This window comes from Dermacentor albipictus, unplaced genomic scaffold (genome assembly GCF_038994185.2).
Source record: "Dermacentor albipictus isolate Rhodes 1998 colony unplaced genomic scaffold, USDA_Dalb.pri_finalv2 scaffold_35, whole genome shotgun sequence".
Taxonomy (NCBI): domain Eukaryota; kingdom Metazoa; phylum Arthropoda; class Arachnida; order Ixodida; family Ixodidae; genus Dermacentor; species Dermacentor albipictus.
The window spans coordinates 1988357-2132535 of NW_027225589.1; the positions used below are offsets into that span (position 1 = coordinate 1988357).

Below are 144179 nucleotides of genomic sequence, written 5' to 3' on the forward strand. Positions count from 1 at the left end.
CAACACAAACATTGCCAATAACCAGTAAGGTAGCCGCAGGCTGCAAGGGTTGCCCCCGGAGCAAGGATTGTCCCCGGAGCAAGGATTGCCCCCGGAGCACGGAGTCGGAGGCTCCCTGGGCTGCAGCAGCCCAGCGACCCTCGGACGTTCCGCGGTTCAACATTCGAAGACCCGGAAACCTGGCTTGAGACAAACGAGAGGGTCGCTGCTTTTAACAGCTGGAACAGCGACGACAAACTTCGACATGTCTTTTTCGCATTGGAAGATTCCGCCAGGACGTGATTTGAGAACCGAGAAGCCGCTTTAACGACGTGGGACCTGTTCCGAAGCGGTTTCCTGCAGACATTCACAAGTGTCGTACGCCAAAAACGAGCCCAAGCAATACTGGAAACCCGAGTGCAGCTGCCTAATGAGACCACCGTGATTTTTACAGAAGAACTGAGCCGCCTATTCCCCCACGCCGATGCGGAAATGTCGGGGGAAAAGAAAGTCCGCCTACTGATGCCTGGTGTAAAGGAGGAACTTTTCGCCAGAATGGTACGGAGCCCACCGAAGACTGTGGACGAATTTCTTCGCGAGGCCACCAGCATCGAGAAGACACTGGAAATGCGGAATCGGCAATTCAACCACCGCACGAACTCGACAAACTACGCCGGAGTTCAGCCACTTGCCACCGACGATCTGCGCGAGACTATCCGAGTGGTCGTGCGGGAGGAGCTACAGAAGCTGTTCCCTTCATCACAGCTTCAAGTAGATTCAATTGCCGACGCCATTCGTAAGGAGTTCCAACAACTCGGAGTAGCCCCTGATTTGACACAGCCTCAGCCGCAAGCGATGACAAACGCCCCTGTAGCCCGCTGTCACGTTCCCCTTCCGCGCCCACGGCAGGGCCCAGTGACGACACAGTTCCGTCGTCCGCCACCACCCCCCGCCGCCAGCACGCCAACCCGTCACCCTACGCAGCATTCCAAGGAAGACTGACGTTTGGCGCGCCACCGACCACCATCCGCTTTGCTATCACTGCGGAGAAACCGGGCACATCTACCGTCGATGCCCATACCGGGAGATCGGACTCCAAGCGTACGCCGTTAACGCGCCGAGACCACAGCTTGGCGAACGACCTCACGGTATCACGATACTGCCTCGCCACCACTCAGTGGAGCCCTCGACGACCGTCCCGTTCGCCATCACCAGGCCGCTACCTGTCGCTGCAGCGCCCACCATACACTGGCGCAGCCAGGGGCCGCTGCGCGCGCCCATATCCGGAAAACCAAAAGCAGCAACCAATGTAGGTGCGGTTGCTGTTCGTCGAACTGACGAAGATCCTTCGCTGCTGACGAAGACGCCGAAGAGACTACCTCGACGACATAACAACGACACGTCGCCGTCCCGACAAAGTCCGGAAGCAAAGAATACGCCGACGAAAGGCAACCTGACGACGCCACGTACCATCCACAGGTCAACGCGACCAGCCGTGACCTGACGCCGAGGCCTAACTGTAACGCCAGACAAAGAACCACCGACCACGACGTGCTTCTCAACGGGCACGCAGTTACCGCCTTAGAGGACACAGGGGCCGATTACTCTGTAATGAGTGGACATATCGACGCCCAATTGAGGAAAGTTAAAACTACATGGGAAGGCCCTCACATTCGGACCGCAGGGGGACACCTCGTTACGCCGACTGGAATCTGCATGGCAAGAATTACCGTTCATGACCGGACTTACCCTGCCACCTTCGTTATCCTCCAACAGTGTTCACGAGGCGTCATTCTCGGCATGGACTTCCTGAACCAACAAGGCGCAATCATAGACTTGAAGTCAAAATCGATAATGCTGTCGGAAGATCAAGCGATACCACCGGAGAGCTCTCGTAGTCACCACTCCTTGAGTGTGCTGAAAGATCAAGTGAGCATCCCACCACGCTCCAGCATTATTATTTTTGTCGGCTCCGAAACACCCGCTGGCGTAGAAGGCGTCATCGAGGGCGGCCAACATCTACTGCTCGACCATGAAATTTGCGTCGCAAGAGGGATCGCTCGATTAACGGAGGGAAAGCGGAAGTGATGCTAACCAACTTCAGCTAAGGGTTCAAGCACATCAACAAGGGCACGACAATCGCGTACATCGAAGAAATTGTGGAAACCAGCAATGCCTTTGTCCTCTCGCATTCTATTGCATCTACCCCGATAAGCTTAGTCCCCGAACCAGACTTCGACGTAAATTCAAGTCTTCCTATGAGTAAGAAATAACAGATCAGAAGTCTTCTCCGACAATACAATGACTGCTTTTCGACGTCATCGAGAATTCGACCAATACCATCTGCAAAGCATCGCATAATAACCTACGATTGCGCTCTACTACTCCGCCAGAGCGCTTACCGAGTTTGGAAGCGAGGACGTGAAGCTATTAGGCAACAAGTCGATGAAATGCTGCGCGATGACATCATCCAGCCGTCGAAAAGCTCGTGGGCATCTCCTGTAGTCATGGTGAAGTAAAAGGATGGAACTCTACGCTTCTGCGTCTAGTATCGCCGACTGAACAAGATCATAAAAAGGACGTATACCCCCTTCTACTGATAGATAACGCATTGCATGGGCTCTCTCTAACGCTTAATACTTCTCGTCGGTGCACCTCAAGTCTGGCTATTGGCAAATAGAAGTCGACGAGAGAGATCATGAAAAGACCGCCTTCACCACGCCAGATTGTCTCTACGAGTTCAAGGTCATGCCATTGAGACTGTGCTCGGCTCCTGCAATGTTTCAGCGCGTCATGGACATGGTGTTAGCAGGATTGAAGTAGTAGACATGTCTTGTTTGCTTGGATGACGTCGTTGTCTTCGCCGGAAATTTGGACGATCATTTAGGCGGCTTGCGGCAGTATTAGAGGCCGTCAAGTCGTCAGGGCTCACTCTGAAGCCGAAATAGTGCCGCTTCACTTAGGATGAGCTTTTGTTCCTCGGCCGCGTCGTCAGCAAACGTGGAGTATGCACCGACCCGCAGAAAACAGCTGCATCGCAATGTTCCCGCAGCCCATCGACAAGAAGGCAGTGCGCAGATTCCTTGGCATGTGTGCCTACTATAGGCGCTTTCTGAAGGACTTTTTACGCATCGCGGAGCTGCTAACACATTTAACCAAATGTGATGGCGAGTCAAAGCGGGAAACGCCACAGGCCGACGGATTTCAAGAACTCAAACGACGCATGCAGTCGCCGCCAGGACTTGCACACTTTGAGGAGAACGCCCATACCGAAATCCACACTGAAGCCAGTAGCCTAGGACTCGGTGCCTTCCTAGTCCAGAGGAAAGAAGGACTTGAACGGGTGATATCTTATGCTAGCTGGTCGCTGTCAAAAGTGGAAAGCAATTATTCTAGAGCTGAAAAGGAATGACTCGCCATCATTTGAGCTACAGCAAAATTGCGCACTTACCTCTATGGCAGGCCATTCAAAGTCGTCAGCAACCACCACGCGTTGTGTTGGCGAGCTAACTTAAAGTAACCTTCAGGACGGCTGGCGCGGTGGAGCCTCAGACTGCAAGAATATGACGTCACGGTAATATAGAAGTCCGGAAGAAAACACTCTGACGCCCACTGCTTATCCTGCGCCCCCATCGGTCCCCTGCCGCAAGACGATGAGGATGACGACGCCTTCCTTGGAATAATAAGCGTGGAAGACTTCACTAAACAGCAACGAGCTGACCAGGAGCTAAAAGGCCTCATCGAGTATTTGGAAGGGAACACTGACGTTGTCACTAGGGCATTTGAGCGCGGGTCGTCTTCGTTCACGTTACAAAACAACCTGCTCGTGAAGGACTTCTCACCAGTCCGCGCCAGCTACCTTCTTGCTGTACTGTCAGCGCTCCGTCCAGAAATACTGCATGCCCTACACGGCGATTCAACCGCTGGGTACCTAGGATTCTCCGGAACGCTATCGAGGATACAGCAAAGGTATTACTGGCCGCGTCTGACCAAAACGTGGACCATTACATCAAGACATGCCGACGCATGACACCACCGACAAGGCCAGCAGGATTACTACAGCCGATCAAACCTCCGTGCCAACCATTCCAGCTGATCGGGATGGATTTGTTGGGGCTGTTTCCAACGTCAACATTCGCGAATAAGTGGATCGTCGTGGCGACGGACTATCTCACCCGCTTCGCTCAAACTAAAGCTCTACCAATAAGCAGCGCAGCCGAAGATCCGAAATTTTTCGTCGCGAACATCTTGCTGCGACATGGCGCCTCAGAAGTCCTCATCACTGAGAGATGAACGGCCTTTACAGCAGAGCTCACCCAAGCCATTCTTCAATGCAGCCAGACAAGCCACAGGAAGACACCTGCTTACCATCCGCAAACGAATGATCTCACGGAGCGCCTGAATAAGACGCTCGCCGACATGCTAGCAATGTGCGTCGACGTCGAGCACAAGACGTGGGACGCGGTCCTGCCGTATGTAACCCCCGCTTACAAAACGGCGGTGCAAGAAACAACACAGATCACGCCGTTCAAGTTGGTTTACGTCAGGAACCCGATGACGATGCTCGACGCCATGCTGCCGCACGTCGCTGACGAACAGAACGTTGGCGTAGCTAGCTATCTCCTGCGCATCGAAGAAGCCCGACAGCTCGCCTGCTTACATATCAAGAACCAGCAGCGTACCTATATTCGACACTACAACCTCCGACGACGCTACGTCAAGTACCAGCCCGGTGACCGTGTTTGGATTTGGACCCCGATACGCCGACGACGACTAGTGAGAAACTATTGCGACGCTTTTTCGGACCCTACAAGGTCACCGACGTATTCGCGTACTAGTCTATGAGGTTGTGCCAGACGGCATTCGGCATTCGCAGCGGCGCCGCCCCCGATCTGAAGTGGTCCACGTGGTGCGTCTTAAGCCCTTTTACGCACGCTGACGACCTTTCTTAGTTCCTTCTTTCTTTCCTATGGGTGTTTTTGTATATCACTTTCGATTGTTAGCACCATCGGGTCGATGCTTTTTAAGAGGGGGGTATTGACACGTGTACATGTCTATCTTTCTCGGGTGACCACGTTTCACCGCTTAACAAATGTTATCACGCAGGGCAGGACGCGCCTGCTTGTATAGGAAGTTTCTGGAATGATATCGATGGTTCCATACGCGTTCTGTCACCGAAACTTGTGTAATCTGATTGCATGTATGCGCTACGCGAATAGTGTAGAACTTTGTGGAAGACACGCGAGTCCCAGCGATTACTCTGGAACATTCGACGAACGATGTATAAAAGCCGATGCGCTTGAACCATGGATCATATTTTTTGACAATAGCCCAATGTATTCGCCGCTAACGTTGAGCTATAAGTGTAGCCTGTTCATGTGGGCACAGGTTTGCCCAAGAAAAGTTAGTTTTGTCTTTCACAGTATTGCTACTGTATTCTTCAACGTCACCACCACGTGACAATATACAACTGTTACATTTGCTATCTGCATATTTCTAGGGAAAATTTCCGTAGATAAACACATATTAAAGATGTTGGTAAGGCAGGGTGCTAGTATATCACTGACATATTTCACTGGTTTCATTTGTATATTGTCCGCATCAGTGGCTTTGCTATTACTGAGAGTTAGAAATGTAGCTACAACCTCACCATCTGAAACTGGCTCTATAAATATGGTTTGGTTAGTTCGATCATTCATATATCTTAGGTCAGCGCTGCTGGTGGTAGCGTCACCAACTGATAGGAAGAAGTCTTTAAATGCATTAGCTAGCTCAGGCCCTTGAATTTCTATCCCATCTCTTCATAAGAAGCCAACAAACATTGACACCAAGGACAACATAGTGGAAATTACATGTGCTTAATAAATGAAATAAAGAAACGAAGAATTAATGGAAATTAAAGTGGATGAAAAAACAACTTGCAACTATAAATGCCTTTAACCCTCACTATAAATGCCTTAAACAAATTCTCCTGCTTTCTTATAAGCGTGAGGCATTCCTTATTTACCCAAGGTTTCCGACTTTTCTTGCATGTTTCAAAAGTCGTGACGGGAAAACATGCAAAGTATAATTCAGAGAACTTCTTGACAAACAAATCATATGCCAAGTTAGGGCCACTCGTTGCGATTACTTCGTTCCAGTTTCTTCTGACTAAGTAGTCTCTAAAATCGGATGGTGTTTCAGGAGTAACTAATCTGTGTGAAAATTCCGAATACAGTCGTTTAGGTGCGTTAGTGAATTGACTGACAAACATAAATATAGGTAAGTGGTCGGTAATATTGTGAATTGCAGTGCCAGCCTTAACAAATGAAGGATCGAAATTGGTTATAAACAGATCTAAAAGTGTTCTGGATTGTGTAGTGATTCGCCTGGGCCTGTTACAAAATTTTGACAAGAATGAGAGCTTTACAGCGATTCGAGTTCTAATTTAGCACTGCTATCACCTAACATGTTGATGTTGAAGTCACCACCTAGAATTGATCCATATTTTCTTTCACTGATGCATTCTAACAAAGATTTCAAGAAGAAGAAAAACAGACGGATTTTATTCGAAGGAGGGCGGTAACAAACATAAAAAACTGCAGTACCACTTCTGATAGCAAGTGTTTCATAAAAAGGAGTGATACTGCAGAATTCTGGCATTAGCTCAGAATCAATTAAGTTGGAGATTAGCATTGCAACGCCACCACCCCTTTTGCCTTTGCGGTTCATGTAGTAAGATTTATATGTTGGAGATGTAAACACGTTCTCTTCCAAGGCAAACCAGGTTTCTGAATACATCACAATATCAAAGCGTACTTGCGCTTCACTAAAAAAAATAATCGAGTTCATCCTGCTTATTTCTACGAGATCTAAGGTTAAAATGAACACAACTAAGGCACTTTTGGCAACTGTAACATAGAAGTCTTTTAAGGTTTATAACGTCTACCTGCGCAGTTGAGGAAGAAAGCATGGCGAGAGGGATACTAAAAGAAATATCAGGATACAGTGCCACGTAAAATAATATCACAGCTTAGCAAGGTCAGCGGCGCAAGGCATCACAACGGCGCTATCACCCTCTCTTTTCCTTACAAGAATCTAGGCATTACAATGCCATGAAAAACGATTGCCATGGCGCTCTGTCCTTTCTTTTGCGCAACCGAGCAGCTCTCTGTTATGTTGGGTCATGTTGTCAGTGATCGAAATTCCTGATGAATTATTTCTGAGTGCTTTCCGCTTTTCCAACCACTTACCGCAGGTTGACTGCTGGGCAAATCGAACAATAATTCCAGGCGTTTGGTTGGCTATGATGGTAGTCTGTTAATTGCGCCGATGTCGTTCCCCGTCAGCTCTGGTAGGTTAACAGTCTTAGCCAGATCATTCAACCTACCCAGCAAATCCTCGTTTGGCGCAGCTCGAATGCCATGAACTTCTATGTTTAGGTTCCTGCTGCGAAACTCAAGGTCATTTACAGTCGCTTTCAGTTGCTGAATGTCATTTGAAGTGCAAACCACCTCTAATTTGCCTACGCGCCTGTTCAAGCTACTGATGTCTTGCTCCTGTTTAACTTGTCGGCTCTGGATTTCATCATACTTCTGTGACAATAGCTCAAGTGAATTCTTAATCCCTCCAACTTGAACTGGCAGCGCAGCCAGAGAATCAAACCTTCTAGGTTTATTAAAATGAAAAGAGATATTTCGCGAAAACAGTCGCAGCGCGCGCGCATGCACAGCCACATCTCAGCGTTCCGGCACTCCGGCAAGCTCGTGCGAGATGACAACCTTATTGACCAATGTTGCACTTTGATCCCTGCCGCCGGGTTTCCTTCACAGTGTTCTCGTTCTGTCCTGAAGGCGGTTCATTTTTCTTCTGAAATTGCGTTGGGCTTCTCGTCCCTGTGTCTTCGATCTGGCGTGAGCTTAAATTCGCTGCTTTTTGGGAAGCACTGATAACTGTGAACGTAGCGCAGAAGGTTAATGATGGCATTGTGGACATGGTTCCTCATGGCGTAGCTTAATCTTTACGACACCAGTGCTGTGACAATTCCTTCTTTCGTTTGCTCCGCAGTTAGGCCAACACCCACACAACGTTTTTATTTCTCACGAACGTAACTCTCCTAATGCTCCATTTTGCGTCGGACGCGCTGTTTTATGAGCCTCCATTGCAGTGTCTTCGATGGTGGACGAACGTAGGCATCTCAAAAGGCGGCATTTCAGGAGGGCCACGAGGCACAACTTCCTCCTGTGGACTGCTGCCTGTCGCATGCAGAACAAGATAGTTTCAAATTGACCACGGTGAGCTTATTCTCATAAATCTATTTCGTCAAGCTTGCAGTTTGGTTTAACTCGACAATTCATTACTTCACAGAAATGTCGCCCTCCATCCCGGAAGAGCTGGCGATAGTTGTTCGTGCGTCCGCAGTCACTCGCATGCGCCCCTGCGTTGCAAGTTTCTCGAGCAGCTGTTGGTTCTGACGCAAAAATTGCGCCAACATTTCTAATACTCCCACGGACTCCATTGATGGGTCTGGCCTAGCATCATCGCTCGCCATAGCTTGCCGTCTTCAGCAGTAGCGTGTTTCACGAACTCTGAACGGTAAGACGCACTTTCGAATGTTCGATGACCTTCTCTGTCATCAAAGGAGCGGGGTTTCATCCTATTTCTGATGTGTAAACGATGTTGGAACAAACCAAGTTTAATAAAATGAAAAGGGATAAATGGTGAGAACCGTAGGAGCGCGCGCACACACAAGCACACCACAGCGTTCCACATAAACTGCTGATGATGATATGTTCGGCAGAGTCACCTAACGATAACATACGGACGGTGAGCATAATTGGCAAAGTGATGACGCTTGCTAGCCCGCCATTTCAAGCAACACGTTGGTTCAATAGTCTATTGGTCATTAAACCGATTTACCTAGTGCAACTTCACTCGCACCGATTTTAACGATCAATATCGAAGGCGAAGAACTAGCTTTATTTCTCTAGCCTACTGTTTTTGGAGATGTGCAAGGAGAAGGTGAAAAGCGGATGTCACAAAAGCAGCGGTTATAGACCCACCCAACTCTTTAAAACCATGAGAATTGCGGACATGGCAACGCTTTTCTGCTCTACCTTCTACTAATCCTCACCTCCTCGGCAGTCTTCGTCCAAATCTCGCTCTTCTGGAAGGTGTCCTTGTAGACGCTGCGATTTATCCTATAGCGCCGGGAGTATGTTTTAGGCTTTCGTCGAATGTCATGCCCCTGACACATTGGGCGTCATGTTCAATGATTAAATACTAGGGCAGCTTCAGACGATGCGGAAACGATTTCGCCGAGGCGGAAAAATCAGACCGAGAGAAAATCGACTTTCCCAACCGCTTAGTCGGGAAAGCCGGTGGATTTCTCCGTTGGTGCTTTTTTTTTCATTTTCGTGTGCTTCAATGCCCAGAATGAATGTAGCCTTAGAAGACGTATCAATACCCGCTCTGCGTTATGTTGAGCAAAGACGCAGTCAAGTGAATGTGCCATCACACTGAGCCCGATTAGTTCTTCCAGAACCAAAGCAGCATTCTGGCTTCCGCTGCTGCATAAGTGTTATCCACACTAATTTATGTTCCTGCTGAAAACCTGTGTATGTAGCACAGCATTGAGTAAGCACTAGTCTGGGCAGAACAGAAATTAAACGCCAATGCAAATCTTTTCAATCTTTCACGGGGGGCTAGAAAATCGCTAACGGCTTTCTATTCACTCGAAATGCACGTGGAACTTTCAGCCGTACGCCTACTGCTCTTCAGCGCGTGTGTGTGCTTGTTAATTCCCCAGTGGGGCGACGGTTGTAACACCACTTCTAGCATTTGTCACCACAACAGTGTTGTTCCGCATGCCAGGGCTCTTTTCCTGCGGCGCATCTGCAGCCCCCTCACGTGCGAGGAACTCAAGCGCAAAGCTAGAACATGCTCTTGTTTGCATACGCCTTCGGAAGAACCTGTCCATTTCTGGTGTTCTGATGTGCCTTTATTAATATTTCCGTTTGCACCACCACCCTGCCATCTATATTGCGTTCTCTAGTCGGACAAAAAAGACTCAGGAAGACGAATTTTATTTTGGTCCCATCCTCACCTTACATCCTTAACTGCAGCCCCTGCTCTAGGCAGCATGAATTTCTTGACCACCATATGAGTGAGCTCGTACTTTAGAAACCGTAACACTATTAATATGTATACATTAGTTGCTGTGTCAGAGTCCACTAATTTTAATGCATTCGAGTGAATTCACATAGGTGAGGGCAAGAACTTTACAGGTATACGACTGCGCCAAGCACACTTGAGGGTGATTAAGCGTGATTTGTAGCAGCAATGAAATCACATTTGTTCAACACAGGTAAAAACACGGGAAAAATCCAAGAAACCTAAATATTTGCCTCGCATCACTTTTATTTCACTCGTATGTTTATCTTAACTACGTGTTAGATTTCATAGAAATTATGTATGCAAGTGAGCAGTGTCAGAAAGGAGCACTTTATTGTTTCATGCTTAGCATTTGAGCCAAGGCTCCTAGTTTACGGGCTCCTGTTGCACTAAATTCTGCTGACATAAATTGTCATCTTTACAGTTTTTCTGGCAACTGGATAATATTTTAGAGATTTCTTGAGCTTGCGTATTTTGGACCCAAGTCCGGCATTTTGTTATAATTTCTTGAATGCATTCGGGCAGTTTTTCTGCATCCGTATTTGCCGTTTTGAACCGGAAGGTAAGCTCGGTTGTTGGTCTTGTTGCTGAAAATGAAATGAAAAGTTTTCAGGGAACAGTGACGCATACTAAAAGATATACAATGAAACAAAGAATACCACACTTTTGGTATATTCGCCGATTTGTTAGCATAATACACATATATATTACGAAAGCACAGTCACTACACGTATGCTGGAGTAGTATTGATTATATTAAACTCGCATAATGGACACTAACATCCAAGGAATATATGTTTACTGTCAAAATAACAAAAGCTTTAACGTTGATCTTCTTTGTTAGGTATAGTGAACGTAAATGTGAATTATCTTGAAAATAATTATTTGGTAACATTTCCATAAAACCCCTTGGATCCATAGCGCTAACAATGTATTCAACATCATGGGCGGAATTATCAAAACATGTCTTTTGTATGGGCTCTTTGCCAATACACGGCCGGCTTTACTAATGATATGTCTACCATGCCAATACACGGCGGGCTTTACTGATATTATGTCTAACATCAGCTTTGAATGAAATTTCAACTGACATAAAATTGTAGCGCAAGATGTTTTTGTCATTGCAGGCATTGGTCACGAACTGCTCGTAGATAGCCTATAAGGTATGCTAGAAGGTAGTTATGGTTTTTGACAAAAACATTTTTATGACTTTTTGCTTTTCCCGCTAAGAGTAAACTTCATGACAGTCGAAAATATGGCAATATTGCGGTTACAGAAGCACTTCGAAATTTGTCATGGCATATAGAATCTATAGCTGCAAGAAATAACGCATTCATCTCACGTATTTCGCTTACAAGATGAATTTAGGCTGCAGTGCTCTGATAATCCATGAGAGCACTGCAGCCTGTAGCACTGTAGCCTGTAGCCTATAGCACTGCAGACATGACTTCACACATGACATGACATGAGTGCATAGCACTATAGCAGACATGACTTCACACGAAGCTCATCAGTGTTCTTTTATGGTGAGTTTAACCTTATATAACAATGACCAAAAATTGTAGCAAAGCATTTACCCTTCCTGTAAAATGTCAGTAGTCTACACAAGCATTCTTAATAAAATCAATCACAAAAATATTAATTCTTCCACGCACTATTTTCTCACACTTAAAAAGTCTCAATTTGGCTGAATAACTCAAGCGTAATTTCGTCTAATCCGTTATTTTAAAAATGGACGCCTAGCTGAAGCATGTTTTGTAGGCTCGCCCTCATAGTTGTACGGTTAGCGTAGTCGAAGACAAAAACCTATAATACGCTTTAAGCGTTCCCCTGTTCATCCATAGAGAAATGTAGACACACAGTGCCAAAGACTAGTGTACAGAAAAGGAAATGCACACCCTTACTGCACCAGTCATCGTTGTGGTTGCTAGTTAGTAGCTGGTATTTGTAAATCTATAAAACCGCCCAAAACATTGACAGGTGAAATACTTTTAGTGAAACAGGATGGCAAACGCGCGCAAGTACATTGCTTCTACCGCAAAACAAATCGCGAGGTCTGTCGACTCTGTATCACGCTGTAGATGATGCCATAGAATTCTGTTAAATCTATTCAATGTTTAATGTAGCAAGATACCTATATTCCGACATTGCCAATGCGCATATATGAAAAAAACATTCTTGATCCACACAAATGTTCTCAAAAGCAGCACTTAAGTTCAAGTAATATAGGACTTGGTAGATAATATAATACTTTTTATAGTACTGATCCCCACAGGGAGATCAGTACTGCGACACCTAAACTACAGCGCCACGTATGTCGCAGACACGGACAAGAAAGAGCGAATACCACCGGACGTTCAAGAGTGCATTTGCATCGCACGTGTCCCGCGAAACATGCATCCCATATACCACAAGAGTAGATGACAGGCTAGAGCCAACGCCATCAAACGAAGTTTCAAGCATGACCCGAATGCCCGCTACACCGGCGCGGCCAAGTATCCGCGTCGAAACGCGTACGCTCTCAGCGTCGTCGACTCCCAAGGCTCCGAGCTAGCATCGGCAACCATCTAGGCACGCAACCCGGAAACGGCGGAAGAAGCGGCAATCGCTCTCGCCCCCACTACATGCACAGACTCCGCGGTTACATTCACCGACTCTCAGGCCGCCTGCAGAAACTTCTTAAGGGGCCGCATCTCGGTCGATGCACTCAAGATACTAAAAAGACGAAGCACTCCGCTCCCATACACCTCCGTAACGTGGGTACCCGAACACGAGGGACTAGAGGAGAACGAAGCGGCCCACGCCGCTGCCCGCGAGCATGTCAACCGGGCTCCCCTCTCCCCACGCGCTCTCGGACCCGCGACAGAAGAGGCGGAGGCTGTACCCACCAACTATTCGGCCATATTGCAACATTACAGGCTTGAGTGCCGAGTGTACCCACCACCGCACCCTAAACTCGACAGAGAAGAAAGCCTGATCCTCAGACGCCTGAAAAATAATACGTACACGTACAGAACGATAATGCATCGCCTCTACCCGACGCTCTACGTCTGCCTCAGCCCACTCTGCAACGTACCCGACACTCTGGCACACTTGCTCCTGGAATGCCCGTGACAGGAAGGCAGCGATATGCAACCTGAGACGCACGCAAAACGAGCAAAAAAAGCAAACGACCTATTCGCAACGTGGGAGGCCAAGCTAACCCTCTAGGACCTGGACGACCAACGACAACTCGTCGCCAGGGCGAAGAGGGCAGTCGAAGCCCGAGGGTTCCTGGACTAAGGAGCCTTCCCACCTTAGGGTGATACCCGACCTCGCTCGGGATACTCTTTCGTATAATAAACGTTTCTTTTTTTTCTCTCTCTCTCTCTCTTATAGACATCGTTACGCAAAAGTTCAATGGCAAGCTTCTATTATCTAAAACCGTATTCATTAAGATCATTCAGCATAATACAGATAACATGTTTGTACTAAAAAAATACATATAAAATTGAGAAGAACATTGTTCGTACTAGCTTATTTGACAGATACAGTGCTCAATGAAATGAAATGGGCGTCATTAGCGGTAGAGTTGGGTGATGTTAAATCACAAATAAATAAGCAAATTGATCGCAAACTTTCGTTGTTGATGACGATTTTCACGAAATAGAGTAAAAGCATTATTTCTGCCTCTACGTTTTTTATCTGATGAATTATGGCACTGGCATTGTCGATATCGTAAGTAAAAACTTGAATTAAACGTACATAATTTCTCATGTTGCTGGCGACCTGCTGGGCCAAACGACACAGCTGAAATAAAGGAAACAACCACCCATTCTCACCCCTTAAAATCGGGTAGGCTGAATCAGGGATGCCGCAGCAGCGCGGTACGTAATATGCAGTATGCGGGCTGCTGAAGGCATAAGAGCCGTTGGGTACAAAATTACGTAACCAAATACCCAAGTTAGATTTCTCCCAGCGTTAGAAAGCTTACATGTCTAGCGTATATTACCGGGCTCAACTTTCAGCAAACCAAGAACCAAGTGAAAGCGGGAACAAACGCTTCGACAAGTGGACTTGTCTTCTTCAAGGCGACATATGCAGTCCTCGCCACAATTATATAGGTTGGGTTCTTCTAAAGGGGAGAGAGGATAAGGAGGGTGGGTTCGGCAATGAACGAAGGTGTTAGCGGCAAAGTGTAGAATTGAGGATAGAGGAGTGCCCTGCACAAGGCCATTGCCATCACATGTCAACGGCCGTGTGTAAGCCGGCGTGTCAACGGCGTGCACAGCACCCCTCTATCACCTGTGCCATTGGCGGTCGTGGTCTATCGTGTCTCTGAAAAATAAAAGAAGGAGCGGCTGAAACAGATCCCCGTGAAAAAATATATAAAGATTTACAGAAGGCCATGTCAGCAGCCTTGTGCACAGCACTCTTTATTCTCCGTTCTCCACCCTCGCCGCCAACACATCTTCGCTTGTTGCCGCACCCACCCACGCCATATCCCCTTTTGAAGAACCCTATCTATATATACTGTGGCGAGGAAAGCATATGGCGCCTTAAAAAAGACAACTCCACTTGTTGAAACGTTAGCTCCCGCTTTCACCTTGTTCTCGTTTTGCTCATCGTCTTGAATTTCTATCTCCCGCCTTCACTCTGTGTTCCCAGGGCTTCACTTTTGTTACAGTGGGATCTCATGGCGAAATGTTGCGATTGTGCTTGCTCTCTGTTCATAGTGAGGCCATTTGGCAGATGATGTTGAAGAACTAGGGTAAAAAAGTAACATCCCCTCAGGGTGGTGCCTGGTCAAGATGACACTGCGCCGCTCCAGCCCGCAGCACTCGCCCATGGTTGGGGCTGCGGCGCAAACCTCAATGCTCTGCGCTAGCGTTCACTTGAGGGCAGACACATTCCGCCATGGCCCGAGGTGTATATTCCTTCGTATTGTTGCCCGATACTGTACAAGTCATTTCTAGACCTGACGTGTTGAATGCAGGCCCACCATAGCTGATAAATGGCGATATTTCTACAACCGATTCCACACTTCTAGGGTTCCCCACAAGCACCAGTTATAGTTTAGTCAATTTTACTTACTATCGCACATTGAGCTCTCTCAAACGCAGGTATGCCTGCTCGGATGAACAAACGAGTGTCAAGCGAGGACTTTTTGAATAGCGCGCGTGAGGCTAAATTTAACAACATTACGTCATGCGTTATGCGAAAACGGCACCATCTGCGCTCGCGACGTATCCATGAACGAGTAATGCCAAAGTGCATGACATTTATTCACGCATCATGAAGCTTATGAGTACAACCTGTGATAAAGCGATTGGAGGCCCTAAGGTGCAATTTTTGCAATTGCGCTCGTTGCCTGTTTACATTGAGCCCAGCGGGTAAAACGCAATAGGTGCGAATTGACATCCCTCCATCTTGCATCTTGATCGTTATCACGCTGTTTTTGGAACCCTGCGAGCTAAACTAGGGACCACTATAACCGAGTAAGCGTGAAACTTCGCAGAATTTTCACACTTTTAAGCCTAATAACTCATCATGACCACATATTTTCGTTGGATGAGTTATGCCTCTATCGCTGAGTGAGATCACTCAAACGCGATCACTCCCACTCAGAGCAAGAACAGTATGACGTAGATATGAATCCTTGAACGCTGAGGTAGGCTACATTTATCTCCGACTGTGACATGCCTGACGCGGCATAGGAGCCGTCTGTGTACACAACACGCACGTTCGAATAATGCCTTCCTTCCTTTACACAGGGGCACGAATATAAAGCGTGGTGATAGTGCGCTCTACAAAATACGAGCGATAATAGCATAATAGGTCATAGCAACAACCTCTTTAGCAATGTACTCACTCTGATTGAGTTTAAAGACATTTCACGTCAACACTTCCAAACGAAGATCCCGTGGGCCAGCAAGCACTTTTCGTGCGTGTACTCGCTGCAACTTCTGCATATAATTAACCGAGAGTCTCACGCTCTCTTGAAAAACAATTGCATGTCAAACACACAGTGTCAGTTCTGTTTTGTGCGTGCTGTATGACTGTCAAAACACTTCTGAGCCTTCAGGAACATGAATAAAACAATCCCCTAGATTCATTTTATTGGGATTTTTTTACTATTTCTACATTTTTGGTATGACCGTGTCTTTTTTAGGCAGCTTTAATCAGCAACTTCACTTTGCGCATAGATAAGGCGATTATTAAGCTGAGCTCTACTGCTTTCACTTAGTTGGGATTGATTTTCCTCCGCATTACAGAAATTTCGGCGTAGATTTTATCAGTTTTACAAGGTTTGTCTTTGTTCTGTGGGTTTTTACAAATGTCCCTGCAGAGTATTTTTTGGCATACCAAACACTTGACCCTGAGTGGTAATTGAGCAAAAAAAAAGAGCTTGATTAGCAATTTACATTAATTTCTGGCTAATACAGTAGTGAAATTGTTTACCTTGTACATGCGGGCCATCTTGCACAAGCGCACAGTAATTTTCAAGAGCGTCAAAAACAATAGACTTTATAAAATTCTTCACAGCTACTTGCCGCTTTATTGAACTGCATTCTAATATTATTAGAAATATTTACTGAGCAGTAAACACTCCGGTGTGCCATGCTAACATGTTGTGTAGCCTGGTTAAAAAAGACAAGATAAATTTCTATCGTACAACATAAATTTTTGAGGTTCCACATCATTTTTGTTAGTTGCAAAGAACATTTCTGACCTTGCGGCAGAAGTTCCTACGTCACAACAGAAACATTATCTTGCAAAAACAAAGAGTTCTTAAAATGCAACAGCAATATATTGTCGCAATGACGAGTTCTGATTTCACAACAGCAACTTTATGTCACAACGATTCTGACGTCGCAACAGCAACTCTCTACCACGACGAGAACGTCGCGACTGACGCTTGGCGTTCTCTCGCAACAGCATAACTTCTGACGTCGCGCAAGAAGCTCTTTTCATCGCGACGCTAGTTGCCCTTTTAAAACTGTATGACAATTTAGCATCGGTATATTTTTCGCCTCTGGCGCACAATTTTGAGACACGCTTTCTCGAATTCGGCAGTGCTGATAGCACCTGTACGGGCACTGACATCGACGTGGTGAATCACATTCGTTTGGCATAATTGTGCCGTGAGGACTCGACATAGACACTGACCCTACCAAACGCTTCAAAATTGTCCGCTGATTGAAGTCATCACTTCTGTGGCCACAGTTGTGTACGCATCTTGTTTTGTTAGATGGGACACAAAAACCATTGAACTTGCGCGCAATTTGACGTTGGGACATTGCTATTCTCCCAAAAGTGTTGCATACATTTTTCACTAGCTGACAAGAACCTTTACACTAGTGGACCATGTTTCGTCGAAATTTGTCTCGCGTGGGTGTCACTAGTCTTGCATCGGCACTACAGCGAGCAATCGTTAAACTGTATAAATGAGTACTTAAGCACGAATGTGAATTTAGCTATTGTGTACAGCAAACCCAAATTATATACCTGCACAAAAGCGTTATGAACAAGAGAGGGCTGTTGAAGGTATCAGCAAAAACCCTTACAGCGACCCCGGTTGGCATTGTCTATTTCTGAATTTTTTAAGTAAAATAATTATAGCAAAGCAAAATCAGTGCTCAAGCACTTCACCGAGTCCTAATCACTAATACGAAGACTTTTCGTATTCTAGCAAGGAGCGAGCTCACGTTGTAGAATGAAAGCGCGCTTTCATTAGCAAGGAAGAGAATCACGGTCACTGAACAAGTCTGATGAAATATCCGACGATTTCACAGTAGCCACGTGCGAAGAAGTCCTAAAAGCAGACAGTTGTCTTCCTTGTCGCACGCCTTTTGACATCCCCTAAGTTAGCGAGCTGCTGCGGTTTTGTCTAAGCAGCACATATTTTCTTTATGGCTGTGGCCTTTGTCACCAAATGTGTGGTGCGGCAATGGCAGCGTCAATATCGGTTACAATGGCCAGTCTAGTAATGGAAGTATTGGAAGAATTATGCTAATCCCATGCACCGTTGGAATCAATGTAAGCGAAGCGTTCTGTGCTGCTTAGTTTTAATTCATTGACAATAATTAGTGGTGATGTTGACGGCGAAGGCATAATTTCTTCAGCGTTTAGTCTAAGACCAGAGTGGTGCATGTGCGACCAGAGTGGTTGTTAAACCGTACTTTGCGTGCACCACTGCTGTTTGTCTGCGCAGTACACAGGACAGACAGGAAGATGTATTTGCTTGAGGCGTTGTTGTGAACCATGCTTCTTAACCTCTTAGAGGGTTGAGCGTTGTCATTGCCTCACATGGCACATCGTATCTGTGGCAGAAGTATTAAACATGAATTGATTTATATGGCTATGCGTGCCAAAACCACAATCAGATTACGCGGCACGCCGTAGTTGCTGATTCCGGAATAATTTTGACACCATGGTGCTCTTTAACATGTTCCATGATCTAAGTGCTCTCGCGTTTTGTATTTGGCCCCTGTTGAACTGCAGTTGCCGCGATCGGGATTAGATCCACGACTTTAAACAATTCTGTGCCTTCTGTGGCCGCCGCGACCGCGGCGGGCACGGAAGTGCTGATATGACGTGCGACCGCTTCCGTAGGGCCACCCGCACCCTGCGGTGCGGTTTAATTAATGCGGCACTGCCTTTGCACGCACTGCGTAAGTTGTCCGAGTGAAATATTCGCATGGTGTTCATTTTTCTTAAACAGCGTAAACGTACTGTACTGTACCTTGAACTAAACTTTATCCAGTTTCCCAGCAACCGCTGTCGTTCCTATAGTAGTAGCGTTTCCTTGCGTTCAACGTCATCTTTCCCCCATCTCACCGCTTATATAGGAACTGCCTCTTCTCATCTCTTCTCTCTGCCAGTTCGATCTACGTTCCCTATAAACTCTCGCACGTTAGCAGAAAGGTAAGCGCTGCAGTTTCTGAAATACTCTTGAGTGAGGCCACGGGTAATTACAGCTCTCAATGAGCTAGTGTGGCGACGCCCAGGGAGCTCCTGAGGGCTTTGTGAGCTTTCCACGTTGTGTGGTCAAAACGAGTTTCTCGAGTCACCTTTCCTTTCTGCCTCACTGCTATCATGTATACACACGCTTTGAACCAGGTCCCGACGTGGTGTGCCAGACAGCAGCAGCAGCAGCAGCAGCAGCAGCAATGGGAAAGACGAAGGAAAAGTCAAAGAAAGCTTCGCTATAAAAGGTTATGGCCGCATTAAACCTGTCACCTAAAGTTTTTTTTTCACTACATGGACGATTGCTTCTGTATGTTGAAGAAGCAAGGCATTCCACGCTTCCTGGATTGCCTGAATGCGCAAATGCGCACATGCAGTTCACCGTTGAACAATAGAGGGAGAACTTGCTGCCTTTCTTAGACGCACGGGTTCGCCGGGATGGGGGCGCTGCCGCCTCCTCGGTATACAGGAAGTCTACGCATATAGGTTGTTACTTCAAGTTTACTTCTTGTAATACTATCCGCGGCAAAAGGTCCGTAGTATCGTCCTTGATAACACGTTTCGTACACGTCTGCTCAGGTGGCGATGTATTAAAAAAGGAATTACAAATGGTACACCGTGAGCTAACCCACAACGTATATCCTCTTCATTTCATGTGCAGGACCGAGAAGCGGATATTACAGCCAAGCTCACAGAGCAACACGACAATCTGTGAACGTGCAGTCGTCTCTTACATTCAAAGTAGCAGCGGGGCATTTTCGCGCGTATTTTCGAAATACGACCTGCGCATTGCCAACATACCGACCAGCAAGATGCACAGCCTGCTAATAAATGTGACGTACAAGTTGCCTATGGAATCATTCCCTGGAGTCGTGGATAAGATGCGACGCGCTGATTGCCATCAAGTATATATAACTGAAACAGCGAAGTTCCGCAAATGGCTCAGCGACCAGAAACGTGACGTAAGAAATAACAGTCACACGGTGAGTGCCAATGCCGAGCATGCGCAACAGCATAGTCACAAGATAAGCGTGACAATGCCACTGTTGTCTTCAAGGAAAAGAAGGTGTCATCTCAGGGGCTGCTGGAATGGCTAATAATTCATTCGACGCCAGCTACGATGAACCGAAATGCAGGAGCTCTACCTGCCATTTACGCACGCTCGTTACGTCACGTGCTGGCTTTGTAAGTGACGACAATTTTCTATTCAACTCCGTGAACAAGAAACCCGTACGTGGTTCCGGAACGTCGGATATTTTATCAGACTTGGTCAGTGACCGTGATTCTCTAAATTCCATACCTGACCAGATGAACTTTCATTGAACACTTGATCATTTTACCTTCCCTGACAACGTACGGAGTTAAACAGCGTAGACAGAAATTTTAGTATTGGTTTGGCGAAATTATGAAAGCTCGACCACATTCTTCTTGCGGATTTGAGTGCCTGATTATACTATGGTCCTGACTTTCGAGGCGCTCATCTTAGAGTAGTGCATATTGCAGATATTATAGGTGACTGACAGCATCAAATGACCCATGTGCGTATAGTTTGTCTGCGCTAGTAGTGGGGCGGAACAAAAAAAGTAATCTTCCCTTCCAGTCCATGAAGTTGGTCGAACAGCGAAGCAATGTTAGGCACCGAGTGTTACAGCATGCAAGTCAAACTTGGCAATCAGTCTATTTGTAAATCTTTTGTTACAACATTCTTGCACCTCATTTTCGCTTTTGCGTGCTTCGCGCAATGAGTAAGGTTTAGGTGTGCTTTTTGCGGTTCTCGCAGTGTGTTTTTTTCTTGCGCGTCAGACAGGCCCTACGACGACGAGTCCGTTCCCGAGCCAACTCTTGCTGATGCTCGTGATGGGCAGCTTCTTCCTTATGAGTGCCCACTATTCGTGATCTTCCCATAGTTGTAGATTGTATGGAATGTGTGGAACCACTAATTCAATGCTCCGCATATTGTGCACAAGGCCCACCACTGGAGATGCGGCTGCTCCAATCGTTTTGACAAATGGTTGAATTGATTAGCAGCTCCCAGTATAGCGTTTCATTCGCTGGGCACTGTTCGGTGGCCGCAAACCGCCAGCATAACACTTGTTTCTTTGGCGTCAAGGTGGAATCAGTCCTCGATAAATTCGATGCCGATCGGACTCAATCGCTTAAAATGCGCCATGTGACAACCGTATATGATTCGCGTATAAGATAGCCTTCTCATAGTTAGTTGAAATCAAGAAAATAAAGTGGCATAGCAGGGCATGCGATGAGGAGGGAAGATAACCGATGGTCATTGAGGGTTGCGGACTGGATTCCAAGGGAAGGGAAGTGTAGCAGGGGGCGGCAGAAAGTTAGGTGGGTGGATTTAATCAGGAAGTTTGCAGTGACAACATGGCCAGAATTAGCACTGGACCGGGGTAGTTGGAGAAGTATGGGAGAGGCACTTGCCCTGAAGTGGGCGTAGCCAGGCTTATGATGATGATGATTGTGAAGTTTGTGGAAGCTTCCGTCACGTCTGGTATTTGTAGATTTGAGGTCCCTATTGTTGGCCTGAGGTGGCTGTTTGCCTGGAAGGTTGTTTTTTTATTAAAGCTTGCTTTCTTCCTTTGTTTCTGAACCGATTTTCCAGGCTGTTTTTCACCGTAATAATTTAAATGTGTCTTCTCATCCTGTGTCAGAGCTATGCTCTGAAGTCTGTGGCTAAAATTTTCGATTTGGTATTTGCAGTGTTCCTCGAATATACAAAAGTGAAAGTGAGCCATCGTTCGATGTTGTTTGCCAGTTTGCACGATGTTGTGGGGGGGGGGGGGGGGGAGGGTTGTTCCTCGAGCTGGTATAGCCTTCAGTGTTATACCTTGAGGGAATATATTGTTTTCTGTGCAGACTGTGTATGTTATCATACGGGAAGCGTAGCTCGCGCGTTTTCGGTACGTTTTCTAACCTGTAGGATTTCGGTGCTTCGTGGCAGAGAATAGCTATTGATTTGCGATGGCTTTCATTTATTTGTCCTTTTGCGGGTAGCGCGTTTCGGTTTGGCTGGTTTTTGACGGCATTCCTGGCATAATTCCAGCTGGGTTTCTGTTTGTCTTTGTGCGTATGCAGGCGGGCGTGTGGGCGTTTCTGTGAGCACTTCGGTAGTGGATTTACTGTTGTCTGTTATATTTTTGTCTGTCTGCACTGCCGTTTATGTCGTTTTTGGAGTAATGTGCATCGTGTGGTTCGTGTCACATTTGGCTGTCTGTGTTCCAGTGTTCTTGAGGTGACTGTAGCACTTGTGTAGTGGCTTGTTTCAGAGTCTGGTGCCTGTATTCCCAGTGTTCCTGAGGTGACTGTCGCAGTTGTGTTGTTCGGGTTGGCATGGTCGGCCGAGCCGGGGTGGGAGGGGGGTAATTGAGGTAGATTTTAACAGTGATTTTCTGTACTTGTCTTTTATAAAGGATTTATGCTTTGAGAAACTGGTATTGATTATTTCCTCGGGGACTTGTTCGACGGTAGGCGACGACAGAATTCTTGAGGCACAGCATCTGAGCCCGTAAGAAGAATCGCATTCTGTGGAGGCACTCTTCAGATCACGCAGAGCCGCAGTTATTTCCCTGCCTTCCACAACCGTCGACAAGGCTAAGCAGTCCAGTCAACGTGTATCTCAGGGAGGTAATATCGAATCCAGCGTCGCAGCAGTCTTCGTCTACTTTGACAGAGTCATTTGTGTATATTTGCAGGTGATTTGTGTAAGTTGTGTTCAACTGTTCAAGAACTTGTCACTTGGCTTCTAGACATGGAATGCCGCACTTTGACTGTGATCGTGGTACACTAAACTCGCATGCGATTCTTGTAATGTCCAGAGCGTGTCTACCTTTCCCGTAGTTTCGAGCAGTGCATCGTAAGACTTGGAGCATGTTCAGTGCAGCAGAAAATTGTGAGCAGGGCCACTTATCTATAAGTCTTAAGACTGCCTTCACGGCTGAAGACATTCAAATGTGACATCTGGGTCATGACAGTTTAGGAAACCTGAAGTCTCGGATGTCGTTACTCAGCTTCGAAGCGAACTTTTTTGTTGGCTGGAGGACTCCGAAGCACTGTCGAAAAGTTTTTTTAAGTATGGCTTCTAAGCACTCGTATTGTCTAGGGCGACATAAGATGTAGCTAGTATAGGATCCGACTGATAGCCTACGCTGTATGCAGTCGTAGCATCGATGTAGCGTGGTTGCACCAGCAAACCCCCGCGACTGGCTTGAACATATGTAGCCTTTATGACGATGGCGCCACAACGTGGTCGATATCGTGGCCCCAGAGTAGCGTATGGTCTCAGGTAATGTTGAGAAATGGAACGCTGGTGACTAGTTGAATCTGCAATCCGTCAAAATTCAACTTGGAGCGAGTAGGTTTTCTTTTAGTTCCAACAAATAGCATGAATGATGACTTTTCTGATAACAGTGCTGATTTATGTGCTGTGAAGTGGCGCTGAATGGCATTTACTGCTCTGTGGGCTATTCGTGTAAGGCGGCGATGCTGGTAGCCGGAGACCTGTATGCAGATATTATCGTCATATACAGGGTGCCCCTGCTAATCTTAGCCAGAATTTAAAAGTACACGATTTCCATGTAGCTGGACAGCAACATGAAACCAATGTTGTTTGCGTCGCTTGAAGATGGTGAAATTACTGTTTTCTTTCCGCCTAATTAGCTAATTGGTCCTAATGAATTGTTCAAGGTTTCAATGACGAAATTGAAGAGCGACGGGAAAATTTCCCGATACAGCTTTGTGTTCGTCAATATGTGCTACATGAAATTGTTTTTCTGAGCGTGACAGAAGCCCGCGAATACACGCAAAGCGGCCAGTCGTGCGGCAATTTTGCGTGTTTTTGCGGGCTTTTTCACGCTCGGATAAAGACTTTTATATAGCACATTTCATGTCGCTCTACCATTTTCTCGTTGAAACGTTTCATCTAATTTTAATATTTGAAGGTTGTATAATTCATTAAGACTAATTATCTAATTGGGCAGATGGATAAATATAAGTTGAGCATCTCTAAGCTACAGTAAACAAAAATATCTTGGTTCGGACCAATTACGTAGCCTTGGCAGCATATTTTAAAGCTCTGGCTAAATTTAGCTGGAACACCCTGTATAGACATCTTAACTCGTGTTCGATGATTCGTGTGTTCCTTGCTGGCAGAGTAGCCATGGGGATGTTAATTATTAACAGAGAAAAATGCTCCTCAGAGAGACGCTGCGAAGTTTCATTGTTTCATCACTCAACGTGTCGCTACCACGAAATCTGATGCAGCGATCGTTGAGAAAGGTATATATGAAGTGTGAGAGATGGCCTGTGACCCCTATAACTTGTAACTGGCTGATGATCGCTGTTCGCGACTCGTTTTCGTAAGCCTTGGAAACATCCATAAATACAGCCTGTCGACAGGCCATCCGCACTGTAACGTGCAATGTGGTTTATCAGCTTCAACACATTGTTTAGAGTACTTAAACGCTGCTGAAACGCAGTCATTCAACACGGTAGTTCCCGAACCTGCTCGACGTACTAAGTGAGCCTTGTGCACGTGACTTTTTCCATTGTTTTCGCTGCACAGGATGTCAGTGACAGTGGTCTGTATGAGTGAAGAGCTGCATGATTCCTTCCCGGCTTCATAACTGGTACCAGTAATACAGACCCGGTCAATATCGCCACGGACTTGTTGCGTAAGAAAAAAGACAGTTCTTGTAAATGACAGGGAAGGCCAGCACAGTTAAGTTGCAAAAGAAGCTGCACCTATAGGTGAGACGGTGAACATACATCCTGAGCGCATCCATGCTGCTAGTTGTTTGAAGAGCAGGCGGAGCTTAATATCACCGACTCAAGAGCCAGTACTACTTCCAGCACGTTCTTTCACCGAGCTCGCTGTTATTTTCTATATATGTAATTGCAGGACCTTGAAGAGAGAGCGTAGCACCTTTCAACAGTCCTCCTGTGGTGGTGTTTCATTGCAACGCGAAAATGGGGTCGCTGCAGTGCAAACACAAAACTTGGCGGTTCAATCTGAGTGGCAGCCTTCTCATATACCGGGCTTCTGTTCATATTTTTTTTGCTGCTTTAGCCGGCCCACTGTGCGATGGCATCACTGTTTCCTGAATTCCTGAAGTCCTTGCAAATCCGCATCCCTCTTTGAGCCTCCTGTGATGTCATCTCGCTGTCGCCGGCTCTCCGTTTGTTTCTTCGACTTATTCTGCTTATCATTTGCCTTTGGTCCCCAGAAAAACATTTTGTTTCGCTTTATTGCCATTGCCCGTGTGGGGCACTTCCTATAGCTAGATAGGTGGCCAGCATTAGAATTTTCCCAAGTTCTCACTGCATAGGCACGTTTTGAAATCATTTGGTCGTTCACATCTTCTTCACGGCTTCTCACCACTGCTGTACTTGGCCGCATGTTCACAGCGCCGATACTTGAATCACCTAGGTGGTGTCTGAACGTATTTTATAGTGTCATGCCTTGTGAAGGCCAAGTTGATCTCCTCTGGACACTCCATGTTTGGAGTATACGTCAGAACTACGGTGTAGGTCCACCTATACCCTCATTCGAATCGAGAAAGTTCGACGCATCGCGTGACTCTCTTCCCATGGTAAAATCATGTAGGTTTACGTAGCCCAACAGTTCCTCGACAGTGTACAACTTCGGCACTCCTCAAATAATATAAGTGTCTTACAGGTAAAAATAAGGCACTCGTGCTGAGATTGAAATCCCTGAGACTGACTTGCAACTGAGAAGGGCATCCACATGCTCTTCTGTCGGGACATCTAAAACCAGTGCCCCTTCAGCGGTGAATCGTGTCCTAACGAATGATGCGCCAAGAATTTCTTCCATGTCCGCTTTCCCGTTATTTACTTTTCCAGGTCAGATCCTTCAGTTAAAGGTGTAATTATAACTGGAACTCGGCGGCTTTCTCTTTGCACTAGTGCATTGGCCTGAAACCTTCATCGTCCAGATCTGTTATATCAGGTATATCCAAATCATCATAAGCACTGACTAGTCCTCTGTTTCTGCATAATTATATTACTTACATTCATGGTTGCTCTCAGAATCAGTCGGTTGCCTTTGGTGCGGTATTAAGTCAGACATAGTCACGATGGAGGTGTGGCTGCTACTAGATATTGCTCTTCTGCAGGCTTCTATCAAACCGGTGGCTGGCTAAGGCCCTACAGCCTCTGATAGGGAAGGCACTTTGGCGAGTCGTCCGGTGTTTTGGACAATTCTTGTTGGTAAAACGTCGATAAGATGACATATTATCATCACCGGGAGCGATGCCTCAAATAATACAGAAATTTACAGAATTGCGTCTTAATGCGCAGCATTCTTTGGCTCGGCTCATACTTTTCTTTTCCTGCGTTTAGCCCAGTTTGTTCTGTCTTCCCTGTTTACCCACCCTAAATGTTAGGTTGGTTCTCGTCCAGTTTTGGTTTACCAACCCCACATTTCTTGTTGGTCCACCCCTATATCGCTTCGAAATTTAGGTTGATCCACTCCCAAAATTGAGTTAGATCACATCACAGTTTAGTTTTACCCACCCCAAATATTAATATGGCCAACTCCAAGTTAAGCATGACCCACCCCAAATTTAGGTTGACTTGACCCAAATGTTAAGTAAGCAAACACTTCAATTTAGGATGACCCATTCTATAATTTACTTTGGCCCACCCGAAATTTTATTATGGCCAACCTCCAAATCGAGCATGACCCAACCCCAAATTTAGGTTGACTTGTCCAAAAATTTTAACATAACCGACCTCCGAATTTACGTTGGCCCATCCCCATATCACCCTCGCATTTAAGATGGCGCACCCCCATATTTAGCTTGACCAACTCCGAATTTAAAATTACCCACCCCCAAAATGTAGGATGGCTCATCGCAAATTTAGGTTCGCCCACCACAAATTTTGCGATGGCCCACCCTCCACTTCAGGAATGGTATGATGGTATGAATAATTTTATTGGGTCCTGAAGGTCAACCGTAGGTATACGCGGAACGCTCCCACGTTGGGACTGTCAGGCCGAAGCTTTCAGCCACATCGCGGACCTTCTGGACTGCCCGTAATCGGTCAGAGAGTGATTCACTGTGTAGCATTTGCCACCACCATTCTTATTCCTTGTCAAAGTCTGTGAAGATTGTGGGGCACTGCCGAAGCATGTGGTCAAGAGTAATGATGTTATTGCACCTATTACAATTGGTTTGAGTTTGCCTCCCCGGATAGATACTGTTAATAGAATGTTGACTTCAGTACGTCCTTGCCTGTAGCAAACGTAATGTGACCGCTTGGACTCTTTAAAGCTTACTGTGTGGCGCTGGGTATTCCCTTCCGCTTAAATAATAGTGCTTCGGGATTTCGTTATATGGTAATAATCGATCCCTGTTTTCCCGGCGTGAAGTGTAAGTTGCTCGGTATTGAAGAGCATGGCTAGAAAGTGTTCGTGCTGCTTCATTTGCCAACTCATTGAGGTTTCTCCGAGTTCCATCCACCACCCCCAGATGTGCAGGAAACCAGCGGATTTCGATCCTCTCACTGCTGACTTTGTCTGGTAACCTTGTTGCTATCCGTGCGACACAACCGTTAATAAATTTGCGTATGGATGTTCTAGAACAGCTTCAAATATGCGTCCACCAATTAGCCCCGATGGCTATGGCGATTGCTACTTGTGCTACTGTTGGGTCCTTGGTATAGATGGTGTTGGCATCCCCTATGTTGCCATGAGTGTCTACAACAGCGGAGGTATACGCATCCTTATTTTTAATCCAGGCAGCGTCAACGAACCCCGCCTCCTGCATGTGTTGATATATGTCTTGAAGGAGTGCCTTGGCCCTTGCCTTCCGTCTCTCGATGTAAAGTGCCGGGTGCATGTTGCCAAGGAACGCGGCCGTCTTAATTGTTTCTCGTAGTCCCGCTTGCGAGTCTGTTAATAATTATCCTTTGTTTGTATGGTTCTTAATTTCTACTCCTATTTCTTCAAGTAGCACCCTCCCAGGTCGTGTCCCCATTAGTTTCTCCTGGTTGGCCACCTGTTGAGCCTCAGCTATCTCTTCTATTGTGTTATGCCTCCCTAGGCGCAAAAAGCTACCATTGGACGTGCTGAGGGGAAGTCCTAGTGCAGTTTTTATAAGTCGTCTGATGAAAGCGTTTAGCTTGCACTTATCAGCCTGTGTACGTTGTAGCATGCCTGCCACGTACGAGAAGTGGCCAACGGCGAATGCATGTACCAATGTTATGGCACTGTCTTCTTCTACCCCCTTATCATCATCATCATCATCATCATCATCATCAGCCTTCTTGCGCCCACTGCAGGGCAAAGGCCTCTCCCATGCTTCTCCAACAACCCCGGTCATGTACTAATTGTGGCCATGCCGTGCCTGCAAACTTCCTAATCTCATCCGCCCACCTAACTTTCTGCCGCCCCCTGCTACGCTTCCCTTCCCTTGGGATCCAGTCTGTAACCCTTAATGACCATCGGTTATCTTCCCTCCTCATTACATGTCCTGCCCATGCCCATTTCTTTTTCTTGATTTCAACTAAGATGTCATTAACTCGCGTTTGTTCCCTCACCCAATCTGCTCTTTTCTAATGTCTTAGCGTTACCCCTATCATTCTTCTTTCCATAGCTCGTTGTGTCGTTCTCAATTTGAGTAGAACCCTTTTCGTAAGCCTCCAGGTTTCTGCCCCGTAGGTGAGTACTGGTAAGACACAGCTATTATATACCTTTCCCAGTTGAAAAACACAACAGGAAATTTTAAGAGTCTGTCGTATTTTGGGACGTTGTTTCTGTAGTTCTGTTGCCTGTAGTTCTGTTGCCTGTAGTTCTGTTGTCTGTAGTTCTGTTGTCTGTAGTGTGACGTCCTGTAGTAGAAAGTTGTGTAGTTCTTGATCAATATTTAATTAAAAATTGACAGAGACGTCCGTAAGGTTATGTAAATTTGTTAGTACAAAAAAGAAAAACATAAAAGTTAAAAAAAAATTAAAAAGAAAAACGTCGTCACCTAGGATTCGAACATGCGACCTCACGATTCCGAGCCCGGCATCTTACCACTGCACCACCCCTGACATGCTTTTCGAGGGTACGTTTTGGCCATGTGAACAGTACGACGAGCCGATGCGCTGATGTTTACATTTGCATTTTGAGAGCCAAGATCCGCTATCACTCCACCGCGTCAAGTGCCGCATCTCTAGAAGAGCAAGAGTGTTCGTACCATCGACGTACATCTTGCAGTGCTAGAACATCGATTTTGATGTACGATATCCTTATTAAATAAGACATTCAGAAATAGACAACGTTGACTTTTAGGGTTATTACTGCTAGTTTCGACAGTTGTCTCTCGTTCTTTACACTTTTGAGCGCGCATATAATTCATGTGTTGAATGCAAAACAGCTAATGAACATTCGTGGATGAGAGTTCTTTCTGACAGCATACTGGCTTCTCACGGCAGCACTGTACCAGATTAATGAGACCCGAGCGAGACAGCTTTTCACGCAACTTTGTGGAACAACCCAAATCTTCTTTTCCGCTTCGCATAAGCTTGTGAAATATTCCTGGGAAATTAACTAATGTGTCAGTGTAACAGCACATGTAAGTCCACAGGCCTGTGTGCCACATCTTACAAAAAAAAAAAACGGATACGCAGCCATTCCCGCAGATGGTATGATTTTGATCAGTGGCCGATTTTGAGGTGGCCGGTAGGGCGTTGGTGGTGCCGCGTCGTCACGGCACAATTGTAACTATTCGCCACGTCGACTTTATTACCGGTGTCGGCGCCATCAGCATTGCCGGCTTCAGAGAAGGGCGAGAAGCCCGACTTCAGAACTCTTGTTGTCGCGACAGAATGCTTCTGTTGCGAAATCAGAATTTCTGTCCTAATGTCAGAAATGTCTCCCAATTAAGAAATGTCAACGACTTCTGTCGTACAACAGAATTTCTGTAGTTGCGACAGGAATTCCTTTTGTCTTTTTCAACCGGGCACTACAGAAGCTTGTCGCATCACACAATTTCAGTGCACTTCTGTTGTCATCATTGGGTACATGTTCCGCCGATAGGTTTCTGTTGTGGAACAGTTCTCTGTAGTACAACAGAAGTTTGTCCATTACTTCAGGAACACTTCTGTTATGACAACTGGGGGCCTGTTGCAATGATAGGCTTCTGTCGTACAACAACATTTTTCTGTAGTACAACAGAAGTTGGTCGCATTACTTCAGGAACACTTCTGTTGTGACAATTGGGGGCCTGTTGCCACAATAGGTTTCTGTAGTATTTCAACAGCTCTCTGTAGCACTACAGAAGTTTTTCGGGTTACTTCAGGAACATTTCTGTTGGGACAACAGGGTGCCTGTAGTGATGACAATTTTTTCTGTAGTACTACAAAAATCTGTTGTAGAGCTTCAGCTTTCTGTTGTAACAACAGACATACGACAGACTATACTTCTGTAGTAGCAACAACAAATGTCTGTTGTACATCAGAAAAGTCTGTCGCTCCATCAGGAATCTGTAGTTACTACAGAAAAATCCTGTTGTACAACAGAAATTTCTGTAGTACTACAAAAATCTGTTGTAGAGCTTCAGCTTTCTGTAGTAACAACAGACATACGACAGACAGTACTTCTGTAGTAGCAACAACAAATGTCTGTTGTACATCAGAAAAGTCTGTCGCTCCATCAGGAATCTGTAGTTACTACAGAAAAATCCTGTTGTACAACAGAAATTTCTGTAGTACTGAACACAACCTCTGTTGTCATTTTCAACTGGGTTCTCTTGAGGGATAATGGCAACCTGCTGTTCATGATTTGGGAATGCCTGCCAAACGCACCCCAGCCCATTCTTATTCTTCTGATTATTTCCGTCTCATGATCCGGGTCCGCCGTCACTACCTGCCCTAAGTAGATGTATTCCCTTACTACTTCCAGTGCCTCGCTGCCTATTGTAAATTGCTGTTCTTTCCCGAGACTGTTAAGCACTACTTTAGTTTTCTGCAGATTAACTTTTAGACCCACTCTTCTGCTTTGCCTCTCCAGGTCAGTGAGCATGCATTGCAATTGGTCCCCTGAGTTACTAAGCAAGGCTTGACCAGCGGATCAGCGAATCGCAAGTTACTAAGGTATTCTCCATTAACTTTTATCCCCAATTCTTCCCAATCCAGGTCTCTGAATACCTCCTGTAAACACGCTGTGAATAGCATTGGAGATATCGTATCTCCCTGCCTGACGCCTTTCCTTATTGGGATTTTGTTACTTGCTTTATGGAGGACTTATGGAATTCCACGCAGAAGTATAAGAACTTGTTCTGACTTGTTAGATATGTGTTGTATCATCCTGCAATTACATCCATTCGCTTGCAGAAGTCATAGCACTCTAATACTCTCCACCTGCCTGATTGGTTCTCCATTCTTGCCGTATATGTCAATGCCGGGTTCTTCTACTGGAATATATCCGCTCGACTTGCGGCCACGCTTACTGCTCCGTAGTACCATAGTTCTGACATTTTGGCAGAACAGTTCAGTCCCATAGCCTCAAGTATTGTTTCCACCACAAAAATGCTTTCCTGCAATTTGGTCTCTGTTTGTCCCATATTACCTTCGGCACTCCAGATTGTTACATCATCTGCATATATTGCAAAGTGGATACCCTCAATCTGCGCGAGAGCTCGAGCCACTTTTGACATTGGCAAATTAAATAACATGGAACATAGGACAGACCCTTGTGGTGTCCCACAATTTCCAAGTTCCAGGGTTGTCGATTGGAGTTCGCCTAACCTGAGACAAGCAGAACGGCAACCGAGAAAGACTTTGACTATATTGTGCAATTGCTTACCCCATCCCATCTCAGAGAGCATATCCAGTATGGCCCTGCGTTTGATGCGATCAAAGGCATTTTCTACATCTAGACCTAGGACAGCTCTCGTATGTAGAGGGCCAGCAAGAATAAGATGATGTTTGATTAAAAGCATTGCATCTTGAGTCAAAAGTCTAGGACAGAAACTAATCAGGTTATGCGGAAGATTTCTGTTTTCTACATACTTAGTCAGTCTATTGAGTATGACATCCTCCATGGTTTTGCCTAGACGTGATGTTAACGATATGGGTCTTAGGTTATCTAGATTGAGTTGCTTGGCTGGTTTTGGAATAATAATTTTGTTAGCAATTATCCATTCCTTAGGACAATCATCATTTTTCCAGAGTTCGCTGAAATATTCTGTTAAATATTTTAAAGAATCATTGCCCAGGTTTTTAACAGCCTATTGGAAATGCCATTTTTACAGGCAGCGGATCTACTGTTCACGTCGTACAGGGTTGCGCGAACTTCGCTTTCTGTGATGTCTTGATCCATAAGCTCAGTATTCCCCTGTATATTCAGACTGGTCTGTACTCTCATTGCTATCGTTAATTGGTAAATATATAACTGCGAGCCGATACAGAATGGCCTCCTCCATTGTGTCTGACTCTCACGACTGACGAGTCGTGTTACTGCTGTTGTCCTATTATATTTCGTGTCGTTGTTATGAAGCGAATATCTACGTAAGTTCCAATTTCCACCTCGTTGTGGGAATTTCCACCTCACAATTTGCACCTCGATGTGACATCAGCCTCGGCGAGGGTGCGTGACCAGCAGGTGGCATACTTCAGGGGCTTTGGGCGCACCCCCATATCACCCCACTGCCACATCACCCCGAAATTTGGGTTGCCGCAGTGTCATATTAGCACCAAATTTACGTTGGCCCATTCCCAATCGCACCAAAATTTACGATGACCAACCCACATATCAACCCTAAATTTAGGTTGACTCACTGTGAAATTCGAGTTGGCCAACCCAAAACCCATGCATTTTCTACGGAGCCATGTGTGTTGCCATGGAAAAGGTATCACGCTTTTCGCATTAGCAAGGCAATTTTGAAAAATTTCGCTACCAAAATAGCCAGGGTACTCGCGAAGGAATGCTACACATGAAATCTAAATGGTGCAGCCGTTGAACAAGAGCTCCGCATCGAGGTACTTAGAATGTCCACCTCCACCAAAGTGTCTCGCGAATGATGTCGCAAAGACGATGGACACCGGGTACTGGACAGCAAGCGCTACGGCTGCATTTAGCTTCGTGCAAGTTCTACTGATGACGCCCACTTCCTTTACGACGGAAACGAGATGATTTTCTGTGCAGCAACCGACAGGCGTCTGTTTAATGCATTGGATAAAGTCTAAGCTTCCTCAAACCAGATCATCACAGCAGTGTCCATTCCAAGTCAGCGTTCGAACTCGTACGGCCATCTATATAGAAATGCAGAAACATTGTCATCGAAAGAAAGGTTGCCAGCTGGGCAGCGTGAATACGCAGCTTTTCCTTCATGTTGCGATTCCCCCGCTCGCTAGTTAGTTTGATCTGGCGCTGCTCTCGGTATGGAAAGCTTTTGAGTCACTGCATACACGGTGTATTTCCGCAGCGGAATGCAACACTAGTCAGTTTATTAAACAAACTACGCGTTATTCTCTCCTTTTTGTTGTCTGCGTAGGGATGAATGTGCTCACCTTGTTCAATTGGCATCCATATCTTAGTATACCTACGAAAGTTACAACTTGCTTAGTTCACCGAGGGAACGAGAGAAACCAAATACTAATATCGTATGATCACGTGAAAATAGGGGAAAAATTGTGGCGAAACCCATCCCGCATGACTATCAACGGTAACGCAATTATCATTCAATCGATGTAGTGACACCGTATAACTGAATTAACGTATGTATTGACCTGTAATTGCCCTTTGAGACATCCCTTGCTCTGGCTATACTTATACGATATACATTGTTTCAGGTGTCAGGGCACACGGCTGCGCCACTCACTTGCCAATGTCGCCTAGTGAGCACGACAGCGCAAGGACGACTGTATAGCGATGACGCAGTGCCGATGGTATAGAAAAGACGGAATGAGGCTGCCGGAATGACCAAGGTGATATGATGATGGCGGCTTATCGGGAACAAGATGAATCCGAAATGGTTATGATAGCCCAACCAGTGCAGCCTGACGACGCCTGCATCAAGGAAGTGTAATACGAGTGTACAGAGAGAATTGCGTGACGACGATCGTACGATGGCCACCAGATGAGAAAGCTGGAAATAAGACGATGACACAAATACGACGGCATGACGACAGTGGCGCGATAACAGGTGTCTGATAGCGACTGTCTGAGGACAACACAATGATGAAGATGGCATGACGATGGCGGGTAATCACGGATAAACGAGAGTATGATTACAGTAGAATGACAAAGATTGAGTGACATCAGCGAGACGAGGAAGCAAGTATGATAGCAAAGACCCGACGACAATGGTTCGACGTTGTCAAGCGATAAGGATTTTGAATTGACATTGAGACGTTAACGGAATGATAAAAGTCCGATGACGAAGTTTACATGACGACGGCATGACAATGAATGTGTGAAGATCACATTATGACGTCGAAGTGTTGACGACGAGGCCTCAGGAAGACGGCATGACGAGAGCTACATGACGAAGCTGGAGTAACGGCGATGGAATAACTACAACCACAGCACGATGACGTTATGGATGACGAATGTAGGACAATGACATATTGACAACACTGGCGTCACGTTGATGGCATGAGTCACAATAAAGACGCAGGAATGACGATGACGTAACAATCACAACCGTATCACAATCACATTATGACACCCAATGCATGACAACTGTACGAAGCTGATGGCATGACGAGAGCGAAATGAGGAAGGTGGAATAATGACGATGCGACAGGATCCCAACTATGAGCGCACACTTAGTTGCCCAAGCTATTAGACAACTTACGCTGATGTGTTGGCGTAGAAGGCATGAAGGCCATGGCATGACGGTAGCCAAAGTAGAAAACTGGAATAATGATGGTGGAATCGCCATTAACGTGACGACAATAATATGACAATGACAATTTTGCGATGATGCGTGGCAAAGGCCACATTACGATAGCCTAATTGCCAAGCTAGAATGACGACAATGGAATGAGCACTACGTCATCATGACAAAGGTATGACAACATGAAGAGAGCCGGATACCGAACCCGAAACGATGAGGACAGAACTACCACAATGGCATCACGCTGACACTATGACAGCGAATGCGTGGTGAATGTATGTCGGCTGTATGACCAGGATAACACCACGACGACTGCATGACGCGAGTGTTATAAGAAACCTAGAATGACCATTGTATCATATCCACGATGGTATTACGACGACAAGCACGCAGTCATAGTGGCCGAAGTCATTCAGCCAATTACGCCACTTTGTAGGCGTAGTAGGCATGACGGCAATGGCGCTACGAGAGTTAGATGAAGCTGGAATGAAGACGATAGAATGACCACAACAGCATTATGGCCATGGTCACATACACGGTCACCCTAGCTGGTAGGCAACTTGGGCTGCTGTTTTGGTCTGGCAGGCAGAATAGATAGATAGATAGATAGATAGATAGATAGATAGATAGATAGATAGATAGATAGATAGATAGATAGATAGATAGATAGATAGATAGATAGATAGATAGATAGATAGATAGATAGATAGATAGATAGATAGATAGATAGATAGATAGATAGATAGATAGATAGATAGATAGATAGATAGATAGATAGATAGATAGATAGATAGATAGATAGATAGATAGATAGATAGATAGATAGATAGATAGATAGATAGATAGATAGATAGATAGATAGATAGATAGATAGATAGATAGATAGATAGATAGATAGATAGATAGATAGATAGATAGATAGATAGATAGATAGATAGATAGATAGATAGATAGATAGATACGGTTGAAAAGCCTGAAGTAGGTAAGTAGTGCTAATCGCAGTAAAATGATGCCGATCCTACGCATTTTAAGAATCGTTGTTATCGGAAGAATTTAGCAGGTAGCTGACAATCTACCATTATTTCACAGAAACACGACGATGACCTCATTGAAGACGATAGTATGGCAGCAATGGCATCCTTACTAGGCCCTCCGTTCGACCAGAGCTTATGATATGGCAATTCTTGGGTGTACATAGGTGGTGGACGTGAGTGCAACCTCGAGAAAGATGGACTCTGAGAAACTCCCCGACTACGTATTACACTACTTTGCGTACCTATGGATATGTCATAGGGCCTATTATCAAATGGCAGTGAGATTTGTACTAGGGCGAAGAAATGGTAAAACAATATTAGCTTCGGCAATCGCGAGGTTTACACATTGTATTATCTGCTACCAGGAAAGTTCTGAAGAAAGTAGACCTGCGCCGTAGATAGTGCAGTCTAACCAAGGAGCTTTTAAAATAATTTATCCTTGTTGAACTCCTTGACTCTATCGCAGCTCCTTAATGTGCAATCTGTAATGAGGAAAGAAGACGAGAAAGTTGCACGGAAAGCATGCAACGAGTGTTTCAAAAAGCTAGGTGGCTTTGCAACGTGAGTAGGAAACTCGGAAACTATAGAATTTTTTTTTATTGATTGATGGGATGCTGTTTTCTGGGGGCACACCGTTCAACGGGACCTTAAACAGATTTCCTTTAGATTCCCAGGGTATTTATTTATTTATTTATTTATTTATTTATTTATTTATTTATTTATTTATTTAACCTATTTATTTATGCTACCCTCAAGGCCTGAAGGCATTACAGAGGGGAGTGGGAAACGGAAAGCATAACATTGAAATAAGGAAAATAAACACTATGGCGTATTAGTAAATATTAATTATAGGTAATATTATGTAATATCTTGCCTAATGTCTGTAAGTACGACAGACAATGTAAACAAAATAACACCTTGATAATTCCTGTTAGTACAATGTTAACCATTGTCGTCCTTAGACGTTTGCAAGTACGGCAAGTAAACGAAATAACATGTTAATAATTCCTAATTATACAATGCTAGCTGATGCCATACAAAATAGTTAGTTGTTGACACTAGATACAATTTCACCGGGGAGGTGCTTCCACTGCCGTGATGATCTGGGCAAAAAATTTTCCAGTTGAAAATGAGCAGGGTGCACCGTTCGCTCAAGCTATGCTACTAGGCTTCCACACTATAGGGTGAGCAATAATGGCGGGGCACAACACTGATATTGAGAACTCCTGTTTGAAGAGCACTTTTTTTTATCCGGAAGTTCATTCGTTCATACAAAAATGGTTCAACAAAGCGTACTCGAATGACTCCAACCAGTAGGAAGCCTTCTACAGATCAACAAATTTTACTAGTCTTGTAAGAGCTCTGACTCGCTTATTGTTTCGATCTTTCCTGTACGCATGTTTGTGTCACAAAAAATATGTTTACATGGGCAATAACGGAAGGAAAAAAGCCATCGTGGCCTATTGAAAATAACTTGACTGCCAAACTGGAACGGAGAGATTTGATTTCACTACCACTCACACAATATCTTTTTTGAAGAAAAGATTGGTGAGACAGGAACCTCTGTACAGCAATATGCCACGAATGAGGGAAAATATGCTTCGCAATAAGACGCGGCTTCAGCATTAGTTTGCTACGTTTCTAATTACGGCAGGAACGGGTAGATTTTGACACACTTTGCACTTGCAGTTGCCCTCCTTGCTGGGAAATAAAAGCGTCGTGTAACGGACAGGTACGTTGGAACATTTGAAAACATGGGTGCAGCACCACTATAACACCTTCTAACAGGTGAATAAAACTTTCCTTAGAAAAACTATATTTTATCCAGGGTATTTTAGCTTCGGAAAGAAATCAGGCATAGCCTTCTGCCAACTTTGGATAAGTTTGATCTCCGTGGTACTTCCAGTCGTGGCAGAGAAAAAGGTTAAATTTTGCGCTATTCGTAAAACCATTCATACCTACTCGGAGCGCTTGCATGCGTCTCTTGTTGCAGAGGCCTCACTCAATCAACTCATGTTGAATGTTGTAACACCATCACCTGGCCCTTACTGCAACAAAACATACAGAAGCGACTTCTTTTAATTAGGCTTCCGTCACCTGTATATGATCGTTCCCCCTCTACCTTTACCTATTTTCCCATATCCTACTCATGGGATATATTTTCTGCATTTTCGGAAATTAAAATATTTCAAGGCGAGCGCCAGCGGCCATTGCCTTCCGATCTTCCCCGTTGTTTGTTCGCGCTGTTCAATTTTAAACCTTTGCCACTACGTTATTTATGTGACAATGGCGATTGTTGCTACTCCCCTGGCATTCTATCCCGCTGATGCTAGAACAGAAGACAGGAAGTACGCTGGGTCTGGTGCACAATCATTTTTGTCCATTCTCTCAGAGGGAACACGCACGAATCATGTGAGCAACTATGAGTACGCATACGACAAGGACACACTGTTGATAAAGGACCTGCTCGGAGTTATGGTTTTTCATACAGTTTCCTTTTTATTAGCGTTTATATCATGTTGTGCCTCATTTTATGCCTTTGTCTGCACTTGCTTATGAGACATATTATTATTATCTCTGGCTGTGAATATTCACAACAGCTCGGAAAACACAAAAAATTTGTTAATACTTTTTTACATACCTATGGCACTTGTAGCACGCCGTTGCTTCCTTGCTGTAAAAGACAAATTCGAAAAAGATTATTTATTTCTTAATACATGCACTTCGTATAGCCCGTAAATAACAATTCCCAATGCTTCTGTTGTTTACTATCTTGATTTTTTTCATTCCACTATAGTTGTCACAATCATGCGGGCTGTGTACGCTGCTAATACTTATACTATTACTAATACCGTAGTGGTAGAATATTTTCTCCAAAAAATGTTATAACTAGACGTACGCGTCGATATAATGTGCGACACCTGCATACACTAATAATCAGTGGCTACTGCTTTAACTAGGCAAATACTAGCAGGTTACTTAGTATAACAAGCACAATCTTCTGAGTGTGTAAAGGTAGTTAATACTATTCACTGCCTGCTGAAGCTAATGGGACAAACTCAAACATTCATACTTTACATGGAATACAAACTACATGGAACTAAGCCGGTCGCGGAAGTGGTATTGCAGTACTAATGCATGTGAAATATGCGTACTAACAATGCATTGGAGCCGATTTGGTTTATGCCGCCTGCATTGTCATATAAGGTCGATGTCACATTAGGTAAAAGTATGCAATGGTAAAAAATACATAACCGTATCATTTTGTTACTGGGCTATGATTTGTCGTTATGTTTACCGGGTACATTGACTTCGGGTAAAAAACCCGGCAGAATGACTTCGGGTGACAATGTAACCTACTCCACTACAGCTCTTTGGAAATAGCAATTCAGGAAACCGTGCAAGTCATAACTTTACTCGCATCTATTTCTTATGTTGTTGAACGGTTGACGAATCTCGGTCATGCAGCGTTTAATGCGAAATAATTATGTATTCCATGAGGCAGAAAAGCCGCCGTTGTAGGCAACGACTGGCACGAAAAGTCATCATCACATCATGTGACGCCATCAGCCTCTTGTATTTCGTTGTTGAGATTACTTAAGGGACAGGAGTGACAACTAAGGTGATGTGAATGAATCTGAACTTAGGTGCATTAAGCTGGATAAAAGAGTATTAACGCGGAATAAAACAGATTAAGGAGGATAAGCGTTGCTACAAATTTGAGGAATGTGGATTTCATGAAACTAGTCATAGGGTGCTATAACGTAAAACTATTCCAAACTTTTCTATTCCAATTCTGGAATCACGCCACCGCGATTGCTCAAAAACTATTTTGGACCACCCCCACTACACCCGTCTATCACGCCACATCACAAAAACCGCAATAGCTCCCCATCAGATATGGTGTGTACGCAGTGATTGTGCATAATTTGACTGAACAAAGAATAAATAATTATTTCTGATTCTACGCCTTTTTGCCATTAGCGCTTGGCTATTGGCCAAAGTTTTCTGTAGGCAACCACTTCACCTGCCTCTTACGCGTCTTCAAAAAAGCCGCAATAACTGATCGCGTCAAAGTAACGCGTACGCGTTAAAGATGCAATGATATGCCGAACAAAACTAAATTTTCTTCTGAATAGTCGCAGGCTGCCCCATTCCGAAAGGAATAAAATATAGCTCCCGCCAATCGCTCAGGCGCTGGCTACTCGCCCCTGCCGGATAGCATGTGTTTACTTGCGTGTAAGAAAACTTTTTGCGCGGCCGTGTAAAGTTTTCGAGAACGTTCGGCACGTTTCCGATCTCGTTCTGCCAACTTTTCTCAGCTGAGGATCTGTTTTAGCGTCATTCTTAAGCTTCCGTTGCATGCCGTCAGGATTGTCGACGAGCCACCGCAAGCTAAATAAAATAAAGCGACCAATCGCAGACTCTGGCACCCCCCTATTCATCCGGTTATCGATATTCAGTGCTGTTCCTCGGCCCCATCTAATCCCTCTCCATTTGAGCATGCTCCTCTCCTCTTGTGCGCCAATTAGATAAGACAAGCCACTCTGTGCAGGCAATGTTATTCGTTTTTCAAGCAAACAAAAGTGGCCTCCTACGAAGGAGGAGAGCATTTGATTGGTTTGTTCTGACAACCCTGTGGGTGAGCGTCCGACGCTTGCGTCAGCGGTTACGCAAATTTGACGTCAGGAGATAGGAATAAAAATATATTGGAAAAGTTTTACATTACACGGCCCATAGTCAGGGCGTTTTTAGCAAGGCGATTTTTTAAAAGGTATCCAAAATAAATATTCTAATCACAATGTGCCCGGTACTGCGGTTAATTAGCCCAGCGAAATTCCTCGACACTTTTCAACCCCTGATGTAAAATCCCTAAACATGAGTCTTTCAGGTATTACCGATAAAATTAGTTCCTATCTAATATATATTGCGAAATGTTAGGGCGCATAATTTATTTGTCATACCACTCCTATATGCCTACTGTGCTTGCTTAGAAATCACGCACGGTCATTTCTGATACATCCGGTCTATGCTGGATGTTCTTCTTTTTGGCGCTGGTGGGCAACAAAAGCTATTATTATTAGGTTGGGCTTACACTTTAACGTGTTGATGATATAACGCGGCGTCAGTAATTGCAAATTCTACTCACGTTGTCTTCATAAAGGAATAATGTGATTAAAAGAACATGAAAATCAGAGAGAAGGGTTAAGCGAGAGATTGAAACGTCGAATAATATAGGGACACGCATGTCGCCACGTTTATCATTTTGCGGGAAATTCCAAGACGCATAACCCCTTCCGCAACTATCATGAACTAAGTAACCATTTCTTCATGCGCAGATTTGAATATTAAAGGTCTAGAACGTAACATTTTTTATAAGATTGATTTTTGCCTAATATGAAGCTTCATATTGCTGTCAGCAACACGAAAGAAATGCTGTTCTGATGCATAGTAAATCCCTTTGCCGCAGATTTGGCGAGCGCAGTTCTAGAAAGTTGGGGTTGGTGCTGCATCTACATGAGAAGGGCATTTGTTGTGTAACTTGGGGTAAGGGATTTGCGGCGTTTGCGAAAAGCGCTAAACGTCGTTCTTCTGCCTTTCATAGTGATACCGTCAACGTCGCTGCTGAACCTGTTGGGATCTCGGGCCACGAGCTTCGTACTGCGGCTGTGATCGGCGCATCATAAACCACGGTACATCAATGCAGCTCTTTACTGTGAGCGCTACAGACGGCGCTTGTGTCTACCTCTGGCTCACATGATATCTAATTCGGTACCCGTTGGCGGCGATCAGCTACAAAGGGACCCTGTGGATTGTGCATTGTTGGGATTTTTGACGTTTGCGAAAAGCGATAAACGTCGTTCTTCTGCCTTTCATAGCGATACCGTCGACGTCGCTGCTGAACCTGTTGGGATCTCGGGCCACGAGCTTCGTACTGCGGCTGTGATCGGTGCATCGTAAACCACGGTACATCAACGCAGCTCTTTACTGTGAGCGCTACAGACGGCGCTTGTGTCTACCTCTGGCTCACATGATATCTAATTCGGTACCCGTTGGCGGCGATCAGCTACAAAGGGACCCTGTGGATTGTGCATTGTTGGGATTTTTGACGTTTGCGAAAAGCGATAAACGTCGTTCTTCTGCCTTTCATAGCGATACCGTCGACGTCGCTGCTGAACCTGTTGGGATCTCGGGCCACGAGCTTCGTACTGCGGCTGTGATCGGCGCATCATAAACCACGGTACATCAACGCAGCTGTTTACCGTGAGCGCTACAGACGGTGCTTGCGTCTACTTCTGGCTCACGTGATATATGATTCGGTACCCGCTGCCGGCGATCAGCTACAAAGGGACCCTGTGGATTGTGCATTGTTGGGACTTTCGACGTTTGTGAAAAGGGCTAAACGTCATTCTTCTGCCTTATATAGGTGAGTGCAGGTTCATAGCGTTGTAAACTGTACCTCAGTGCACGCCGCAAACCCCAAGCCCAGTGCCTATGATTATATATGTACAGTATGGGTGCCGTAGCCAACGACTACAATGTAACTGTAGTGAAAGGCTTCGTTTTCATGCAGCTGCTGGTTTCTTTGTTACTTGGTGCCCCAGGGGGCGACTCATTGTTCTTATGTTTTCTGCTGCTCATCTCCTAAGCTGCAATGGTGACATTGAAGTCAGTCCCGGCCCTCACAAGATAGACAAGGTTCTAGATGCCCTAAAGGGTGCCGAATGTGAGCCTGACAACTTTCAAAAAGAAATTAGCAGTAAGATGAAGGACATTTTATCAGGTATAACTGACCTTAAGAAACGCCTTTCGAAAGTGGAAGCTTTGCTAGACGATTTTTTGGGAAATGACACAGTGTTATCCGAACTCAAAAAAAGGTGTCGATGACATCAAAAGCGATCTCTCATCCTTTTCTGATAGGTGGTATTCTGAACCTAACATAGTTGAACTCATTGATGACATCAACAATTGCCTGCGCAGAAAAAAAAATTGATATTGAAAGGCTTGCCCGAGGCAGAGAAAGAAAATTACGAGGCTTCTCAAGCTGTCATTCAAAGATTCTGCAGAGATCACCTTGGCCTCGATGTAACTGATACTGAACGTGCACATCGCATTGGATCTCGCAGGCAAGAGCACCACCGGTCAGTTATAGTGAACTTTCTACACTACAAGACAAAATTCAGTAATCTGGCTATTTCCGACAAGCTAAAATGTTTGAAATGAAAAGTTTGGATAGATGAGAACTTTTTACCTCGAATACAATTCGTGCGCAAACAGCTTCGTGACCTTGCACGAGCGAATTGTAAACCCGACGAAAGGTTTAAGCTATCTTTCGATAAGTTAAAGATAGGCAAGAAATTATATCGGTACCTGCATTCCGAGGACAGCATCGTAGAATTTGTCCAGCGAAATGCAAACCTATTACACCGTCGCCACGCGCAGAAAGACCATGGGACACATAAATTTTCTATAACTTTCGCCAAATTTCGTAGCATCCTTAACAAACAACATCAGCTTACTTCCATCCACGCTCGTAATGCATATGTTATAATCGGAAAGGAAACATGGTTAACTCCTGAATGTATAGCTATTTTGACTTGCAAATTTCAAATTTATTCACTGTTATTCGGAAAGACCGTGTGAATAGAAAAGGAGGCGCTGTCGTAATAGTCGTAAGAAAGCATGCAAAGGTAAAACCCATTCCTACTGACAGCATTCTTGAATCTATTTCAGTTGCATGCTATTTACCAATTATAGCTTTGGTTATTGAAGCATGCTATATAGGCAACCTTACTTTCTGCAAGATTTTTCTGAGGAACTGCAGCATGTATTAGGCTCCATCCAATCCGAATATAATAACTCTCCCATAATTTCGGCCGGTGATTTTAACTTTGCAGGCACAGAGTGGCGTGCTTTAAAGTCTCCTAGCAAGCACCAGACACGCGATGTGCAGATTTTGTTGACGTTTTAGAATATTTTCTATTGTCTCAACTTGTCGAAATCCCTATGCGGCACAATGAATTTCTTGATCTTCTTCTAACAAGACACCTCGAAAGTGCTACCGTCGATGTACTAGAGTATATTAGTGACCATGGTGTCATACATTGTACCTTTAAAACGCCAACCGTGAAGAAACCGCGACAGAAAAAGAGAATTTATGACCATTCTAAAGCAGATCCCGCAGGCTTCAACTCTGAGCACTGAATTTTACCTGTCATTCATGCAAACTTATGAAAACTGTTCGTTGCAAGATAACTGGATTTGTTTTTCTGAAGAGTTGTTAACATTGCGGGACAGATACATTCCACAAAAATGGATCTATGAAACAGCAGACAAGTCGTGGTTTACACCAGAGATTAAGCGATATTTGAATAAAAAGAAACATTTGTTTCGAAAAGCAAGAAGCGGAAAATCTGTTAAAGCTAAGCCAGAATATTCATCGCTTTCTAAAGATCGTGCATTACACATTGAGGCCGCCAAATATACATATTTTGAGCAGGATTTTTCGCAATTTCTAAAGGCAGATTCAAAACAATTTTGAAAGGTCATTTCTCCCGCATCTACAAACATAGAGTTACTCACTGTAACACCTAGAGGGAAATCTGGTGCCACCATCTATGGGAGTTTCTTAAGGGAGTACCGTGCCGTCATGGGAATGACGGTATATGTATCCGCGAGGCTCCTGTTGGCTGGTGTTGTAAGAGCCTTCGTCTAAAATGTGGATATGGCTACGCAAATAACACGTTGTCAAAGTAAAACCTTCATAAAATATTTCCATTCACGCATATTACATCTTTACTCACCTACAATGCATGACCAAGCGAAGAAAAGCGAGAACAGACAACCAACTGTTTGTTGGTTGTCGTCTGCCCTCCTTGTCGTCTGCCCTCCAACTTTAGTGACCCGCTGATGCTTTTTACGTAACGTGTAGTCGTACACGCAATAACAAGTTCCCATAGTTAAACAAAACATGTTTTCGCGCAATAATAAAGCTAAAACAGCTTTTCACGTGCTGTTTTAGTAGAAAATGAATCATTGTGACAGATGGAACGGTACTTGCCAAGCGCGTCTTCAAGGTGTCCTGTCTGTCTGAGAACGATGCCAATCCAAAGTCACAAAGTACCGGCATTTCCATGCATACCTCAGCGCAGCAGCGCCAGATCTCCCTCTAGGTAATGTAGTGAGAAACTCTATGCCTACAAAAGCGCTACCTGTTTATGACACTCAGACTGTCGCTGCAATTGATGTCGTGAATGTTGCTGATCGGTTTAATTTTTTCTTTTGTAGTGTATTTAATGACGAAATGCTCCCTGGATATGTCAACACAGTTTTCTGATAGCTTTCTGTTTATGGAATGTATTACTGTGACAAGTGGCGGTATTGTGAAAGCTATTGAGCGTTTGTCATCGTTTTCTAGTCCTGGTCCTGACGGTATTTGTACTAAGCTACTAAATATGACAAAGCACAATTTTGCTGTTATACTTACACTATTGTTTGAACAGTGTCTCAACACCGCCGAAATTCCAGACAACTGGAAATTGCCACATGTGATACAAATATACAAAACCGGCGACTGAAACAAGCTAACAAACTATAGGCCTATATCCCTTACGTCTGTTGTATGCAAACTACTTGAACTCCTTATCTTCTCAAATCATGCAATACATGGCTAGCAACCAAATTCTATTTACAAACCAGCATGGTTTTCAATGAGGCCGGTCATGTGAATCCCAGCTTCTTGAACTAACTACAGACATCCACCTTAACCTTCACGAATTTACACAAACTGACGCCATATTTGTAAATTTTGGTAATGCCTTTGACCGTACATGTGGCTCATGACCGCCTCATATATAAAATGAAGCTGAATAAAGTTGACGAAAAATAATAAACTGTGTTCATAAATATTTAAGTAACAGACGACAAGCTCTCGTAATTAATAATGTCCGTTTGTTATTTGAACCTGTTCAGTCTGCTGTGCCTCAAGGTTTCGTTCTGGGACCCACTCTATTTTTAATTGATATAAATGATATTCATCAGGGCATGGACTCATAAATCCGATTATATGCCGACGACTGCGTTCTGTATCGGCCATTAAAATGTAAGGCTCATTGTGATAAATTACAAAATGACTTGAACAGGATTGAAAGATGGTGCTCAGTCTGGCAAATAAGCGTAAATACCTCAAAAACTAAACTTCCGAGATTAACTACTTGCAGTGCGATTACGAAACACACATACTTCCTAATGGAGAGGCTCTAGAAACTGCAGAATTATTTAAATATCTGGTGTTCATCTTTCTCCTACTTTGTCTTGGCATAATCATGTGGGTTGTATTGTTTCCGCTGCATGTAAATCTCTTGGCTTCATTCGTCCAACGCTTCAAGCTAATAGTGATACCAAGCTTGCATATACCACCGCACTTCGTTCAAAGCTCGAGTATGCCTCATCTATATGGAACCCGCACCAAACGCATCTTATTAACAAATTAGAATATTTTCAGAAGAAGGCAGCGCGATTTATTACAGGTAAGTATTCACAACATTCAAGCATCCCCAAAATAAAACATGCCCTAGGACTCATCCCATTGCAGACTAGAAGAAACATTTCTCGGTTTACTTTCTTCCATCAGCTTTTTCACCACCCAAATATCTTCTCTCAGGCACACAACTTACCAGCCAAATGGAAATTCCCACGAATTGATCACGAATTTAAAGTCGAAGAACTATTTTCACGGACTAAACTATTGCAATTTTCATGTCGGCACTTAGCCATTTCAGAATGGAATCGTCTTCCAAGTAATATAGCCGAAATAACGGACCATAATATATTAAAACAAGCCCTTATTGAAACATTAGGAAATTAGAAACATTTACATTTTTTGCTGCATTCCTTCATATGTCAGTGTATATAAGATTGTTTGTATAATGTGAGAATTATTCGCGTATGATGTCGAATGAGACATGATGTAAAGGTTGCATAGCATGTGCGACTTCATATAAGGATATTTCACTTACATGCACGTTGCCTTATACCTTTGTATATCAGTTGTTCTCTATCAGTTGTAATGCCCAAGCTGGGCCTTTATGGTAAATGAATGAAAAAATTAAAAAAAGAACGTAAGCCTTTATCAGGAAATAACAATATAATCTTACAGCTGCGAATGAATACGGTGTTAGTAAAAATGTATACAAAAATTATATTTTTGGCGACAGTACTTGCCAAGTACTTGCTAATTTTGCAGCACTTGCTAATTTCAATATCCAGCATGATTCTCACCAATATCCAGGCCATGAGTCTGGAACAGCGAAAATTTTCGTTCTGACTCCAATATTCAGTTGTTAGCATTGCTGCGAGGCAGACACAAGCACGAATATTGTTTATGCAAGGCGGATGCTGAAGGCACCAGCTGACACTAGAACATGGCGACCTAAGCGCCCCAGCAACAAAACGCTTCTTCGTCATCGTCTCTTGCCTGCACGTCTTGTTCAGCATCACGACACTACGCCGCCGGGGATGGACTGCCGACCCGGCGCAAGGGATTATGGCCCGCCGAAGGCTTGCAGGATGGGCTTTAAACGGGAAAGGTGATCAGCATCGCTTCTTGGCTGTACAGACGACGGGCCTCGCTCTTCACGAGGAATCACGTGCAGGCCCACACGACGAGATGGTGACCACGGAAGCACGAGGGAGCCACGTAAATACTGCACGTCCCTATGGAGCGTATCGTAATGGGACTTCTGAGAAGCCTCGGAATCAGTGAGGCGAGCGCGGGAAATCTGACGGGCCAGTGCTGCCATAGAAATCACGTCGAGGGCATAAGCGGTATGCGACTGTGTGACTTGTGGAAGTACAGTTCCAGGGGCGTAACGATATCATGGCCAAACAGTAGATAAAACGCTCCGTAACCTGTAGTATCATGGTGCGACGAATTGTACGCGGAGGTGACATATGGCAGAGTGACGTCGCAATCCTGGTGGTGTGGAGAAACGAACATAGCTTGCATGTCGGTAAGCTCCTGTTCAGTCACTCTGTGACACCGTTAGTCTGGTGATAGTAAACAGTGGCTATTTGGTGCTCAGTAGAGCATAGGCGCAGGATATCATCCATGATCTTTGAGAAGAAGTGAACGTCCGCGGTTCGTGAGGAGCTGACGTGGAGCACCGTGGTGCCGGATGGCATTGTGTAGGAGGAAATCCGCGACGTCAGTGGCACAACTTCTAGGCATTGCTCCTGGTATAGCGAAGCGCGTGGCGTAATTCCTTGCAACAGCAATCCATTTGTTGTCTTTTATTCAGAAAGGAAACGGCCAAATAGGTCGAGTGCCGCGCGAAAAAAAGGCTCTGTGGGAATATCGATGGGTTGTAAAAGCGCAGCTGGAGCGATGGGAGTGGGTTTCCAGCGTTGGCACAGGTCGCAAGCAGTCACATACTGGCGCACAGAGCGCTAGAGGTCGGGCCAGAAGAAACGCACGGGGCTTGGTCAAAGGTGCGAGTAGCACCAAGACGCCCGCCAGTGAGTGGGTCGTAGAGGTGTTGAAGCACGGTGCGTTGAAGGTGCCCCGGTACGGCCAGCAGTAGGTCAGCGACACTGAGGCGCAGCTTGCGTTTGTACAGGGCTCCGTCGGACATACAGAAGAGACGCAGGGATAGATGCGGAGTTCGTGAGCTTAACTGATCTATAATGGTTCGCAGAAAGGGATCACGGCGCTGTTCATCGTACATGTTGAGGAAGCCTAAGATGGACATAACGCTTGTGTCGGATTCGAGGTCTGTGGCTTCCGGTGGGACAACAGGATGGCGACACGAGAAGTCGGCGTCCTGATGTACACGGCCTGATTAGTACGCTATAGAGAAAGTGTACTCTTGTAAGCGCAAAGCCCAACGCGCAAGGCGCCCTGCAGGGTCCCTCAAATAGGAGAGCTAGCAGAGCTTGTGGTGGTCGGTAATTACGCGGAAATGGCGACCAAATAGGTATCGGCAAAACTTTCCTATCGCGCAAACCAGCGCTAGGCACTCTCGCTCCGTGATACAATAGTAGCGCTCGGCCATGGACAAAACACGGCTTGCGCAAGCGATAATGCGCCCTTGACCATGCTGATTCTGGGCAAGAACAGCGCCAATGCCGTGACCACTAGCATATGTACAAATTTCTGTTGGGGCTGAAGGGTCAGAATGGGCTATAATTGAGGAGCTCGTCAAGAGTCTGATGAGTTCTGTGAAGGCTTCCGCCTACCGCTGTCCCCACGCGAAAGCGACATCGTTCGTTAAAAGCTCGGTGAGAGGGCTGGCAATGTCAGCAAAATTTTGAACATAGCGACGAAAGTACCAGCCTAAGCCTGCGATGTTTCGAACGTCTTTAATTATGCATGGCACTGGAAAGTCTTGCGCGGCGTGAACATTGGCCTGATCAGCCAATGACCGTTACAATGTGCCCGAGAACAGTAATTTCCCGACGACCGAAGTAACGCTTGGACGAGTTGAGCTGAAGTTTCGCGGCGCGAAACACAGCAAGGATCGTCGCGAGACGCTCAACGTTGGTTTCAAAGGTTGGAGCAAAAACTAATGCGTCGTCGAGATAACACACACAGATGGCCCACTTCAGGCCTCGAAGAAGTGCGTCCATCATGCTCTGGAACGTCACTGGGGCATTGCAAAACCCGCAGGCCATGCCTCTTAATTAAAAAAAGTCCATCAGGTGTAATAAAGGCTGTCTTTTCGTAATCATTTTCAACAAAAGCGGTCCGCCAGTAGCCCGAGTGGAGGTTATTCGATTAAAATATTTCGCACCATATAAACAGGCACGTGCATCAACGATACCAGAGAATCAGTACAAGTCATTCTTGGTGATCTTGTTCAGATGGGGATAATCAACATAAAATCTACAGGTGCTGTCTTTTTTCTTGACCAGGACTACCGGTGAGGCTCACGGGCTAGCGGAGGCTCAAGGGTGTTCTTTTTCAGTATCTTCGCGACTTTGGTTTGAATGATGCTGCACTTTGCTGCAGACACGCGGTATGGGTGGAGATGGGCGGAACTTGCGTCGCCTGGCTGAATCCGATGAGCGACTACGGCTGTCTGTGCGCGCGGGCGGTCATCAAAACCAAAAATATCGCGGAAACAAAAGAGAATGTGCGTGAGGTCTTCAGTTTGAGCTGGAGAGAGGTCGTTAGCGATCATTTTGTCGATGTTCTGGTAGGGTGACGAATCCAAACGGGTACACGCGATGATAGGGCTGACAGAGGCAGAAATAGCGGGTGCGAGCGGAGATATCTCGTAGTCGTGCACAAGCGTCAGACGAGCCACTGTCATGTTACCAGGAAGAACATGTGCAACAGGTCCAAATTTAAGAACAGGAAGCCAAGTAGAATCATCGACAATGGTGACAACGGTACTTGGGAGCACGACGACATACAGCACAATAACATCGACAAGCGGAGAGAGGTTGTAGTTGCCATCAGGAACATGTGGTCGAGCGGTAAAAAGCACAGTAATAGCGGCTTGATGTGGTAACCTGGTGAATTCGGTAGAACACAGGAAAGGATGATGTGCATCAGAAACGAAGTAGCCATCAGAACGAAGGTCTAGCTGCACGATAGCTGTAGCGCAGTCTATTAGGGCAGAATGCGTTGAACGAAAGCCCAGCCCCAAAACCAGGTTATGCGGACAGCACTCCAACACAAAAAAACATGACGCTTTGGTTGCCGGCAGTCGCTACTCGTGCTGCACACATGCAGACAACCGGTGGCGTACTGCCGTCGACAATGTGTACTGTGCATGGTATGACAGGTGTGGGGACCTTTCTGAGTATTTCGCGAAGGGCGGCGCTCATTACAGACATCTGCGCACCGGTGTCGACGAGGTGCTGGACTGGGACTAATCCACCTCTAAGTCTAACATACTTCCAAGGGTAGACAATGTGATCAGAGGATTAGCAGTCCGGGTCGTTCATATAGCGTCACCTCCGGAAGCTGGACCGACTAGTTGTCCTGTGGCACAAATCTGGGGGAAGAAGAGCGGCGGTCCTCCGGCGAACGAGACCAACCACTTAAGGGCGATTGTGACCGGCTGGTTCGGAAGGTCACATGTAGGTTGACGGTATTCGTAGATGAAGGACGTACGACAAAACGGGGAGCACCTTGATCTTCACGGTTCTACGGGAAGCTCCATCTAGGGTGCGGTGACCAAAGACTGTGGCAATTACGAGTGATATGTTCAACATGCGAGCAATCGAAACAAATCTGCCTATCGTCCGGTGTTCTCCAGTCGGTCGAGTAACGACGGCGAGTTTGAACCACTGAAAACGGGAAAACAGTGGTTGGGCGTGGCCGGCCCTGGCTTACAGTGGCATCAGAAATGGGGCGGAGTGACGGGATGCCTAAATATGTTATTTCTTGTCTGTCAACGGCCTGTATAAGCGATACAGAACATCCGTTGTCTCGGAAATGTGGACGAGGAACGGCGGGAGATATGATTTCGAAATTAACCGCGTCAAATTTTCTTGACCAGGCAGAGAAGGTCCACGTGGCTGTTCTTCACACGAAGACGTCGAAGCTTTATTTGGTAGCCTGTTGAACTACCGTGTAATGCGGCGACTCTTTATCAGTTCAAAATGGCAGCACTCTTTGATGATCGCATCCTAGTCATATTTCGTGCAGATAAGCAAGTTGAATGCGTCATCTGCTATGCCCTTCATGATGTCGCCAATCTTCTTCTCGTTCATGTCTTCGTCAGCTTTACGGCAGTGCGCGAGGACATCATGAATATATGTCTTGCAAGATTCTGTTGACGTTTGAGCACGGGTCGATAGCTCCTTCCTCGTTTCTAGCTGTCGGCCAAAGAGCATTGCAAAATGATCTAGAAGTTTCTGCTTGAGACGTCCCAAATCATTTTGCCTTGCTCGTGGGTGCTGTACCACGCTAGCGCTCGGTCTCGGAAATAGAATGTCACATACGCTAGCATTAGGGTTTGGTCCCAACGATTATTTTTGCTTACACGCTCATACCAGGAAATGAAGTCTTCAACGTTCACACCATTGATGCCATTTAAGGTCTCTGTGTCTCTCGGCTGGGTCAGCACGATGGCGGTCAAAGTCTGTGGCACCAGAGGTGTGCGGTCAGGCATTGTGGCGCTTTCGCTGTTGATTATCCTATCAGCGCTCTCGCGGCGACCGCTGCTGAGCTCCGTGTTGGTACCCGGCACGTACACCAGAATGTTGCAAGGCGGAGACAAGCATGAATATTGTTTATGCCAGGCGGATGCTGGAGGCACCAGCTGACAATAGAACAATGCGGCCGAGGCACCCCATGAACAACAACACTTCTTCGTCATTGTGTCTTGCGTGCACGTCCTTTTCTGCATCGCGACAATGTTAAGAGAGAGGTGCAGCTGAACTTCCTTAGAATACAAAAATGGCTTAATAGTGACATAGTAAAAAGCACTTCGAAAGCCTCTCTGGCTAGTAATGGCAGCACTTATAAGCTTTACTCGCTCTTGGCGAGTACAGAGAAAGCAAGAAGCTAGTAAAAGAAACAAGAAGGTATTAGACGCATGCATTTACGAGCTAATTACTAACCTTAATTTGAAGAACCTAACATGAACATATTTACAAAAGCAACATCATAGATTTCTGATGTCATGGTTTTCAATGTTCTCTCATATTCATCTTTATTATCACAAGCAGGGAACATGACGTATCAATTTGTGCAACCTGTCCCCATAGTTTCATTTTTGGTTCAATTTATTTGAAGTAAAATCAAATGTAGTAACGGTGCTACAAAGTATTGCTCTTTCTTTTTGAAAAGCTCTATCTCCTTTGCATAATCACAAGTGTTACTGAGCTTACGGTTGAGGGGTAGCTTGGTACACAATTCTTGGCACCTCATAGTTTTATTGTATGGAATCCATTCATTCAATAAAGACGGTAAAACGGTGCGGTATGTACAAGCGTGAAAATAAGGAACTTGCGAGGTGCGGCTTCGAGACAGTGCCAATCCAGTCACTATAAAAACGTTAGGTATCACAACTCTTTGTTTTCCATTGAGGTATATTGCTGCCTGTAGAGAATGTAGAAGATAGAAATGGAAATGCTCCCGTCACCCTTCATTGTGGATATAGACATTTTCTAAATTTCTCGCTTTAATCCTTGACGTGCGGTGTCATGGTGTCCAGGTAGATAACAATTCTGCGCTTTTCAGATCCACGTAACCAATCACGATTTGCCTGCTCTGCAGCACCTCGCACTTGTCTTGCTACGTGCAGTATATTTGAATGAGGTATTATTATTAACAGACAACGGAGAGTACAAGGGAATATTATACAGGAGGAGGTCCCAACCTCAAAGAGTGTAATGGGACCTCTGGTACAGTGTATAAGTAAAAATTTAAACGGTTGCAACAAATAATGTAAACAATTAAAAATAGCAAACGCAGTAATGATATAAGTTTGGCCGTAGTAATACAAATCAGCTGCAGATATGCTAGTAAAAAAGTATAATTATTTTCGCATTCGACTAATTACAGAACTATAGCGCCATCATGAAAGTAAATGGATAATGAGGCATAACCAAAGGAACTCTTATTTGTGTCGCGTAAACAAATGTACATCTGGAAGGGAGAAAAGGAAAAAGAAAAGCGACTTAACCAAGTGGTCGATGTTTATAATATGTGGTCTTTACCGCATAGGAAATGATATGTGTTACATCAACAATTCAGGGCAAATTATGTACAGAACTAAAGCAAATCTCTTTTTATATTTCGAACTAAACAGCCTGCAGCTGTAAAAGGCAGCTGCATTTTGCTCTTCAACATTTATGGAGAAATTACCTGGCATAGTGACAGTATATTATTCTCTTACCGCTCGATTTCGGCACTCGCACGGTCAGGTTTTCTGAATAGTGGGGCGGGCTTTGCATCTCACTGTTGTTTTTCAATATCACAAAACTTACTTTCTACAGGAAGGTTGCTGGGTCGCTCAGAGTAGGTCGATGAAAACACGGCGCACTTTCGGTTGCTGCTTTCGCAAAGCATAACCTCGGAGCCGTTCCAAGATCCGGTATGACTTTGGCCTGCGTGAATAAAGTGAAATATGTCCAAACATATTGACTACATATATTATTATTTTGTGTAAGGAACCAGATTTTCAACCGCTTTAAACTTCACATTAGGCGGGTATAATTCTATACAAGAATCCCTCAAGAGTTCTTATCTAAGAAAGTTGCACATTGCTGCAGCAAGGATTGGCCATTTCGCTATGTCACAGTTGGTCGTAATGGCATACGGGTGAGGAACATGCGGGGAAATTTTGAGATGTCTATTTCGATTGGCACGAGCTAAATAATATTTCTAAACGCTCGTGCACGGCCTCCTTGAGGGTAATAAATAAGGTGCCTATCAGGCGAAGTTATATTTCCTTAATCATGTGGGCGTCGTCACTTGAAAAAACACAAGCCACACAAGAATAACAATTGCCTGTCGAGCTGCGGACTCGAACCACCAACCTCTGGGGTTCTTTTCATGCGAGACCGCCAGGCTAAGCAATTCAGCCACTCCCGGTTTGTCATACGAGCACTTTAAAGCCGTTTTTATACGCACGGCGAAGTAGACGCGGCGCAAGCCATGAGCCAATTACAGGCGTCCCATCCTTGTCGGGCAGAGAAAGGGTGCGCTCATGTGCTCACTCGCCTTGCGCCCGCTGTTTCCCGCCAGTTCAGGCCCGGATGTCAGATGGGGAGGCCGCGTTTCATTCCTTCTGCCGAGCGGGAGCGGGCCGCGTATCGTGCGTTCAGCCAAAGAAGAGGCGCCGTTTGATGAAGGCCGCCGGGAAGTTGCTTGAGAAAACGCTTGTTGTCGACGTGCCGACCTCGCCGTGAGGTAGCGCGAAGCCGAGGCGCTTTGACAACGAAGAGGCGTGGATCCTGATTTTCGCTTGCACACCTCTTCACAGTAGCAGAATGGCGGTAAATTGTTTATGTATTGATTTATTCATTCAACTGAACTTTGGCATTTCACATGCCAAAACCACAATTTTATATTGAGGCATGCCGCCGCGGAGGACCCCAGATTAATTTTTTAGTAACAGGGGATCTTTAACGTGCCCCCCGTTCACTAGACACGAGCATTCTTACATTTAGCACTGATTGAAATGGGGCAGCCACGGCCAGAATTTGATGCCGCGATCTTGTGCTTAACAACGCAACACCACCACTGCTACGGGACTACAACGGTTTATTAGCACGATAGCGTTAAGGGCCCCGTGTCGAAAATATCCGGTATTTCCGTCCATCGTCGACTGTCGTTTCGGCAAACATTATTTCGTACTAGGTGTGCCCAACCACGCAGGCCCTCCATGTTGCGCAAGGAAGTTACCGAATTAATTGAATTTTTCAGGGTAAAATATGTGTGAAAAATCAGAAAGTATGACTTACGTTCAACTTACAGACATGATAGCGTCAGACTGTGATTTCATTATACGAGAACACATCATTCTGTTACGCGGAAACTGAGAAAGCGCAAAACCCTTTTCCAGGGCTTCTGCCATTCCTAGAGCTGTCATAGCCTCCGAGATTTGCGCGCGCGAATTGCGAAGGCCATAAAGTGGTGTGCCCAGTTCCTTGCAAGACCTCCAGTTGCCGCTGGCCTCTGCCGCATCGCGGCTTACAAAACAGGCCCCATTTCTTCTAGAAAACTCGCCTGCATGCATAGCGTTCGCCGCCAGCGTGTCCTGGTATACATTAGGGTTAAGCAAGCTGCAGTTCCCGGGAAGCATGAGAAGCAATCGGAATCTTTGAATGCTATCGCGTTCCACTCTTAAAGGAGAAGCTTAGGCGATCTCCAAATTTTTCATTCATTAATTCATTCACAAATGGAATTCAGTGGTTTTAGGCGCCAAAACTACGCTTTAATTATGAGGCAGGCTGTAATTTCGGCCACCTCCAGTTCTTTGCCGTTCACTTGATGCACGGTACACGGGTTTGGTTCCATGTCACTCCCATCGAATTGCTACTATTGCAATCAAAATTTGATTCTGCAAGAGGCTAAACAATCACTTCGGGCTGTATTTATTAATGAAAAAGAGTCAACTGGCTCATTGAAAGAAATAGCTGACCTGCCACATTTGTAGCACCGAAATGAGCCCTAAGTTCCCTTTCGTTACGACGCCACGTCATGAGCGCTGCTCGGAGGAGCTCGCATAGGCTGCGACGCGGCATGAGCAAGACTCAACGGAGCCGAGCGGGTGAAGGAAACACCTGCTGCCGCAGTTGTGCGCCAGGGCACGGGTGAGGGGAGCGGGAAGGAATGAGGTCACAGTCAATGAAAAGAAACAGCATAATCTGGAAGATAGGAGGGAAGAAGGGAATACCCTAGTGCTTATCGGTGGTGACTCAAATATGGGTAGATTCAAAAGAACTATAATGGAGCATGTAAAGGGTGATAACCGGGTAGCAGTCGGGGCTTTCCCGGCCAGGACAATGGATGCAGTACTGAGAGACAAAAAGCGAGCTTTCTAGGAATGCTGCAGTGCGCAATTTGGTAGTGGTAATGGCGGGGCTAAATCATGTCCTGAATGGTAAAGCCGCAAAAGTAGTGGAAATATTAGTGGAGGCAGTTGACGATTTAAGGGCGACAGCAAAGCAAGTCCAGATCGTGGTATGCACAGTGCCGGAAGTGCAAGGACGCTGTGGCTGTTAATCAGCAGATAAGAAAGCTAAGCCAGGAGAAAGGCTTTGAAGTGGCAGACATAAACAGAGAAGTGCATAGAGCAGGTTTTGGCGGAGGCTTTACACGAGATGGCATCCACGTTAATGGAAGGCTAGGAGCCGAGATCGGCTGGCGCCTGGCAGTCTGGGCTGTAGCTTTTTTAGGGTGTCAATGGTGAATCAGGGCGTAGAATAGGTATAAACAATGTAGAAAGTGCAACAATAGAGGCTAACGCCAATAAATTGGCCACTAGAAAGTCCAGGAAGAATACTACAAAAAATAAATTTAACACCAGGATCAGGTACATAAAATGCAAGGTGGTAGAAAGAGAGCGAAGTAGTTATAAATTGAACAGCAGAGAAAGGACGAAGCAATAGGGGTATAGGCACTATGCGAAACAGATATCAGGGATCTAGAAGACCCACCGTTTATTGAGGGCAACGTCTGGGAAGGGAGCAACAGAACAACAACGGAGAGGAAGGGAGGTGGAGTAAGTGTGCTGACACACCAAAGAACAAATTGGCAAAAAATAAAGTCGATTGGCCAAGAACATGTCTGGGTATCAGGTACAATTGCCGGTAAAATGACACGGCTAGGAGTAGTTTATTTAGGGAGAGGGTACAAATGCAGGCAAGAGAACAAGGATCTAGTGAAGTGTCTCAATGACAATATAACGCAGTTTGGAGAAGGTGCCGATATTATTTTGCTGGGTGACATTAATGGCCACATCGAGGATCTGGATGGATACGCGGATTGTAACGGGAAGTTGATGCTACACTTCTATGAGCGGCACAACCTAGTCATAGTAAATAGAGAAACTAAGTGTGAGGGACAAATCACGTCAGAATCCCGTCACAGGTAAAGGACCATTGACTACTGCTTAATGTCGCACGGGATGTATAGCAAGCTCTCAATAATGGAAATAGACGAAGAGGGGAAGTACAGCCTCGGAAGTGATCATAAGTGCATTAATCTACAGCTGGGAGCCCTGCTCAAGATAGAAATGCAGGGAAGTCAAAAACAGTATGCAAAATTATATGACGAACAAATAGCGCATATAGCGGCCGGCATAGCGGAAGCAATAGAGAAACATCCCATGGAAATGTGGTATTATAATCAGTTAGAACTACTCATAGCACAGAAATAAAATAAGTAAAAGGAGTAAACCGCTGCAGAGGAAAGAGGAAGCTACGAAGTTGGTGGAATAAGAAAATTAGGGAGGCCATCGAACAACGACGGTTGGCATCACGGGAACACAGAGAAGCAAAGAGGGCGCAGTAATCTGAAGAGGAAATAGGCCGAAAATGGGAATCTTATCGACAAACGAAACAACAAGTGCAGCTGCTCATCCAGGCTAAAAATAAAGCAGTCTTCTGTTCGCCGGCTGGCTGAAGTTCGCGATGCAACTAAAGTGGGGTCAAGAAAATTCTGGAACCATATACGCTTGCTGGGTAAAGCGAATCACAGAAAGCAGGAACAGATTCACGATGCCGAGGGAAATGTTTGGAGGGATATGACGCTGCGAACTTCATTGGTTCAGTTATAGCTTAGTCATTTCGGAAAGACGATAGGATAATCGCCCAAAATTAGGGAGCAGCACGGTATAGCACAATAGAAAACAGCTTAGAACTGACCAATCTTAACTAAAAAAACGGCGAAGTAAATGTTCCAAAAAGCACGTCCGCGGAGATAGACGAAATTCCAATCGAGTTAATTAATGAACTTGGCCCAAGAAGCAAGGAAACGCTGCCAGATGCATTGGAGGCAGTCGTAACAAATAAGAAAATTCCGCACAGCTGGAAACAGAGTAAAATAAATTTGATTTATAACGGGAAAGGCGATAAGACGAGCATAACATCCTTCCGACCAATTACGATAACATCAGTTATATATAAGCTGGCGATGCAGGCAGTGAAATTAAAAGCACCGTCATGAGTAGAAAGTAATAGAACACTCGGGGAACTTCAGAACGGGTTCAGAAGTGGTAGACGCTTAGAAGATTGCGTGTTCGTGCTTACCCAGTGCATAGAAATTGCTAAGGTGGAAAATAGACCTCTGTATTTAGCCTTCCAAGACATAAGCAATGCATGCGACAACGTGAACAGGGAACTCCTTTGGAACATATTGAAAGGTGAAGGTATCGGTCATGAGGTAATCCATTTCCTACAGGAAATATATTGAGAAAGTATTGTTGAAATAACATGGGGAGGAATTAGGAGTACGACAACTGTCGAGGTACACAAAGGATTAAGGCAAGGTTGCCTTCTATCACCGCTGCTATTCATGCTTTATATGATAAGTATAGAAAGAAGGCTACAAGGAAGCAATCTAGGGTATAATCGGGCGTACAGATTAGGCAGAAAGGTTGAGCAGCGGCTACCGCGTTTAATGTATAAAGACGACATTTTACTGTTAGCAGACAGCCAGAAAGGTTTGCAAACTCTGGTTAATTATTGCGCAGGCTAAGGAGAGAACCTAAGTTGCAGTTTTAGCGCCGCTAAGTCCGGAGGGCATATTTTTCAACGATACAACTGATCAGGAGCTTGCAATATAAGGCCATAATATACGCCAAGTGGCCGAATACAAGTATTTCGAGGTATGGATAAACAAAGGGCAGGTGTTCGCGGAAAAGCACGAACAGTCTCTCGTAGCAAAAGGGCGAAGAGATGCGGGTATAATGAAACATAAGGAAATAAGGGGGGGTGGAGGGGTGTACAACAGATATGAAGTACTTAGAGGTATGAATAATGGTGCCGGTGCTTACTTTCGGGAATGTGGTCCTGTGCTTAGGGCAGAAATTCAGTCGAGACAAGAAGTAAATCACAGAGCTGTTGGAAGATTAGCCCTAGGTGCCCATGGCAAAACCACAAACGCGGCTGTACAGGGGAATATGGGCTGGGCATTGCTGCAAGCATGGGAAGCTCAGAGTAAAATCCTATACGAAAAACACCTGAGGAAATTGGACGATAGTAGGTGGGCAGATAAGGTATTTAAATACCTATACAGAAAGAGCATTGACTCACAATGTCCGAAAATAACTAGGAAGCCTACCAGTAAGTATGCCAGACACGTGGACGAAAAAAGACGAAGCATTAAATGACAGGCTAAAAACGCTGAAGCTAAAAATTGAATAAATTCAATGGAAAGGAAGCTCAACTTTATCGATACTGAAAACAGCAGCTCAGCTAGGAAACGTTGTATGATAGCTCAAGAGGCAGTGGCCTACTCTTTGAAGCTACGTCAGGATGTCTTAGAACGCGCAGCTATAACAAGAAATTTAACGAAGACACGTGTACTGAGTGTGGTAAACCTGAAGAAACAATAGAACACCTCATACTAAAATGTGATGGCATCCATCCCGATGTCGAAGCGGCGGGCAGAGTCACGCTTCCTGAGGCCCTAGGGTTTAGAGATAACTATAATCATGTAAATAAATATAAGGTGAAAATTATCAAAAAGCGATTGGAAGATTGGTGGCTCAAAAGCACAGCGGTGGCATAAGGTTAGAAGTGTAGGAAGAAGTATGCAAAGAAAATGGCTAATTTTATTAATTTACAACACAGTTAAACAAAAATAAAAAGCTGAGCATGGTGGCAACTGCCATCACCCCTTTTCATCATCCATCCATCCATCACCGCGACTCCCACTCTGGAGGCCTGTGTTATCTGCGTGGACCCTGTCGGCAGAAACTGTCGCCTGCGTTCTATAGCTGCGCCTCAGTAAGGAGTACGTATTTAGAGGAGGGAGGAGTAAGAAGTAAGGAGTACGTATTTACAGGAGGCATTCAGAGACCTGGATTGGGAAGAATTCGGGATAAGATTTAATGGAGAATACCTCAGTAACTTGCGATTCGCTGATGATATTGCCTTGCTTAGCAACTCAGGGGACCAACTGCAATGCATGCTCACTGACCTGGAGAGGCAAAGCCGAAGGGTGGGTCTAAAACTCTTCTGTAGAAAACTAAAGTAATGTTTAACAGTCTCGGAAGAGAACAGCAGTTTACGATAGGTAGTGAGACACTGGAAGTGGTAAGGGAACACGTCAACTTAAGCCAGGTAGTGACTGCGGATCCGGATCATGAGACTGAAGTAACCAGAAGAATAAGAATGGGCTGGGGTGCGTTTGGCAGGCATTCTCAGATCATGAAGAGTAGATTGCCATTATCCCTCAAGAGAAACGTTTATAACCGCTGTGTCTTACAAGTACTCAGGTACGGGGCAGAAACCTGGAGGCTTACGAAAAGGGGTCTACTTAAATTGAGGACGACGCAACGAGCTATGGAAAGAAGAGGTACGGGGATCGATACCCCGCACCTCCACCAATTGTAATGGGTGTAGTGAACAGTTCAGAGGGTAACGTCTCTTCGTACCCGAGGAGGCAGGTGACGCAGAGCAGGAACAGCTGGTTACCCGAACGGCTCACACTCGTGCCAAGCATTGACGATCCGGCTGGCCCACTGGTTGCACAGCAGGTATGGAAGAGACGATCTGGCTGGCCTTGTTCTTCTGCTCTTCTTCTTCAATACAGGTGTAACGTTAAGGGATAAGAAAAGGGCAGATTCGGTGAGGGAACAAACGCGGCTAAATGACATCTTAGTTGAAATCAAGAAAAAGAAATGGGCATGGGCAGAACGCGTAGTGAGGAGGGAAGATAACCGATGGTCATTAAGAATTACGGAATGGATTCCAAGGGTAGGGAAACGTAGCAGAGGGCGGCAGAAAGTTAGGTGGGCGGATGAGATTAAGAAGTTTGCAGGGAGAACATGGCCACATTTAGTACATGGCGGGGTATTTGGAGAAGTATGGGAGAGGCCTTTGCCCTGCAGTGGGCGTAACCAGGCTGATGATGATGATGATAATGAAGGCGAAATAAACACGCGTAGGGCGTCTCAATGCGCTCGCTTGCCCACGGAGAGTCCATAACTCGAGTGACCGCTCAGCGGTGTTCAGTAGGAAATTAATTCTTTCGCATTCACAACTCGCAAGTGCTTAAGTGCTTAAGTGTCCTCGAATATTTTTCGTTGTACCGGGACGACCTCATAAATAACGTTTTGCGTGAGGGATAGACTGACTTTGCTGAAACATTGACTCAAGGACCACGTAAAGAATATTGGCTGAAGGCTTAGCTTGGTTAAGCCTGGAAGATTGCGAAAGCAATACCCTTGGCTGTGCCTTGGTTCGGCTTATGGTGTGGACATGGTTGCCCTTTGTTAAACTTACGGCTATACATCATCCGACATAGTGCAAGGCAGTGCACCGACCACTGCGAGGAGTCGAGCTGTAGCCCCATTTATCCTCCTAGCGTGACGTCATACCAGCGAACGCCCTCTCTCGGTAGTGCCGCAGCAGCGGCGCGCAAGGCTTCGCTTCCACCATCGATGCCGCGAGTTGGGGCCCCGTCTCTCGGTCTGGCGTGACGTCACACCAGCGAGTGCCCTCTCTCGGTAGCGCCGCAGCAGCGGTGCGCAAGGCTTCGCCTCCACCATCGATGCCGCGAGCTGGGGCCCCGTCTCTCGGTCTGGCGTGACGTCACATGGTCACGTGACGCGCAGCTGTGTAAGGAGGCGCCACGACCACCGCGTGTTGATAAGAATCCGCATAAGAATCCGCACAGGCCTGGAGTGTGGCCTGACCCCGGTGACCAGAACCGGTAACGCACTCCCTCACCAGAGCAGGATTGGCCACCCTGGTGCAGTACTTGGCCACAACCTCCTATATGAACACAACAATCGAACCCCGGCCCTCAGTCCCCAGCAGCTGCGAAGCAACTGACCACGGCGGCGCTGAGACCTGCGGCGCAGCAGAGGGTGCTAAGAATCACTGGCTCCGGATAGGCTGCCATTGGAATATGAACCTGGCAACGTTTACCGCTAGTACGTTATCTAGTGAGGCGAGTCTAGCAGTGCTATTGGAGGAATTAGAGGGCAGTAAATGGGATATAATAGGGCTCAGTGAAGCTAGGAGGCCAAAAGAAGCATATACAGTGCTAAAAAGCAGACACGTCCTGTGCTACCGGGGCTTAGCGGAGAGAAGAGAACTAGGAGTCGGATTCCTGATTAATAAGAATATAGCTGGTAATATACAGGAATTCTATAGCATTAACGAGAGGGTGGCAGGTCTTGTTGTGAAACTTAATAAGAGGTGAAGCGGTATGAGCCTTGGAATAGAAGACGAAGAAGCGCAGGAGTCTGGGTTCAGGAGAAGAGAATTCATGTAACAAAATTTTAGATTTTTTCCTCCTTTTCTGAACACATAAGCAAAGTCTGCCCGACTCTTGGCCAATCCCCGCGAGTGGGTAAGCGCCAAACTCATCCAGGACATCATCATCATCATCATCATCATCAGAAGGAAGTGAGAATAAAAATGTAGACAAGATGGACGCCAGTTCCACAGCAAGGCTTTACGTTTACTGTGTCCTTTAAGTAGGAACGCTACATTATTTTGGCGCAGCCGACAGCGAACTCCAACATGTGGGTGAGATTTTTCCTTGAGGAGACCTCCGCGGACAAGATCATCTTTTCGAGATACCAAGCTGAAGATGAACCAGCGGTGGAACTACCTCGCGAACTCAACTCGGCAGAACTCATGAACCTGGTTTTAGAGAAGGCTTCCATGGACCCTGATGAACTACGTCGGAAGGGTGCTGTGAACGTGAACTTGCCTCTGGTGATCTTCGACGAATTAGTTCAACCGATGCGTCGGAAGGACTCTGGATCACAGTCGTCGACGGAAGAGGTGAGCCTCGTTTTGAAAGCACTTCGGCTACAACAAGAACAGATTTCGCAACAAAACCAGCTGGTGACATCGCTTATAAGCTCTTTAAACGCTGAGAAGCCAGTGACTAAATTTGTAGAACCTGATGCATTCGACGGCATGTCATCAAGTCCAGAAGGTCGGCTTGAATTCTATGAATATGCCGCTGGAAAGAACAACTGGCACTCTAATGAGGACAGGATTACTAACATGCGTAGTTACTTAAGCGGCGTTGCACGGAAGTGGTATGATTTGCACATTATTGAAGAGGCTGGCAACTCTTGGAATCAGTGGAAAGAAAAATTCTTGACGACATTCCGAAGCAACCCAGTGCAAAGGTGGGACGCCGCGCTTAATTTCAAATTCAAACATGGCTCCCTCGTAGAGTATTTCTTTGACAAATGCCGCCTTTTAAAGCTGGCCGAGCCTACGCTTCCTCCGTCTGCCGTAGTAGCCCTAATAATGCACGGACTGCACGCGCAAGTCCTGAAGCAAGTGCAACTACGGTCACCTAAAACCATGGACGGGCTCCTGGAGTGCCTTCACGACATATCATTTACTTCAGAAGAAAATATAAACGCTAGCTCAAGCGGTCACTTCACACGGTCCGGCACGGATTGGTCAAGCCGTAATCAGCGAGAACCGCGCCGCCTTGCAGGCGGCACAGAGAGCTTGGGTTGGCGCGCTCCCAGAGGTCGGGTGCATAACACGACAGCGACCCTGTTCCCCTACTTTCGGACGCTGAAGAGGCTCCGACGACAAAAAACTGATAAACAAGGGTGATCAGTCCGACCCGATGACCACAACTGAGACTGTTTATTTAACTTGCTCTAGCCTACTTCACGTCCCTGTGAAAGTGGGAAACAGACACATGATGGCTTTGGTTGACAGCGGTGCTTCTGTGTCTATAATAAATGCCAAGCTGGTAGATGCAAGTCACCTGCATAGTGGAAGAGTACTACGGGTGCAAGGCTACGATGGAAAAGTGACAATGCATAATCAGTGGGCCTCAGTAAACATCGAGTTCCAAGGTCATGAAATAGCGAGTGAAGTACTGGTGATTGAGGGGGTGACGTATGACTTTCTGCTATCCAGACCAGATATAAAGAAACTAAAAATCAACGTATACTGGGACGATGCGGTTTTAGTGGAAGGACTATCAAGGCAAGAGACACAGCCGGATAGAAAGGATAACCTGCGAGTTGTCAATTGCGCGGATGATATTGCAACGACCTATCCTGAACTAGTATGCATAGGAAGCTATCCACCGGCGATGACGTCACACAAGGTGCCTTTCGAACTCACCGACAAGACCGTCATCCGAAAATCACCTTACAACATGTCAAGAGAGCGCAAGATATGGTTGAAGAAGGAATTGCAGGAGATGCTAGACGCCAATATAATCCGGCCTTCGGTGTCACCCTTCGCCTCTCCCATAACTATTGCGCCGAAAGAAGATGGAACTTTCAGACTGTGCACAGATTACAGGGTTCTCAACCGACAGACAGAACTTATACCATTTCCCATGCCGAAGATAGACACGATTATAGATGAGACAGGTGGTTGCCGATGTTTTTCACGTATTGAATGGTGCAAAGGTTTCTGGCAGATCCCGCTAACCGAAGAAACAAAAATGTACACTGCTTTTATCACGCCCTTCGACCTGTACGAGTATAACCGGCTTCCTTTCGGCTGGAAAAACTCACCAGCATGGTTCCAGAAGATTATGAACGAAGTCCTGAAGCCTTTCCTAGGTGTCTTTTGTAACGTGTACATAGACGATATTATCGTCTTCTCCAAAACAGAGACGGAGCATCAGGCACACCTGTCCCAGGTATTAAATGCCTTGAGCTTGGCACACCTCAAGGTTAATTTTAAGAAAAGTGCGTTCTTTCAAAGAAAAGTGGTGTTTCTTGGAAGAGTCTTTGATGGGACTACCAAAAGCACGAAACAAGAGTCCGTCGAGAGGATATCCCAACTGGTAAAACCATATGACGTACACTCATTGCGTGTATTTTTGGGATTAGCAGGACATTTCAGGCCCTTCATAAAAGACTTTGCCATCAAAACAAGATGCCTCACGCGCCTAACACAGAAAGAAGTTCCATTTGAGTGGAATGAGGAATGTGAGAGAGTCTACCGTGATCTGGTGCACAGAATATCTGCTGACCCTATTCTACGCATACCAGATTTCACTTTACCCTTTGAACTGAATACCGACGCCTCACACTATGGGACAGGTGCAGTCTTGTACCAGAAATGTCCAGAAGCATCCGGCCGAGAAAAGCGACACGTAGTAGGTTACTACAGCTACACCCTCAAGCCACCTGAAGTCAACTACACCACTACTGAAAAGGAAGCTCTTGCAGTCCTCAAAGCAATTCAGTACTTCCGTACGTACCTAGAAGGTGCGAAGTTTACTTTGTTCACCGATCACCAAGCCCTCACTCATCTCTTGAATATGACCCAACCTAAGGGACGTATCGCCAGATGGGTGAACTATTTGCAGCAGTTCGATTTCACCATCTCCCACAGACCTGGACCCCTTTTGACTGATGCAGATGCATTGTCTAGACTGATGATACAGGCCAACAACGAACAATCGGCAGAAATCAATGAAATTAAATTGTGGGAAGGCACTGAACAATTGATTTTTAGGGAAGGTCGCTATCAAGTCCCGCCAACGCTGGTTTCCAGGGTGCTTTATTTGTACCACGATAGCCCAGAATCTGGAGGGCACGACGGATTTTGGCGCACCTACAACAAGCTAGTCAAGAGATTTACGTGGCCTCACATGAAAGACGACGTCAATCGATACGTTCGTTCATGCCACATTTGTCAAATCAACAAAGTGAAATATAAGCAGCCTACGGACGCCATGATAATACCTTGCCACTCAAACGTGCCTTTTGAAGTTATACACCTGGATTTCGCCGAGCTAAATAAGAAACGAGAAGGAGTCCGAAAAACGCAAGCTTTTCTTCTGGCCATAGATGAATGCACCAGGATGGTCGCGGCACGGGCAGGAAAAGAAGATGCGAATAGTGTCATCGCCCTTCTCGAACGGGATATGTTTAGGACAACCAAGACAATTGTATGTGACAACGGTCCAGCGTTCAAGAGCGAAAAGCTAGCAAGATGGGCTCGAGACCATAATATATCAATCCAGTTCTGTGCGCCATACCATCCCGCAGCGAATGGGCTTGCAGAGCGTGCTATACGAGATGTTAAACAATACATCAGGATGTACGATAGTTTCCCTGGTGGTTGGAAATGCTCTTTAGAAGCAGCTGTAAGACATCACAATCGCTCCTACACCAGCGGCTTGGGATGCAGCCCGCAATTCGCTTCTTCAGGAGAAACCCCTATTCTTCAGGCGGACCGTGAACTTGGGCTGTTAGAAAATCTCCAGATCGTCGAGGAAAGGAAACAGAAATCACAGGAGGAGAGGTACCGTAAACGAATGAAAAAAATTTTGACAAGAGACATTGCTCAGACATTCCAGACATTCAAGTCACCGACCTAATTCTAGTTAGGAAAGGAGTAAGAGAATCCAATGCCAAATTTTATGGTCCTTACTCTGTGACAAAGACGGCCACTCAGAAAGGAATATTGAAGACTGTGTGGTACATTGGCGAACGTGGCTCAGTTGAATGTGCTTCGATTGGAAACGTTTTCAAGTATTACCCCAGGAGGGGTTAGCAAAAGAAACCTGGAAGGGTGAAGCGGTATGAGCCTTGGAATAGAAGATGAAGAAGCGCAGGAGTCTGGGTTCAGGAGAAGAGAAGAAGGAAGTGAGAATAAAAATGTAGACAAGATGGACGCCAGTTCCACAGCAAGGCTTTACGTTTACTGTGTCCTTTAAGTAGGAACGCTACAAGAGGTACAAAATGAAGATTGTACAGGTCTACGCCCCTACATCCAGTCATGATGACCAGGAAGTCGAAAGCTTCTATGAAGACGTGGAATCGGCGATGGCTAGAGTGAAAACTAAATACACTATACTAATGGGCGACTTTAATGCCAAGGTAGGTAAGAAGCAGGCTGGAGACAAGGCAGTGGGGGAATATGGCATAGGCACTAGAAATAGCAGGGAAGAGTTATTAGTAGAGTTTGCGGAACAGAATAATATGAGGATAATGAATGCCTTCTTCCGCAAGCTGGATAGCCGAAAGTGGACGTGGAGGAGCCCGAACGGCGAGACTAGAAATGAAATAGCCTTCATACTCTGCGCTTAACCCTGGCATCATACAAGATGTGGACGTGCTCGGCAAGGTGCGCTGCAGTGACCACAGGATGGTAAGAAATGGAATTAGCCTAGACCTGAAGAGGGAACGGAAGAAACTGCTACATAGGAAGCCGATTATTGAGTTAGAGGTAAGAGGGAAAATAGAGGAATTCCATATCAAGCTACAGAACAGGTATTCGGCTTTAACTCAGGAAGAGGACCTTAGTGTTGAAGCAATGAACGACAATCTTATGGGCATCATTAAGGAGTGTGCAATGGATGTCGGTGGTAACTCCGTTAGGCAGGATACCAGCAAACTATCGCAGGAGACGAACGATTTGATCAAGAAACGCCAATGTATGAAAGCATCTAACCCTACAGCTTGAATAGAACTGGCAGAACTTTCGAAGTTAATCAACAAGCGTAAGACAGCTGACATAAGGAAGTATAATATAGATAGAATTGAATATGCTCTCAGGAATGGAGGACGCCTGAAAGCAGTGAAGAAAATGCTAGGAATTGGAAAGAATCAGATGTATGTGTTAAGAGACAAAGCCGGCAATATCATTACTAATATGGATGTGATAGTTCAAGTGGCTGAGGAGTTCTATAGAGATTTATACAGTACCAGAGACACCCACGACGATAATGGAAGAGAGAATAGTCTAGAGGTATTCGAAATCCCAAAGGTAACGCCGGAGGAAGTAAAGAAAGCCTTGGGAGATATGCAAAGGGGGAAGGCAGCTGGGGACGATCAGGTAACAGCAGATTTGTTGAAGGATGGTGGACAGATTGTTCAAGAGAAACTGGCCACCCTGTGTACGCAATGCCTCATGACTTCGAGCGTACCGGAATCTTGGAAGAACGCTAACATAATCCTAATCCATAAGAAAGGGGACGCCAAAGACTTTAAAAATTATAGACCGATCAGCTTACTGTCAGTTGCCTACAAACTATTTACTAAGGTAATCCCAAATAGAATCAGGAACACCTTAGACTTCTGTCAAGCAAAGGACCTGGGAGGATTCCGTAAAGGCTACTCAACAATAGATCATATTCACACTATCAATCAGGTGATAGAGAAATGTGAGGAATATAACCAACCCTTATATATAGCTTTCATTGATTACGAGGAAGCGTTTGATTCAGTCGAAACCTCAGCAGTCATGGAGGCATTGCGGAATCAGGGTGTAGACGAGCCGTATGTAAAAATACTGAAAGATATCTATAGCGGCTCCACAGCCACCGTAGTCCTCCATAAAGAAAGCAACAAAATCCCAATAAAGAAAGGAGTCAGACAGCGAGATACGATCTCTCCAATGCTATTCACAGCGTGTTTACAGGAGGTATTGAGAGACCTGGAGTGGGAAAAATTGGGGATAAAAGTTGATGGAGACTACCTTAGCAACTTGCGATTCGCTGATGATATTGCCTTGCTTAATAACTCAGGAGACCAATTGCAATGCATGCTCACTGACCTGGAGAGGCAAAGCAGAAGGGTGGGTCTGAAAACTAATCTACAGAAAACTAAAGTAATGTTTAACAGTCTCGGAAGAGAACAGCAGTTTACGATAGGTAGCGAGGCACTGGAAGTCGTAAGGGAATACATCTACTTAGGGCAGGTAGTGACGGTGGATCCGGATCATGAGACGGAAATAATCAGAAGAATAAGAATGGGCTGGGGTGCGTTTGGCAGGCATTCTCAGATCATGAACAGCAGGTTGCCATTATCCCTCAAGAGAAAAGTATATAATAGCTGTGTCTTACCAGTACTCACCTATGGGGCAGAAACCTGGAGGCTTACGAAAAGTGTTCTACTCAAATTGATGACGGCGCAACGAGCTATGGAAAGAAGAATGATAGGTGTAACGTTAAGGGATAAGAAAAGAGCAGATTGGGTGAGGGAACAAACGCGAGTTAATGACATCTTAGTTGAAATCAAGAAGAAGAAATGGGCATGGGCAGGACATGTAATGAGGAGGGAAGATAACCGATGGTCATTAAGGGTTACGGAATGGATTCCAAGGGAAGGGAAGCGTAGCAGAGGGCGGCAGAAAGTTAGGTGGGCGGATGAGATTAAGAAGTTCGCAGGCATGGCATGGCCACAATTAGTACATGACTGGGGTTGTTGGAGAAGTATGGGAGAAGCCTTTGCCCTGCAGTGGGCGTAACCAGGCTGATGATGATGATGATGATGATGATGATGATGATGATGCCAAGAACGCCCTCTTCCCTCTACTGCGCACCAAAGGAGAGGGCGCGCATCCAAGGACGCGTTTCTCGCTCACGCGCGCGCTGGTCCTTCTCCATTGTAGGCTCCACTCACTATCGCCGCGTCACGATGTTGCGTGATGCTTGTTGAAACGAAGCTTCTTTACCCCTGTAACCCCGCGTGGCCCGGGGACCAGAGTAGGCGATGAATGAAAAGGCTAACGCGTTAGCTCGAGGGTTCATTAACCGAGCGACGGCGTCCTCTTCTAACCCCAAGCGCCCGCACTATCCCTCACAAGATTCCATCAATTTCAATGCCAAAGACCTCCTTGGTCATCAGCGCGGAGTCCACCGAAAATACCCGCCGCCTCACCCACAACTTAACGGGGAAGAGGCCGCGGATTGGCGTAAAATACAGACCGGGGTGTTCCCCCTATTTAAAACTGCTAAACACCATGTATCCCACTCGTTATAGGGCCAACTGTCCTTGCTGCGGTGGCATACCTACCCTAATACACATAACGTGGGAATCCACTAAGCACCCTCATAGGCCAAATATCGGTAGGACAATGGAGCAGTGGGAGGCACAGCTCGTGCGCTCTGACCTGGCAGAACAAAACTCCTTAATTAGCCAGGTCAGGCAGGCGGCAGAGGCCCGTGGGGCCCTGGACTGAGAGGCTTCGACCACCCCTCCTTCAAATCTTTTCTCTCTCTCTCTTTACCCCTTCCTTCGACTTGCCCATGGCTGCTGCTGCTGCTTTGCGCTGCTGATGTTCGGTACGCCGCTAACGCCTGCCACGTAAGGACGTAGTTGAGACGCACGCTACTAACGCCGTTCGCGGCGGGACGTGGTCGAGACGTGGCCATGTCACAAAAACATATAAGGTATGCGATTTCAGTCTTTTATTGCATGATATTTGCTTATGGGCTGTCGTTCTCAAACTTCCGGGGAATAACTTTGGAAAATATATAGGATAAGGTATGCACCACGTGGAGAGCCGGTGCGATTGTGGTTGGTAACCATTATTCGCGAAGCGATGCCCGAGGCGTCGACACCAGATTTTCTGCGACAAAGGGCCCTTAATGCTATCGCGTTAGTACATTACAGGAGTGTGACACAAAAGAAAGACGACCAGAGAAGCTCGTGTCAGGATTTACACCGCGTCCAATCTGCACAATGCACTCTGGACTCCTAACTGGGCGTGACTCCTCGTAAATGCTGTCCAGGAGCTGCCGCGCTTGCCTCCATGTCTCTCGCAACAGCAACGGCAATAGAGGGAGGAGGTGGGGACAATATATGGGAGGAAATAGAGAGAAAGTAGTTTTGGGAGCTACAACGCTACAACCCAGAATGGCGCCGAAGCGTCCACTTAGTGCCGATGAGACGAAGGCTCGCATAAAGCGTCGAGCGGAGCAAGAACAAACACAAGCGGAGCAGGCAAGGTAACATTTCGCATCCCGTCACGAATGTCGTATTCCGTCAATATGTCACCGCCAAATGACGCCAGTGAAAGCAAACTGTAGACAAAGCTCCGCTTACATCGAAACCACAGTGCGTGGGATCTGCGTAGTTATTTATACCCTGCTTTTGCTCCGCAGCTCTCGCTCCACCAGCTAGCTGCGAATGCCGGGAGAAACCCGGCAAGCTTCTAATATATTCATGGTAAAAAATGGTATGTGACCTTAATCTTTCACTTACGTGTCTCTTAGTTGCACTCGCACCTTGGTGTAAGTGTTCTTTAGGTTAAGCGAGCAAACGTCTTTCGCATGGCACGATATGCAGGCGATGAGCAAAGCAGGGCGAAGAGGAAGTGCAGCGCACGCCAGGAGGCGGGGCGTGACCCTCTAGCAAGCAGCGTATGAAGCGCACCTTACGCGCCCTCTCCAGTACTGGCGTCAGAGCATGTAATGAGCGCGCGTGTGCAGCTGTTCCGGGCAAGCGAGCTAGGGTGCTAGCACGTGAGCGTCGGGAGAAGCCATGTGAGAGAGGAGGGAGTGATGTACAGCCGCTCTGCTATACAAATTTTCAGTTTATGCTAGGCAAATGCTTTTCATTAATTAGGCGGCTGAATATTGTCACGGTACCACTAGAGGGACAAAGACGATAATCACTAACAAGAAGAAAGAGACAATGTAGTTCGGCTAAGCTTACGTTCGGCCATACTGGTTGTACCGGCCATATAATCTGCAGAGCAAACATGGTCCCATTTAACCTTATGTCTCTGCCCGTTTCATATTGGTGGAGGTGCGGGGTATTGCAGAAGACGGAACTCCGCAGCGGACTTCTTCTTCGCCGCACCACCATGCTGACAGACGACCAAGGCTGCTGGGTTAACCACGGCGTCAGCACCCAGCGCACACGCTTTGTTAGAATCCGCGACACCACAACGGTCAGTAGTCTTGACCCACCTGCGTGACCGCGGCCCCTTCTCGGGTGACCGCACCGACAAAGTCGACATCGAAGGATGGCTTGGCATGTACGAACGCGTCGCTGCACACAACCGATGGGACCGGACAGTGATGCTGATCACTACACGATCTTCTTGATGACGAGCTTCGTCATGCGACGTTTGTTACCTTGACGGTCAGCCTTTGGGACAAACCTCCCTAGTTGAGCACCGCATACATACCGGCAATGCACTGCCTATTCACAGACGGCCATATCGCGTGTCACACAGAGTGCCGAGTACTACGAGAGGAGGTTGATAAGATGCTTACCAAGGGCGTTGTTGAACCATCGTCGAGCCCGTGGGCTTCTCCTGTTGTTTTGGTAAAAAAGGACAACACCTGGCGATTCTGCATAGATTACCGCCATCTAAACAAGATAATAAAGAAGTATGTCTATCCACTGCCACGCATAGACGGCGCATTGGATTTCCTGCACGGCGTGTTGTATTTTTCATCGATAGACCTGCGCTCCGGATACTGGCAGATTGCCGTCGTTGACATGGACCGTGAGAATACCGCATTTGTTACGCCAGATGGCCTTTATCAGCTTCGAGTCATGCAATTCAGCTTGATCAACGATGCAGTCACCTTCGAGCACATGATAGACACGCTCTTGTACAGCTTTAAGTGGTCTATATACCTTTCTTACCTGGACGACATCATCCTGCTCTCGCCAAACTGCGCGACGCACTTTGAACGCCTTTCGTCTATTCTTTCTGCCTTCCGTGCTTGAATCAACACCGCGAATGACGATGATGACATCACAATGGCGTTATAGTCATTATTGCATGCTGACCGCTTGATTATGACAGAATGACAAACAAGGAACGATCACGAGAAACCGACGACGGTAATATAATGACGATGGTAGTACAACGATGGGATAGTTATATTGAAATGATGACAGTTTTGAAACGCCGAGTTCACGACGATGCCACGACTACAGTGCTATGACGACGATGGCGTAACGAGAGCCAGATGACAAAGTTACAACAATGAAGATGACACGACCGGCACGGCATCCCGACGATGGTATGAGAACGAATACATGACGAGGACTGTGTGACGACGATGCAGTAACAATGGCATGAGGATAAAGTAATCGCTACAAATGTATGGTAATGCCATATCAAAAAACCTTTGTGGGGAAGATGGTGTGAGGACACTGGCAACACGAGAATTGGATGCTAAAGATGGAGTGAGGATGATGGCACGACCACGACGGCATCACGAAAATAGTCTGACCATGGCGGCATGATAGCAACTGTCTGACAATGATGGCGCGGCAAGAGCGGCTTAATCAGAAGTGAATCAGGACACTATGACTCCCGCGCATAGAAAAAGAACGATTGGCATCTATGGAAGGGCAAAGGCGATAGGATAACGATGGCATGGCGACAATGAGATGACGTTACCGAAGTGAACGACACTGGTAAAACGAAAAAGGTACGAAGATGGCATGAAGATGACGCTTACAACGGTAGCGGAAAGACAACGGCATGATAATAGTCGAATGACAAAGCTGGAATGACGACGATGCAAGTATCACAACAGCATCACGGTCTAGTAGCCCAAGTATTTGACAACTTAGAAGAGTGGGTTGGAGTAGAAGGAGTGAAGACGGCATCATAACGAAAGTCAGATAACCAAACAAAAACGACAATGATGGTATCACTATGCTGGTCTGACAACCAATGCATGATGACTGTATGACGACGATGGCATGATGACGAGGCCGTGACGAGTGCTGGATGACAAAGCTGAAATGAGAACGATACAACGACCACGTAGGCATCACGAGATGAGCACATACCTAGTTGCCTAGACTATTAGACAGCTTAGAACACTGCTACGCTTCTAAGCCCCGAGAAAGCGCTACGACTTCAATTGATTGGACACTGTGTCGAGCTAAATATGATGATGACGACGGCATGATGAGAGTAAGATATGAAGCTTGAACTGCGGCAATGGAATGGCCACTATGCATAACGACCGGGAGCACGTAACTAGTGGCGCAAGAAGATACACAACTTGGGTCACAGGGCAGATGTAAGTAGATGGATGGATAGATAGATAGATAGATAGATAGATAGATAGATAGATAGATAGATAGATAGATAGATAGATAGATAGATAGATAGATAGATGGATGGATGGATGGATGGATGGATGGATGGATGGATGGATGGATGGATGGATGGATGGATGGATGGATGGATGGATGGATGGATGGATGGATGGATAGATAGATAGATAGATAGATAGATAGATAGATAGATAGATAGATAGATAGATAGATAGATAGATAGATAGATAGATAGATAGATAGATAGATAGATAGATAGATAGATAGATAGATAGATAGATAGATAGATAGATAGATAGATAGATAGATAGATAGATAGATAGATAGATAGATAGATAGATAGATAGATAGATAGATAGATAGATAGATAGATAGATAGATAGATAGATAGATAGATAGATAGATAGATAGATAGATAGATAGATAGATAGATAGATAGATAGATAGATAGATAGATAGATAGATAGATAGATAGATAGATAGATAGATAGATAGATAGATAGATAGATAGATAGATAGATAGATAGATAGATAGATAGATAGATAGATAGATAGATAGATAGATAGATAGATAGATAGATAGATAGATAGATAGGCAGGCAGGCAGGCAGGCAGGCAGGCAGGCAGGCAGGCAGGCAGGCTCAAAACGGCTGCCGTAGGCAAATAATTCTACTCACATTATTTGTAGCTCGTATTATTAGCGATCAAAAAAAATTACAATTGGTTACAACCAAGGCTATGCGATTGAGCCTACTTTGAACCAAATGAGTACCGAAAGGGTTTGTTTTAGGAAGTGACGTAATCATCTGCGAACAAACGAATGTTAGAATAGATAACAACAGGGAGTTAAACAATGTAACTTAAAAGAAGTATGCGTTTGAAAACTGTGGCTTGTGGTGCCCCGAAAACTACAAGATAATTCGTCATAAGCGTGCATCAGCATAAACAAATAGCTGCCCCTCAATGAGGAAGCTGCGTATGCAGTCAAGTAAGGAGAGATACTTATTCCGAGTAGGAAATTTTAAAAGTAGCCGTAGCTTTGTAACAAAGTAAAATGCCTTTCTCGAAATATGGAAAAAAAGAGCAACCGTAACATAATCTCAGCTATTGAATAAAGAAAGCTATTTGGTTGTGGTAAGAAAGACCTTTAGGAAAACGATGTGGAGCAGTGTGAACAAAGTTACGCCATTCCAAAGATGTGAGGTGTGAGACTAAATTACCTGTCGTAATAATTTTAAACAAGTACTGATAAGTTCGACTACAAATTCTGCACAATCATAGGTTGCATCTTTAGTGACTGGAAAAGTTTGGTTCCCTCTCCAGTTATCCGGAACAGCTTCGATGACAATGACTGTTTAAAATAGCACATAACATTTAGGCCACAGTTGTTTTGATATTTCGCACAATTTTTGCATTTATGTAGTGATCATCAGCGAAGACGTAAGTTTTAACGCACTGCTTAGGTTTTCAATGTAGTAAAAAGCAAAACCGATCTTTGGCATTACAGCTGAGTGTAATACGTAAAGGGGGGCAAACGTTATTAGGTTCTCGTCTAGAAAGGCTGGAGAAACATGGTTAAGTTGGTCCGTGATATTTATGTCGGGAATGCAACGGTATGTACAAGCGGGGCTATTGGCTCGGATCTATCCAGTATTTTGGGGATTGCTGCAGCATACGCCCATAAAAAGTATCATAGAGGCCAACACAGGTTTCAGTCTATTCCATGCTTGTGAGGCGCACGCTTGCTGCTACCGTCCTCTTACGAGCACATTCCCTCGTACGACAAAACTGGCGAGGTGATGAGCAAGAGGTTTGGCGTGTGCAGCATCGGTCGCAGGGGTTTCGTCCTCGGATCTTGAATTGCAGTTGTTTCACTTCTCAACGAGATGGTTTAAACTGTGACTCACTCCTGAATATTTCTGAGCGCTTAATCGCACTGTCGAAGTTGTATCACCAGTAACCTGCGGTTTCTGGTAACGCGCTTTATATGCCTGGTGGTCGTAAAAGAAGGACCATTTCTCCCCAGCTCGATGACAGCAGAGATGTAAAGGCATGAAGGTTTGACGTGTAATTCGATATCTATATTTCCATCAATGCTTCCAGCGTCTGGTGTATATTCTTTCTAAGAACCTTGCTGGAAAGCTGCGTTGTGCTCTATTCCTGACATGCCTGTTTTTTGAATGTCTTATACAAGCGGTTGAAAGTTTTTTCTTTGGGTCGTACCTTTCATTTATTAATGAGCTCTTCAGCTTTATGTTGAGTAATTACCTTGAGATTTGCCCATCTGCTTTTGTATTGCCTCTTATATTTTTTGCACTCTTCATATAACGCCGAAATGGCGCCTGCCCAGCCTGCAGAGGCTGCGGTGAGTTGCCTTGCTTTAGTTTTCGTAGTAGGTGCCTTCACTAACGCGAAACGTTCACTATTCATTACAAGACCCGCCTGGTTAATTCATATTTATGCCCGAATAAGCCTCTCTAGTGCTGATGTCTTCGAGTGTCGATTTCAATTGTCGTGCCGTGCCGCTTTAACTGGCTTATTGGAGCTGTCACCTTGTGATTGTTCGTGCAACAGCAAGCCAGCAGCTTGAATCTTGCAAATTACGTATGTTTCTAGCATCGACTCTTCAATGCCTTTCTAAGGAGGATTGGAAAGCCGATGGCTATGGTTCAGGGAAGGGAGGGAGGGATTTAGCGGCCCGGAAATTTTGCACCGCTAATTTGATTTTCATAAAATAGGCGGATGTGTTCGGAACAATATCATAAGGCAAGGTGCGAAATTTTAATATTCTAGAAGAAATGTTGCACGAGTTACAGTTTACAACTTTTAAAGTGAATGCAGTTAGTCATGCCAGCTATCTTTTTAATACGAGGATACATTTTGCCATTCTTCTGCATAATATATTATTAGAAAGGCCGAAACTATTCCACTGGGCAGCTGGGGCCATATAACGTAAAATTATTGCAGTATGTTTTTATTCCAATCTCCTGACGCCCAATTTGCGTAACAGCCGATGCAAGCATCGGGCGGTCAACCGCAGGGTTGTTTGAACAAACCGATCAAATGCTCCTCTCGCTCATAGGAGGTCACTTTTCTTTGCTTGAAAAACGAATAACATTGCCTCCACTGAGCGGCTTGTCTTATCTAATTGGCTCACAAGAGGCGAAGAGCATTCTCAAGTGGATTTGGATACGATGAGGCCGAGCCACTGGACTGAATATCGATAACCGGATGAAGAGTTTGATGCCGGCGTCTGTGATTGGTCCACTTTCCCTTACTTAGCTTGCGGCATCTCGACGACAGTCGCGGCGGCATGCAACGGAAGCTTAAGAACGACGCGAAAACAGATCCTCAGCCAAAAAAAGTTGGAAGAACGACGTCGTAAACGTGGCGAAATTTCTCGGAAACGTTACACGGCCACGCAATAAGTTTTATTACACGAAAATAAACCCATTCTCTCCGGCAGGAGCGAGTAGCCAGTGCCGGAGCGATCGGCGGCAGCCATCTTTTATTACTTTTGGAACGGGGCAGCGTGTGCCTATTCAGATAAAAATTCAGTTTCTTTAGGCATATTAATGCATCTTTATCGCGTAGGCGTAACTGTGATGCGGTAAGTGTTCGCGGTTATGTGACGTCACGTGAGAGGCAGGTGAAGTGGGTGCAGTCCCAAACACTTGACCGATAGCCGAGCGCTAATGGCAAAACGTCGTCGAATCAGAAATAACTATTTTCCTTTTGTTCGGTCAAACTAGGCATAATGAGTGTGTACACGTCATACGAGGCGGGGAGCTATCGCTGTTTTCATGACGTCGCGTGACAGACAGTTGATGTGGGGGTGGTCCAAAAAAGTTCTTCGCCAATCGCAGTGGGTTGATTGCAGAATTGGAATAGAAAAGTTTGGAATAGTTTTACGTTATAGCGCCCCTGCTTTGTTCAATTTTCGAAATTGGTATTGAAAAAAGAACTGCATATTTAGCTTCTTAAGAACTGCAACCCCCACAAATTTCGTTTCTTACACAAAAATTTTGGTATCTGAAAATTTCTTTCCACAGTTTCATTCTACATAAAATTGTACCCCAGTAAGCAGCAAACACAATTGTTACTGAATGCTCACTGCCTCATTTAACATTGAAAAGAGGTTTGTTGGACGTGAGCCGTGAATCCAGAAAGGTCCGCACTGAAGGGCGCTTGTTTAGGTCTCGCACGGTCTCGCGCATTGCGTCAGAAATCTTTTTTGCGGCTGGGCTGTCCTCAAGTTCTTTATTAAACCATGTATTTTGCCTGCTGCGTTGTATGTTTCTCTAGTATTTTTGTTGAGCTAAATGAGGCATGTTATTTATATTTGGTCTGGAAGGGAGGCATGTCATGGATGGCGCGCAGTCATAGTTTAGGCGACATACTATACTCACAGAATTCTGTGTCATGTGCGGTTTACCGTACGTGACCCCCGGTTCATATTTCACGGAAGATGCGTGGGTGGGAGGAAGGGGGAGGTAGCATGTAAGGTATGATGTGTGAATAATTAGTGTTAGAATAATTATGTTTATTGAAGCGTGCAACCGCTTTGGAATCACAATTTTACGAACTGTGTACGAATGTTTGCTTGATATCGTGAAAAACATCCGTTTGCCAGAACTTCAACAAGTTTTTAAAAAAATTTAAAAAACAGAAGGCTGCGGCTGTTGCGCCGACGGTTTCAGGCTAAATAGTATCAGGCAATTACCGGCTTTTGTAAAATACCAATAGAAGTGCTCCAAAGCGTTAGATGATCATTATCGGCAACGTTTTTTTGCTGTACTAAAACCACCGTACACGACATGTAGTTCACATTTAGCGGATGAGGAGGTGGCTTGTAATGGTTGTTATGTGGATAAAATTTATGAACTAGGATGTAATTATGAGTTTTGAAAAAAAGCTCTTGAATGCTCGTTTTTTTTATCCTCCGGGTTTTAACAAGGTACCACGAGGGAACTTGGTGAACTAACCACGTTTCGTTGTTTATTTTGGTGAAAATATATGCCGTTTATGGGCGATGTGCACGCATAGTTAAAAATCTGTGACTTAACTACGACCTTGGTGCTATATAACTTCAAGAGAAGATGTTGCGCAAGAGCTGCAGTTTAAATTTACGGGAATGGAGAAATAAATGTGTTATAGAACTACTGCGCCACATTTCATGTGGTTTGTGGAATTTAAAATAAAACGGCAAAGTCTTGTGACTGTATCATGGAAACATTTGATTTAGGCCTTCTATTTTTCTACCATTATTGTTCAGAGCAAGAAAATAATAACGACAGGTGTATCATGCTTCAAACTGCAACTATGCAATAAAAGACAATATTGCAAATCCCTCAACTTTATCTCATAATAAATCTAATGCGAAAAACATTGACGTGTTATACATTACTCAGACATATACCTATAATTTATTAGCAGCATATTGTGAGAAGGAATACCAACAAATATTGAATAGAACCACAGTAAATATTGCCATAGTTTCGCGAAACCTGTGTATTCATTTATGAAATTTGTCCAGTTTTGCCTTTCTGACAGATACAGTTTACAGAACTACAATACCTGTTTCTGGTGCGGAGCTGCAGATTTGTAAACAGAGTAGACTAACGTTTCATAATTTCTCCGTATTGTGGAAAAGGTTAATTTCAGTGTTCAGTTCCATACTAACAATATGAATATTTCCTTAATAGTTTCACTAGAATTGAACTTTCTAAAATGCAAGAAGCTTTATCGAAAGTAGTCTCGTGAAAAATATTCCTCTGTTTTGCATGTCTTTAACTGAGGACATCGCAGTTGTCCCTCAGTGAGTGTTTTCTCCTAAGCAAAAGCTGCATCGCGTAGTAAAGCATTCCCGGTCGTCAAAAAGCGTAATGAGCTGCTCTGGGAAAACAATAACTACCACCGAGCTTAAATATTGTATAAATAAGGAGCAAATTTGCCTTGGTCCAAAACCTTTTTTCCATAGGTGTTCGAAAGGGTTACACGACCATTTTCCTGAATATTCCACGCTTTAAATATTATGTTTATCGTTTTATTCGAATTCCCTAAGGTATTCCCCCAGTGTCCTTCATTGACTGAGAATAGTACCGACCGCACACTTAGTAAAAGTACGAAGGCTCATTATGTGTAATGTTCGACCAATATTTATTGCATTCAAGTGGCCTAGCCAGCCTGCACACAAGCGGCATAGGTATGGTTTTCAGGCACCAAGCGGGAACTAAATATGACATTGTGTTAAAATTGCCGAAAACGAAGCCCGTGTCTATAGGCAGACAAGGATAACACCTTAGAATGCTTGGTTTAGTTATAGGGGAAATGAAAATATCCTCTACACTGCTTGAAAGAAGCATATTTGCTTTAAATTGAGCTGTAAGGGTCACACAAGCCTACTGTTACTTTTCCTTACCGAAGAGTGTATACTGTGAAATATGATACTGTAAACCTTTCTTTGGTCTCAAACAATTAAATACAAACGTGGGAAGTACTTACGCCGTGTGTTGGGCTCCTTGGAAGACACAAGCATGGAGTTAAACTTCCCCAGTGAATCCTGTTCTGTGAATTCTCCATTGAGGTAGTTTTTTTGGAAGCTATGGATGTAATAAAAAGCGTATAAGTATATGGAATGTCTTACTAAAGTCTTAGAATGTCTATACCTTGGTTTCTCCCAACGATACCTCCAAAAACTGGTAGAAGTGGCAGTAGTCTGTTCCACAACGTCCAGCATGCATGGGTGGGACGATTTACCAAATCCTAAGATCCAAATGAGTGCAGTACGTGCATAGAACTGAAAATGAAAGTAGCATCACTTTGAAAACACCCGACTGCTTGAAATTATCTTGAGAAGGCACGTCACATGGCCACATATTCTACCAGTCCTTATGAAATGATTCTGTGCAGTGAATATCAGAAAAATATGAAATAACAATAATGTCCGTGGCGTCAGTGGAAATACAAAACCGAGGTGGTAAGTCAGCAGTGTGTATTAAACGCTTCTAGGGCCCAGCCTCATTTGTTCAGCCACGTGATTGCCGATCACGCACATTGTCGCGTAATCGCTGGCTGCACAACGCACGCTCTGTTTCGCTCAGTGCCAATGGGGTATAATAAACATAATAACAGGTGCATGCACTGAAAACAATGACACGTGCGTATCAAGAAAAATTTAGGAATTCTGTAACTGTTGTGTCACAGTGAAAAATACCTGCTCTGGAGGACTTGTCATGAAAGAGCACACATTAAGTAGCGAGAACAGAATAGCTAAACATATACATAATTTCAAAAACCATCAAATATATACGACCATTCTGTAAACAGATTGTTGTGTTTAGATTTAGGTGTGAGCCGAGAATAAAAGTGCGATATTTAGGCAGGAAGTGTCTTTTTTGTATACCAGGACAGACGAGAGCGTACTTGGACAGCATACAATACTATTTGCCTGCTTGCTGATAGCCTAATTTCAAATAATTCTAATTGTATCACAGTCAAAGTATGTATGTATATATATATATATATATATATATATATATATTGTTACGTAAGAAGACGCAAATGAAAAGCTATATACAAGTATATTTACAACGTAATACGCCGCACTTGGCCAAGAGGCAACAGCCCGCGCTAGCCTCCAATCGTTGTCGTCGTCTTCGTACTGCTCGCCTCTTCGTCATGGGTAATACTATTCCGTAGCACTACCCCCGGCGGCAAAAGCGCCGTCCCGGAGCGACTAAAGGCCGGACTTGGAAACAGTGTAGTAGGCCTTGAGCCTACTGACGTGCACAACATCACTAGGTGCCACAGTAGATGACGAGGTTGAGCTCACAGGGGCAATTTCGTACGTCACAGGCGTCACCTGGCGCAGCACGCGGTAGGGCCCTGTGTATCGCGAAAGGAGCTTCTCTGAAAGTCCGACGTGACGGGAGGGCGACCAGAGGAGCACGAGCGCACCAGGCGAAAACTGTACGTCACGGTGGCGGGCGTTGTACTGACGCTGCTGAGTGGTTTGCGAGTCCGTCAGTCGAGCACGGGCAAGCTGGCGTGCATGGTCGGCGAGAGCGATGGCGTCGCGCGCATACTCGCTTGTTGAGATCGAAGCAGGAGGAAGTGCCGTGTCAAGGGGCAAGGTCGGTTCGCGACCGTAGAGCAGATAAAAGGGAGAAAATCCGGCGGTGTCGTGCCGGGAAGAATTATAAGCGAATGTGACGTAAGGAAGGGCAATGTCCCAGTCGCGGTGGTCCTTGGAAACGTACTTTGACAGCATATCGGTAAGAGTACGGTTTAACCGCTCTGTCAGGCCATTGGTTTGAGGATGGTATGAGGTAGTCAGCTTGTGTTGAGTGGAGCAGGAACGTACAATGTCGGCGATAACTTTCGAGAGGAAGTTACGACCACGGTCAGTGAGCAGCTGTCGCGGGGCGCCATGAAGTAAGATAATGTCACGCAAGAGAAAGTCCGCGACGTCAGTGGCGCAACTGGTAGGGAGAGCCCGCGTGATAGCGTATCGGGTGGCGTAATCAGTTGCGACGGCTACCCATTTGTTTCCAGAGGATGACGTGGGAAAGGGACCGAGCAGGTCTAATCCAACACGAAAGAACGGTTCCACAGGGACAGTGATCGGCTGGAGATGACCGGCAGGTAGCACCTGAGGTGTTTTCCGACGCTGACAGGTATCGCAGGCAGCAACATACTGTCGGACGGAGCGAGCGAGGCCAGGCCAATAGAAGCGGCGGCGGACGCGGTCGTACGTGCGGGTTACGCCAAGATGTCCTGCAGTAGGTGCGTCATGCATCTCAAAGAGCACAGTCTGTCGTAGATGTTTTGGCACGACAAGAAGAAGATCAGATCCGTCAGGAAGGAAGTTCCTTCGGTACAGAATGCCGCCCTGGAGGACATATCGGCGAACGGATGCGTCGGTAGGTGTAGAGCGCAGACGCTCGATGAGTACTCGCAGCGATAGGTCTCGGTACTGCTCATCGGCGATGTTAGCGAAGGCAGACACAGAGAAAATGCCGTCGGCGGTACTACTGTCGGCGTCGTCAGGCTCGTCTACCGGGTAGCGAGACAGGCAGTCAGCGTCCTTGTGTAGTCGGCCAGATTTGTAGGTGACAGAGAACGAATATTCTTGGAGGCGTAAGGACCAGCGACCAAGTCTTCCTGAAGGGTCTTTCAATGAGCATAACCAACAAAGCGCGTGATGGTCTGTGATAACGGAAAAGGGTCGGCCATATAAGTATGGGCGGAACTTCGCAACCGCCCAAACTAGGGCCAGACACTCACGCTCAGTGATGGAATAGTTGCGCTCCGCGGGTGAGAGGAGCCTGCTGGCGTAAGCGATAACACGGTCGTTGCCGCGCTGGCGTTGTGCCAGTACTGCGCCAATTCCGTGACTGCTGGCATCAGTACGAACTTCGGTAGGCGCAGAAGGATCGAAATGGGCCAGAACGGGAGGCGTTGTGAGAACGTCGATTAGATGCGAGAATGCAGAGGCCTCGTTATCGCCCCACTGGAAAGGAGCGTCTTTTTTCAAAAGCTCGGTTAGTGGTCGTGCGATGGCCGCGAAATTTTTCACGAAACGGCGGAAGTAGGAACAAAGGCCGATGAAGCTGCGCACATCCTTGACACACTTCGGAACAGGAAAGTGCGTAACAGCATGGATCTTGCCTGGGTCCGGTTGCACTCCGTTCGCGTCAACGAGATGCCCAAGGACGGTAATCTGGCGACGGCCGAATTGGCACTTCGATGCGTTCAGTTTCAGACCGGCGCGACGAAAAACGTCCAGGACTGCCGAGAGGCGCTCGAGGTGCGTAGCGAACGTTGGGGAGAATACTATGACGTCGTCCAAGTAGCACAGGCATATGGACCATTTGAAACCGTGAAGAAGGGAGTCCATCATGCGTTCAAAAGTGGCAGGAGCGTTACATAGACCAAACGGCATCACTTTGAATTGATAAAGACCGTCCGGAGTTACAAAAGCAGTCTTCTCTCGGTCGAGATCGTCCACAGCAATCTGCCAGTAGCCGGAGCGGAGGTCAATAGAAGAGAAGTAGCGAGCACCATGGAGGCAGTCAAGGGCGTCATCGATCCGAGGTAGGGGATACACGTCCTTTTTGGTAACCCTTTTAAGGTGCCGATAATCCACGCAAAAGCGCCATGAGCCATCCTTCTTTTTTACCAGTACAACCGGTGACGCCCATGGACTACATGACGGTTCTATGATGTTATTGGCAAGCATTTTGCGAACTTCAGCGTGAATAACTTGACGCTCAACCGGTGACACTCGATACGGGCGGCGATGAATAGGAGGGGCATCGCCGGTATTAATGCGATGTTTAACAGTTGTAGTTTGGGCCAAAGGACGATCGTGAAAGTCAAAAATATCGTTGTAGGAAAACATAACGCGGTAGAGCTCACGAGCGTGCTCGGACGGCATGTCGGGCGCAATCATTTTCTGTAAGTCGGCGATGGTGCAAGTTGTCGACTGAGATGGTAGAGGAGGATCGGCTGAATGGCTGTCTACCTCAATAGATGCTATTGAGTGTTCTTCGAATGAGCAAAGCTGGGCCAGAGACATCCCGCGTGGCAGCACTTGTGTCGTCAAGCCAAAATTGACCACGGGCAGGCAGACGCAATTAGCCGTAATAGATAAAACGGTATGAGGCACCGTGATCCCGTGTGTAAGGAGGACGTCTTGTATAGGAGCCGCGATATAGTGACCGTCGGGCACTGGTGGGGATGACACTAGGTCAACGTAAGTCAGTGCCGTAGGTGGCAAGCGAACAAAGTCGACGGAACTGAGGCGACTGGGGTGTGGTTCAGCGGGATCCAGAACAGGCAGGTCAAGGCGGAGAGTACTGGCGGAACAATCAATTAGAGCAGAATGTGCGGAGAGGAAGTCTAAGCCGAGGATGATGTCATGGGGACAGTGGGCGATGACCGTGAATAGCACGACTGTTGAGCGATCGGCGAAGGAGACGCGGGCGGCACACATACCAATTACGGGGGCTGTTCCGCCATCGGCGACACGGACAACAAGCGTCGTGGCGGGCGTGATTATTTTTTTCAGGCGGGTACGAAAGTCCGCGCTCATTACCGACAAATGCGCCCCAGTGTCTATAAGAGCAGATACAGGAACACCGTCGACTTGCACGTCAAGAAGGTTCAGATGAGTGGGCAACGTCAGTGGAGGATTTGGCGGCGTAGGGAGCAATGCAGCGTCACCTCGAGGCGCTGCATCATTCAGTTTTCCGGCTGGGAGCGGCGTCCGAAGGGAGTCGGCGAAAAGGAGCGACGGGGCTGGGGAGAGCGAGATTGTCGTCCTTGGGGCGAAGGTGAACGAGAATAGGGGCGGTTCGGCGCAGGAGAGTCAGTGGCGGCATTATCGGAGCGTGCGGCATAAGGACGAGAAGGGCCACCCGAGGAGGGGCGAGAATAGGCAGTATAGGCAGACCGGGTCGGGGAAGTCCAGCGACTTCGACAGTGCCGAGAAATGTGCCCGATGCGACGGCAGTGAAAACAAATGGGCTTGTCGTCAGCAGTGCGCCATTCAGCTGGGTTGCGGAAACGTGGTGGGTAAGACGATGCGGGACGGGGCGGAATCGAAGAAGCCGGATGGGTATCAGGGTGATGGGCCGAGCAGATGGTGTGAAGGCCCATGTTTTCGAACTCCTGGCGGACAACTGCCTGGATCAGGGAAACCGTGACTGCCGGTGCGTTGGTGGGGCTGGAGTCGAAGGCAGCCGGATAGGCGGCCTCAATCTCACGCCGAACGATCTTGGTAATATCGCCGGTGTTGTTGGGACGAGGAGCGTCGGCACAGGAAGAAGTCGCTGGGGTGTTGGGCAAACGGGCAAACTGCTGATCGATACGTCTGCTTTTAGCGAGTTCCAGGCGGCGGCACTCTTTGATAACAGCATCCACCGTCGCGACGTTGTTGAACACGAGCAAGTTGAAGGCGTCATCGGCAATGCCTTTGAGGATGTGGGATACCTTGTCTGACTCAGGCATGTGTGCATCAACTTTGCGGCACAGAGCCAGGACGTCCTGAATGTACGTGACATAGGGCTCTGTTGACGTCTGCACACGGCCGGAAAGCGCCTTCTGCGCGGCAAGTTTGTGACCGTAGGGGTTGCCGAACAAGTCTCGGAGCTTTTGCTTGAACGAATCCCAACTGGTGAGCTCCTCTTCGTGCGTCCGAAACCAAACTCGAGGTGTGCCACCGAGGTAAAAGACTACGTTGGCGAGCATGATAGTAGGGTCCCACCGGTTATTGCGGCTGACGTGTTCGTACAGGCTGATCCAGTCGTCGACGTCGTCCCCATCTTTGCCCGAGAATACGCCAGGATCACGAGGAGCAGGGAGAGAGATGTAGGTCGTCGAAGTGGCAGGAAGGGTCGGAGGCGGCTGAGTCGAATTGTCATCGCCGGGAGCCATGAAGCTAGGCTCGACGTACCGTCCACTGCGAAGCTCCGTGACGAGGTACAGGGAACGTCCACCTCCACCAGATATGTTACGTAAGAAGACGCAAATGAAAAGCTATATACAAGTATATTTACAACGTAATACGCCGCACTTGGCCAAGAGGCAACAGCCCGCGCTAGCCTCCAATCGTTGTCGTCGTCTTCGTACTGCTCGCCTCTTCGTCATCGGTAATACTATTCCGTAGCAATATATATATATATATATATATATATATATATATATATATATATATATATATATATATATATCTGTCAAGATAGTGACGGAGTCAGGCAGCTATTACAACCTCATGATTGTAAGCGATGAACCTACCTTTAAGAAGGAACGCACGAAGCACAACCCACACGGCTAGCACGATTTTAAGTCACCAAAGTCTGATCTATGGATCATTATTGTCGGCTATTTATATATGACTCATCGTACACGCCAGCGCAATCAATGACGGTCGTGCACGTTCTATAAAACACGCTATTATTCGTGCTTTCCCGCAGTCCGATTAGACGAGATTCTTTGGGTATAAAATTGGCGACAACATTCGAAGCACTCCGATACATGAAGGTGCGTCTCGCGATGAGTGATCACTTTCTGAAGCGGCACGGTCCTGCCTTACCGGCGTGTCCGGTAACTGACGAAGTCGGATATGGCGTGACTGCGACTCTAGGAACAACGAAAATGTAACACATATTTAGTTCGATGCTCTAAGCGCCACCTGTACAGTGTTCCTCTATATTGCTCTGGGAGCCACGGATGGCATGCCCACGGGAATACCACAGTCAGTTGTGGCCGTAGTGCGCACGCACAAGTGTCCTGCAACTGAGCGCATTTTCGTTTGCGTATGGTGCAAAAATCACGGCACACTCTTTGGTTCTACTTTGCATACACTGTCGACTCAACTGCAGTCGGCCAGACATGCTAGTGCGTGCTGCACACTGGTCTACCAGCTCTAGCGTGAGGTAGGGCATGTTGTATTCCTGAGGCCTTGTTGTTCGCCTGAAGAGTCTCCACTACTCGCTGAGGTAACCTAGCCGTGCCACGCGTGCTGCGCGCTAGTGTTTCACGGGACTGTATCCGCGACCTAACAGTTGTTAGCAAACTACAAAATGCCTCCGGAAGAAGATAAGCACAGTGCCCAATATCTTCTGAGCAAACCACATCTGCTGCCGGAACTATGTGACCGGCTGAGTGCGGCTTCAAAGCAAGAGAGCACGTCAAGCTGACGGCCTCTTTCAAGATTTTAATTCTAGTAAGTTCAATGCCTAGATGTTCTCAACCTAATATTATTAACCTATTATTATTCAACTTGTATTTACTCAACTTATTCAACGTATGAATGCCTAGGTGTATTCATACCGAAACCCTGGAGGGAGTTCGGTATGAATGGCCGCACTCTTAATGTTCGATAATCATGTGCTACTGTCTGCGCCAGTTGACTGGAAGCAAATTCAGTCCTAGAGGCTTATTTGGCTGCTATATGTTGACACATTTTATTTGATTGTGATTACCATTCATATGATATTTTCAACACTTACAGTGTCTGTAGCCCTATGTCCAGTAGGCTGTCCATGGCATAATGGGTCGAGCATTTTACTGCTGGGCTGACAGAACCGGGTTTTAAATTAACTGTCACACCAATTTGGGCAATGGGTGTGCCACTGGGTATGTGGCGAACACCTCTTGATACCTGCTTGCCACCTTCTTGAGGCTGTGGCGAACCTTGTGAAAGTGGGGCACAAATTGCGCCTTTTTTCGAGAGTTACGCTCGACTACAAAGCCCACCTTAGGTTCAGTGTTGTCTTTGGACTTCTGAAGCAACGTTTCCTCCTCTTACATTAATACAGAGCGAGAGTAGCCGACTTTGAAAAGCCGCTAAATCTGATTGTCAAACCGGGTCCTGATTTTGTGAACAGACAATTTTCGGAACATAATTCTGAATTGTAGTTATTTTTGTAGGTCATGAACGCAAGTACACGGCCATGGTCACGTGAAATGTCGTCACTTATTGCCTAAGCAGGCCCGCCTAATGAGGGAAATGAAAAATATTCAGTCATTTGCTGAGATTCAGAGGTGAATAAAACGCTGACAGCATTATAAACAACATCAGCGAAGGCCGTATTCCTCGGCTTCTAATGCCTCAATTCACAAATGAATATTTTTTTCTACAAAATGCGCTCTTTTTTAATAGAGGTGTCGCTCTTATGACTCCAACCTGCCAATCATTATATTCGATCAACTTAATTAAATTAAATTGCATGTCAGGCCAATGTTCTTTTATAGCCATATAAATTATATGGACACTCCAGGCGCATTTCTGCCGTCGCCGTGAGGTTCTGTAAAATGTTCAAGGGCGATAAAATTGTCGCAGCGCGCAGAATGCGTATGTACGGGTGAAATCATGCAAGGGTGAGCCAGCAAACGCGGCTCAGTCCCGCGTGCGCGAGAGGAAGGCGGGCAGGAAGCGCGCCCTCTCCTGTCGCGTGATAGGTACGAGGTTGAGGCGAGGGAGGGGGGCGCGGGGAGGGGGGGTCGTGATTCTCCCTCGGCCGCTACTTGTGGCGCGGCCGTGCGGGCGCCGTATATATAAAGCGTTCAGGGGCGTCGCCAAAGTGCGCGGGCTTCAAATTCAAAGCGACCTGCGACGTTGCCAAAGTGGGCGCGCGGGCGCGCCACAAGTTCAAAGCGGTCTGCGATGCGCGTAGTGCTGGTAGCTTCGTATGTGCTGTGCTTTGGACGTTTCGTCTGCGTTGAAGCAAGGGATGCATGAAGGTGAATTCGATATCTGCTGCTGTCATGACTGCTCACTCGAGTATTTTGACAGCGAGTGTCTGCGCTCATTGCGCGTCATGTGTTCATGTTTACATATGCGTCCGTGACACTGTGCTTGTTAATTTAGTTCAAACAGATTGGCGGGCTAGTTGATCTGAATCCACCATAGAATGTGTAAGAGCGACTGAACGAGGACGCGGCGCACAAATAGAGCGCAGACACGCAGACAGAGCGCTGTTTCTCTGTGTCTGTTTCTTTCTGTGCCCTCGTTAGGTCGCGCTTACATATCAGCTCCAGCGATATTCCAACAGAAAATTGAATCTGTGGTGCAAGCACTAATAGGGACGCAGGCTTATCTAGACGACGTCCTGATAGCCGAGAGCAGCGATGCTGAAAACGTACATCTGCAAGCTGTGCTACAGCGTTTCCGCGAGAATGGTATGAAGCTTCCTTCAGACAAGTGCAAGTTTGGTGAACAATCAGTGACATAGTTTGGCCTTCGTATCGATGCTGAAGGGCTACACCCACTCGAGAAGCACGTGGATGCACTCAGGCTAGCCCCGTCACCGCGAAATGTTGCTGAGTTGCGATCCTTTGTGGGAATGGTTACATTTTACAATAAGTTTTTGCCAAATCTTTCCACTATACTTTCACCCTTGTACAGCCTTCTTGAAAAGGGTGCAAAATGGGTTTGGCACGAAAAAGAAGACGCGGCATTCCAGAAGGCCAAGGATGCTTTGTGTTCCGCCCCAGTGCTAACGTACTTTAATCCGCAGCGTGAGTTGATGTTGGAATGCGACGCGTCCCCTTACGGTGTCGGTGCTGCCCTTTTCCACCGAATAAATGGTGAAGACAGGCCAATTGATTTCCGATCACGAACGCTCACCTCAGCAGAGAGAAAATACTCCCAAATGGAGCGCGAGGCTTTAGCCCTGGTATTAGGCGTGACACAGTTGCGCGATTACCTGTTGGGACGGGAGCTCACGCTTGTAACGGACCACCGCCCCTTGTTGGGCCTTCTCAGACAGGATCGTCAAACTTCTGTCGTGGCTGCCGCCCGAATTTAGCGCTGGGCGCTTTTGCTCGGGGCATACCAGTACAAGCTGATCTGTAAACCTGGCAAAAAACACCCGCCGTGGTTGCTCAGTGGCTATGGTGTTAGGCTGCTGAGCACAAGGTCGCGGGATTGAATCCCGGCCATGGCGGCCACATTTCGATGGGGGCGAAATGCAAAAACACCCGTGTACTTAGATTTAGGTGCACGTTAAAGAACCCCAGGTGGCCAAAATATCCGGAGTCCCCGGGGCACTACGGTGTGCCTCACAATCAGAAAGTGGTTTTGGCACGTAAGACCCCATAATTAAAAAAAAAAAACTGGGAAACAGATGCTAATTTCTGACGCTCTAAGCCGTTTGCCTCAATCGCTGCAGGAGCCGCTGCAGGAGCCGCTGGCGGAAACCGAAGATCTGTCGGAAATGGTGCTTAGCATAGACGAATGGGACCAGTCAGCGGTTTCCAACCAGGAGATTCAAGCACTCGCAGCAGCTTACGGTTTTTTGCAAACGATATGCAGGTACGTGACTGAAGGGTGGCCCTCCGTCGTAGAAGATGACAGCAGAGAAATGGCGGAATTCTGGAAAAGACGACACGAGTTGTCTGTAGAGAAGGGGCTGTTATACTTGGGCCATCGTGTGATGATACCAAGTGAGGCGCGTGAGAAACTGTTGAAGATGCTGCAGGAGTCTCATCAGGGGGCGTCTACCATGAAGACAAGGGCGAGGGCTAGATTTTGGTGGCCAGGTCTAGATCGAGACATTCGTAGAATGGTCTCAGACTGTCGAAGCTGCGTGCACGCTCTGCCCATGCCACCTGCAAGGAACCGCGTTAGCTGGCCGATTTCGCGAGAGAGGTGGTCCCGGCTGCATGCCGGCTACGCAGGGCCCATTGCAAACAAGATGTTGTTGGTAATCGCCGACGCACACAGCCATCGGATAGAAGCCATTCCAGTATCTCAAGCAACCGCTAATGCAACTGCGGATTGCATGCGAACCCTGTTTAGCAGGTTTGGGTTGCCCCGCACCATAGTTACGGATAACGGTCCGCCCTCTACCGGTTCAGAATTTGCTGTATTTGTGCAGAAAAATGGAATCGAGCATATTTGCATCCCGCCTTATCACCCTCAAAGCAATGGTCTCGCCGAACGGGCCGTGAGAACTGTCAAGGAGGGCTTGACGAGAATGCCTGGTATGGAGTAGGGAACTGGTTTGGCTAGAATTCTTTGTAACTACCGAAATTCGCAACAGGCTTCAGGGTTTTCACCGTCTGAACTTCTACTTGGGTACCGTTTGCGCACAGCACTAGATATGTGTCTTCCTCCCAGGAGCCACGAAAAGTCCAAGGTACCAGCGGCTGATTCTGCCAGTTGGTACTTCGCCCCTGGAGATGCCGTCTATGTGCGCAACTACGGCATAGGAGAAAAGTGGACGCCAGGCAAAGTAACATTGACGGGTGGTGCCCATTTTGTCGCTGTGGCTACCGAGGGCGGTGTCGTTCGACGCCATGTCGACCAGATCCGGAAACGCTCATCAGACGCAGACGAAAGCATAGAAATAGCAAGTTCCAAGGAATCGCCCCCGATGATCTTAGGGGCACCGAAAAACGAGGCTCAAGACCCTCCCGAAGGGCCTGTTCCTGACCTTCTTCGTTCCACAAGAACCAGAAAGCCAGTGGAGCGCTACGGCCACTACGGCTACTAGGGGAAAGGAATGCTGCAGATAACCTATTCGGAACCACGTGCGCCTCTCCGCGCATGCGTCGATGGTCCCTCTTTCCTTCTTTCTCTCTTTTCCCTTCTAGATATGTTTCCGAGCTGGAAATAAAGCGTCGTCTTTTTGCTCTGCAAATCGGCCTGAATTTCATCGCGTAGCTGCTGGCCTTTGGCCGGTAGAACGTAACACTATCTATCTATCTATCTGTTTGCCGACAACTTGCGTGACTTGTCACATATATGTTGTTAATAGAGTGGGCGTAAGTTCCAGTGTGAGTTGCGGTGGATGTGTGTACATAGCGTCCAAAACACTTTGATTAGAGGTGGTGCAACTCCCACCGTCACGGCGTAACCAGTGGTACTCACTGTTGACGACGTCCTCGGGTTGAAGTCCTCTGTTTGGAGCTTAAGGACACAACGCTGGCGGGTGAGTAAAACTTTATCCTCGAAGAAAGTCATGCATCCTCGAGAGCCAGCAACACTGGTAGTGCTTCTGTAGCATCAGTCCTTGAACTAGGCCTGCACACATTCTTCCATTCCTTAGAGGGCCCCTCACCAGGTCTCGCCATTTCAAGCTAACAGCTGCAGTGCATACAATACGCACTCCAAGTCGTGCCTGTTAAGAATTGCTACGGGACGCAGAAAGAGCTGAAATTTCAAACTAAACACCGTTTACCCTTCACCTCACGGGTGCCGCGTGACGTACATGAGCAAGTCCGCCTGCGCACATGTATATGTTGTGACGTCATTAATAGTGGCACGTGGCACTTCGAGAATTATTCGAGGCAACAACTGTTATTTGTGGAATATGTTGATTGAATAAGGAATTGAATCATTAAGGAATAATTCAACATTCAATTGATTGAATGTTGATTGAATAAGGAATAAGGAAAAAACAAAACACACAAACTGAATATCTGCGTGTTGAATACATTACTGCTTAATTACTGAAGAAACCCTGACTCCTCAAACGGCGTCTTTACCTCGCAAATAGTGAAAGGAACATCTAGCATATGTCTCCTTAGTCAGGCGTCACTGGATGACAAATCGATCATTTAGCATCCTCAGCACTCATGCTAACCCACATGCTTGAATCAGTACGATACCATACTGTGTGTACGCGGAAAGAAAGGCTTAAAATACTGACACCTGCAGTCATTTATCCTCTCCTCGGGGACTACATATCACCTAATAACAACGTAAACTTATCGCAAGAGGAGCTTGCATCATTTGGAACTTACCCGAATGTTGTCGTTGGTACCATTTGTTGTATATGGTCTCGCAAAATATTGTGTAAATACATTGTATGCCCGACACGAACTGTGTAGTTTTTTTTTCTTAATGGCACGCGAGCACCAGTAATTACACTGTAACCCTCGAGCGGGTCATGTATAAAGCAGGCGTGCTTGACCCACCTACGAGATTTGCGGCGGTTGCACATTGAGTTCACCGCTATCATTGTGATTGACTGCTGTTTTTCTTTTTTTTTCTCTGAACACAGGTTCGTCCGATAAAGAGTTACTTGCGTGCTCCACAGTTTTTGCTACTGTGTTCTTCACCATCACTAGAGCGTGACATCTGGTAGAGGGGCTTGACGTTCATGTACCGGATGTCCCCGCAAAGCCGTGATCCAAGCCCGAACGGTGAAGACAACTACAAGGTCGCCACGTACAAGTAGCTAGCCGCAGGCTGCAAGGATTGCTACCTGTGTATGGACCTCGTCCCGAGTATACAATTCAAGTCAAGGCCAAGTCAACAAACACAATGGCAGCCCCAAGGTCCCCCTTCGTGCTGCAACAGCACAGGAAGCCATCAATCTTCCACGGATCATCGTTTGCAGACCCGGAAAACTGGTTGAAACATACAAAAGTTCACTACACTAAACCACAGGGAAACGGATGACAAGCTGTCACATGTATACTTCTTCGAAAACGCCGCCACGACGAGGTTCGAGAATCGTGAGTCTACCCTGACAACACGGGACCTCTTCTGCGGCACCTTCTTCAATACCTTCACGAGCATCGTCCACACACAGAAGGCGGAAGCGATACTGTAATGCCGTGCGCAGCCCCCAAACAAGAACATGTCGATCTACAAAGGAGATATGACCCGCCTGTTCAGCCACGCCAATCCGGAGAAGTCTGAGGACAAGAAAGTTTGGTTCCTCATGCGTGGTGTCAAGCAAGGGCATATCGCTGGATTTTTTTTTTCGCCATCCAACCAAAACCATCGCAGAATTTGAAACGGAATCCATGGGGTTGGGAGGGCGATGGAAATGCGCACTCAGCAATATAGCCGCTATGTGCTTCCATCGAAAACTGAAATCCAAGCACTAGGCTCCCATGACTTCAGAGACACAATAAAAGCCATTGTGCGAGAAACACTGCGCAGGAATCTCCTTTCTCAGCAGCCTCAAGTAGCCTCAATGCTCGACATAATCAGAAAGTAGGTCCAGCAGTCACTTGGAGTAGCTGAATTAACGCAGCCTCAGCCAGATATGACGACCTGCCCCGCCATCCTTCGGCGTCACGTCCAACTCGGCACCTGCGCAAGGGCCCGGTAACGTCGCTGTTCCCTCATGCGCTATCGTCGTCGTCAGCACACCCAGCCTTAGAAGCGGGCAACATTGCAAGGAAAGCTGACCTTTGGCGCGCCCCCGACCGCCGTCCACTTTGCTGTCATTGTGGAGAAGCGGCCCATATGTATCGTTAATGCTCATTTCCCGAGATGGGACTACGTGAGTTCGCCATCAATGCGCCGCGCCCACAGCAAGGTCTACGGCCTCGGCATATTGCTGAATAGATCGCCACAACACAGTGTAGTCCCCGACGTTCTTAGCCTTCAGTCACCACGGTGCTATCTTTCGCCACAGCGCCGACCGCACACTGGTCGAACTCGGTGCTGGTCAGTAGCCCCATATCGCAAGACAAAAGGCAGCAACCGATGAAGGTGCAGTTGCTGTTCATCGAAATGCAGAAGATCCTCCGCCGCCGACGACGATGCTTCAACATCCTACTCGACGTCGTCGCAACGACAGGCCACCATAAAGACAAAGCCTCGATGCTAAGACTGTGGTGCCTGCAGAAGACCTGACGATGAGACGTCACAACAACGAGAAAATTCGACGCAGCCGGCATCCGACGCCGCGACCTAACCATAACGCTCAAGACGAAGAACCACCAGCCTCGACGTGTTTATCAATTGCCGCGCTGTCACCGCTCTTGTCGACGCAGGAGATGATTGTACCGTCATTAGTGAATCCTTCGCAACAAAGTTAATGAACGTTAAGACGGCATAGCAAGGCCTCCAAATCCGGACACCTGTAGGACACCTGATGACGCCGACTGGCACCTAGAATTACAGAGCATAACCAGAATTACCGTGTGAGTTTTGGCATCTTGCCACAATGCTCACGTGACGTAATCCTTGACATGGGCGTCCTACGCGAAGACGGCGCAGTTGTACGCTTAATATCCAAGTCTATAACCGTGGCCACGAACCAGATTGACCAACCTATAAGTGTCTGAGTGGCCGTCCATTGAATATGCTCGGACATCAAGTCCCTGTTGCACTTAGCGCAAGTATGATTTTTCCGTCGGAATAGAATTCAAGAGATACAACAAAGGCATCGTTAAGGGTGACCAACAGCTGCTCAACCGTGAAATTGGCGTCGCAAGGGAAATCAGGCATGCGGTTGCACGGAAGAATATCACAGGTAATGAGGATAAACTTTATTCCCAATTTTAAGCAGCTGAACAAGGGCACGAAGACTGCATGCATAGAGAAAGTTACAAGTCAGCAATGCGTTGGCACCCTCGGATTCAGCCGAAGCAACAACGATGGTCCATGTGGCTGAACAAGTCTTCGATGTTAACCCGAGTCTTCCAAGGCATAAACAAGCATAGCTCAAATGTCTCCTTCAGAAACGCAAGGACAGTTTGCTGTATTCATCAAGCATTCAACAAATCATTCAGTAGCCTTGACAGAGCGCTTAACTGCTTTCCGTTTGCTATGCAAGCCCTGCTTGCGTTCCTCATGCCCTGGCTATCGGCCCTGTCATGTGACCTGATATGCCAGCTTCCGTCACCCGCAACCATGGATCATCGCTACGCCTGCGCGATTGACGAGGTGCCTTCATCGCATCTTGCTTTCACACCCTTCGTCGACTCATTCTGCCCGGTACAACTCGACCTTAAAGCAACCTTCGGATCGACAGCAACACCATCCTCGGCCCAGTACTTAAGAACCCGGCCCTGCAACAGCTGCTTCAGTGGACACGGGGACAGTAGCCTTGACAGAGCGCTGAACTGCTTTCCGTTTGCTATGCAGGTGCGTACAAACCTTCCCTTGTATGCTAAAAAGAGCAGTAACGTCTGCTTATTACTGTTCCCGTGTCCACAAGGGTTGAGCGAAATTTGTTGTGAATGTTTCTCTATGACCCTTTTATTGTTGCGCGCGGGTGATGTTGAGAGCAACCCTGGGCCCAAAACCACCCGCTCGGAAGCCTTTTTAGACATTGAATCTTTGTCTACGGACCCCACTGAACAGATGAAAGTTATTTTTCACTTGCTAAAGGACGGACACACCCGTTCGCTGCGTAGTTCTAAAACACAAGCGGAATTGGCAGCTGACGTTAAAGCTATTAAAACCGGACAGAAATCAATTGAAACCAAAATTACAGCGATTCAAAACCGTTTAGATGAGCTAGAGGAAAATTATAAAAGGTTAGATGAACTCAGCCAGGATATTGCCACCATTCACACTCAAACAGACGAACTTTCTGCACTGGCCACCACTTTGCAATCACGGCAGGATGATCTTGACGACCGGTCACGGCGTAACAATTTAATTTTCTATGGCATCCCAGATTCCGATGAAACCTGGCAGGCGACTGAGGAAAAACTGACTTCTATCCTTAGTGCGTGCCTAACTGACCCCCTTTCCCCTCACGACATTGAACGCGCACACCGTTTAGGAAGATTCGCACCTAACAAGTGTCGCCCTATCATTGCAAAATTTTTGAACTTCAAAACTAAAGACCTAATACTCGCCAAACGCAACAGCCTGAAGGAAAGTAAGGTCACCATTAGTGAAGATTACTCGGTCGCAACACGTCTAGCACGAAAAAAGTTGCTCGACTTTGCGAAAATCCAACCTGGATCCCCAACCCATAAGTTGCGCCACAACAAGTTAATTATGAACAAGAAATCTTACATGTACGACCCCATCACTGCCACTGTCATTTCCACTTATACGAAAAGCGCACACGCCAGCTCGTCCTCTGCTACTATCTCTGCTAATACTTCCTAGGGACGAGTGAGGGGTAGTGGCCAGACATCTTCGGCTTCAATATCGCTTCTTTTTACTAATATCAGAAGCGTCCTTAACAAGTACAACTCACTCACATCAGCAATCGATACATGTTCTGCTAAAATAATCGCGCTAACAGAAACATGGCTCACTGCGCATGTCTGCGACGCTTATATATTCGTCAATGCTCACCGCTTCTCATTCTATCGCTGTGATCGTAGCACGCAGAGAGGCGGCGGTGTGCTTCTCGCAATTTCCAATGATATACCATCATCATGTATACACGTGCAGACTGAACTAGAATTAGTATGGTCAGCAATTACACTTAATCATCAAACAGTTGTAATAGGGGTATGCTACCGTCCATCTTCGTCGTCACCAAGCTTTAGTAACGAACTTTATGACGCTGTTAACACCGTTGCAACACGGTTTCCTTCATCACCGCTGTTCCTACTTGGCGATTTTAATCTACCAAACATCACATGGAATACCGACCCCCCTTTAATATCCCCACTCACACCTCAAGCTCGTGACTTTTTAGATGTGTGTTCAGTATTCTCACTCGTGCAGATCTGCGTTCAGGCAACTAGAATAACGGCTTCCACGGCGAATACGCTAGATTTAGTCTTTACTAATCAACCCGATATAGTATCGCCTGTAACGTACCTACCAGGAATTATCGACCACTTACTTCTACAGTTCGATATTAAACTAGACCGTCCGAAAACTAAAAAGAAGAAAAAAATAATACGAGACTACTACAGAGCAAATTATCAGGCCATAAATAATGCACTATCTTCGTTTATTGGCGTTTTCCTTAATGGCTTTGAACACCGTAGTGTACAAACTAATTGGAACATGTTCACATCTATGGTCAACCATCTAACTGAACAGTACATTCCTCAACGCACCATTACAACTCACACAAACTCTCCCTGGTACAATAATTACATTAAGCGTTTATCAAATAAAAAGAAGCGTCTCTACCGCATTGCAAAGCTTTCACCCACAATTCATCGCTGGGCATCGTATACTGCGGCGTCAAACACATATGTGCAAGCGCTCAAAAACGCCAAAAAGCACTTCGAATCGCAGGTTCTCCCTTCAATGCTTACTACTAATGTTAAAACATTTTGGCGTGCAATTATTCCTTCGACTGACAACAGCCTTGCCTTAACAGACTCTTCCGGTGTTCCAATTCCCTCCGACCTTTCTGCCACCATACTAAACCATACATTTTCAGAAAATTTTACAGCCACATCCAGCACACATATGCCAAGTACACAGCACCGTAACTATGTTACCATGCCCTCCATAATTGTTCCTCCATCCGGTGTCGTTAAGTTTATTGATGGACTAAGCATTCATTCTGCTCCCGGATACGATTGTATTAACTCGAAATTCTTAAAAAACACTTCATATTATTCTTCCATCATACTATCCAAACTTTTCCAGCAATCCCTTGACCATTGTACGCTACCTAATGAGTGGAAAATAGGCAAAGTGATTCCAGTGTATAAATCCGGCAGCAAAGCATCCCCTAATAATTATCGTCCCATTTCTCTCACCAGTACATGCTGTAAAATGCTCGAACATATTATTTTTACTAACCTGGTTAATTTCCTTGAATTGAACTCATTTTTTACGTCAGCACAGCACGGTTTTCGGAAATCTTACTCCTGTGAAACCCAATTAATATCATTTACACATGCACTACACCATATTCTTGACAAATCATCACTAGCTGATTGTATATTCTTGGATTTTTCAAAAGCATTCGACAAGGTGTGTCACAAACTATTACTTCATAAACTAAAAGAACTTAACATAGACGGTAACCTTTTGAAATGGATTGAATGTTTTCTGCTCAACCGCTCGCAATTTGTTTGTGCTAACGACATTAACTCCGATTTTACAGAGGTCCGTTCAGGTGTTCCACAGGGTTCCGTCCTTGGACCCCTACTGTTCCTAATTTACATTAATGATCTTCCCTCGCTTATCAACTCCCATATCCATCTATTCGCTGATGATTGCGTCATCTTCAGAGAAATTACCAATGCTAACGATATTGAATTACTTCAGTCAGACCTTACCACGATAGGAAACTGGTGCAATGAATGGTTAATGGAGCTCAATATTAACAAATGCAAAGTCATGCGTGTTTCTCGGAAAACATCTACAATACCATCATACTACATTAACAACATGTCGTTGGAATCAGTTTCTTCATATAAATATCTTGGTGTTTACATCACTTCTAGCCTAAACTGGTCTCTTCATACTGAAAACATAATCAAAAACGCTAATCGCATGCTAGGCTACTTACGTCGCAACTTTTTCAACGTTCCTACTAATTTGAAACTTTTGTTATATAAAACATTAATACGACCCAAACTCGAATACGCGACTCCGGTATGGGACCCTGCTCATGAAAACCTAATCACTGACCTCGAGATGGTTCAAAATAACTGTACGTTTTATTCTTGCTAACTACAACCGCAGAGCGAGTATAACTAACATGAAATCTAATCTTTGCCTCCCATCGCTGGCATCTCGCAGAAAAGTGTCTCGTATTGCCCTCTTCCACAAGTTGTACCATCACCATACTCTACGGGATCACCTCATCCGCCATCCAATTTATGTATCCCGTCGCATTGATCATCAGTACAAAGTGGGTATTTTGTCATGCAACACTAAAAGTTTTTCACAATCACTCCTGCCGCGAACCTCGCGTGACTGGAACCATCTTCCCGCCGAAATTGTAGGCCTTATTGATTATGAACAGTTCAGTGAAGCCTTAGCTAATATTGTATATACAGGTGCCATTTAAACGCTCATGTAACCAACTGTCTTCGTCCTCTTTTGTATCTACCACTCCCCCTCTGTAATGCCCTTGGCCCTGAGGGGTATAATAAATGAAAAATAAATGAAAAATACCAGTTGCTAAGCATCGAATTATAGCCGAGGAATGCGCTCGACCACTCAGTGAGAGCCCTTACCGATTTTCGCCGCGAGAGCGTTAATCTCTAAGACAAATCGACGAAATGCTGCGTAACGACATCATCAAACCGTTGCAAAGCCCGTTGGCCTCTACAGTAGTTTCGTTGAAGAAGAAAGTTGCAACTGCGTTTCTGCGTCGATTCCCGTTGCCAGAGCAAAATCATAAAGAAGGACGTATAGCCCATCTCACGGATGGACAACGCATTGGGCTGGCTCAGCAATGGAAAGTATTTGCCGACCATGGACCTCAAAGCGGCTTGCTGGCAAATAGAAGTTGAAGAGCGGGATAGAGCGGAAACCGCCATTATCATGCCTTACAGCCTCTATGAATTTAAGGTCATGCCTTTTGCTCTTTGCCAGTTTGTCCCTTAAGGACTGCGGCAGGAGGATCTGCATGCCCTTCATGATGGAAAAATGGCCGGGCGGCTCGAATTTTGCCGTACTTCACGAGGATTCAGGACAAGTAATAGTGGCCATACCTGAACACCGACGTCAACTCTTCCGTCAAGACGTACCGCGACTAGCAGCGACTGACAACACCACCGACATGGCTAGCGGGATTACTACAGCCGATCGAGTCCCCTTGCCGACCATTGAAGCAGATCCGCATCATATTATTGGGCCGTTTTGGAGTCAACATCTCAAAATAATTGGATCGTTGTGGCCAATGACTAAATTGCCCACTGTGCGGGCTGCCGGAAATAGCAAAATTGTTCCCCTAGAGCATCCTGCCGTGACATGGTGAGCCAGAAGTACTCATTTTTCACAGAGAAACAGCTTTACCTGAGTTTACCCAAGCCATCCGCAATATTGCCAGACCGGAGGGCAACCGCCTACCCCTCGTTGACGAATAGTTTAACAAAACGACTGAACAGGACGCTCGCCAACATGTGAGCGATGTACGTCGACGTCGAATACAAGACATGTAAGACCGTCCTTAGGTGGGCAACCTTCGCTTACACGGCAGTGCAAGAAACAACGCAGGTTACGACGTTCGAGATAGTGTACAGAAAAAACGCGACGATGACTCTGGACGCCGTGCTGCCGCACGCCACCGACGAAGAGAATGTGGACGCCCCCCCCCCCTCCCCCCATATCTGCAGCACGCCGAAGAAGCTCAACAACTCATCTGCCTGCGCATCAAGAGCCACCAAAGCACGGACAACTGGCATTACAACATTTCATGAGACTACATAGAACACGAGCTCGGTAAACGTGTTTGTCTTTCAGCTCCGATACGTAGATAAGAACATAGTGAGAAACTGGGAAATGCCCGCAGGATCTCTCACACTATCGACCAATAGCCTTGGCAAGCTGTGTCGGTAAAGTGATGGAGCGAATGGTACTGAGCAGACTGGAATGGCTACTCGAGAAAAGTGGTGGACTTCCTGATTTCATCAATGGATTCAGAAGAGGCCGATCATCCATTGACGGTGTGATCGACCTAGTATCTTCTGTTCAACAGGAAAAGAGACGCCGTCGTCTGGTATGCGCAATATTTCTGGACATCAAAAGTGCCTACGACAACGTCTTCCACCACTCGATTCTTCAGGCGCTTGAGGATATCGGTGTTGGTGGCCGCATGTATGCGTGGCTGCAGAGTTACCTCAGTGGCCGCACCATTTTCATGTCCACTTCGGATGGCGAGACTGATAGACATGAAGTTCGCAGGGGTGTTCCGCAGGGTGGTGTCCTTTGCCCAGTATTGTTCAATATGATACTGGTGGGCCTTGCAGACGAGCTACCTGAAACAGCGCGTATCAGTACGTACGCGGATGATATCTGTATTTGGTCATCTGGGGTCACACGTCCACAAGTGCGTGCAAGGCTTCAACGTGCGGTTACCATAACGGCGAAGTACTTGCGCCGTAGAGGCCTGCAACTCTCAGCTACTAAGTGTGCAGTCATGGCATTTACGCGCAAATTGATGTCAAATTATCCAATCGTTGTCGACGGAACGGCGCTCCCTTTAGTCACCCACCACAGATTTCTTGGCGTGATAATAGACTGCAGTCTTTCTTGGACCAAACATGTTACTGCGCTTAGGGCTGAACTGACCAACTTCATACACGTTCTTCGTGTAATATCAGGACTGAGATGGGGCCCCTCTGAGCGAAGTTTGCTCCAAGTGTACCAGGCACTTTTTGTGGGCTACATACGCTACAGCATGCCTGTGTTATCTAACATGGGGTCATCTTGTATACGCACGCTGGAGAGCCTTCAGGCTCAAGCACTACGGATATGTCTTGGCTTGCCACGCTGCACGTCAACTAAGGGCACAATAGCGGAAGCACGGGCTTGTCCTATCGACATATACAGGTCTTGTGAACCTGTGCGCACCTATCTTCGCCTGCTAACCAGACACTCACGCCATCCACTGTCAACGCTTCCAAGCATCAACCTTGACTGTGCTTTTTCTAAAGCTATTGCATGTCACGCAAGCATTGTACCTGCAAGATTCCAGGTAACCGACATCCCCACGACACCTCCATGGACATTGCCAAGACCACTAGTGAGGCTTCAGATACCCGGAATTAGGAAGAAATCTCACGTCTCCTCCATTGGCTTGAAGCAGCTCACCCTGTCCCATATATTTACTTTATATAGTGGGACTGTAGAAGTATATACCGATGGTTCGGTCACGCCATCTGCCACAACGGCCGCATTTGTCATCCCACAACTTGGAATTACCCAACGATTTCGATTAGACCACAAATCTACATCTACGGCAGCGGAACTTGCGGGAATACGGGAGGCTGTCCGTTTTATGAGAACGCAGACACCCCATAAATGGACAATATTGTGCGATGCCAAATCAGCGCTACAGGCGCTAAAATATTTTTTAAACAAAGGACCATACTATCTGCTCGTGCTGGAAATCGTCGAACTTTATCACAGTGCCGAGTTAAGTGGCCACGTGATCACCTTTCAATGGGTGCCTAGCCATTGTGGTGTTTTTGGTAATGAACTCGCTGACAGTGAGGCAAGATCGGCCTCCCCTTCCTGTGATGAAGTACGGATTGCCTACTCGCGACCTGACACCAATTCCATGATCAAGGCACTCATGCAGGACCTTACAAAGGCTTACAGAGCCCACTCCGATAACATTCACAGACGTCTACGTATGATTGACCCAGACGGTAAATTCTGTTTGCCCCCGAAGCTTACACGGAGCAAAACATCATTGCTACACAGGATTCGGCTCGGCGTTGCTTTCACCCGTCGCTACGCACACCTCATCGGCCAATCGAACAGCCCTGATTGCGTACACTGCCAGATGCCCGAAACACTGCAACACGTACTGTGCGACTGCCCAGCATATATGCTGGAGCGAAGGACGTTAGACAGTTTCCTAGCCAGCGTTGGCAGACAACTACTGTCGGAGGAAGCTATTCTCGGCCCATGGCCTGACACTGCAATTTCAATGCGTGCCACAAAAGTATTGTCGAAGTTCCTGCAGGACACCAAGCTCGACGAGCGGCTCTAGCGAGGCAACTGTCTCATGTACATAAGCACTCACCACTTCTCTTATCATCGTCATCCATCCCAATACTTTCACTTCCCTTCCCTCTTCCCCAGTACAGAGTAGCAGACTAGAGCGCACTAGCTCAGGTCGACCTCTCTGTCTTTCCTATCAATAAATTCTATTCTTCTTCTTCCTTTCCGATGTTCTTTCGGACCCTGGAATGTCCTCTGACGTATTGGCGCACGGGACTATAAGATCATTCGAGATGGCATTACTCAATCACAGTGGCGCCGCTCGTGACCTGATGTAGTCAGTGTTATGCGCCTTAAGCCCTTCTACCAGCTCTAACCAACTCTCGTACTTTGTTTCATTGTTTCTTAAATCGAAAGTATTATGTGGCTCATGAGGTGGGAAAACCAGCGTTGTCGGCGTCGGCGTGACCACACGATGTTATAAGGATGTCACGAGCCGTACACCTTTGGTGAAAGTCGAACCCAGAACTTATGTTGTTATTAACGCTACGAACCCTCGACCTTTTGGGGGAGTGGAACCCACAACTTTGGTGTTTGATAACCCGAAGGTAATTAAGGTACGTTTAATAAAGATACATTTAATTATGACACTCAAAACCACTACCTTTGTGGGTGTTCAACCCACGACCTTTGGTGTTAAGGTGAAGTTAATTAGGGTACAGCTAATTAGGCACTTGTACCCACCACCATTGCACCATTGTTGCCAGTCGTACCCACGACTTTGCAGTGTGCACACCTTGTGACCAACACCGTAGGTCACGTGACGTCGCTGCGTTTCTGCTAAGCGGCCGCTGAAGTCACGTGACTTCATCAGTGGCGCCATGGACGTCGCCTCGCTTCTGCTTATGTGCCGCAGTGCTTTGCCATTCATCCACGTTGGGATAACTTATGCGCCTCTTCTTTCTGCAGTGGAACTGTTAAATGATCGCTGGGTTTCTGTTGACGTTTGCAGCTAGCTGGGTGAGGGAGAGCTTTGTGGTAGTGAAAGCAGAGTATACAAATAGCATCACGCAGAATAGGGACGCGGCGAGGGTGGCTGGAGCCTAGCGTAGAGAAGGAGCGGCGTGGTGGCTACACAGGTAGTGTAACGTCATTGCTCCCCAATTAAAAAAATCCCGCTTGCTTGCTTCGGCAGTCTCTTGCTCTCAGTAGGAAAAACAATTATTCGTGGCCCAGCCATCGCAAACACCAGATACCAGCGGAGCTGTGGGAAGGCTTGTAAACTAGTGCGAAACTGCACACTTAATGTAACTTTTGCTGGGCTTCCCCAATCTCCATTGGTGTTGTTTGAACCGCACCGATGGCACCGGCTGTTGGAATCTCAGCACTGCCACCAGCTGTCGGAACCTCAGTGCTGACACCCGTTGTTGCAACCGGACCGTTGGCGCCCGTTGTTGCAAATGGGTCGCAAGCCCCAAGGGTAGCGTTGGCCTGGCGGCCTGGGGCACACTGGAAGCATCCGAAGGTCCCAGCAAAGCATGAGGCGACTGCTAACAGAACAACTTGTTTATTCTAGCATTGCAAAGAGCGGGCGGTCAGGTCGACCGAAGTAGAGAGACGGGAGAGCACGTTACTCAACAGAAGAAATCGGAGCCTCTCTCCTGGCGTCCGGGGGCAGCTGCTCTTATACTCTTGGGGTCGCGGGCAAGACGGAAGGTCACGAGATGACACCACGTGACAGCGGCGACGGACGGACTGAGAGACACGTTGGAACAAGGAGGTGACGCATCAGACGGGCCGGCGCCGGTCAGACCTCCTCGCTTCACACTGGGGGAGCTCCTCTCCCCGGCTGCCGCGCTTTGACAAGCGTGGGCACACACACACACACGCACACACAAAGACACGTGGCACTGAACATGCCGGGACGCGCTCGCCGGGGATGCGTCGCGGCCGCTCCGAACGGGCCAAAATGTCCGCCGCTTTGAACGAAGCCCCGGCGTACGTTGCATCCGCGCCGGCTTTAGTGCGCGTCGTAGGCGAAACGTAACAGACCGCCCCGCCGGGGGAGGGAGATCCCGATGGTCAGGGGACTGCATCCGCTGTCCGGAGGGATGTCGCTCAATGATGCTCATTACCGAAGTCGGTCGTCCCTCGGCGTTTCTTGAGCCAGCGCACCGAGAAGGCCTCGTTCTCACGTTCAGGTTCACAGAGGACACTGCAAAGTGACTTCGGGAGAGTTCTCATTTTTCTCTCGTTCTCAGCAAGCGTTAGAACTACGCCGAAACTCAGCCGCTCAGTCAGCAAGCACGGCACAACCCTCACTAAGCCATGCCAGGCTCTTTCCCCTTTAATACTACTGCCTAGTTCCTTACAGTAGTCTAGCAGCACTCAGAACGCGTCCACAAATCGGAAAATTGCACTAGAAAGCACATTATCACTTTGAAACACTACACAAAAGCAATATGTTAAAAATCCTGCCTCAGGAAGAAAAACATCAATAACAAACAATTTTGAGGCTGATTCCCACGTTAGGGGCTTCGACTTCAGCCATCGGCGTTACCGTTGAGACTCCCCTTTTTGTAACGCACCTCAAAGGAATGTTATTGCAAAGCGAGGCTCCAGTGCAGGAGGCGGCCATTTGTGGAACAGATAGTCTGCAGCCTTTGGAGAGGGCAGTGATCCGTTTCTAAGCATGCGAAGCGGAGATCGCAGCGAGCGACCGTACACCAGCTCAGCTGGCGAAAACCCCGTAGCCGCATGCGGCGCGGTCCGTAATGCAAACATCGCCCCAGGCAGACACAGCTCCCAGTCAGTTTGATGTTCAAAACACAATGCTCTCAACACGCGCTTCATGACGGAGTGGAGCTTCTCAACGGAATTCGACTGGGGGTGGTGCACTGAGCTGTGTAGCAGCTTTACCCCGCACCTTTCGAGAAAGGCTGTCGTCAAAGCGCTAGTAAACACTGTGCCCTGATCTGATTGGATTTCCGCAGGAAAACCAACTCGCGCAAATATGGACAGTAGTGCATTGACTATCTCAACTGAGCTGAGTTCTTTAAGCGGCACTGCTTCAGGGAACTTTGTAGCTGGGCAGATCACAGTCAAAATGTGTCTGTACCCCGTGGCTGTTACCGGCAGAGGTCCCACTGTATCAATAACGAGCCGTCTAAAAGGCTCCGTAATGATAGGTACCAACTTCAACGGCGCCCTCGATTTGTCCCCTGGTTTGCCGACCCGCTGACAGGTGTCGCATGTCTTCACAAAGTGGTCTGCGTCCCGAAAACACCCTGGCCAATAGTACTCTTGCAAGAGACGGTCCTTAGTTTTCTTAACTCCTAGGTGTCCGGACCACGAACCCCCATGCGACCAGCGCAACAGATCCTGACGATAGCACTGAGGCACGATCAGCTGATTGAACTCCACTCCCCTGCGGTCTACATACTTCCGGTACAGGACCCCACCTCTTTCCACAAAGCGAGCATTTTTCTTGGCGATACCTTCCTTGACAATGCAGCGTATGTTTTCTAGGCTGCCATCCTTCTTTTGCTCGGCTATCAAAGCCGACCGGCTGACTTTTAGCAACCTATTAAGTCCGTCTGACGTAGGCGCGATGAGCAAATCTTCAGATAGCTCTTCTAACTTTCCCGCATCGGGAATTTCCTCTCCAGTATCTGGTGCGTTTAACGCTACAGACTCAGTTTTACTCAGCTCGGGCGTGATCTGAATATCAGCTTGCTGCGCCTCTGACCCTTTCTCACCGTTCGACAACGTCGGCCCCGCAACTACCGCCTTTGCAGCGAGCTCCCGAACCTTCGATCTGGTTAAGGCCTGAACGCTAGCCTCACCAAACAAAAGCCCCTTCTCGCGCAGGAGGTGATCGGACCTGTTCGAAAATAGGTACCGGTACTGAGGGGGCAGCATAGATGACACTGCGGCCTCCGTCTCAAGTGCTCCGAAAGGTCCTTCAATAAGCACTTTTGCTACGGGCAGACACACGCTATGAGCTTCCACGGCTTGCTTGATCCATGCGCACTCGCCCGTGAACATATCGGGTTCTACGTAAGAGGGGTGAACCACATCCATCGTAGCTGCGGAATCGCGAAGCACTCGGCACTCTTTCCCGTTTACGAGGAGGTCTCGCATGTAAGGCTCGAGAAGCTTCATGTTCTCGTCAGTGCTGCATAATGACAAAAACACAACTTTTGTTTTTGTTTCTGGACACTGCGCCGAAAAGTGACCCGGCTTCTGGCACGTATAACACACGCGCGCTTGCCTCGCCTCGAACCGCTTTCTGCGTTCGGCTTCGGTTGCCGCCGTCTCCTTACGTTCGGTCGGACTGCTTTCACTCGCATCCGCACTACGTGTGTCCCCCTTTGCTCTCATGGGCGTGAACTTCGGCCTCTCAAACTTGGAGCCAAATTCACCCTTTTGACCGTCCTTAGCTCCGCGAGCCCGACGCGTCACAAACTCTTCGGCTAGCTCAGCGGCTCTAGCCACCGTACTAACGTCTGGCCTATCCAAGACCCAGTACCGCACGTTCTCAGGTAACCGACTATAAAACTGTTCTAGCCCGAAACACTGCAGAACTTTCTCGTGGTCACCAAACGCTTTCTCTTCTTTGAGCCACTCCTGCATGTTTGACATTAGCCTGTAGGCAAACTCTGTATATGACTCACTTTTGCCTTTCTCATTTTCTCGAAACTTCCGACGGAACGCCTCCGCGGACAGCCTGTACTTTTTTAGCAGACTCGATTTCACTTTGTCGAAATCCTCTGCCTCCTCTCTATCCAAGCGAGCGACTACGTCGGCCGCCTCGCCGGGTAACAAAGTGAGCAAGCGCTGTGGCCACGTTTCCCGAGAGAACCCCTGCTTCTCGCACGTTCGCTCAAAGTTAACCAGGAACAAACCAATGTCCTCTCCAAGCTTAAACGGCCGCATCAGGTCAGTCATTTTGAACAATACTCGTTCTCCTGCACCGTGTGCCTGATTTCCATTACGAGCGCGTTCCATCTCTACCTCGAGACGCTTCATTTCTAAAGCGTGTTGACGGTCGCGCTCTTCTTTTTTCTCTTGTTGCTCTCGCTCTTTTTCTTTCTCTTGTTGCTCTCGTTCTATCTGTTCTTTACGTTCACGCTCCTGTCTTTTTGCCCTTTCCTCAATGGTCTCAAGGCATTCCGACAGCTCGTCATCCTCAGCTCCTAACTCAAGAATAGCACTTAGCAGTTCTGGTTTTCTGAGTTTGTCTGAGACATCCAGACCCAACTCTCTTGCAAGCTCCAACAATTTCGGTTTGCGCAACGACTTCAAATCCATGGCTGCTCTGAATGCTGCTTTCTCTACTGCCTACTATTGTCTTGCCGCAAACTAACCCGGCCGCAACGACAACCACAATTACCAGCTCTGTTTCTAACACTAACAAAAGCCTGGCAAAACTCAGAAGAAGAAAGTCCCGCACTCACCAAACCTCGCAGCCAAGAATTCAGCGCAGTCGTTCCGCTGCAGGCAACCAGTCATCACACAGGGCTCGTTGCACTGCTCCCGGATGGTCGTTGTGCTGCTCAGCATACAGGCAACCGCCTATCTTCGCTGCTGGCCTCCGTTGTCGCGATCTCACCGCTGGCAACCAGATGTTTGAACCGCACCGATGGCACCGGCTGTTGGAATCTCAGCACTGCCACCAGCTGTCGGAACCTCAGTGCTGACACCCGTTGTTGCAACCGGACCGTTGGCGCCCGTTGTTGCAAATGGGTCGCAAGCCCCAAGGGTAGCGTTGGCCTGGCGGCCTGGGGCACACTGGAAGCATCCGAAGGTCCCAGCAAAGCATGAGGCGACTGCTAACAGAACAACTTGTTTATTCTAGCATTGCAAAGAGCGGGCGGTCAGGTCGACCGAAGTAGAGAGACGGGAGAGCACGTTACTCAACAGAAGAAATCGGAGCCTCTCTCCTGGCGTCCGGGGGCAGCTGCTCTTATACTCTTGGGGTCGCGGGCAAGAAGGAAGGTCACGAGATGACACCACGTGACAGCGGCGACGGACGGACTGAGATACACGTTGGAACAAGGAGGTGACGCATCAGACGGGCCGGCGCCGGTCAGACCTCCTCGCTTCACACTGGGGGAGCTCCTCTCCCCGGCTGCCGCGCTTTGACAAGCGTGGGCACACACACACACACGCACACACAAAGACACGTGGCACTGAACATGCCGGGACGCGCTCGCCGGGGATGCGTCGCGGCCGCTCCGAACGGGCCAAAATGTCCGCCGCTTTGAACGAAGCCCCGGCGTACGTTGCATCCGCGCCGGCTTTAGTGCGCGTCGTAGGCGAAACGTAACAGTGTCTAGTGTTTGCAATAGCAGAACCCGCGCAATTTTCTCTTGGTACGTCTGCTTTAGTTTTTTTCTCTCGTATATTTAGCACCGGGGCGAGGTTTTTTAGGAGAGGGGCACTTACACTTGTACTTATTCATCATTTTCTCGGGCACTGCATGACACCCGCTAGCAACCTAATATTATCTCTCGGCGCACTTAGTCGGATCTTCAATTGAAGTCATAGCGCTGCATTGACACGGACAAGAAAGACGACAGGACGTGCGCTAACTATCAACCGAATTTTATTTCGGAAAGGCATCGTATTTATACTGGATAAAACCAGTGTAAATAATCGCGCGCCCAACCCAGCGCGCGCGATTATTCCTTTTTGCTCGAGAAGTCGACGGAGTGCTTAGACAGTTTGCACCTTCTTTTAAAATCAAACCTCCTGCTACAATCTCTCTCGTATCTTTATCAGCATTTTTAAACATGACTACACAATCATTAAACAGTGGTTTACACCCGTAATCATCGCGATGCACCGAGACAGGTCCATCTCGATAACAGCTAGATTATCTTTGTATTTTTATCTTTGTATTTTTATGTATTTTTTGTAGATTATCTTTGTATCTTTATCCTTGTATCTTTGATTATCTATCTATATTTTGTTTTTAAACCTCAGCGTTTCTGTCTGTCCTATCTTCTGGGAATGAACACCATGAATAAAATGTCCAGGAAGAAATATGTGTGTCATGCTTATTTCACAGCATAGAGTATCCGCCTGTCTTAGAGAAAGAAGTGCACGAAAAATGATTTGATCAGATATTCTAGGCCAGCGATCGCAGAAATAGTGCACTAATAGGTGAATATTGGTGAGGGAAATTGTGTCCTGACGTCCCTATCCTGCACATGGCTCGCTTTCTTCCAGCGCGGCGCCACGAAGCGTTGTTGAGAGGGCGTTGGCCCTTTTGTGCAATGGGATACCGAGGGACTTGTTCACGTTTTACAATAATGGGCGTCCTTGCAATGTCACAGAGTTTAAAGCTCCTATTAAATTACATTCAGTGTGACATGCCTAAGCCTCTTGCGCATTCTCTCTGCAGCATATACAGCTTCTACTTCGCGAGCCTGCTGTCATTGACATAGCGTCTTGGTTCATCACAGTCTGCGCCAGCGAAGCAGAAGGTACAGAGGAGGACTTGAAAGTGCTTGGTGAGCAAAGCGGGGAAGCGACCCAAGCAGACAAGAGCCGGTGCTTCTTTGTTGCCTGCCGCACATGTACAGAAGAGGCGAGGAGGGATGGGGCGCTCCTCACGCCAGTCCCCTTCCCTTCGAACGCCGTCTCCAAGCGTGGATTACAGTCACACCACAAGAAGCGTGGAAACACAAGTCCCAATCACGCCTGATAAGCGTGAAGAGCCGCTGCTGATCACTCGTAGTAGGCGTGATTGGTAAGCGTGGGAGAATATCACGCTTTGGTTAGGCATGTAAAAAACTGCAAATGCGCGCTTAGATAGAAGTGGATTTTTTAAAGTGTACTCTGGAAGCTTTGACGAGGCATGTGTAAAAGCCCTACGTGCTTGACCCACTGATCATATTTTCGACAATTGGCGGTCGCTTGCCTTTTTTTTGTTTTTGTTTTTTCTGGGCACAGGGTCCCCCAATAAGGAGTTGCTTTAGTGATTCACAGTATTTGCTACTCTGTTATTCACCCTGAATAAAACGGGACAATACGGTCTCTTGTAATGCACAGAAAATACACCCACCTATGAGTCTTTCACGCACCGTATTACAGCAAATGACCCTTTGCTGGGACCCACACTCACCAGGCACATTATAATTCCCGTAGAAATGAGGACAGAAAAACATCACGCGTCTCTTTGAGCAAATAAGTTACAATACTGTCCTCTTGTTCTACCAAATAGCGAAAGGAATTCATTACTGTTGTGAACACATATACACATATACACAGGTATTAGGAGAAGGGAAAGCGAGGAGCAAGCTGCCAACTGCCACCGGAAGGGGCACAACGCCTGCCTACTCTTCTGAAGGGAGGTGACAGCAACACAGAAATAGAAGATAGGAAGGAGAGGAGGAAAAAGGAAAGAGGAAAGGAGAGCAACAGGACACTGCAACAGGACAAATCTAAACACTAAATAGAACTCTGCAGCCGGAATTAAAGTGACGCCGCGTCGAACAGCCTCCACAATTATCAACCACATCCATGGCTAGTTCGCTATGCGGCTAATTGTGTTCTCCACGATGAGACGCCAAGTAAAGCTGCACGTAATCACCGTTTCATCGTTAGTCGGTTCACAATATACACTATAAGGTGTTTGAACCCGCCACCTCCCATCTTCGAAGGAAGAAGCGTTAGGGTACAGTACTGATCACACACAGTAGGGCCGGTGACTGAAGGTCACGCTACTGCAGAATGTTCAATGTTCATGCTACAAACGTGAACCTAAGTTAGTTAGTTCTGTAAAGGTTACTAGGGCGCGATGGGCCTGATCACGTTTAGATGCACAGCCACTGGGGTATAAACATTCCTCGAGTGTCGCACACCGCTGGCCAAGGAGATGATAGTCTCTCACTAGCGACATGCGCTGCGCACTGAAAGCTGGACACTCAAATATAAGGTTCTGAAGTGTCTCGTAGCAGCCACAAGACGTACACAATGGACTTTCCGCACGCCCTTGTCTGTATAAACGTTCGTGCACCTTCACGCAACCAACCCTTAGCTTGAGCAGTTGGGCTCTAGCGCGACGAAGCAAGCCTCGACCACGAACACAGGGCGGGAACGTTCCATTTGCGACGCGCTGATCTGGATGCTGATCTGCATTACTGGGAAGCATAGTCACAATGACACAGTGGTTCTCTTTGTAAAAAGCATTATATTTTATCTCGCAAGCGGTAATAATTTTGAAGGCAATGCCTGTCTCAGCAATCATTATTCTAAGCATCATATTGCGTTCTGTTAAGTTTTAAATTGTTAAAAAGATATTGATTTTTCTTTCAGCTCCATTTTCTTCTCTTTTTTTCTTGGTAAGCATCTATTTTTAAGTGTATAATGCCGTGTATAATTGCTCAAGTGGCTTTTCAACATTTATGCTTGTATAGATTGATCGACGTGCCTGTGTTCTTTCTGCATTCTATGAACTATGACTGATCAAATTTTTGTTGTTTCCTATGCCCTCCGCACCATATGCAATGCCTTGCAGGGCCCTTAAGATACATAAATAATTATAAGTAAAAGCATGAAACATTTTCTTTGCATAGCATAATGAAACCCGCATGGTGTTGTGCTGTTGCAAACAAAAAAATAATATAATAAAAGCGATGACTTAAAAGGAGCAACACATTCATAAGATTGGGCAGGAAAATTCAAAAAGATATCTAAGGCGCAAAATTGAAAAAAACTAAACCTAAGCCAGATATTGAGTTTCTTTATTCGTTTCCTCCGGCGGGAGACTGTCGAACTAAGCCCTGTGTGGCTGCAAAAAGAGTATCGTGAAGATAGCCTTCAACCACTGCCTGCATGATGTAGGGAGATAGGCGCATCTGATTAAACCACTTGTCCACTTCCTCCGACGATTTCGCAAAGCTACATTGCGCTTTATCAAGTTACAACTTGCATTTGTAAGACTATGCTTAGAAAATCGCTTTTGCGAGCAGGTTTACGCCAAGTGCGAAAAGTCACCACAGGCATCAAGCAAAACCTTTGTTTTCGACCTACATACATTGTACCGATGATAGCCTCCTTGGTCACTTTTGTCGCGTACAGACATATTTTTAGTGGTTAAAATAGCCTTTACTGTTGGTTACTTAACTGCTGTGGGAAATAAATATAAGTTTGCCACAGCATATTCACTGCATTTTTCTCGTGTGCCTTGGTTTTTAAAACGAATATGTCACCAGCCTATTTCAACACTCGTCCTGTACTTGCTTTGCGCTTCTGTTGCTTGCAGCGCTAGCTGCTACACCCCCAGAAAAATTGGGTATGCTGTTTGCAATGTTGTCCAAACAGTGCTTAAGTTTTAAATGTATTGTGGTTACAAAAGAGTTAGGTTTAAAATCAGTAAAAGGTCATTAAGATATGTAAAACCTATGCAACCTTACATCGTCAAGTGCCTGAGCAATCTCTCGGTCAGTGAAGCATAAAAACATGTTACATAACCTAGCCTGACACATGACTCTCTGTATATGCCTCAAAATCAAATTCATATTTTGTTATTGGGAAAAAGAAGAGTCGAAGAGAGAGAATATTTCAGCAATTTTATAATTTTTTTTAGAGAAATACTTGCCATCCTCTCAAAAGAAAGCACCTCTCTTTTTCTGTACAGATACTAATAGTAAAAAATTTATTAAATAATTGGGTTTTACGTGCCAAAACCACTTCCTGATTATGAGGCACGCCGTAGTGGAGGACTCCGGAAATTGCGGCCACCTGGGGTTCTTTAACGTGCACATAAATCTAAGCACACGGGTGTTTTCGCATTTCGCCCCCATCGATATGCGGCCGCCGTGGCCAGGATACGATCCCGCGACCTCGTGCTCCGCAGCCCAACACCATAGCCACTGAGCAACCACGGCGGGTAGATTCTAATAGTAGTATACAAAACTGCATGTGGCCATGAACGAAATAAATCTTCGACATTAACTGGAAAATTCACCACTGTGAAAGGTGTGCACAAGCACTGGAACATCTGTCCAGTTCTTAACTGCGAATGACTCGTCCAACTCAAGTATAAAGTGATGCCCAAGTAAATGCGGGCTAATGTCTTGTTGTCACTAATCCCACTCATTTACAATAAAGTTAATCTCTACTGTGAGCGTCTTAATAATGAAAACCCTGACCAAGATGCATGTTTACTGTCAGGGATGACCTTGGACGGTTTCGCAAGTTCAAGTTCTTCGCCGAGTGTGATAGGCCTCAGGCTTTACCTTGTTTATTTCGTTACTGATATTAAGAAGTTCTTAGCTATTGCGTACGCTTTTTATTGCACGCAAGAGAAGAAAACAAAACAAAGTCACGATTCTTTCTATGTAAGGGCTGCAGATATAAGTAACCATATCCCTTACAGAATCCTTAGGGCTGTCATATGGCCACTTGAAAATGCGATCCGCGCCGTTAAAAATGCATGTCTCGCATCCCTCGTTTTCATCCCTGTTGGCTACGCACTCACTAAGGAGCAACAATTCACGAGCCCGCGCACTGCAAGCAATGAATTATTTCAGGCCTTTTTTGAGTATGGAAGAAACTCCGTGTAGGGTAACATCGCTTTGCACAAGAAGCTGGACATAATTAGTCACTTCTTTCCTAGCACACCCCATAAGATGGAATACTTTTGCATCAGTTAGGCTTTAGAGCCGAAAACGGCAAAATCGCTATTAAATTTAGTCTGAATCTTCACTAAAGTCAATAAAGATTGAAGATAATGCTTTTTGGAATACATCAAAATTAGGAAAAGCGCTGCTTAGGTCAATAGCCTTTTCAGATTAAAAATGAAGTGTTGAAACGCATATGTTTGCCATGTCCTGCGCATTGATTCTAAGCAGAGTTGCCACCCACCCACCACCAAGCTAGACGAGGAGACTGGGCAGGCAATTTGCATACACAAGACCGGTCAACATTATCCCTACATGGTCGCCATATCCTAATTTAGTTCACCGAGTGTGGCGATCCACACAAGTTTAATATTAGCCGCCAGGTAATATGGAAATGAGGAGAGAGCTAGAGTCAAGACAAATATGGAGTAAAGGCAAAGGGTCGAGAGATGGAAAATAAGAGATTTTAGAAAATTTTGGGTGAGTCTGGGGGTACTGTCGACGTGAAACAGATGATAAACACGTACGTTACATGTTCCCGGTGGTCCTTATAGGTATTAGCACAGCGTATAAGTTCCCCTTCAGGATCTATTTTTCTAATGGAGCAGCTAAGCCACGGCTGAATAAGGGTAGTAGGACTGATCTCGCATGTACTTGAGTCCCCGCTGTCGCACCAGGTTAGCCGACCACAAGCACCCGTGCACGTATACGTAACCAGCAAGGCAGTCAATATACAGTACTTACCTCTGCAATGTCAACATTGCTTTTGGCTCCTTGTTGTCCTTCCTTTCCACCTGTTTCTAGCTCCTGATCGCTCTTGACAGCCCGTGTTAACAATATGGCCATGGTCAAAACCAAAACGCTTGTTGTCGCCATTACTAGCTTTCTGAAAGCACAAATGACTGCGTCTTGGTCCAACGACACCGTCTTTTATGCGCCTTGCTGATGGGATTTCGTTGACGTCTGTATAACTTAGCATGCGTCATCTAAGATGCGAAACGCCGTTGCTTTTTTTATTTTGCACCAATCTATCACGGAGACAAACAATGGCACCGCTAAGCAGTGCACTACTTTGACATGACGCGTGTGTTCGCTTTATGGTTGAAATCCTTGTAGTTAGCTTATACTCGTGTAAATATGAGTTCATCCGAGCACTTTTTGCAAGGTGTCTCTCTCACTATTCATTCACTTGTTCGGGTAGTTTTCTGAAGTATAACTTCCTCTGCTCTCAAACACGCCTCAACTTGATTCTGTCTTCGACTCTGGACAGCAAAAGCCTCCCGACGCAAGATAGCACCACGCTTTGGTAACCCTTCTGCAGCCTTTCCTAACATACAGAGTTACTTAACAAAGTTCACTCCACTTCAATTCAGAGAACGTAGAGAGCACTTGATCAGACCATTTCTGCTCTATAATTGCCGTGGAGTTGTCATAACGTTTTAATGAGTATTTTAGATGAGGGTGAACACTTTTCCCTGGCATTTTAGAGGACTTGAAATAGCACTTGGAGAAACGTACCACTGTACAGGAATGTATCATGTAGCGCCGGAAACCTAAAGCATGACCCACTTTTAGAGGCCGGGAAATAAATAAAAATGTTTCGTGGCGATAACCATCCAGAGAACAAGCCATTTCTATACGTTTACTAACCCAACGCTCCACATAATGGCCTCAAATGTTCTCCACACGACTGGTAACGTGCCACTAAAGAAAAAATATGCAGATTGCACGCACTCTGGGAATAGATGCAAAGGACGCTTTCTGTGTTGGTTGCTTTGCCTGACAATAATTAGCGGCTATGTTGACAGTGGAACCCGAATTTCTTCAATGTTTAGGCTAACACGAGAGTGGGAATTTGATCTTAAAGGTTACCTCGCGTGCGCCACTACTGTTTGTTTGAGAAGAGAGAGAGAGAGAAAACAAGGATAGGAAAGGTAGGGAAGTCAACCAGAACAGCATGCGGTTTGTTACCCTACACTGGGAGTGGGGTAAAGGGGAATAGAAAGAGGAAAAAAGGGCGAGAGTGCACACTGAGTACGTGTGGGAGGGACACTATACACAAGGACACTATAAACGGTCTCTTAAGCCGGTGCACTTCAAGTACTGCACTAGTGCACGAATCGCTTTTCGCGCCAGTGACGGGTGTGGCCATGGTTCGAGTATCTTTGACCCGGAGGACGGCCTTGAGTCCAGCCGGTGTAAAGTTGCCCGCAGAGAGAGGCGTTGGACATCGTAGCGAAGGCAGGTACACAATAGGTGTTTGATGGTTTTCTCGCATCCACAGGAGTCGCACACCCGGCTCTCGGCCATTCCCATCCGGTAGGAGTATGCGTTCATGAACGCCACTCCCAGCCACAAGCGGCACAACAAGGTTGTTTCACCGCGGGAAAGGCTAGATGGCCGTTGTAGCCGTAGCGTGGGGTCCAGTTTACGTTATCTACTATAGAAGGCACTTGAAATCCAGAGATCTTGTAGCTTCTTGCGTGCAAGTAGGCGAAGGTCCCTGGCAGCGTCTGACCTCGCCAAAGGTGTTGGCCGCGTCTTGGTATCTTCGTGGGCACACTGGGCAGCCATGTTAGCTAGGTTGTTGCCGGCGATGCCACAGGGAGCAGGGAACCATTGACATATAATGTGGTGTCCTCTTTCCAGAGCATGGTGGTGCACTTCCCTGATGTCAGATATCATCTGCTCGTAAGCTCTGTGATGTAATGCAGAATTGATACTGTGAAGAGCTCCCTTAGAATCACAAAATACGACCCACTTCTCTCTTGGCTGTTTGGTGATGTACGTCATAGCGGCATGGAGAGCTACAGGTTCTGCCGATGTAGATGTAGGCATGCCTGACAATTTGAATCTAACTGTAATCTGCCCAGCTGGAACGACGAACGTGGCCATTGAGCTGGTAGGTGAGGTCGAACCATCGCCATATATGAGTGTGGTCATGATACGTCTGGTGCAGTAATAGGAGCGTAAGTTGCTTCAGAGCCAGTGCTGGATAATTGGACTTTTTTGTAGTTCCGGGAATAGCAAAATTCAGTTGAGGCTCTCGCAGGCACCACACGGGAGATGAAGGCTTCGCCGCCGGTGTAAAAGATGTCGGCATGCACTCTTGATGACCGCTGATCACTCGTGAAAAGGTCGCTTGAGGTCTCTCGGCTGGTAAGGAGGCCGAATGATGGTCGGGGATCCTTGACCGATGATGAATGTGCGCTCTGAGAGAGTCGACAGTTACATGTGTCTGGATTGTATGGTCTCCCGCGACGGCAATGATTGCTGCTGTTGAGGTGCACTTAAGTAGCCCTAAACACGTGCGTATGGCTTGACCTTGCACGCTCTCCAAGCGTGAAAGTTCGTCTTGCATGCATTTGAGAACACTAGTAGACTGTAACGTAGGAGTACGAGAAACAATACCCTGCACAGCTGCATCACAGAATTGACTTGTGTACGCCAGTTTTTCCCGCAGACAAATTTGAAGACCTAAGCAATGGCGACTAGTGTCTCCTTCAGATAGGCGCAATGAGGGCTCCGCGAGAGGTTGCCGTCAATGATGACGCCCAGATATCGATGCGTCTTTTTGTTTGCGCGTAAAACATTTGTTTGCGCGTAAAACTAAGAAATGCGCAATTTTCAGTAGACACAATGAGGCCTTGTTCTCAGAGATAAGACGCCGTCATGGTTGCCACCCGCTGAAGCCTGGCTCTTATCTTAGCTGAGGTCGAGTCACCGCAGAGGCCCAGATGCAAATGTCGTCGGCCTATATTGAGACATGAACTGTCTGCGGTAGGTACTTGGCCACTCCTACCAGGACGAGGTTGAACAAAATAGGGCTAAGCACTCCACCCTGCGGCATACCACGGCAGATGTAATGGTCTGTAGTTGGGCCATCTTCGGTCTGAAACAAAAAGCGCCTCTCAGTCAAACAGTCCCGAATCCATTGATACATCCGGCCACCAACTCCAACGGCCTCAAGTGAGTTCAGTATGACCTCATGGGCGACGTTGTCGTATGCTCCTTTTATATCTAGAAACAGAGCCGCAGATAGGCGCTTGAGGCTTTTTCTTTATTTTGAACCCAGGTTGCGATGTCAATGACGTTGTCGATGGATGAGCGACCTCGGCGAAAGCCTGTCATGGCGTCCGGATAGATATTGAATTGCTCTAGCTACCATTCCATGCGAGCAAGAACCATTCTTTCCATCACTTTGCCGACGCAGCTCGAAAGTGCAATCGGACGATATGATGAGATCTCAAGCGGAGACTTTCCAGGTTCCGGAATGGGGATCAAGCGGCTCGATTTCCATTGTATAGGATCGGCGCCGTTCCGCCAAGACTCATTGTAGTAGCTGAGCAGCTCATCACGTGTGTCATGTCCAAGGTCACACAGGGCAGCATAGGTGATCCCATCAGGTCCTGGTGACGAAGAACGCCTGCAGGTCGTCAACGCAGCATCGAGCTCTTCGAGTGAAAATAGCACGTTCATTTCTGGTACACGTGCCTCAGGGATGTCATTCAAGGCTGCGTCAGTAATGATGGCCACGCACCCAGCAACCCGTGCACAGACCTATTCAGCCACTTGAAGTTCCGAGGGGAAATGGTAGAAGGACAGAGCAGCAAAGGGCTTCCTTTGTTGCGGAGATAAGCGAAGACTCCTAACCGTTCTCCATTTGTGCGAGAGCGATTTTCGGGGATTAAGTGACTGACAGAAAGTTTTCCATCGCTTATCTACCAGTTTATCCATGCGACGCTAGACTTTCTTTTGTGTGCGTCGTGAAGCCCTCAGATCCAAGACAGACTTCGTGCGCCGATACCACCTCTCCGCCTGTCGGCGTGCCGCACGCAGCCTCTCCAGTTCCATGTCCAAGTATGTTAGCCTTCCTGACCTTATAAGCGAGTAGATGCATGTTTGAAATGCCTCTGCGATTGCTTCTTCGATAGCGTGTGAAAGGCCTTCCCGACATGGTTCATCCATATCCTTCTTAAACTTTGGCCAATCAACTGTATGCAAGACACTAGAGGAGTGTTGCTCAACTCCTCTAATCTTTATGTATGTTGGAATATGGTCGCTTCTGTGCGTTTCTATGTCCGTAAACCATTGGACGCCCGAGGCAAAACGCCATGACACCAACGTTAAGTACAAGCAGCTACTATAGGTCGTGCCTTGCTGAAATGCAGGGCTGCCGTCATTCATTCAGTACAAATCACGATCGGCAGCAAAGGAGGCAAGACTCCTGCCTTAGGAGTCAATTTTAGTCATCATCATCATCATCAGCCTGGTTACGCCCACTGCAGGGCAAAGGCCTCTCCCATATTTCTCCAGCAACCCCAGTCATGTACTAATTGTGGCCATGCCGTCCCTGCAAAATCTTAATCTCATCCACCCACCTAACTTTCTGCCGCCACCTGCTACGCTTCCCTTCGCTTGGAATCCAGTCCGTAACCCTTAATGACCATCGGTTATCTTCCCTCCTCATTACATGTCCTGCCCATGCCCATTTCTTTTTCTTGATTTCAACTAAGATGTCATTAACTAGTGTTTGTTCCCTCATCCAATCTGCTCTTTTCTTATCCCTTAATGTTACACCTATCATTCTTCTTTCCACAGCTCGTTGCGTCGTCCTCAATTTGAGTAGAACCCTTTCGTAAGCCTCCAGGTTTCTGCCCCATAGGTGAGTACTGGTACGACAAAGCTATTATACACTTTTCTTTTGAGGGATAATGGCAACCTGCTGTTCATGATCTAAGAATGCCTGCCAAACGCACCCCAGCCCATTCTTATTCTTCTGATTATTTCTGTCTCATGATCCGGATCCGCAGTCACTACCTGCCCTAAGTAGATGTATTCCCTTACGACTTCCAGTGCCTCGCTGCCTATTGTAAATTGCTGTTCTCTTCCGAGACTGTTAAACATTACTTTAGTTTTCTGCAGATTAATTTTTAGACCCACTCTTCTGCTTTGCCTCTCGAGGTCAGTGAACATGCATTGCAGTTGGTCCCCTGAGTTACTAAGCAAGGCAATATCATCAGCGAATCGCAAGTTACTAAGGTATTCTCCATTAACTTTTATACCCATTTCTTCCCAATCCAGGTCTCTGTATACCTCCTGTAAACACGCTGTGAATAGGATTGGAGAGATCGTATCTCCCTGCCTGACGCCTTTCTTTATTAGGATTTTGTTGCTTTGTTTATGGAGGACTACGGTGGCTGTGGAGCCGCTATAGATATCTTTCAGTATTTTTACATACGGCTCGTCTACACCCTGATTCCGTAATGCCTCCATGACTGCCGAGGTTTCGACAGAATCAAATGCTTTTTCGTAATCAATGAAAGCAATATATAAGGGTTGGTTATATTCCGCACATTTCTCCATAACCTGATTGATAGTGTGAATATGGTCTATTGTTGAGTAGCCTTTACGGAATCCTGCCTGGTCCTTTGGTTGACAGAAGTCTAAGGTGTTCCCGATTCTATTTGCAATTACCTTAGTAAATACTTTGTAGGCAACAGACAGCAAGCTGATCGGTCTATAATTTGTCAAGTCTTTGGCGTCCAGTTTCTTATGGATTAGGATTATGTTAGAGTTTTTCCAAGATTCCGGTACGCTCGACGTTATGAGGCATTGCGTATACAGGGTGGCCAGTTTCTCTAGAACAATCTGCCCACCATCCTTCAACAAGTCTGCTGTTACCTGAGACTCCCCAGCTGCCTTCCCCCTTTGCATATCTCCCAAGGTTTCTTTACTTCTTCCGGTGTTACGTGTGGGATTTCGAATTCCTCTAGACTATTTTCTCTTCTATTATCGTCGTGGGTGCCACTGGTACTGTACAAGTCTCTGTGGAACTTCTCAGCCACTTGAACTATCTCATCCATGTTAGTAATGATATTGCCGGCTTTCTCTCTTAACGCATACATCTGATTCTTGCCAATTCCTAGTTTCTTCTTCATTGTTTTTAGGCTTCCTCCGTTCCTGAGAGCATGTTAAATTCTATCTATATTATACTTCCTTATGTCAGCTGTCTTGCGCTGATTGATTACCTTCGAAAGTTCTGCCAGTTCTATTCTAGCTGTAGGGTTAGAGGCTTTCATACATTGGCGTTTCTTGATCCGATCTTTCGTTTCCTGCGATAGTTTACCGGTATCCTGCCTAACGGAGTTACCACCGACTTCCATTGCACACTCCTTAATGATGCCCACAAGATTGTCGTTCATTGCTTCAACACTAAGGTCCTCTTCCTGAGTTAAAGCTGAATACCTGTTCTGTAGCTTGATCTGGAATTCCTCTATTTTCCCTCTTACCGCTAACTCCTCGATCGGCTTCTTATGTACCAGTTTCTTCCGTTTCCTTCTCAGGTCTAGGCTAATTCGATTTCTTACCATCCTGTGGTCACTGCAGCGCACCTTGCTGAGCACGTCCACATCTTGTATGATGCCAGGGTTAGCGCAGAGTGTGAAGTCTATTTCATTTCTGGTCTCGCCGTTCGGGCTCCTCCACGTCCACTTTCGGCTATCCCGCTTGCGGAAGAAGGTATTCATTATCCTCATATTATTCTGTTCCGCAAACTCTACTTATACCTCTCCCCTGATATTCCTAGTGCCTATGCCATATTCCCCCACTGCCTTGTCTCCAGCCTGCTTCTTGCCTACCTTGGCATTAAAGTCGCCCATTAGTATAGTGTATTTAGTTTTCACTCTACCCATCGCCAATTCCACGTCTTCATAGAAGCTTTCGCTTTCCTGGTCATCATGACTGGATGTAGGGGCGTAGACCTGTACAATCTTCATTTTGTACCTCTTATTAAGTTTCACAACAAGACCTGCCACCCTCTCGTTAATGCTATAGAATTCCTGCATCTTACCAGCTATATTCTTATTAATCAGGAATCCGACGCCTAGTTCTCTTCTCTCCGCTAAGCCCCGGTAGCACAGGACGTGCCCGCTTTTTAACATTGTATATGCTTCTTTTGGCCTCCTAACTTCACTGAGCCCTATGATATCCCATTTACTGCTCTCTAATTCCTCGAATAGCACTGCTAGACTCGCCTCACTAGATAACGTTCTAGCGTTAAACGTTACTAGGTTCATATTCCAATGGCGGCCTGTCCGGAGCCAGGGATTCTTAGCACCCTCTGCTGCGTCGCAGGTCTGACCGCCGCCGTGGTCAGTTGCTTCACCGCTGCTGGGGACTGAGGGCCGGGGTTAGATTGTGTTGTTCATATAGGAGGTTGTGGCCAAGTACTGCACCAGGGTGGCCAATCTTGCTCTGGTGAGGGGGTGCGTTACCGGTTCTGGTCACCGGGATCAGGCCACACTACAGGCCTGTTTATACAATTTTATCAACACGCGGATTTTTTTTTAATCCGGTGGAAAATTGCCGGCACCGGGATTCGAACCGTGGACCTCTTGCACGCGAGGCGGGTGTTCTACCTCTACGTCACCGCTGCACCAATTTTAGTGCTTCCCCTTAAGTAGTGATGCACGTTGAAGTCACCTGTGATAACCCAGGGGTCATTGTTCGTTAGTAATATTTTCTTAAGTCGTCCGCCGTCAAAGTGACTCGCTGGGGATATGTAGGCTCCAATTAGTGTAAATTACACGTTCTTCTCTTGGACATTCAGGCAGACATATTGGTTGTCGTCATGAGGCTCTACCGCGTTAGAGACGTATGTTAAGTCCGTGCGGATGTAGTTACTTACTTTCGTGCTCGCACTGCATGTGGACGAGACGAAAGATTCGTAACCGGATAGTCTGAGTGGAGTTGACGTATTTGGTTCGCAAATGACCATTATGGCGAAGCTATTTGTAAAAATGAATTGGCAAAAGTCGGCTATACGGGTCTTTAGAACCCTGGCATTCCACTGAAAGATCGACGCACTTTCAACGTCAGTACGGAAGGGGACTATTGGTCGAGCCATGCTGCTTTAACGATGATGGCAAGCACTGGATTTAGTGCATCTAGTATTTGCAGAGCATTTCAAGCTGCTGCTGTTTGCAGTTTGTTCAGTGTAATGCGCATTGTATTGATTAGCGATTGCAGCATATCAGCCATCTGCCTGTCTTTGTCGCACAAATGGCCGACAGTAGACGTCGGGGGTTGACTGTTTGTCTGAGTAGTTCACAAAACACATAGGGAGATGTGTTTGCTTGAGGCGTTGCTGTACGCCATATTTCACACCCTCGGAGAGGGTTGAGCATTGTCATTTCATCACATGGCATATTGCATCGTGGCAGAAGTATTAAACTTGGATTATGGGGCTGCACGTGCAACAACCAGAATAGGATTATGTGGCTCGCTGTAGTGGTGGACTCCGGATGAATTTTGACACCGTGATGTTTTTAAAGGCCCCAAAATCTAAGTGCACGTGCGTTTTCTATTCCTACCGCGTCGAAATGCGGCTTCCAGGATGCGGCGCCAACTCTAGCCATGTCATAGCCGCAACGCTACCGTGGCGGTTACAGAAGTGCTGATTTGACAGTTGACCTCTTCCGCAGTGTCGCCTGCACCATGCGGCGCACTTTAATTATTGTGGTTTTGTTTCTCCACTGCCTCTGTATTTTGCCGGCTTGACATATTTGGAGGTTATTTTTCAGAAAAGGTGGGAATGTATTGTGCTGTACATTAAACTGAAGCTTATGCAGTTTCCTCGCAATCGCTGTCGTATCGTAGTAGGGTTTGCTTGCCTTCTCATGTCACCTCCCTCCCCTTCTTGTATGGGAACTGCCTCTTCTCCTCCCTCCTCGCTACGTTTCTATCTACGTCCCATCTGGGCTCGCCTCTTAAAAGAAATGGAAGCGCTGCAGTTTCTGCAATGCTTCTAAAAGAGGTGACGGATAATTGCAGTTGTAAATAGGCTAATTTGGCTACGACCAGATAAGCTCCAGAGGACATTGTGCACATTCAACGCTGCTGGTTGGAAACGAGTTTCTAGCGTCGCCTTTTCTCTCTGACTCGCTCTCGTCAAGTATGCCTTCCTATTTGTGAATTATTCTGATCCACGAATAGGGAGGGGTTAACGAACTGAAATATTATAAGCACATTAGCTTATTTCAGGTGAAAGGGCGTTTATTAAGGTTGGAAGGCAGGCGGAAGGACCAAACGACGAGCACAGCAAGGACAGTCTCAGCCGGCATCAACAGCTCGCGATCTGCGCTCGCACCTGCCACCCAGACAGTGTCCCACTGCTGCGTGCTTTGCTTCGTCCTCACTACAGTATCCCAGCGGTGAAGGGAAGCCATCCCAGCGACTCGAGGCGACGTGAGAATAAGGGGGTCATCATATGGCTTGAGGTAGCTCACGTGTACCACAAGGCGGCCCAAACGACGCTTGTCAGACGATGGGCTGATCGCCTGAATAACATATCGGATGGTGGATAGCCACTCGATGATGCGATATGGGCCTTGGTACTTGGGGGAAAACTTAGAAGTCATGCTAGGGGAATGAAGTGGTGTGCAGAGCCAGACGAGGGAGCCGACGGTGAAAGCTTGTTCAGGCAAATCGCGGTCTTAGCGGTCTGTTTAGAGGGCTTGACTGTCCGAAGTAAGGGAGTGGGCTAGCTTCCGACACTCTTTAGCATATTGAGCCATTTCAAAAAGTTGGCTGAATTCGGAGGCGTTTGGATGATACGGCAAAATGGTGTCAAATGTGGTGCATGTTTCGCTGCCATAGAAAAGAAAGAATGGGAAAAAGCCGCTTGTCGACTGTGTCGCGGTATTATACGCCTACGTTAGAGTGGTAATCCCAGTTAGAGTGGTCAGAAGTAATGTTCATGGGCAGCATGTCACCCAGCGTGCGGTTAAAGCGCTCCGTTAGTCCATTGGTCAGCGGGTGGTAGGCTGTAAATCTGCGGTGAATTGTACGGCGTTAACGCAGGAGCTCCTGAAGGACATCGGATAAAAACACACGCCCTCTGTCGCTGAGTAATTTACGTGGTGCGTCATGGCAGAGGACGAAATGGCGTAAGACGAAGTTCGCAATGTCACAAGCACCAGCTGAAGGAAGCGCAGCCGTTTCTGAGTACCGCTTTAGGTGGTCGACGGCGATGGTGACCCACCTGCTACCAGCGACAGAGCACAATAGTGAACCATAAATATCGATCCAACATGGTCGAAGGGACGTGCAGGACACGGTAAAGGCTGCAGGAGGCTGGGCGAATGAGCAAATGGTTTCCGTCATTGATACAAATGGCAGGGCCGAATGTGTTCGCGGACATACGTGTACATGCGACGCCTATAATAACGTTGTCGGAGCCACTCATACGTTTTCAGCGCACCAATGTGGGCATGTTGAGCGTCAGCATGAAAGTATATGCACACATTGGACCGCATATGGCTAGGGATGACGAGCAGCAAATTACGGCCATCGTGTTGATAGCTGCGACGATATAATAGTTCGTGCTGTATCGCAAAATGCGTAGCTTGGTGCCGAAGTGCACGTCGGTGTGCAGAAGTTTGCGAAAGGAAAATAACATTCAGGAGGGAGATGATCCAGGGTTCTTTTCGCTGTTAAGAAGGCGTGTCTATGGCCCTAAGAGCAGCCAGGGGAAAGGCACCAGTTGAATGCGGTCCGGCAGTCGATGTCACGGGAAATCGGGAGAGCGCATCCGCGTCAGGGTGCTTTCGCCCCGATCGGTACACCGCACGAATGTCAAATTCTGGCAGGTGAAGAGCCCAACGTCCAAGGTGAACAGAAGGATCGTTCAGGAATGCCAATCAACACAATGCGTGTTGGTCAGTGGGCATTTCGAAAGTATGGCCGTATAATTAGGAAATAAACTAGCTTATTGCCCACGCTGGCAGTCAATGCGGTGGCTGTGCATCGGCAGCCGCCTAAGTGAGTGGTCCGACAACAAGTGTCGGCTGAGAGGCGGGCGGCAGCACTTCGGAGACCTGCTTCTGAATAAATTTTGTAATAGATTGCGCTAGATCGTGCTTGGGCAATTCAGGAGTTGGCAAATACGGCAAATACGAGAGCTGCCATGCCACTTCCTCACGCACATATTCTTTGATTTGCGACAGCAGCGTACTGTGGTCACCACCTTTGGTTAAGGCGGCGAGGGAATCATCTGTAGGTGTCGGCCACCGAACTATGACGTGTCGTTTAGGTAGCTGATCAAAGCTCGGGCACAAGGTCGTAAGCTTTAAGACGGTGCGTGGGTAGTTGGCCAGAATCATTTGAAAGGCATCGTCCTCAATGCCTTACAGGATGTGTTAAATCTTCCCTCGCTCGGTCATGGAAGGAATCAGGCGCTTAGATAAGTCGACCACGCCTTTATTGTAGCTAGTAAAATTTTCGCCTTGATGCTGCGCACATCCATGGAGGTGCTGTCCGGGGCGAAGTTTGCGCAGGGTGGGGCGGTCGAACACGTCAGTGAAACGTTTCTTGTACGCACTCTACATAGCGAAGTCGGACTCGTGGTTATGGTGGCACAGGCTTGCGACGTCTTTGAGATAAAAAGAGACACTCTGTAGTTTCGAGGCGTCGTTTCATTTATTGTGGCAGCTCACCTTTTCGAATGTCACCAACCAATCATCCGCATCATGGTCATCTGTTCCACTAAACAAGGGAGAGTCGCGCTGGCGCAGCACGCCGATTACGATAATCTGCGGGGATTCGGCTACGGCCTGCTGGGTGGTTTCTTGAGGCGTTGTGGGAGCATTTGGCAGCACCCGACATCGGAGTTCCGGATTTGAATACCCAGCACCTCCACCACTTTGAAGGGAGGTTTAATAATGTCAGACGGCAGGCGGAAGGAATCCAGAAATCCGCTAAGCGCAATCAGCATCTCTATATGGTTTTCATAGCTTATGAAAATGCATTTTATTGAGTCGGCATATTAGCAGTCATACAGTCATTACGTAATCAAGGTGGACAGGCTGTTTACGTAAATATCTTGGAAAATATCTACAGATATTCCACAGCTACCCTAATTCTGCAAAAGAAAAGTAGAAATGTACCTATAAAGAAAGGGGTCAGACAAGCAGACAATCTCTCTAATGCTAGTCACTGCGTACTTGGAAGAAGTAATGAAGCTATTAGATTAGAAGGATTGAGGGTAAGGATCAACGGTGAATATGTCAGCAAGCGTCGGCTTGCAGATGACATTGTTCTGTTCAGCAACACTGGAGACGAGTTACAACAAATGACTGAGGACCTTGACAGAGAGAATGTAAGAATGGGTTGAAGGTTGTTATGCAGAAGACAAAGATGATCATGAATAGCCGGTCAAGGGAACAGTTCAGGATCAGCAGTCAGCCTCTAGACTTTGTGAAAGAGCACGATAACCTAGGTCAAATAATCACAGAGGACCCTGACCGTGAGAAGGAAATTCGCAGACGAATAAAAATAGGGTGGAGCGCATATCACAGACATTTGTGAGCTCCTGACTGGGAGCTTACCATTATGATTTAAAAGGAAGGTGTGCAATTAGTGCATTTTACCGGTGGGGGCACATGGGGCAGAAACTTCGAGACTGACAAAGAAGCTTCAGAACAAGTAAATGACCGCGCAAAGATCGATGGAACGAAGAATGCTAGGCATAGCGTTAACATACAAAAAGAGAGCGGTTTGCATCAGGGAGTAGATGGGTATAGCGGATATTCTAATTGACATTAGGAGAAAAACACGAAGCTAGGCAGGTCGTGTAATGCGCAGGTTAGATAAGTGGTGGACGATTAGGGTTACACAATGGATGTCATGAGAAGGGAAGCGCAGTCGAAGACGGCAGAAGACAAGGTGGGCTGATGAATTTAGGAAATTCGCGAGAGCTTGCTGAAATCGGCTGGCGCAGGACAGGGGTAATTGGAATAACTGGCCACTGTCATAATTGCATGCCTAGGTTCCGTGACACAAAAGTCTTGAAGATGTTTGCGTCACAACTGAGCCGAGAAATCTATGAAGAATACTGTGTAAAAATGCAATCTGACAGCTGCGTAAGCAACTCTTCAGTGTCACTGAGTGAAAAAGAGTTAAATTATCTACATAGAAATTTGTGGCATTCACGCCCACATGGCAATGTCGAATGATGGTTGCCCGATGATTATCAAGTGTGATTATGATACATGTATAAATGTGTGGCTTTCCTGGAGTAAATCTGAGTTGAACTTCCGCACTTGTCCAGTGTGTTTCCTTCTTCACCCGTTGTCGTATGTGCGGTTACATTAGGCATTCTAATATCGACCACCAGCAGCCCGCCTTTCTCTGTTACGCAAAATAATGTTTGCCAACATGATCGTCTTCTCCAAGTGACTCTTCTTACTTGCACGCTCGTACAGGGGCAGCCCGTCCTCGATGTCGACATTGTCAATACTGACACGTGTACTTATCTTTATCGGGCGACCACGTTTGGCCGCCTAACAAATGTTATCGTGCAGCGCAGGACGTGCCTGCATGTAAAAGAAGTTTCTGGAATGTTATCGATGGTTCCCTCCACTGTCTTTCATCGCAACCTGTGTAATCTGATTGCATGTATGCGCGACGCGAATAGTGCAGAACTTTGTGGAAGGCGCGCGGGTCCCATCGCTTAATCTGGAACCTTCCATGACTGATCTATAAAAGCCGACGCGCTAGACCCGCAGATCAGATTTCCGACGATCGCCGACCGTGTTCGCGGCTATCGTTGTGCTATAAGTGTAGCCTGTTTTTGTGGGCACAGGTTCACCCAATAAAAGCTAGTATTCCACCATATTGCTGCTTTCTTCACCGTCACTACCACGTGACATCCGGTGGAGGTACTGGGTAAGTCCGGTCATGAATGGTTATTCTTGCCGTGCAGATTCCAGTCGGCGTGATGAGGTGTCCTCCAGCGGTCCGAATTTGAGGGCCTTCCCATGCAGTTTTAACTTTCTTCAACTGCGCGGCGATGGGTCCACTCATGACGGAGTAATCGGCTCCTGTGTCCACTAAAGCGGTGACTGCGTGGCCGTCGAGAAGCACGTCGAGGTCGGTGGTTCTTTCTCTGGCATTATAATTAGGTCTTGGTGTCGGATCACGGCTGCGTCGGGTTGAACTGAAGCTGGAACGTCGCTTCGTCAAATCGTCTTTAGTCGGTGTAGTCTTGGCTACCTGACTTTGTCGGGACGGCGGCGTGTCGTTATTATGTCGTCGAGATGGTCTCTTCGTCGTCTTCGTCGTCTTCGTCGGCGGCGGAGGATCTTCGTCAGTTCGACGAACAGCAACCACACCTCCATCCGTTGCTGCTTTTAGTTTTCCGGATATGGGCTCGCTGACCGGCCCCGGGCTGGGCCAGTGTATGGTCGGCGCTGCGGCGACAGGTAGCGGCCTGGTGACCGCGAACGGGACGGTCGTCGAGGGTTCCACTGAGTGGCGGCGAGGTACTCGGCGATATCGCGAGGTCGTTCGCCAATTCGTGGTCGCGGCGCGTTAACGGCGAACCTCGGAGTCCCATATCCCGGTATGGGCATCGGCGGTAGATGTTGTGATGTTATTGGGGCCGGATCACTCCAGAAAAAGGGAGAAGCAGCACGTGAAAGCAAAAACACACATCAGACATGTATTGACGTACACAACACAGATAACAGCACACACACGTGACAATGTCCCAAAATACCTCATAGGCGACATGCACTATAAATATGGATCGGTGGGTTATGATTGGCCTACAGTTCCGGCGGAAGCGTGTGTCGCCGTGTCTGAGACCTCGTCGAACCGATGCCGGCCAGCGGGGTCGAACAACAGTGTCGGCCGGCGGGTCGGACAGCAGTGTCGGCCGGCGGGTCGGACAGCCGTGTAGGACGGCCGGGTCGAACAGCTGGGTCGGACGGCCGGGACGGTCGGCTGGGTCGGACAGCCGGGTTGGATAGCCGGGTCGGACCGCCTCGCGGGGCTCAGGTAGCCGGCCGCAGTCACCGGGTCGCGTCCACAGCTGACGGGGTAGCCCTGTGGCCGCTCACCCGAACGCTCGAGCGCCCCGGATCCGGACCGCCAGCCCTCCTGGACCAGTGCCCAGCGGAAGAGCGGGGCGAGGTGACCTCCCAGCGGGCGACAGTGTTGCTTCAGGTGTGGCGTATTGGCGCCGTCGGCGATAGCTCCTATGGGCCAGACGCCCAGCGAGGAAGCTGTTTGCCGTCGACTGCCGAACCTCGCGCACTGCTCACACCACGGGCCACGGGCCACACTCTCGCGCCACGCTCTTTGAGGCGCCACTGCCGACGCTCCCAAGTCGGCGTCGATGATGATGATGACCATCTTGCGGGTATTTGCCAAGCTTCACTGTCCTCTTCGCCCCCGCACGGCGCACTGTCTTCGTATGTTTATGTTTCCACTCCCGCGTACCATACATTAATACATATATAATACCCATATATATAATACCCCCCTTTTCGAGAAAGTTGTTTACAACTATTCTAACGCATGGACGCGGGATGAAAAAAAAAAGAAAAAGGAAAATTGTCATGCACGTTTGTCCGATTGCTCATATGAGCACACGACACACTGTTCACAGAGCGTTGCACCCAGTTAAAGTACTAGCGCACAAGTCTGTACGTTTTCAAATAAACACTAAGCGTTTGAGTGGTCGCACTGTCTAATCACATTTTGATATAGGAACAGGTGATCACGTGTGACTCGACTCAAGTAGTCAGCTCCGGCATTGTCACAATCTTTTATATAGTTAATAGTCAAAGAAGACTCCTGCAAAAGGAGACTCCAACGCAACATTCTGTTGCTGACGTTCTTGGCATGCTCCTCTGTGGGCTTGGTTTCGCTGGCCTGGTCTCCGGTGCTTTTTTCAACTTCGGCGGCCTTTGTGTCGGCGTTTTTAAAACTTCAGGACCGAACGAACTTGTCGCATTCTTGCACGCACACACAAGCACACATTGACGAGGAAGTGGAGTGGCCTGTACTTTCCCTTTAGCTGTTGTCCTTTGGCACCTGTCGCATGACTTCACAAAGCGTTTTACGTCTCTGTGTACATCTGGCCAATATTATTCTTGTAGGATACGATTGGTTGTTCTCCTGGTACCTTGGTGTCCTTCTATGATGTTTTCATGTGCCCCTTCTAATATGCCAGATCCAAATGCTTTTGGTATGGCCACCTGCTTAAAGGTTCTGCCAGTGGCCCGGTGGTAAAGGCGATACAACAATCCTTTTTCTTCCACGAATTCGTAGCTGTGGCCCTTTCCCGAGTGAAACGACTTGCTTACTTTCGCAAAAATATGTTTCAGCGTCGGGTCTTTCCGCTGTTCTTCAATGAGTTGTCCTTTTGTCACGTCACGTAAGACGATTGTCGGAACGCACAAGGGAAGAATCTTGCCTTGTTCTTCAGTTCTGGCTTCAGCCACGCTCGATACATGCTGAGGCTTCCTAGGTGCCTTATTCAGCTTCATTTCTATCGGCGACGACTCAGCGTTGGGAGCAGCGGGGTGCTTCCAGTAAGAGTCCGGATCGTATGGTCCTCTGACGCCTGGAAGATTTCCCAGAACAAGGTCATAGAGGGGCTCGTCCATACATGTCACTGTTAACTTGCCTGAAAAATACGGCGTGTTCACTTGTACGACAGCTTCAGGCAGGTAACTCGTTGAGCCGTCCAGAAGAACAACGTTGTTCGTTCTTCCCGTCATATACATCAGTGGCGTAGCCAGAAATTTTGTTCGGGGGGGGGGGGGGGGGCTACGCCACTGGCCCAACATATATATATATATATATATATATATATATATATATATATATATATATATATATATATATATATATTGTTACGTAGGAAGACACCGGCGAAAAGCTATTTACAAGTATATTTACAAGGCAATACGCCGCAGTTGACCAAGAGGCAACGGCCCGCGCTACCTTCCAATCGTCGCCTTCGTCTTCTTCCTGCGCGGCTCTTTGTCATTGGGAATACTACCCCGTAGCACCACCCCCGGCGGCAAAAGCGCCGTCCCGGAGCGACTAAAGGCTGGACTCTGAAGCAGTGTAGTAGCTCTTGAGCCTACTGACGTGCACAACATCACTGGACGCCAGAGTAGATGACGAGGTTGAGCTCACAGGAGCAATTTCATAAGTCACAGGCGTCACCTGGCGCAGCACGCGGTAGGGCCCTGTGTACCGCGAAAGGAGCTTTTCGGAAAGTCCAACGTGACGACAGGGCGACCACAGGAGCACGAGTGCACCAGGCGAAAACTGTACGTCACGGTGGCGGGCGTTGTACCGACGCTGCTGCGTGGATTGCGAGTCCGTCAGTCGAGCACGGGCAAGCTGGCGTGCATGATCGGCGAGGGCGATGGCGCCGCGCGCATACTCAGTTGTTGAGGTCGCAGCAGGAGGAAGTACCGTGTCAAGGGGCAAGGTCGGTTCGCGACCGTAGAGTAGATAAAATGGGGAAAATCCGGCGGTGTCGTGCCGGGAAGAATTGTAAGCAAAGGTGACGTAAGGAAGGGCAACGTCCCAGTCGTGGTGGTCCTGCGAAACGTACTTGGACAGCATGTCGGTAAGAGTACGGTTTAAGCGCTCTGTCAGGCCATTGGTTTGAGGATGGTATGAGGTAGTCAGCTTGTGTTGAATAGAGCAGGAACGCACAATGTCGGCGATAACTTTCGAGAGGAAGTTACGACCACGGTCAGTAAGCAGCTGTCGTGGGGCGCCATTCACTAAGATAATGTCACGCAAGAGAAAGTCGGCGACGTCAGTGGCGCAACTGATAGGTAGAGCCCGCGTGATAGCGTATCGGGTGGCGTAATCAGTTGCGACGGCTACCCATTTGTTCTCAAAGGATGACGTGGGAAAGGGACCGAGGAGGTCTAATCCAACACGAAAAAACGGTTCCACAGGGACGGTGATCGGCTGGAGATGACCGGAAGATGACCGGAGATGACCGGACGTCTTCCCCATCTTTTGCCGAGAATACGCCAGGATCACGGGGAGCGGAGAGGGTGATGTAGGTCGTCGAAGGGGCAGCAGGTGGCGGAGCCGGTGGAGTCGGGTTGGCGTCGCCGGGAGCCATGAAGGTAGGCTCGATGTACCGTCCACTGCGAAGCTCCGTGACGAGGTACAGGGAACGTCCACCTCCACCAAATATGTTACGTAGGAAGACACCGGCGAAAAGCTATTTACAAGTATATTTACAAGGCAATACGCCGCAGTTGACCAAGAGGCAACGGCCCGCGCTAGCTTCCAATCGTCGTCTTCGTCTTCTTCCTGCGCGGCTCTTTGTCATTGGGAATACTACCCCGTAGCAATATATATATATATATATATATATATATATATATATATATATATATATATATATATATATATATATATATATATATATATGTATGTAGCTGCATGTTGCAGCTCAGCCTCCTCCTTAAGAGGAAGCTTTAGCTCTGGTGCTCCTATTTAAGTACATGTAGAAGGGGAATTCGTTTTTCCCTGCAACCACTTCACCAAATTTGAGGAGGTTTATTGCATTTAAAAGAAAAAGTTTAATTCTAGTGACTACTGGCTTCAAATTTTTCATTTAGGTGGTCAATTATTTATTAAAAATTGGCCAAAACTGAAAATTTTCATAAAACGAAACTATCAAGTTTAAAACTCCGTGACTCAACAATGAAAAATGATAGCACAATTCTGTGAATTGCATCGAATCGTACATCTACAGCGGACAAAATATATATGTTACACATAAATCTCAAAAAAATTTAGTATTGTGGAAATACGGCTTTTGCAGAACCCTTGTATACAACGTAACCAATTCACGTATGATACAAATTGACACAGCAAACTTGTCCGCTTTGACTGTTATAATAAATGCCGTTTACAGAACCACAATATCTGTTCTTCATGCATAGCTATTAGTTTGTAAACGTCGTGCTTCTATTTTTTAACTTTCGAATTTTCCAAAATATGTTAAACAATATTCAGGCCCTAAATCGAAGTTCTGTTTCCAACAGACACTAGGATTTAACTTTCTCTTTTTTTAACCAATTTCCAATTTAACCAATTTCAATAAAAGCGATTAGCAGGATTATCTCAGAAAAGCGTTTCTGCGTTTTTCAAGTATTTGAATAGGCCGCGTCGGATTGGGCCCGAGCTAAAGCTTCCTCTTAAACAATTTATCGAGGGATCAAATACATGAATAATAACTGCATTGTCATTGCCAAAGATGCTGCAAACGAATTCTTGAAAGCTACGCACTGTAAATACAAGTAAAATATGTATTTTTTCATGAAATATTGTACTCGTATGTGCCAAAAATTGTGCCCAACATAACTGACGTCAATGCTTCCAGGTTTTTTGTCTATTTATTAAGTAAAGAAAATATCACACGAACTTTAGAACTATATCAGTTCGAAACAAGGAAAGCAGTGCATGCCGCTGATATGAAAAATTAAAAGGCAATGAACTGAACAAGTTGAGGACAAATATGTTAATGAAACTTTGCCATTCAAGAACCGTGCTTACATTCTTGTACATATGCAATGGCCAGTGAAAAATCTCAATGACGCTGTCGTTTGTTCCAATGTATTACGCAGGAGTAGCTGTCCCTTGTCGTGTATCGTGAGTAATTGCACCGAAGTTAAAGTCGCGACAGAGAGCACGTATAAAAAGCAGGAGTTCTGCAAGATATATGAGGGCAAGTCAAATGAATGAGCCAACAACAGGGTACTTTATTTAAAAGTAGTCTTCATGAGAATTTAGACATTTGTCCTATTGACTAACGAGTTGCGTGATTCCCGTCTCACAAAACTCCTTGGGTTGCTGCTTCAAAAAGTCTGTATCTGGTTCCCTTGTGCTGTTTTTTCGGTTGCCCCAAAATGTAAAAGTCGTAAGGTGACGGGTCTGAGCTGTATGGCGGATGTTGCAGCGTTTCCCACTTGAACTTTGCCAGTTTTATATTAACCACATAAGCGACGTGGGGACATGCATTGTCGTGGAACAAGATGACCCCATTCGTCAATTTTCCACGTTGTTCGTTCTTGATTGCGACACGCTGCCGTTCTGGCGTTTCACAATATTGGAAACAATTGATAGCCTCTCAAGATTTAACAAATTCTCTCAGTAATGGACCCTGTAATGGAACCTGGTGATTGCACGATGGTTTTGGCCCGGTCTTGGAATGTCTTTGCAACGTCCTTTGAACCGTTTGCTCCAACGCTTCACAGTGGTCAATGAAATGCAGTGTTCAACATACACGGCAGTCATATGGTGCTTAATTTCTGTTTTGGAAACACCTTCAGCTGTCAAAAACTTCGCGACACCGAGCTGTTCAACTTTTGAAGTGTCCATTATGTGACGCAACCATATTCAACCCAGTGTATGAGAGCATTAAAGAACATTTATCTTCACACTTGCGTGTCACTTTTGTAAATGAGACATGCCCTTCTCTTACGCGCATGCCTCGCAGATAATGAACCTAACCATTATTGCGCGGTTAGGGTAGGCTCACTTCCATTTGACTCACCCTCGTACATTAGAAATGCAAAGATACAATGGGATATGCAAATGCGAGAATACTGCTTGATAAAGGACAAAAAAGTGTCACTGGAAACAAAGTTCACTGCATGCATACACAAAACCTCGCAACAAGATATTTAAGTATACGTGTAAGTCTCCAATGAGTCTATGTATGTAAGAAGAAGTAACTGTATATAATGCGTCAAACGAGGCAAATAAACATGTTGCACAATCATAGATTCACAGAATCCTAGATTCCGCCCCCATTCCATCCACTCCACCCGATGTATTGCGCGCGACGGAAGGCGGCGCGCTTGCTCCCTGCTTTTCTCCTTTGCACACACAAGACTGAGCCACCATCGTCGGCTCACCCATTCCACCTCCCCTCCTACGCTTTCACTCGCACATACAGCATGCAGCGCGTGGTCACGATGTTATCACCCTTGGACTTTATACGAAACATGAGGGCGATGGCAGGAATGCGCCTGGAGTGTACATATAATTGCTTTCGCAATAATATAATAAATGTATCCGGCAACTGAAGTATCCCGTCGCCCATTACTTTCCGCAAAAGAAGTATCAAAATCGAACTTTCACCATGCTACAATTCCCTGCGCCGCAACAATGTATTTTCTTCCTGTGAGGCGGAGGCACTGAAATGAAAAAAAAAGCATAGGAAATTATGTTGGCCAGAATCTAATGCCTACTTCGGGCACCTAATGGGTCTACGGAAGGAATACCGAAGAAAACATGAGACGCTGAGAACCATACGCATACTGCTCAGTATCCTGAGCGGCGAAACAAGACTTTCCGGAAAGGTTCCGCTCAAGGAATGCGGTGCAATCCTTCGAGTCCCCACAGTGATGGCGGCGAGCTACCATTGTTTGTTTTTTTCCCGTCTGCTAGCCAGTAAGCGTCCAAAACTCTGTCCGGAGAAAATCCACTCGGCCAGAGCAAACCGAACGCGCACCGAAGTGCACCGCACGGTGGTCGGGGCCATACGAGAAAAACGTATGCGCTCTGGCTGGCTCTGGCAGCCCGCGGGTAGGGTAGCGAGAACAAAAAAAAAGAAATTGAAGAGGCTCAATGTGTCCTCGCGAATAAAAGTCAAAGTAGAAAAAATTAATATGAACGTAGTTACTTTGGCTGGCTTTAGTGTCTTGACATGGATGTTCTGGCGTAGGTTTAAAAAAATTTGATATTTTTTTATGTGACATGACGGCACAAATGAACCACCCCAATGCTTCGTCTCATTGGACCTCGCTGCCCGCTTTGTCAACTTGTCTGCTAGTGTGTTGATTTGGCTTGTCTCGTTGTATGTTCCGATGTAAGACTTTAGGAAAATCAATAGACCTTTGGCGTCAAATGTTTATAACAATATTAAACCCACAAAGTTCCGCAATTGAAAATCTAAAGCACAACTTTGGAAATGTCAGTGCACCTTTCACATCAAGAGCTTATGAGATTTATACCCATAAAGTTTTGGAATTCATATACATGCGCTCCATAGATTCCGTGGCCTCAGTGAGATACAGCGGCGAGCCCACTCACCATCAAAGCGTCCTTGAAACTTTGTGCTCGGATGGGACTGCTTGGCGTTATGTGACTCCCGGTGTATGGGCGTTTCCACGAAATCCAGCCCGAGTTTGCAATCTTCGCGGTTAAATGCCTTTTCGAGCGTGAAAAAGACATTCTAGACAAAATCCAGAGTGATTTCCGGCACCGGGGGTCGCTTTGGTCGGTGGTGCATGGACAGCACGAAAAAATTTCGGGGGGGGGGCTGAAGCCCCATAAGCCCCCCCCCCTGGCTACGCCCCTGATATACATCTCTGGAACGAGTTCTAGTTTGACAATTGCGGTATTACAACGGTGTCTCGTAGTACACGAACACTTCTTCCCAGCAGCCGGCCTTCCACCACTGGCATCCTGTTGATGGGGAAAGTTACAGCAGTCCCAGGGTTCTTGCCGTCGCTGTCACTTGATTGGCGAGTCTTCTTTCCTGGATGCTTTGATTCTTTCACTGGACGAGTCCGGACTGGTCGAGATTCGGTGAATGCACACGCAGAACTTGGTTTGTTGTCCCCGTACCGAGTTCAGCAATTTTCAGCTGTATGTCCCGTTCTGTCGCACAACTCACACTTCAGCATACGCTTAGGTGGGGCACGGCAGTCAGGAGCCAAATGCCCAAACCGATGACGAAGGGTGCACATAAGTTGCGGTTTCCTGGGAGCTTCAATGTTTTTTCCACCAGAATCCTTTGTGTTATCGGGACCCTTTCCTAAGTTTGTCCAGTTCTGCGCTTCAAGAAAGCGATCCGTCAAGCTAGCAAGTTCGTCCAGGGACTTGCACTCTCGCTCCTTCAAGAAAATGGCTAGATTTGGCCCACAACAACGCAGAAACTGTTCAGAAATCATGTGATCTCGTAGACCTTCATATGTTTTAGGCACATTAGCCATCTCAATCCAATGGTCAAAATAAGCTGAAATTCTTGCTGCTAACTGTCTTCCAGTTTCGCCCTCTACTGCTCGTGCTTTACGAAACTTCTCTTGGTAGCCTTGAGCCGTGAATTGAAACCTTTGTAGCAAAACTTTCTTTACCTTCGGGTAATCTAATGAATCGGTGGCAGTCATCCGACCAATCACAGTTAACGCTTCCCCAGTCAGACACATGCTCAAAGCAAGAGCCCATTTTTCTTGTGGCCAGTCCTGCCCTGTTGCTACGCGCTCAAATCGCTGTAAATACGCGTGTAAGTCATCGCGTTTCTCCTCGAACAAAGGAAGTAACTTCTGTGGATTGAGGGATGACGAGGAGGTGCTGGACGCAGTCAAAAGTTCAGCAGCCGCTGCCGGCACATTCCGAGCTCCTTCCTGAAGCTGCAGCTTTAGCTGGAGGATCTCACGCTGTCTCTCGTCAGCTAAGCGCGCTAATTCAGCAGCTTCCTTCACTGCCTCTCGCTCCGCGGCTCTCTCGTCCCTTTGTTTTGCCTGTTCGGCCTCAATCCATCTGCGAAGTTCTGCGCCTGACAATACTATTTGGAGTCCTATAGCCGTGATTTTCTCTAAATCCGTGGTGCCGTCTACTAATGTGTGTCTGCGCTCAAGCGAAACTGCCCCCTTTCAATGTATTTACGAGTGAATCCTGGCAGGCTCGCCAGTTTGTGATGTTATTGGGGCCGGATCACTCCAGAAAAAGGGAGAAGCAGCACGCGAAAGCAAAAACACACATCAGACATGTATTGACGTACACAACACAGATAACGGCACACACACGTGACAATGTCCCAAAATGCCTCATAGGCGACATGCACTATAAATATGGATCGGTGGGTTATGATTGGCCTACAGTTCCGGCGGAAGCGTGTGTCGCCGTGTCTGAGACCTCGTCGAACCGATGCCGGCCAGCGGGGTCGAACAACAGTGTCGGCGGCGGGTCGGACAGCAGTGTCGGCCGGCGGGTCGGACAGCCGTGTAGGACGGCCGGGTCGAACAGCTGGGTCGGACGGCCGGGACGGTCGGCTGGGTCGGACAGCCGGGTTGGATAGCCGGGTCGGACCGCCTCGCGGGGCTCAGGTAGCCGGCCGCAGTCACCGGGTCGCGTCCACAGCTGAAGGGGTAGCCCTGTGGCCGCTCACCCGAACGCTCGAGCGCCCCGGTTCCGGACCGCCAGCCCTCCTGGACCAGTGCCCAGCGGAAGAGCGGGGCGAGGTAACCTCCCAGCGGGCGACAGTGTTGCTTCAGGTGTGGCGTATTGGCGCGGTCGGCGATAGCTCCTATGGGCCAGACGCCCAGCGAGAAAGCTGTTTGCCGTCGACTGCCGAACCTCGCGCACTGCTCACACCACGGGCCACGGGCCACACTCTCGCGCCACGCTCTTTGAGGCGCCACTGCCGACGCTCCCAAGTCGGCGTCGATGATGATGATGACCATCTTGCGGGTATTTGCCAAGCTTCACTGGCCTCTTCGCCCCCGCACGGCGCACTGTCTTCGTATGTTTATGTTTCCACTCCCGCGTACCATATATTATGACAGATGTGCCCGGCTTCTCCGCAGTGGTAGCAGAGCGGGCGGTGGTCAGGAGCACGCCAAACGTCTGTCTTCCTCGGGTAGGTGCGCTGGGCGACGGGTGGTCGTGCTGGCGGCGGCGGCGGCGGACGACGAAACTGCGGCGTGACAGGGCCCTGGCGCGGTCGCGGAGGGGGTCCTTGATGGCGTGCGACGGCGGCGTAGGTCATCGCTTGCGGCTCACGCTGCGGCGATTCAGGGGCTACTCCAAGTTGTTGTTGGAGTTCCTCACGCACGGCGTCGGCAATCGAAGCCACTTGAGGCTGTGATGATGGGAACAGCTTTTGTAGCTCCTCCCGCACGACAGCTCGGATAGTCTCGCGTAGGTCGTCGGCGGCCAGTGACTGAACTCCGGCGTAGTTTGTCGAGGTCGTGCGGAGGTCGAATTGCCGGTTTCGCATCTCGAGTGTCTTCTCGATGCTGGTGGCCTCGTGAAGAAACTCGTCGACGGTCTTCGGTGGGCTTCGTACCATTCCGGCAAAAAGTTCCTCCTTCACACCACGCATCAGCAGGCGGACTTTCTTCTCCTCGGGCATTTCAGGGTCGGCGTGGCGGAAGAGACGGCTCATTTCTTCCGTGTAGATCGCGGTCGTCTCATTAGGTAGCTGCACCCTGGTTTCCAATAGCGCTTGGGCTCTTTCTCGGCGTACGACGCTTGCGAATGTCTGCAGGAAGCCGCTTCGGAAAAGTTCCCAGGGCGTTAGGGTGAGTTCTCGGGTCTCGAACCACGTCCTGGCCGCGTCTTCCAATGCGAAGAAGACATATCGCAGTTTGTCGTCGCTGTTCCAGTTAAACGTAGCGACTCTCTCGTACGTCTCAAGCCAGCCTTCCGGGTCCTCGACAGTTGAACCACGGAACGTCGGAGGCTCCTTGGGCTGCTGTAGCACGATGGGCGATGCCGGGGCTGCCATTGGGGTGGACTTGGTGGTGATCTTCCTGGTTTCAGGCAAAAGTCCGTGCTCCGGGGGCAGTTGTTGAAGACGGCGGCTTGCTCGATGATCCGGGATTACGTTGGTGCTGTCTTTGCGGTCCGGGCTTGGATCATGGTTTGTCGGGGGCGTCCGGTACATGAACGCACAAGCACCGGAACGCTACGTTTCTGCGTCGATTATCGTCGACTGAACAAAATCACGAAGAAAGACGTATACCCCCTCCCACGGATAGACGACGCATTGGATCGGCTCTGCAATGCTAAATATTTCTCATCGATGGACCTCAAGTCTGGCTACTGGCAAATAGAAGTCGACGAAAGGGATCGCGAAAAGACCTCCTTCATCACGCCAGACGGCCTCTATGAATTCAAGGTTATGCCATTTGGACTGTGCTCGGCGCCTGCAACCTTCCAGCGCGTGATGGACACGCTTTTAGCAGGATTGAAGTGGCAGACCTGTCTTGTTTACTTGGACGAAATTTCCGTCTTCGCCGGAAATTTCGACGATCACCCTAGGCGGCTTGCAACAGTACTAGAGGCCATCAAATCATCAGGGCTCACTGTGAAGCCAGAAAAGTGCCGCTTCGCTTACGACGAGCTTTTGTTCCTAGGCCACGTCATCAGCAAATCCGGAGTACGCCCCGACCCGCAGAAAACAGCTGCCATCGCAAAGTTCCCGCAGCCCATCGACAAGAAGGCAGTGCGTAGATTCCTTGGCATGTGTGCCTACTACAGGCGCTTTGTCAAGGACTTTTCACGCATCGCTGAGCCGCTAACGCATCTAACCAAATGTGATGTCGAGTTCAAATGGCAAACGCCGCAGGCCGACGCATTTCTAGAACTAAAACGACGCATGCAGTCACCGCCTGTACTCGAACATTTCGACGAAGACGCCGATACCGAAATCCACACTGACGCCAGCAGCCTAGGCCTCGGTGTCGTCCTAGTCCAGAAGAAAGACGGACATGAACGGGTGATATCTTATGCTAGCCGGTCGCTGTCAAAAGGGGAAGGCAATTATTCTACGACTGAAAAGGAATGCCTCGCCATCATTTGGGCTACAGCAAAATTCCGCCCTTACCTATATGGCAGGCCATTCAAAGTCGTCAGCGACCAACACGCGTTGTGTTGGCTAGCTAACTTGAAGGACCCTTCAGGACGGCTGGCGAGGTGGAGCCTCAGACTGCAAGAATATGACGTGACGGTGATCTACAAGTCCGTACGAAAACACTCAGACGCCGACTGCCTATCACGCGCCCCCATTGATCCCCCGCCACAAGACGACGAGGTCGACGACGCCTTCCTTGGAATAATAAGCGCGGAAGACTTCACTAAACAGCAGCGAGCCGACCCAGAGTTAAAAGGCCTCGTCGAGTACCTGGAATGGACCACCGACGTTGTCCCTAGGGCATTTAAGCGCGGGTTGTCTTCGTTCACGCTACAAAACAACCTGCTCGTGAAGAACTTCTCACCAGTCCGCGCCAGCTACCTTCTTGTTGTAACGTCAGCGCTGCGTCCAGAAGTACTGCACGCCCTACACGACGACCCAGCCGCTGGGCACCTCGGATTCTCACGGACGCTGTCGAGGATACAGGAAAGGTATTACTGGCCACGTCTCACCGCCGACGTCGCCCGTTACGTCAAGACATGCCGAGACTGTCAGCGGCGCAAGACACCACCGACATGGCCAGCAGGATTACTACAGCTGATCGAACCTCCTCGCCGACCATTCCAGCAGATTGGGATGGATTTGTTGGGGCCATTTCAGACGTCAACATCCGGGAATAAGTGGATCGTCGTGGCGACGGACTACCTCACCCGCTTCGCTGAAACTAAAGCTCTACCAAAAGGCAGCGCAGCCGAAGTCGCGAAATTTTTCGTCGAGCACATCCTGCTCCGACATGGTGCCCCAGAAGTCCTCATCACCGACAGAGGAACGGCTTTTACAGCAGAGCTCACCCAAGCCATTCTGCAGTACAGCCAGACAAGTCACAGGAG

The 144179-nt window shown here is 47.0% G+C and overlaps 1 protein-coding gene across 5 annotated transcripts; it reads right to left on the reverse strand.

Annotated features, from left to right (window-relative positions):
* Window positions 1-10438: 10438 nt before the first annotated feature.
* LOC135919710 (uncharacterized) lies at window positions 10439-116702 on the reverse strand. Of its 5 annotated transcripts, none has more exons than XM_065453570.1 (7): window positions 116547-116702; window positions 81068-81198; window positions 80904-81001; window positions 53923-54042; window positions 38618-38650; window positions 37939-38024; window positions 10439-10718 (listed from the first exon to the last, which is right to left on the reverse strand). In XM_065453570.1, the coding sequence occupies exons 1-6, from the start codon at window positions 116676-116678 to the stop codon at window positions 38011-38013; spliced, it is 528 nt and encodes a 175-aa protein (XP_065309642.1). In that variant the 5' UTR covers window positions 116679-116702; the 3' UTR covers window positions 10439-10718; window positions 37939-38010. The 5 variants fall into 5 exon arrangements, with proteins under 5 accessions (XP_065309642.1, XP_065309643.1, XP_065309641.1 ...); XM_065453571.1 differs by having other exon boundaries at window positions 37935-38024; XM_065453569.1 differs by lacking the exon at window positions 37939-38024.
* Window positions 116703-144179: the final 27477 nt, after the last annotated feature.

What these genes read in the sequence shown, in the direction of transcription:
- LOC135919710 (XM_065453568.1), bottom strand. Translation starts at nt 109,479, where the DNA reads ATGGATTTGAAGTCGTTGCGCAAACCGAAATTGTTGGAGCTTGCAAGA.